Below are 111,245 nucleotides of genomic sequence, written 5' to 3'. Positions count from 1 at the left end.
TGTTTCCAGGACGATCCCGCAGGCCAGTTCTAAGCACCTGCGGGCCGGATCTGGTCCTTGAGTTTGAGACCCCTGGTCTAGGGGGACCCGTTTTGCTGCTTTACAGCATTCACATATTTTGGCAACATGTGTTCCAATGTGTGTTTTGCTTAAGAGCAATAGCACTTAGACTTAGACTTCACAGTGCTTTACAGTCCTCTCTAAACGGTTTACAGAGTCAGCATGTTGCCCCCAACAATCTGAGTCCTCATTTTACCTACCTCAGAATGTAATTAAACCAGGAAAGTTTTCATTGTTTTGATAATGAGCATTGCAGGAATATGATTTTTCCTTTCTTTTCCAGATATATATTAAATCTTCAGTACTATAACATGAATTTGTATAAAAACCTCTTGTGAAGATGCAGCTTTACAACAAAGCCTCACTATTTGTGATATTTTTAACTTCACTGTGGTCTAAACCTGTTCTGTTTTTTATTATACTTGATAGGACTGCTGCAACATTCCATTCCCTCATATTTGTCTATTGGAATTAACATTTGTACATATTCAATTTTTTTTTTTTTACATTTGGCTGAGAAGTTATCATTGGATTTGCTTAGTTTTGGCTTAGTGTGTTGCAATTGCTACCTAAGTTCAGGCTTGGTAGGTTGCCCTAGCTAAGTTTGCGGGGCGGGGGGAAATCTCTTTTATTTGTTATGGACACTGAGATCAAATGAAATAAACATTTCTACCTCTTTACCCTATGCAGGCATAGCTATTGGAAGTGGTATTTTGACCATCTTCCAAAACTATGTATATGTGAAGTGTACTATTTGTGCATCCAATAACTTTATTAGAATGAGTTAGCAGACAGGGTGGAAAGAATGTGCTCAAAAGAGAAATCATAATTACTTCTTGGGCTATGAGGCTTGTAGGAAGCCAGAGGCAAATCATGTCTTCCTGGCAGAATCAGAAAAGAATGCAGCAGGATTGCTAATTTATCAGCAATTCATTTCTTGAACTAGTACTAGCCCATATTAAGTAAAAGTTAGTTGTACCGTAGTAAAAGCTTTCTTCTGGTTTTAAAAAAAACCAGTTTCAGAATTGGAGACCCTTGATATGAGGTTTTGTCTTAATTTAGAATCTGCTTCAGATTGGACACCATTGTCAATTTTTGAGAGTTTATACCATACCAGCTTGGCTGCAGCAGGAGAATAATAGCAATTCATGTTGCTGCTTCATTTTTACGACAAACATGGACAAACAACATGGGGGTTTATATTCTTCCATTTCTCTGTTGGAGAGAGAATTGCCTATCTCATGATTTTGAAGTTTCCTGAAGCAAAGATGATAGCAATTCAGATTCAAATTCCAAATCTATGAGAGATTTGGACATGAAAATAACTAGAATCAGGCAATGCCCATCTACCCCCTTGCCTTCCTACGACAAGAATGTCAGCACTACAACTTTAATTGCAAACACTTCAATGCCCTTCCCTGTCATCCTGGGGGAGAAAGGATGGAACTAAAGAAAGCATTCCTATTTCTCCTCCAAAACGTGAATTTTAATGTGGAGAAGCCCGTCTTTTCAAAGGAGAGGTATGTATAGGCAGGACTGCTGTGCACATGAAGCACTTGAGGAACCATTAGTCAAGCAGGACATAAGATCTGGTCACCTGTCTTCTTTCCTACTATTATCACAACCTGTCCTAGGAAGGCCTTATTCCGAATAAGGGCTCTTGAGAAGATAGACCCACTTCTGAGAAGCCTAGAAATGAATTCTCCAAAGACTTGCATAACAGACAATTTCCAAATAACTAGATTGATACCCAACTGTATAAAGAAGCTGTCAGAGTTTGTTGCAAAAAGCACATCCAGAAAGCACACACAGATAACTGATTCAGCAGGATTCATCAACTTCTTTATATACATAACAACATATGAGTAATTGTACAATACCAATAGCTGATTCTTCCAACGTGATAGAGAGGAGAGATTGGTTTCCATTTTTATTCAGAGTGCAGACAAGACCAGACTTGTTTCAGTTCTCAGCACAGCACTCAGAGCTAAGCCACGCCCAGACTCCAAACTGTTTCAGCTCCCATTGGCTGACTTAGCTGGTATGCCTATTCATTGGCTGACCCTGTTACCATGTCTTCCCAGTGATAAATATTCTGACAGAAGCAGACAAGCAGCAAAAGCTTTGAAAAGCAGGGGGAAGAGCCTAGCTAGATGGCTTCCCAAGGAAACCTCACACTTGTGAGCAGGGCCTTTGCTCCGATCAGCTGGCCATCTCCTGGCTCTTGCTGGGCTTTGGGGAAATCAACTGTGTGTATACAAAGGCAGCAGCTTCAGATGAGCTTCCCGAAACCTTCCCCTTGCTTAGCCCCCCTCCCCCAGAAACACACATTTCTTCAATAAAGAAAACAAACAACCTGGGAGGGGGAGACTGCCCACCCCCCATTATGTGTTGAAACTAAACTCCGCCTCTGCCCTCCAATCTCTATCCCTTTTACAAACCTCATTTGCTAAATTTGGAAATAGATTTCAAGTTTCCAAGTGCTGCCTGCCTGCCTTTAGAACCCAGTTTCTACCTTTGCTGTCTGTCCGACTGCTTTTAGGACAAAGTTTGTGGCCTAGCCATTTGCTGCACATTTGTGTTTTAGATGTTTTCGGCGCCTTCCAGGAATGCTGCAAAAATATTTTCTCTGTTTCTTTCTTTTACTCTAGCCTGGAGTCAAGGTGAGTATTTTAGAGATTATTGTCACCCTTTTTCTAGGCATGCAGTGAATTTAGCAAATGAGGATTTTAAAAGGGAATGTCAGCTTTTTTTGTTTGTTTTCTTTACTGAAGAAATGTGGATTTCTGAGGGGAGGGAGAGGGTTATGCAGGGGTGAAATTCAATTTTTTTTACTACCGGTTCTGTGGATGTGGCTTGGTGGGCGTGGCAGGGGAAAGATACTGCAAAATCCCCATTCCCTCCCCACTCCTGGGGGAAGGATACTGCAAAATCCCCATTCCTGGGGGAAGGATATTGCAAAATCTCCATTCCCATCTCACTCCAGGGGAAGGATATTGCAAAATCCCCATTCCCTCCCCACTCCTGGGAAAAGGCTATTGTAAAATCTCCATTCCCACCCCACTCCATTCCCAACCAGCCAGAGGTGATATTTGCCAGTTCTCCAAACTACTCAAAATTTCCATTACCGGTTCTCCACAACCTGCTGGATTTCACCCCTGGGGTTAAGCAAAGTTTTTGAGCAGCTCATTTTGAGAAGCAGCTGCCCTATGGTCGATTGTAAGGGTCAATGACCACAAGCGTCTTGCAGCTGTTTGTAACTTTGAAACAGGATAGTATGTAGTTTTTTTTTCTGGGAGGGGAGGGAGGTCTGTTGTAACTTTGAAAGATTGTTAAGTGACCTGTCATAGTTTAGGGGATATCTGTATTAAATGCTGTAGTGTATTTAATTTGCTTGTTGCATATTTTCCTTTGAAATCACAACAACAAATAATTACAATCAGAACTGTTTGCATATGTATAGGTAAGGGATTAATTTGTTTTCCTTTTGTTGTGATCCTGATGACCACAATCCTTATTTGCGGGATTTTTCAATAGCTTTTTTTTTTGTGCAAGGAAAAGCAGTTTTGATAAGGACTCTGTAGCAGGGGAAAAGATTAAATCATCCATGTTCTTTTAATTTGAACCTTGATTATCTTACATTATTTAAAGATAGACAGAGATCTAAACCAACCCCAACTGTAAAATGTCAGAATGCAAAAATGGCTCTCCCTGTAAGATATTCAGGTTGCAATTTGATACTTGTTTTTGATAACCAATTTGATTGAAAGGATAGACACTGAAATAAAAAAGCAGGTATGCTGATGTTTATTCTTTTAACTGGAAGTACATAAAATTACAAAGGCAGTGTTATTATTGGTAGAAGATTTGATAAAACCACACTTAGGATAATGTAATAATGTGCTGTAATTCAACTTGAAACAGACAATCCTCAAATATGATAGCAACAGCAATAGCACTTAGACTTATATACCGCTTCATAGTGCTTTACAGCTCTCTCTAAGTGGTTTACAGAGTCAGCATATTGCCCCCAAGTATCTGGGTACATAGCTAGTTCATAAAACAGTACTTCAAACAGTATTAACACTATTAAAGGCAGTGTTAAAAGAAATATTTCTAATTTCAAAACTGACAGCTGCTGACCCAGGATTTTTTTTACCAGGATGAACTATCTAGAGTCCATTAAAGTTGAATTCATCCATTCCACATTTTCCTTTCTAATACATTAATGATCATGGTTTATTTCTAAACTCCAGATGGGGGATTACTGCAGATATATATTGTGCTTGGCCTTATTTTCCGTTTTGTCCGTCCAGGCACTTGTGGAAAGATTTTAAATGTTTTTGGCATGAACTCCAGACAGGACTCACGGAATTTCTTGATCCTCCAGCAGTAGATGATGGGGTTGAAAACGGACTTGAGGTAACTCAGCCACAGTACGTAAGTGCTAGTGGTATAGAAAGAGGGGCTGTAATAGAACCGTTGGCTGAAGACAGACATCAGGCTAAAGACTGTGTACGGAAGCCAGCATAGGGAAAAGCCAACAAACAGAATAAAGATGGTAGTGAATGCCCTAGTTTTGAAGCTCATGTCTACATCAATGTGGCGAGGCTTTTGCAATCTTACTAGACTTAGCCTGCTCACCTGGCTGAGGCAGATGTTCTCAGTGTGGTTGTGGATCCGGACTGTGTTCTGACGGACAGTGTTCAGGATGCAAAGGTAAGAATACAACATAATGCCAAAAGGGACAAAGAAAGTGGCCACAAGCAGCATCACTGCATAAGCTCGGTCTGAAGGGAACTCAGTGTATCCAAGGACACACTGGGGAGCCCTGCTTGGCACTTCCATAAATGTCCACCCAACAACGGAAGGAAAGGAGATACAAAACGAGAAGACCCACGAAACAGCTATCACGACTTTGGCACGATGGGGATTCAGCTTGTCTTGGTGCTGGACAATAATGAGGAATCTATCCACACTAATAATTGAGAGTATTGAGACCCCTTCCAAGACAAAAAACCAATAAAGCATGGCAGATATGCGGCAGAAGTGAGCTCCAAAACTCCAGTTTACTGTAATAATGGTGACAGCAGTAAATGGCATGCAGACTAAAGACAACATAATGTCAGAGAAAGCCAGTGTAGCTAAAAGTAGATTTATTGCTGAACGCATGGCTGGTTTCTGGTAAACAATCAAGCAGACAATGGTGTTGCCTAAGAATCCAATGGCAATCATAAGGAGCATTAGTATAGCCATTAATATCCTGAGTGAAACTGGCAAGGATGTATGAGCAGAGGTGGTGAATTGGATACTCTCATTAAAGGAAAAGAACATGTCTGAAGGTGTCTTGTTCCATGCCATTCTAAGACAAAATACTGGAAAGGCAGAAAGAAAGAAAGAAAAAGGCAAGGCCACCATAGTCTTCCTGCTAGCTCTTCAGCTCCTGCCATTTTTCCATTGTGTTTGCCACACAACTCTAAACAAAAATGAGTCCGTCTCAGCAAGTCTGTCTGTAGAACAGATTTTCAGCAATCGTTGACAGATCATAGAATAACGTACAAGTTGTTGCATTTCTGAACAGAGAACAATAAGGAAGCCACTGCCAAGAACTTTTCTTCAGGGACTTTGAGATCTAGAAAACTGGATAAAATATTCAAGAAATATTTGAAATTCAAGAAAATATGACAAACTGTTGGGAGTCAATATCTAATTTTAAAGCACTTCGCCCTCCCCCAATAAGAAAGTAAAAAAGCATAAGCATCAGTGCTCCATAAATGCAAAAAACCATGCACTCAGGATTGGAAAACACCCCATAGGTGCTAAGTAACCTTCCTTACACTTAAGTGTACACATTGATTTTGTATCACACTTGTTGAAAGGTGTCTTAACTTCTGAAATAGGATCTTGAGATCACACAAAAGTTCCACCAGTTATCTCTATGGTCAAATGAGAGCATAATTAAAAGTTTCACTGCTGCTAGTAAAGTCCCAAAGTAAGTTGGTTGCCTAAATAAATTGCCATTTTCATGTATTCTTCCTATCCATCCAACAATCAATCTGCTCTGGTTCCCCCTTTTGGTGCCATGCAGCATGAAGCTACAAGCAGAGAAGTATTCAAATCCTGATCTCTTCACACAGAACAAGAAGGTTTTGAGGGAACCCATTATTTCAGAAGATCTGTGAAGACCGGCTCTTTAAAATGATCTTAGTTAATACAAATCAATAGAAAATTGCATCTCAAAATCAGGTGATCCAAAAATTCTACTCTTTGACAGTTCATCTGCTCATTTAGGTCTAGTGGTTAAGGCACCAGACTAGAAAGCAGGAAACAGAGAGTTCTAGTCCCACTTTAAGGCTCAAGCTGACTTCCGGCACTGCCTTGAGTGGAACATATGCATCTATTTGGAAAGGGTAGCATTGGCATTCCTTTTATATATCCATGAATTTTAAAATTATGGCTAGTGACCCTCAAATAGCAAAGCACAGATCAGCCATCAACCCCTTCTCAGCATAGGTATGTGGCATTGACTCCTAGAAGGTGTGGACAACTCTGAATCAGCTTTTAGCCATGAAAACCAGCTGGGTGACTTTGGGCCAATCACTCTCTCTTAGCCCAGCTCATTTCCCAAGGTTGTTGTTATGGGGAAAATAGGAGGAAGGTTTGTTGTGTATGTTTGCCATCTTGATTTACTAAAATTCACAGCCTCCTGCTTTCTAACCAGGTACCTTAACCACTAGGCCAAATTGGCATTCCCACATCATTTATCTCCCAAGTAACAAGGATGAAGGACCTTGGCTTACCCAATAACCATTTGCTTGGATTACATTATTTTTCATCCTTTCTGCTTTGTTTTCAGAATCAGTAAAGATTTGCTATGTGTGTATCTAGTTTTTTCAATGATCAAGCCTTTAAGTTGTTGTGACTACAAACCCAAAATGCCTTCCTGGCTCCCAAGGAATTTTTGCCCCAATAAACAAACCTCTGAAACAGAAGGAAAACTTCTTCATGCATTCTAACATAATCCAAACCAAAATTCATTTTATATCTTGTAATAACACCATCTCTGATCCATTGAACATCTCAGTATGGCAAACCTCTGCAAAGAAGGTTTGCAGCCTTCTTTGTGCAAGCCACCATAGTGGCTTGCACCACAGCAAACCTTTACTAGACCTCATTCGGAAACAGTCAGGCAAGGAATAGCATTTATGTAGTTCTGCATGTCACAAAGACAGTCCCACATATCCTCCAGCCAGGTACTTTGATTTACCTTTGATGCTTATTAATTTTCTTGTCCATTTTTGTTATTGTTGAATCCTACCTCTTGGAAAACATACCATTAATTGACTAACTTTTTTGTCCTTGACTAAGTTATTTATCCTAAATTAGATGCTAGTTCACCTGAGACATACATCCACATTTGATTTCTCCTTCTTGAATTACAAATGAATGTGCTTATCAATTCATTGCAAAACCGTATTACTTTAATATATGGTAGTATGAATGTTCTCTCTGTGGTATCGTGATGATTTGTAGATGTGGGTGAGCAGTGAAGTAATTAACATGTATATGCAAACCTGGCTTGGAGTATTTTCTTTTGCTTTTTAAAACCCAGATAGGTCTTTAGTAGAACTGACAAATTGCTTTTGCATTCAAATGTCAAAGCAATTTGTGAATGTTAGGGCAGATGCTCCATGGTTACCTTGCATAAAATTGAACTGTAACTACTTGATTTGAGTGTTTTCTCCAAGCATCACCCTAATGTTCACCATTCAAAAGAGGAGTTTTTGAAAATGGGGCAAAATCTATCAAACACTCCTACTCTCATTTTAAAGCAATTTTGCATAGTTCACACACATGGAGGCAACTGAAAGGTAAGGAAGCTGTTGATATATTAATTATTCTTAACATAATTCTTAATTATTATGCTATTTTAATTTAGCAAATCATTCCAAGCTAAAGTGATTTCAGCTATCAAATGCATACACTTCAGCTGATTTTTCAAACAGCGGTGAAAGTTGCAACAGAAGTGAGGTGCAGATTATTTTATGTAATGAAGTCTCCTTAGATGGAAAGTCGGATTTTCTTAAAATGTGATTTTTAATACAGCTGATACATCTGAAGGGGCAGATTCCTAGACTAATATGGATCCATTTGGCCAAACTTTAGAGACTTTTGTACACATTACAGCTCATCTGGCTACTGATTACAGAATCCTGGAATCTGTAGTTATGCGGAGAATTTATCAATCTGAAGATTTTGAACAAGATGTATGATATTGAGTCCCGTTTATAAAGGAAGATGATATAGCTGCAGCAGGAGCCTCTGCAGAGAAAGAGTGTCTAAGAGGCATGATGACTAACATGACTACAGAATGTGTCCTTTTTGAGTATGCATTAACACATACCAAGGCTTTAATTGCATCATTGTAACCAATTATTTTGATGCTGTTGTATAGATGAAAGGGAATAGAGAAAGAGGGAGGGATCAACTTATTAAACCCAGAAGGGTGGGTAGATCAGTGCCAAGGAATTGGAAGATCAGTTTAAGAAGGGAAGAGGAACCATAATGTTGAAGAAAAGTAGTTGATAGGATATATAATGTAATACATATAAACATACCTATCATGCTGGTCCCTTCCAGGTTAAGCAACATGTGCAAAATGCAGAAAGAGTTAACAATAAGCAATTGAGAATTGGGTAAAAAGAATCAGGTTTCCATCAATACCATCTACTATACATCTCCATACTTCTCTGCTACCATATTAGCTTTCACTCCGTCGTTTCGTTCTTCAAACTTCTCACCTTGTTTTGGAGGATTTCATCAACCCCACCCACACAAGTTTCCCTTTTCTACTAACACTCCCCCCCTTCACTTTTCTTTCATGTACGCTTTGTCAGTAAATCTTTCTTCATTTTCTTCACATGAGCCAGCCATATAATCATATTTCCTTTATTGTGGGCACTTAAGGAATATTGACAAAGAAAAAAAATGAGTTTTCTCCACAGTTCAGCATTTGACTAGGACGTTCAAGGTGAGTCATAATCTAACTGAAGCAAAATCCAGCTGTTTTGAGTTAATCAAGATTTTGGCTGCCACAAGTCTAAGGTTTGGTGTAGTAGTTATGGCATCAGACTAGATACCAGGAAACCATGAGTTCTAGCCCTGCCTTTGACACAAAGCCTGCTGAGTGACCTTGGCCAGTTGCTCACAGTCCTAGGGAGGAGGTAAAAAAAAAACCAATCCAAAAAACCTTGCCAAGAAAATTGCAGAGACTAGACCAGGCAGTAGCCAAAAACTTGAAGGGGGATATGGGTTCAGACACACAAATATACATAAACACACACACTCTAGGGAAGTCTTAAGTAGCATTAAATCATTTGCATAGCTTTTAAATTTTTTTCATCCATTTCCCCATCTTTAGTAAGCACTCTGCCAAGGTGTACAAATTCATGTACTAGCTGTAATTTTTTGCCATTTATACATAATGCGTGATTGCTTAGTTCATGAATGAGTCAAATAACAAAGGCCTTGATCTTTAATAGATTAAGTTTCAAATCTCTATTCCTGCTTCTATCATAAAAGTTAAATTTATTGCAAGTCATTCATGTTTATAAACAAAACACAAATACAAAATGGACTAATTCCATTTTTAAAGGAATGACACAGGACTGGAAAATGTTTTATGAAGAACCATATCAAAAAAGAAATAAAAGAAGTAACTGCATCTGTTTAGGTTGCCGAAGAAAGACTCCAGTGTTCTTGTTTTTAATAAAAACGAAGGAATGTGGGAGTGAAAATAAATACTTATAATAATTTCAAATGGATAGTTTTCAGCAATCTGGAAATCTAGCTAATAAGAGTTGTCACCACTAGAGGTCATATTTTAAAAAGAAAAAAAATCCTGATTATAATCAACTCCTGGGATTCCCATGTCAAATTTCAAATCTATAAGCAATTGTTAATTTCTTTAAAAAGTGAGCTGTTGATATGACATGAAGCCATACATATTTATTTCAAGCATGTTGCTGAGCCCAAAATAAATCCCATGAGATTATTTTTTTCAGGATTAAACTAGGAAAATAACACTTTTTCAAATAATGCTCTTCTACCCAGTCATACAGAAAAAGAAAGATCTTTAGAATATCAGTCATTATGTATGGTGTTAAGTATAGTTTATAGGGCATGAGACCAGAGGTGGGCTTCCAAAATTTTAGCAAGGGGTTCTCTGTGTGGTTGCTGGGTGGGCATGGCCTAGTCGGCCTCTTTCCCCATGGCGGGGGGGAGTGTTTTTGTCCCCCCAGGCCCTGGAGGCTTTTTTTGAGCGAAAATGGCCTCCCCAGGCTCCAGAGGCCCTCTGGAGACCGGAAACGGGCCTGTTTCTGGCCTTCCCGAACTTCCGGTAGGCCCATTTTTTGCCCTCTCCAAGCCTCCATGTCCGCCCTGCACTTACCTGCTCCAAAACGGGCCGCATGGGGACTCCTGGGAGGGGCGGGTGGCGGGGCCAGCCAGGAGTGGGATTTGGGGGTTCTCTGAACTGCACAGAATCTTAGCTAGAGGTTCTCCTGAACCCCTGCGGACCCCCAGCAGCCCACCCCTGCATGAGACCCCCTTACTCTTGGTTCTATGACTATACCTTTCCTGAAAGCTTTTTTCCCTTCTGGAATGGATCTTGGATTTTTTTGTTGTCATTATATGATGGAAGCAGCTTAGAAGCTTGAGTCAATAAAGCAGTAAATAAATCTCCACAAGTCAGAAACATGTATGGATGGCATGAGATGACTATACAACAAACTTCTTGCATGAAGGGAACTCCACAACAACCCAATTTTTATACAGATTTGAATGAAGAAACATTGAAACAAGGGCCTTCTTATGGTATTAAATGGGCTTGGTGCAACTGTTCCTAATAGTAGCACATGATCCATAAGAGTCATTCCACTTGTAAATTTCTTCTCCCTAAAAAGCAAGATTTGTTGTTCCTACTATATTCTCTGAACATACATAAATATACATGGAACAATTGAATTACCAACTATCATTTGCAATCTGTGGGGAAATCAATTAAACCATCCTGAGAAGTAGCTGTCCACGTCTCCAGAGACTGAGAACCCACAACTTCCATAAGTAAACTGCTTCACTCTTATACAATAAGTTACAAAAGGCCCGTAACCTGATCCATTCCTCAGAAATTGCTGAGGAATGTTCTAAATACACACTTTGGGAATCTATTAAAAGGGATCAGTGATATTATTAAACGGACAGTAAATCACTGAAGGAACCAAGGCCTTGGGCATTGTGGATGGGGTGGATTTATCCCTCTTGACTGTCTTTTGGAACCAAGTAAAGTTATAATAATCACAATACACAGCATGGTTTTCTACAGACTACCATTCATTTTTCAATGGAGGGCCTTTGTTTGTTTTTTTGTACAGAAAAAATCTTTTACCTGCCAAGGAGTTTTGTGCACCATTCGATTATATTCTCTCCTGTTTCCCCACTCCAAAAAGAGACCTGTAAATTAGGGTTAGGATTATTGATCGATGGTAGAGTTAGGTACAAATGTCATAATTGCAGCAAGGCTTCTGCACCAATTTATTATACCTAGGATGTGTGTGTGAAAACGTTTGGACCTGAGAAGGGGTGTGTGTGTGTGTGTGAAAACAAGAATTCAAGGGAAATTGATAATTGTAGGAAAGTACCTTCTTTACCAGACATCTCATCCTTGATAAGAAAGCAAAAACAAGCAACATTAACACCCCAACATTATCTTTGGTGTGAATATCTATATGGCATCAAGTTGCTAGAATGGAATCTACAGTTCATGAAAAAACGGCGAAAGGAAATAAACGACCACGGAGCAATGATTATATAATACAGAGCCTTCCCGGTTCCTCTGTTACCGCATTATTGGGCCCGCAGCTTAACAGAATTCTGTGCAATTCAAGGAAATTCGCACCCACCGATTTAGCCCAGCCCTGGCTCACCCCCGAGCGTGCCACCCACCGGAGGCGGCTCCCTGAAGTTCCCCACAGAGCGAAATGAAGGCTCCCACTCAGAAAGCCAAGCAACGCCCACGCCTCAACCCCGGCACGCCATTCACCCGAGGCAACTCAGGGCTTGCATTTTTTTTTAAAAAAAATGTTTTTGCAACGCCGAGATTTTGGAGCCCGGGCAGGGGGGGGGAAAGATGGATGGATCCGCAGCTCAGCCTCAGGGCGGGCTTTGAGGCTAGGGGGACAGACGCCCCCATTCTCCCGCCCCATTCTCCCGCCCCCGCCCGCAAACTCAACTAAAATCTGGGGCCCCTCCCTCCCCAATCACTTACCGGCTTCGGCCAAGAGCTGCGCACCGCTATTACTATGTGCAAGAGGCTGAGCCTCTGAGCTCCCTTCCAGGAGGTCCCCAGCAGTAAAGCGCACGATCTTTGGAGTCAGGGAAGCGCGCCCCCTGCAGGCCTCGGTGGGAGGGGAACAAAGGAGGTGAGGAGATAATCTATGGATGTTCTCAGTCATCAAGGTCACGGTTGTCCTAAAGATGCTTTTTTTTCCCCCCAAGAGGCAACTGGCCTTTCTGGTTTTTCTTTGAAGACGTTTCGCTTCTCATCCAAGAAGCTTCTTCAGCTCTGGTTGTTGTGTTAGGTTGTGCCTTCTTTATAAATTATGCGACCTGTTCCAATACGTCTGTTAGTAGAAGTGATTTCAGCTCTGGGAGTTTGTGTTCCACTCTCTCTTTCAAAACCTCAGTTGTGAAATTAATTTGTTTTATTCTTTCATTGAGAAGATGGAGCTGTGCTTTCTGCAGGATGTTTTCTGCCCTGTGTCCCTTCACTGTTGAGCTGTTGGGGATGAGTCTGTGCTGCCTGCATCTCAAACTGAACCGCAAATGGTTCCTGTAGTTTGCAATTTTTCTGGAAATCCGTTCACACTCCCGCACCATTCAGAAGATGTTCATCCCAAAGTGTATAGCTAAATGTCCATGGAGATTCTCAGTCATCCAGGTCATGGTTGTGCCAAAGGTGCTTTTTTCCAAGAGGCAACTGGACTTTCTGGTTTTTCTTTGAAGACGTTTCATTTCTCAAGAAGCTTCCTGGATGAGAAGCGAAACATCTTCAAAGAAAAACCAGAAAGTCCAGTTGCCTCTTGGAAAAAAGCACCTTTGGGACAGGTGAGGAGCAACGGTGGGTTGCCCCTGGTTCGCACCAGTTCTATAGAACTGGTAGTAAAACCAGCGGGAGGCTCCGCCCACTGACTCTGATGTCATCAAAATGCTTCTGCGCACTCGCAGAAGAGCGCGAGCAAAGCAAGCAAAGTGCGCATGGCCCCATTGCGAACCGATATTAAAGGTAAGTAGAACCCACCCCTGGTGAGGAGATAGTGTTCCAGATGCAAACTTGGGTTTTATGATCTGAAAGTCATATGGCGATGCATGTGGCGATCCGGTATCTCTGACTCCATCGAGGGAACAATTTACAGCATGTGTGAAAAGCAACATGTCACCTCGAGGTTCAGGGGACTGGTGTTTGCCTGCAAAAACTTAATCCCTCGCTCCTGCATAAATGCATCCAGGATTAGTATGAAATCTTTCTAGCGTGATATATTACAAAACATCAGTATAAAAGAACAATATAATCGGATCTTTTGCTATGGCTACACCAAAAGCAAGTTTTTAAAAAAATGGAAACTGGGAGCAGTACATCAGTCTAAGTGCTATTGCTGTTGCCACAGGTAGTCCTCCACTTACGAGCACAATTGACCCCAACATTTTTGTTGTTAACTGAATTTTGTCCCATTTTACGATCTTTCCTGATACAATTAAGTGAATCACTGCCATTCTGAAGTTTGTAACCCAGTTGTTAAATGAATCTGGTTTTCCCCATTAACTTTGCTAGATAGGTCACAAAAGGGGATCACATGACCCCGAGACATTGCAACCGTCATGAATATGAACCAGTTGCCAAGCACTCAAATTTTGTTCATGTGACCATGGAAATGCTACAACGGTTGTGTGAAAAATGGTCATAAGTTACATTTTTCAGTGCAGTTGTAACTTCAAATGATCACTAAATGAAGTGTTATAAGTTGAGGACTATCTGTACTAGACTTAATAGAACTTGGGGAAGCTGTAGATAATCTGTGGGTCTGGAAACACACAAAAATAGTTTGATGTAGAACCTCAAGTGGTCAAATGCATTTCTCTAAATTATATAAAGGAGATAGTTCTTGACTTATGACTTATTCATGTAATGAGTGTTTGAAGTTATAACAGCACTAAAAGTGATTTACAACCTGATCCTCACGCTTTTGCCCACCAAAGCTTCCTCAGTTACATGATAAAAATTTGGGCATGTGGCAACTGGCATGTATTTATGACAGCTGCAGTCATAAACATGACTGCCATTTGGAACCTTCCTAGAGAGCTTCTAACAAGAAAAGGGGGGGGAGCCAGATTCATTTAACAACCATGTGATCCATTTAACAACCACTGTGATTTGCTTAACCATGGCAAAAAGTTCATAAAAACAGGTGTGACTCATGTAGCAATTGCCTCACTTAACAATGGAAGTTCTGGTTCCAATTGTGGTCGAAGACTAACTGTAGCTAGTTTAACCAAACTAATGTCTAAAAAATTAACATGTATTCCTAAAGAAATACAAAACAGATAGCAATAGCAATAGCACTTAAGACTTATATACCACTTTACAGTGCTTTACAGCACTCTCTAAGCAGTTTACAGAGTCAGCATATTGCCCCCAACAATCTGGGGGCAATCTGCCCCCATTTTACCCACCTCAGAAGGATGGAAGGCTGAGTCAACCTTGAACCTGGTGAGACTCAAACTGCCAAATTGCAAGCAGCGGGCAGTCAGCCGAAGTAGCCTGCAATATTGCACTCTAACTACTGTGCCACTGTGGCTCTTATACTTCCGATACCAATTCTTCTGAGAAGGAAAAATCTATACTCCCAAGCTGAATCATTGTTCTACCAACAAGCTTGTTAATGTATTGGTAGTCCTCGACTTACAACCACAATTGGGACTGGAATTTCTATTTCTAAGTAAGGTTGTTAAATGAGTCTTTCCCAATTTTACAATCTTTTTTGCCACAATCATTTAGCAAATCTGACTTTGTTCATCAGAAGCCCACTGGGAAGATTGCAAATTCTGATTACATTATCCTGGGATATTGTAAATGTAAAAACATACTGATTGCCACACACCAAATTTTGATCATAAGAATATTGCTACTGCAATACTTGTGAAAATCAGTCAGTTTTTCCCCCAGTGCTGTCACAAACCCCGATTACTAAACAGATGGTTATAGTCAAGAATTACCCGTAACTTAACCACTAATTATTCTTGTTACTGTTTCTAGTCTTCAACTGCAGTTAGTATTATTTCAACCAATCATTAATTTCTTAAAGATCCACATGAGTAAAGACTGAAGAGTTTCACCCTGACACTGTCTTCCATCCAACTCTCCTCCTCACATGTTATGAGTTGAATGGAAGTAGAATTGAGAAAGTTTTAGACATAGTCCACTTTTATGAAATAAGGGGAATGAAGGCCAGAAGGCACTGTTGCTCAGCTGCTGCTGTTTTGGGTTTATGGAGTACCCACCCCTTAAAATTAAGGCTTGCTCTATCTCAATAGCTTCCTAAAGCTGGAACATTTTTAGAGCATTCCAAAACGCTTTTTAGCACATTTAGAGACTTCATTATTGATTTGTTTTGCCTAAAACTATGTCTTGGTACTTTTAGTATCATTGTTGTCATAATTTATCCTAGCATTGTTACAGCTTTGATCAATTATTAGTAATTATTTGTTTATATTTACCACACTTTAAACTTTTTTAATCCATGAGTAAACTTCTGTGAATCTGTGACTTGGAAGCATACAAATTAAATAAATAAATGAAGTCTGGATTGGCTGTACTTTCCTTTTGACAACCAGTGATGGGTTCAATCTTGGCAAGTATTTTGCATTAACATACATACATCTTTTGTATTTCTGCAATAATTGTTTGTAAAAATTGTAAATCTTTCAGCTTGAGTTTGATCCTAAGTGACTTCATGATTGTATTTATGTAATTTTTTTTTGTAACAACATGGAAATGATTTTCTATGGCTACCTTCCCAGGTAGTTTTGACTTCCCAGTTAGTTCTGACTTCCCAATCTCTGACACAGTCTTGGCTTACTTATGTAGACAAGCCAAGATCTACAGTAGATAGCATCAATAATTCTTAGTAATTAATCATAATAGATATGTACTTATTTAATATTAGTAAATTATTCAGAACATCAAGGAAAAGGAAACATGCAAAACATGGCTGCTGAAAATTCTGATCTTCACCAGAATGACCATTGGATATATCTTTATTTTCTTCTGTATAATAAAGTATGTTCATCCTCTTCCCTTGAGACTAATTGGGGAAGGCAATATATGCTTATTTTTCTGCTCTTCTATCATGCTGTGTGCAATTGGTTGGGCCACATATGATCTGCTCTAGGTCACGTGACTGGGAAGAAAATGTGGTCAGGGATTTAAAATGGATCAATGCAAAATTCTGTATCCCTCATAGAAAGCTTGGAACATTTTTTTTTCCTGGAATGTTTTCCCCCCCAAACCCAGCCCATTTCCAAAGTCAATCTTTTGTTTGCAAATCTCTCCTATCTCACCAACTTTGGTCCCATTACATCCTAGACACTTATACTGCAAGCAGAAATTCCAAGGCCTTACATCATTGACAGGATTAGAAAAAATAAAAATCACTCTTTGGTTTCAAATCATTCTTGCCTTAACTGTGCATTATCTTAGATGGTGCCTGTTGTTTTTGTAACTAGTTGTAGTAAAGCTGCTGCCCAATAAATAGGGGCACCTTTGTTGTTATCAAAATGATACAAAGGGGTATTTCTAATGAGTTATCTATAACCATACCTCAGCAAAGCTTTAAAAATCCATGGAATTCAATGCCAGTTGAATGAAGGTATAAGTAAATAAATCTGGATAACTGAATGGGTTTTAATAACAACCAAGCCTAATATTTAAACAGGCATTATTAAAGACATAAATTTGATTTATTGCAACTTTACAAGTTTTCCCTACTTTTTTTTTTTGGAAAGCTAATATTATTGGTTGTTGTAAACAGCTCCATCTTGTGGCAAAATATATACCAGTAATCAGATAACATTTCATAGTTACTGAAATTACATGCGACTTTGAAAATAGTTCTTATAGAATAAGATCAGAAAAATATACCATTATATTTCATATATGAGAATATTGATATGATGTTCATGTATACCTAAAACTCTATAATGATGACTTATCATTCTGTCTTGGAAAAAAAACATTTTATAAAGATCTAGAAATTTCATGTAATATATTAATTTTGTTGAGAAATATTTTGTACAGTTTTTATCTTAACAATGGGTTATATTTCAAGGAATGTTTGTCCCCTTCCACATTAAATATTAGTAATATAGATCTTTCACAAACTGAAAAATATATTGAGGGTAGTTTTCTTGGAAATGTTTTAAATAGGAGGAAGAAACATCAATAACCTGTACTGTTTGATGATACAACTCTTAACTGAAAATCTGAACACCAATCTGAAATATTGACTATTGAAAGTTAAGCACATTGAAAAAAAATGGAATTAGAAAAAAAAAAAGAAATAGCCCCCTCCCCCCCCAAAAAAACAACAAAAAACTAAGGACAGCCCTTACTCTATTCTTTTTTTACAAGACCTAACTTTTATCCAGTAATTGAAGGCAGGATGCTGCTGCTGCTGCTGCTGCTGCTGATGGTAAGAATTAATTTTATGCCACCCAACTCTTGTTGGCATATGAATTATGAAAGAATATGTCTATCAATTTCATATTTTTATTAAGCTTCAGGGCAAGTTTTAATTACTTTATTCTTGTTTTAATGAGATTTGTTAATTTTCATTTTTTCGCTGCCCAGAGTTTCATAGATATAAATTGGATAAATAAAAATATCAAGAGCAAATTAATGACAATAGTACACCAAGCAGTCTTACGTTGACAATGAAGATACTGACATGGTAGATAACTTCCGCCTTTTAAGATCGACTATCAACAGCAAAGATAAGAAATATCCTGCAGACTAGTACGTGAATAGTAATGAAGATCTTGGAAAAGATATTCAGGTGCTGCATGTATTTGTACCTACAAAGATCAGAATTGTGAAGGCAATGATTTTTTCCTGTGATACTCTATGAAAATGAAACAAGTCAGAATGAATATTGACACTTTTGAACTTTCATGCTGGAGAAGATTCCTAGGGATGCCATAAATGGATAAGAAAACAAAAGGATTATTGAACAAAACAACCTCAGGAGCCTGAGTGGCATAGGAGGCTAATGCCTCCTACTAAGGCAGCATTTAACATCCAGCTGCCTGCAATTACTGCGAGTTCAATTCTCACCAGGCTCAAGGTCGACTCAGACTTCCATCCTTTCTAAGGTGGGTAAAATGAGGACCCAGTTTGTGGGGGCAATAAGCTGACTTCGTATAAAAATATACAAAAGTATGAAGGCTATTGCTTAACGCATTGTAAGCCGCCCTGAGTCTCCCTAGAAGGGCGGCATATAAAAATAAATAAATAATAATAATAATAATAAAAAACCCTAGAATTCTCAAATGAGGCACAACTGACCAGGCTCAAATTAACTTATTTTGGACACATTGTAAAGAAAACCTAGTCCTCTGGAGAAATCAAATAATGTTGGGAAAGGTGAAAAGAAAGAGGACAATCAACAACAAGATGGACGGACTCAATTACAGCTAGAAGATTTGAAGGGGCAGGTTGAGGACAGGTCATTCTGGAGAAAATCAACTATTTGTTGCTAAGAATTGATACTGATCTGATGGTACATAGAACTTTAGCAGCAGCAGCTTCTTCTAGTGCTTCAACAGCAACAGACAGCATCTTTCCTTTGCACTTTTGTAATTCTGGAGAGTCTGCCTGAACAAACAGCCTCACCATTTCATTTTCAAGATTATGGTGTAAATTCTCATTGGGCGATTTGTTAAAATGGCAACTTGCTACTAAGGTAGTCTATTATTTCCAAATGATTAGTAGACAGTTCTGATATCTACTGGTTGTACATGTTAGGATTTAATCCTTCTTGTATAGTAAATAATAAAAGACATGGATGGAAGGGAAGGTAAAATACAGTTTAATTACAAAGATTGATTCCTATAAAATATAACATTTTCATTTTCAGTTTTAGCGCTTCTTCCAGGTGAACTTTCTGCGGGCTCCCTCTTGACCAGGCTTTTTCCGTTCTCTCACACGTGGATCAGAAGTGAGGAGACCAGCTGCACGGAGACGAGGAAGAAATTTACACAATTTAATGAAGTGCACAGAAAAGGGTGGAGGGACTTAGTCATAAGAGCTGAGGAAAGTCAAAGGGAGATGAGCATTTATCTAGCATTTGAACCGAGGTTTATAATATTAGAAAGTCCTGAGCATTTGCCTCATTTTAAACAGCTCATTAGAATGCTAAATAGCAGAAACTACAGTTTTTTAAGATAAGTAATCGGGAACAAGATATTGAATTTTATTATTTAGGACGAATTGATATATTTTCCTCTATACACTTCTTATTACCTTGCCTCATGAATTCTACTTCATCTTCAGTAATAAAACTACATAAAGCTCTTGCTATAGCTAGGCGAATTGCTCCTGCTTGTCCGGTTCTTCCTCCTCCAGATACAGAGCAGATCACGTCATACTTCTCTAAATGGTCAAGAAATTGGAATGGGAACATCAGCTGTTCTCTGAAAAGTATTAGATATGAATAACAATGTGAAAGAGTTAAAATCAGTTAAGAGTAATTTAATAAACCACAACATTTTTTTCTAGTGATCTGTCCATAGAAATATTTAATTAAGCTAAATCAAATACAGGTAGTCCTCGACTTATGACCACAATTGATTGCAGAATTTCTGTTGTTAAGTGAGACATTTGTTAAGTGAATTTTGGTCCATTTTATGATCATTCTTGCTGCAGTTGTTAAGCGAATCACTGCAGTTGATAAGTAGGTAACAAGACTGTTAAATGAATCTGGCTTTCCCATTGATTTTGCTTGTCAAAAAGTGACCTTAGGAAACAGCAATGGCCATAAGTATGAGTCAGTTTCCAAGCATCTGAATTTTGATCACATGATTATGGGGCTGCTATAAAGGTTGTAAGTGTGAAAAACGGCCATAGGTCACTTTTTTCAGTGCCATTGTAACTTTGAATGGTCACTAAATAAATTGTTGTAAGTGGAGGACTACTGTACTCAAGTGCTGCTCAGGAGCAGTGTGCATGTCTCAACTTAGAAATGCTCTGAATTTGAACTTGAAAAACTTCTGGAATGAACAAAACAGCCACTCTGAACATAAACCAACTGTTTCAATTACAAGAGTCTGAATTAAAAATGTCACCCACAGCCCCACTGCTTATTTACTACAAATATTTTCTTTATTTTAATATATCCACATAAAAATACCTACAGTTATCAGAGTACAGTGATAGTCAGAACAGTGTAATATCATTGGAGATTATATTGTTAACATTTAAGGTCAAATAAAGCTTCTAAAATAATACTTAAGCAAACTCATTTGCAAGAGAAGAAATGAGAAATAAAGCGAAACATGACCAAAAACTGGACAGACTTCCTAAGCAGATTGGTATTCATTATTCTTTTCCCAAGCCAAACGGACTCTACTAATCTCAAATTATGGTTTACAGGCTGTACAAATATCTTTTTTCTCTTTGTTTACAATTTCACAGGCAACAATCATAAGCATTTAATAAGGTTCTGATGGGCTGACATGGCTTAGCATGATGCAAAGTATCAACACTTGCAAAGGAAAATGCACTTGTACACAGAAGAGGCCTAAACTAACATAGAGTAAAACTGTCATCTTTTCAGAGTAATCTGCAAATGGGTATCTTTGGCTCAATTTGGTACATTTTTTATGTAAACACACACCTTTGAGAAATCTATTCTCACTGTAAATCTGTATTCAAATTTAATTAGATTAGGATCTATTAGTTCTTGGGGTAATTCATATATACAGAAGTTTTAGGATAGCCAAGGATGGCAAAGTTTTGTGGCCAGACTTTCCATTCAGATTTCCAAGTTCATTCTTCTCCCACTGCCTCCAATAAAGTTCACATTTCTGAAAATCTAATATTTTTCAATTTTTCAATTCCAGATGTGCAGATTATAAATCTTGTGATCTTCAGATTGTACTGATATATTAACTAAAAACTATGAGAATTACAGTCCAAGATATATTGAGGTACCAATAGTCTGAAGTATTTGATGTTTTACTAACATTTTCACACGTATATTCAAGTTTTCAAATTTGATTATACAGCAAGAAAATATGATACTCTGAAGATTTTTTAAAAACTTAAAAATACATGAAAACATTTTTTTTTTTAGAAAAATACCATTAAAATGGTTTTAGCAAAAAAAATTCTCTTTTTTTAACACTTACCTATCCTGCAACACTGGAAAATAAAATAAATAATTAACTCCATTTATAGTGAATTTTCCATTTCCATTTGCGTGAAGTGTAGCAGTTGCTGTTGCTGACTTTCTCTTACCTTAAAAAGGGAAAAAAATTCTGTACATTTATTTCATGTTTAGCATTTCAAAATGTTTAACATTTTTTGCATCCACACATATAGCATTTCAAAATGCTAAACAAAAATGAAACTATCTTTTGAAAGGGAAACTCTAGCAAAAGTGAAAGAAAATAAGCATTCTTCCCAAGATTAATTCCAAAGATGTTATGCAGCATCTTTCCTAACCAAATGCAACACAAGGAGATCTAAGTCGAAAATTGTATTTTGGGAGTGAAAAGTGGCCTAAGATATGCAAAATTAATCTAGATTCTAAATTTATGAAGGGCTGGAGAGCACTCTAGTGGTACCATTTGATAGCATACAGGAGATATTAACATCTTTCCACAATTAAAAGTTTATGCATGTGTCTGAAAGCAGTAATTGTCAATATTCATTGTCAAAAAGAGACAATAAAAAGAGAACGGACTCATGCCATATTGTATACCATGAATACAATGGACATATGTTTTACAAAACTACCACTGTTAAATTTCCTTTTTTCTCCCAGCAGAGGGAGGCATACCCTGATAATTCAAAATGGTAACCGGCATCTAAAAGAAATAATTATTTTGATATATAGTTTCTGTTTGATTTAGAGTATACAGTATTTGAACAGAAATGCAAAGGGGATTATTTTTTATCTACACTACAAATTGGGTGTGTGCGTCAATACCCACACATACTGTATGCTTTCAAGTCAGTTTTTGACTTTTGGCTATGCTTGGACTAAACCCTAAAAGTTTTTTGGAAAATGTTTCAGGATTGGTTTGCCACTGCGTGCTTCCTAGGGCTGAGATTGTAAAACGCATATTGTTTGTCAAAGAAGTCTGAATAAAGTAAGCCGTGAAGTAATTTAAGTTACCTCATGAAGTACGTGGATGCAATATTATATACCATCTTCAATACATATGCCAAATAAGTTAGAAACACAGAATACATTTATAACTATTTGTTTTTAATTTAATGAAACAAATATGACCACATAGAACACAGTGCAATATCACTGGAGGTCTTGGGCAGCATCTTTTTTTTCTTTCTTTATAGACATGTAGCTAATGTTGAGAAATATTTGGATTTTCAGGTTGCCAAGGATTTAATTTTGAAATTTAGGAAAAAGCATACCTTCTGCAGTGCTAAAGGCCACTCCTCGTTCATCATATTTTAGGGGTTCAAATGTTTGTTTTTTGGATTGTACAGGTAATTCCTTGCGAAATTTAAGCAGATAATCTTGTTCCATATCACAGTATGGCAGTGTTACTAATCTTTCCAGCAGCTGAATACACCTTAAATACTGTAGACAATAAAAATTCATTAAGGGATGGTGGTGCAAGTGTAATTGCATTTGTCAACAACTTCTATTTTTACCTGCTTGATCATTTTAGTTCTGTTCTTACTGATAACTTTTGACAGGATGACACTTCTGTATTTGCATGCTGCTTTCAAAACAACATGCAGATGTATCATTTCCTATGTGAATAAAGATACCTATTTCTATCCCTGCCCCCAACAAATGAATCCACTGCTCAAAATTTTAAGCAAACTTTTTGTCAGACTATCTTCATTAACATCAATCGTGATTTTCAAAAAGAGATTTAACGGGTCTCAAAAAAGTACTTTTTGATGGAAAAGTGGTAAGAGACAAAAGTTCCAATTAATTTAAGGAAACTATTTTCTAAACTCTACTTGTTGGATTATTTTTATGCAAGTCTATGACTGTAATAAAGATTTGATTTGAGATGATTTTATTTCCTAATAGGTACAGGAAGTGTGCATTTATGCCATTGGTCGTTCAAAAAGGATTTACTTTAGACTTGATTTTAAAAACAAACAATCAAGGTTTTTCAAAATTCAAGAGATACTTGACTCAAAGGGCAACCTCTTGAAATAATTATCCTTTGCTACTATAAATTTTACTGCTTTCATTTGAGCATGTGATTAAAGTAAAGTATCTCACAAATAATACAGGGCCTCCCGACCACAAGAAATAAAGAAGCAAATTTAGGTTTAACGTCATTTTATACAGCTTGGGCTAGGAAAAGGAAGGAAATAAAGGAACATTTCCTGAATGGCTCAAAAAGTATAACTTTCTGTATGCTTATTTTTTGCTTGCAGAGAACCAAAGGTAGAAGTTAAAAAGAGAAAAGAAAGAAATCCTAAATGGATACAATAGAGATAAAATAATGACACTGTCTGCTCAGTACAAGTAACCCAGTAGCAGAATATCAAGATCTGTTCAATATAATCACTTGCCTTACGTGAACTGATCATGTGACTACCCAAACCTGTTAGTTCTGATATCTCATTTCCCACCTGCTCCTTTATATGGGGTAACATCCAACATAGAAGTCTGCTGAACACACACGGGCTTTCCTTACAGTTTGGATAAGAACGTGAGGCAATTTCCAAACATGATTGTCACTGCTCACAATAAAGGGATCGGAAGTATCCAGAGGGAGGTCAAGATGGTGTCCACAAAGACAGAATCCAAAGGCCTCCCCTTTTTATCCGCATTGAATCACATGTGAAGAGGGCAGGGCTTTGATCATGCAATACTGGTCACCATTTTGACTTTCCAAACCCCCATCAGATGTTGCTGAAAGGAAGGTTGAATAGAAGTGGACACAGTTTCTAATTGATTTGCTGATGTACTGTAACTAGTTATTTAACAGACTGTATATGGGAGTGACAAAATACGTAATGATAATTACATTTGGCTATCAGGAACATGTTAAAGTGGAATGGCAAATTACATGTTTTAATGTTCTTCCTTGAGATAAATCCCTCACTGGACACCACAAAGAGAAAGGTCACAGACAAGACATTAGTAATCTTGTATCCTAAAATACTGTGAGCATTTGAGGGTAGTTTGTGTGTGTGTTTACATAGACATGTTAATATCCATCCAAGTAGAATCACCATCCTGCACAGTATGAAGTGGAACAATTCTGATGAATATATAAGTTACCTCATAATTTGGGGAAACATAGCTATTCCTGAAATAACATACAAAAAACTACTTCATCTCATAGCCATTTAGGGATGTGTACTTATGGGACTCAAACCAAAAATATGAATAATTCCCATGTCCCAGGGAATTTTCCCCCAGAATCCTTACAAGCACTAAATGTTCCGTTAGGATACGGGGTTCATTAAATAAAGGAGATTAATTACTCACATTTTGATCTGACAGTATTTCCACTAACATTTCTTCCAATTCCTCTTTAATCAGCCATCTGCTGCCAATCAGGTTCCTGTTTAAAATATCACATATATTCTCTTTTAACTAATCATGCAATTAAAGATAAGATTGCAGCTAGACCGTACACTTAATTTGGAAATATACTTTCCTTATGCTGGAGGAAATGCAGGCTAGAATTGTAAACTTAGCAAGCAGGTTAATTTGTTAAAAAGTTAATAATTAAAAATCTAGACATCATTTTCTACAGGATTTTAATACATAAATACATAACACTCGTATTACAATTCCTACACCCAAAGGTAGGATGTGAAGTTTTTAAAGAGATTTCAATACCATTTCTGAATCCAATCTGACCTGAGGCAGACCAGCCTCTTAGTTCAACAAATATAGAAAATAATATATATAGTGGGGCAAAAAAGTATTTAGTCAGCCACCAATTGTGCAAGTTCTCCCACTTAAAAAGATGAGAGAGGCCTATAATTGACATCATAGGTAGACCTCAACTATGAGAGACAAAATGAGAAAACAAATCCAGACAATCACATTGTCTGATGTGGAAAGAATTTATTTCCAAATTATGGTGGAAAATAAGTATTTGGTCAATATCAAAAGTTCATCTCAATACTTTGTTATATATCCTTTGTTGGCAATGACAGAGGTCAAACGTTTTCTGTAAGTCTTCACAAGGTGTTCTTCACACACTGTTGCTGGTATGTTGGCCCATTCCTCCATGCAGATCTCCTCTAGCGCAGTGATGTTTTGGGGCTGTCACTGGGCAACACGGACTTTCAACTCCCTCCAAAGGTTTTCTAGGAGGTTGAGATCTGGAGACTGGCTAGGCCACTCCAGGACCTTGAAATGCTTCTTACGAAGCCACTGCTTCATTGCCCGGGTGGTGTGTTTGGAATATTGTCATGCTGAAAGACCTGAAGATAAAAGCCATGTTTCATCTTCAATGCCCTTGCTGATGGAAGGAGGTTTGCACTCAAAATCTCACGATACATGGCCCCGTTCATTCTTTCCTGTACACGGATCAGTTGTCCTGGTCCCTTTGCAAAGAAACAGCCCCAAAGCATGATGTTGCCACCCCCATGCTTCACAGTAGGTATGGTGTTCTTTGGATGCAATCAGCATTCTCTCTCCTCCAAACACGACGAGTTGTGTTTCTACCAAACAGTTCTACTTTGGTTTCATCTGACCATATGACATTCTCCCAATCCTCTTCTGGATCATCCAAATGCTCTCTAGCAAACTTCAGACGGGCCCGGACATGTACTGGCTTAAGCAGGGGGACACATCTGGCACTGCAGGATCTGAGTCCCTGGCGGCATAGTGTGTTACTGATGGTAGCCTTTGTTTCGTTGGTCCCAGCTCTCTACAGGTCATTCACTAGGTCCCCCCGTGTGGTTCTGGGATTTTTGCTCACCGTTCTTATGATCATTTTGACCCCACGGGGTGAGATCTTGCATGGAGCCCCAGATCGAGGGAGATTATCAGTGGTTTTATATGTCTTCCATTTTCTAATTATTGCTCCCACAGTTGATTTCTTCACACCAAGCTGCTTGCCTATTACAGATTCAGTCTTCCCAGCCTGGTGCAGGTTTACAATTTTGTTTCTGGTGTCCTTCGACAGCTCTTTGGTCTTCACCATAGTGGAGTTTGGACTGTGACTGGTTGAAGTTGTGGACAGGTGTCTTTTATACTGATAACAAGTTCAAACAGTGCCATTAATACAGGTAATAACTGGAGGACAGAGGAGCCTCTTAAAGAAGAAGTTACAGGTCTGTGAGAGCCAGAAATCTTGCTTGTTTGTAGGTGACCAAATACTTATTTTCCACCATAATTTGCAAATAAATTCTTTTCAAATCAGACAATGTGATTGTCTGGATTTGTTTTCTCATTTTGTCTCTCATAGTTGAGGTCTACCTATGATGTCAATTACAGGCCTCTCTCATCTTTTTAAGTGGGAGAACTTGCACAATTGGTGGCTGACTAAATTCTTTTTTGCCCCACTGTATTGAGTATAGTGTTAGATTAGCCTTGACACATTTCTTTTAATTTTAAAAAAGTAAATATGAAGTTGCAATAGTACAAAGTTATAACAACCAACCTATAGATCTCATAGGCATTTTTAGAAATTACAAATGGGGCAGTGCAAATTGGTATATATGTGTTTTTATTTTCTCAGAAATATATCAATTTACTCACGAACACAAATATAGAAACTGAACAAATTATAATTAGAAGCAGGGAAAGAGAAGAGGAAAGAAGAGGAAGAATGGACTATCTCAGTTTGTCAGTAAATGACATTTTGTGGCAGAAAATATGCCCATTGTTATTTTTTATTAGCACCAATTATATGCTTCCAAAATTAAAACTTCATTCCCAAAATACTGGAATGAATGTTGAGCTACTTATTTTACTATTATTTCTTTTTGTGGTCTCTTTTCCTCACTCAGTTTATCCAGTGGTGAAATGTAAAATTTGTTACAACCAGTTCTGTGGGCGTGGCTTAGTGGGGGGGGGGTAATGTGACTGGGTGGGCATGGCCAACTTTTTTTTTTTTACTTTTAAAAGCATTTTTTAAATAACTTCTTCGGCTGAAGAAGTTGTAGAAAAAATGCTTTTAAAAGTAAAAAAACCCTCTGATGATCGCGCGCCACAGCTGGACGGGGGGGGGGGGGGGCAGGGATTTTTGCTACCGGTTCTCCGAACCACCCACCACCATCGCTACCAGATCGGGTGATCCGGTCCAAACTGGGGCCATTTCACCCCTGGGTTTATCTCTACTTTATTCAGCTTACATCAATGTTTTTCCTAACTTCCTAAAGATTCTTCCATTTTCAGAGTTAATCATTTCTTTCCCCTGGATTTACATATATCGCAGGAGATCTTTTTGAACTAATTATTCATATTATAATCTGGGCCTAACTATTGTTTTGGAATTTTCAATTTGAGTCACTGTGGTCATGATTATATTTGGGTTCAATTGATTTCAATTTCTTTTTTCATTTGTAATCCATTGTCAATCGTTTATCTGGCTTATCACCTAATAGTAACTGCTCTCCTCAATCAATATTACTTACATTTCTCTTTCAACAACAGGCCCAATACTGAAGCCAGAGACTATTAATCCTTCTGAAAATGCCCAATTCTAATTCCACATGCCAGGAATTTAGCTGCTCTAAAACCCTTATATCTTTGTAAACACTGCAAACAAAGATGATGTCACAGTTATCCTTTGAGATAAACACTTTTGTTTAAATTAAGGCACATCTATGGATATCCCATGAAGACATAACTTTCACTAGCTATTTCTGTGATGAGTACAGTATGTTCTGTGGCTCTTAGCGTATTTAAAACTTGAAAGAAGTTATGGCAGCTCAGTGTTTGATCCATTAGGTGATCTCCTTTCCAAGAAATTATACTCTTTTCCACTAATCTATTGCTCACTATCTATGCTTTTACATTTGAATCTCTCCTAAAATTGTATCTTTTTTCTTATATCACTTCCCATAGCTTTATGTAAGCTGTCCAAAGTCTTACAAATAGGATGGGGTATAAATGTTAATAAATCAATAAATTCCTAAAGATATGATAAAGCATCATAGAAATGCACGTGTATCAAAACTAATCTCATCTTCCTCAGTTAAAGCTGTTACAGGAGCCCTGTTAAAACATGTAACTAAAGTATTTATTTAATTTACTTAACTAATTAAATTTAGGCACTACTCAGCTCTAAAATATCTCTGGGTAGCTAATAACATCAAACAAATTACAAAACAGAAACAGCATCTGATCATTTAATATACAATATGTTCAAAGATTCCTCCAACAAAGGGGTCCACCAATCTACCTAGGCAGAAGCTATGAGAGACAGGTAATCTCTCAAATAATTTGGTTCTATGGCATACAGACCTTTATACGTGATAACCAGTACCCTGGATTGTATCCAGTCATATTGTGGCAACCAGTGCAGCTTGCAAAGCAGCAACATCTGGGCATACCAAGGCATGCCTATCGCTGCCTATACCCTGCATTCTGTACAAACTAAAGCCACTGAGTGATCTTCATGGGCTCTTAATGAGCATATTGGCCATTTAAATCATATTGCAATAGTCAAGCCTAAGTGACTTCCTGAAAGGCCTTTCAACCCATGGAAAAGCACAACTTATTCAAAAGCTGTACAAATGCTTTCTTGGCCACAGCTACCATGTGCTTTTTGATAAGGAGCTGGAAGCCCAAGAAAATCACCAGACTGTGTACCATTCTTCAATAGGGAAGTGCAGCCCGGCTCAAAATAAAAGATAGAACATCTTCAAATCTGGCCCCTCTAATATCCACAATCAGTCAGTAGGATAAGTCAAAATTGGTTTCTACCCATCTAGCCTTGCATCTTGAAGACCTGAATCTCAACATCATCACTTGTTGGAAGATATAATTGTATATTATCAACATGCTGATGGTATTAAACCTGAAGTTTCAGAGGGCCTCACTCAACTTACATGAGGAAGAAAGAGAGGCATCCCATAAAGGAAAGACTGAAGAGACATATTTTCCCCTGTCAATATTGACAGGAAGGAAGGAAGGAAGGAAGGAAGGAAGGAAGGAAGGAAGGAAGGAAGGAAGGAAGGAAGGAAGGAGGGAGGGAGGAATCAATCTTAAAATTATGCCCCCAATACCAAACACCTACAGCTCCCTCCCCCAGCATACTATTGATGGTATGAAAAGCTGCTGTCGAATCAAGGAGCACAAAGATAGATGCATCACTTCCATCCACCACCCAAAAATCATCAACAAACACAACAATGCTATCTTTATACTAAATCCTTGCCTGAAACCTGACTAAAACAGATCCAGATAATCCACTTCCTCAGGACTCTGCAAATGCAATCTAACCACCTTCTCTGAAAAGGGAAGACTGAAGACAGGACAATAGTTGTCCACAATATAAGAATGACCACTTGAGGAAAACATGCACTATTGCTCCTCCAAGGTCAAAAGCACCATCCCCTTTGTAAAAAAAAGCCAACACCATCACACATACTCAATTGTTGATTATTTTCCTGAAGCCTTTATAATCAAGGAGGAACCTGACTCTAACTAACAGATAGTCAGACTGACAGCTTGGAGAATCTTTTCGACTTCCTTTAAGAATCCCCAATTCACATTCAACCCAGTCCATACTACAAGAGTAAACCTCAGGCATTTCAATCTAATCTGCCTAAGTCAGAATTCAGCTCCAAGCTGATCTGAGGCACTGCTTGCCAAATTATTAGGATACTGTGTTTTTCACAGCAGCTCCACAGATGATCCAGGGATCCATCCTTCTTCAGCAGAAATTAGGTCACCCTAAACAAGGCCAACAGATAACACTCAGTAGATGAAGTAAGGGTGAATAAATATTTTCATTTTGTCACCCTTATCACTGGAAGGTAACCCCAAATATGGGTTCCTACCCATAGTTAATCTCCAAGACTTCCTCCAATGTTGTTCTAGGTGTCCTTAATTTCATCTTCCAAAGATCCAAATATGTCAAAAGGGATATGCCACATAAGGATGTTATGTGGGTCCAAGACTTTGGCCAAACCACATATCACCTTTTGGATCCATCAGAGGGATAACCAAATATGCTCTTTCATTACATCATTACAAAATGATGGAAATTTTACATAGAAATGACTATATAGAAATGCATCTACACTGGTTCCGCCCAGTTCTGCCGAGCCGGTAGTGTGATGATGTCACCGAACCGGTTCTGCCCCCCGCCCCCCGTTATTCTTACCTTTTATTTGGCCCCACCCCCAATCTATTGCTGCCTCCCGAGTCCCAGCTGATAGCTAGAGGGAAAAAAACTGTTTAAACTCTTGCCGCGGAGCTTCAAAGGGCCGCCCTATAGCTGATCAGTGTTAAAAGAAAACAAATGAGTAGACAGGTGCCTGCAAAAATAAATGGGTAGACCTGTGCCTGCAAAAATAGAGAGCCTGGTGGCTCAGCAGACTGATAGCACTGTGATTAACACCAGATGTCTGCAATTACTGTAAGTTCAAATCTCACCAGGCTCAAGGTTGACTCAGCCTTCCATCCTTTCTAAGGTAGGTAAATTGAGGACCCAGTTTGTGGGGGCAATAAGTTGACTTTGTATAAATATACAAAAGTATGAAGGCTATTGCTTAACGCATTGTAAGCCGCCCTGAGTCTCCGGAGAAGGGCGGCATATAAATCAAATTTAAAAAAAAATACATGAGTAGATCAGTGCCTGCAAAAATAAATGGGTAAACCAGTGCCTGCAAAAATAAATGGGTAGATTGGTACAGCTCTGCAAACAGTTAAAAGCCTGGTAGACCAGTACCTTTGCTAAATCCTAAATAATTGTCACATGACCATCAAGCAACACCCACAAAATAAACCACAGAACCGGTAGTAAAAAATTTTAGAACCCACCCCTGATCTACACCTATCTTCCTTATTCATTATAATCTGAGAGACAACTTACATAGGCGCTTTATCCTCAGAAAGCAATCCTTGAGCATTCAGTTGATTTTGATAATCTTGAATGTGCAGTATCTTACTGTATATCTCCTAGAATACAGAAAATATATATAAATCAGTTCCAGTTGTGAAATTTCCACAGAAAAATTAATTTGGTAAATTATAAGATAAAAGCTCAACTTCAAGAAAATATATACTGCTCAAAAAAATAAAGGGAACACAAGCAGAAGACATCCGAGATCTGAATGAATGAAATAGCCTTATTAAATACTTTGTTCTTTACATACAGTAGTTTATACACTGCTCAAATAACTAAAGGGAACACAAAACTACTGTATGTAACGAACAAAGTATTTAATAAGGCTATTTCATTCATTCAGATCTCGGATGTCTTCTGCTTGTGTTCCCTTTATTTTTTTGAGCAGTGTATATTTCCTACTTGCAGACAGGAAATCAGGCAGTGACTGTCAGGATAACATGAATATTAACTAATGAAAAAAAACAAATATGTGAATACTACTGCACTATGACCCAATAGTGAATTTAAATGGTTGAGTAATTTGCGAACAGAATGCTGAAGTAGAGTTTTGTTCTAAAGCAGAATATTTCTTATTTAATTCTTGTTTTTATAAATTCTAAATATAATTTGGTATCCTTGCTAAATTGTCCCTTAATTTTCATATTCATTTACTGCATTCATATCCAATCTTTCCACCAAGAACTCCAGAAAGTATGCATCAGGATTCCTTTCATTTCATTTCCACACAATTCTTTGAGAAAGTATGTGGGCTCCAATCACTTAGTGGGCTGAATGGAGAACCAAATACATCTTCCAAATTTCTCACTGACATGAGCTGTAAACATCTTGATAAAAAATAAATAAACCAAGCTACTCAAATATGTAATTCCAAACATGCATGGCAACTGATTCCCCAGGCTGTATTATAATATTATGTGCATTTAGCTATGAAATAAAAGTGTTCAAACTGTAGGTTAAAAACAGTCCTTTGTATCTAGGATAGAGTTCATCACCTTCATGATATACAATACCTTACTGTTAAATAAACAATGAACATAAACTAAAGATAATTTGAAGACTTTTTACATCTTATTAAAGTACATTTCAATACAGAAAATGTTACTTGTAATTGACTTCCAAGTTTTCTTTAAAAATGTTCATAATATATTAATAAACACTGTAAGGGCAGGAAAATACTATTCACAAGCAAACAGAACAGACAATATAATGATATATATTATCTGAAAAAGTTTTACAAAATATACAAAGATTAACATGTGGAAAGCATTCACATCTGAAACAGTTGAAGAATGTATCTTAACTTCTTCAAAATAGATAGGCAAAGATTTTACTAACAGATATTCCTGTCTCTTAAAAATATGTTGTATTTTGTAGCAGTTGTACTACTCTACCAACTGTTGTGGCAGTTGGTAGAGTAGTATGAGGACCTTGGAAAATATATTCAAATGTGGTGTCTCTATACCTACTAAGATAAGAATTGTGCAAGCCATGCTATTCCTTCTGACATTTTATGAAAACAAAAGCTGGACTTCGAAGAAGCAGGATATGGAGAATATTGAGAGTTTTGACCTTTGGCATTGGGGAAAACTCCTGACAATACAGTGGACAGCCAAAAAACAAACAAACAAATGGATCATCAAACAAATCAACCCATAGTTCTCACTAGAGGCACAAATAGTCAAACTCAAATTATCCTATTTTCCACACATTATGCAAAGGCCTAACTCACTGGAAAAGGCTCTAATACTGGAAAAGGTGGAAGGAGAAGACGACAACCAGAAGCAAGGTGAATGGATTCAGTTAAAGTGGTGATGAGTACACCATTGGAATACCTGAAAGACTAGGTTAGGGATAGATTATCATGAAGAATATATATGTGGTCATCAGGAGTCAAAAATGACTTGATGGTAATTAATTAATCAATCGATCAGTCAATGCCTCTATGACACACATACAACAGCCATTTTGAAATACATTTTATGAAAGACTTATGTGCCATATTTGTATTTTTTCATGATACAGGAGAATAGTATTTCTAAGTTTGTTACTTAATAAGATGGATAATATAAACAATGTTCTGTCTAAATAAACAAGAATTTGTGGTCTGCACTAACCAGTGTTCAGCAGAAGCTTGTTGAAAGTGTGCAGGCATTATGAGCTCAAACATATAAGTTACATAAGAAATAGAACAAAGAGGGTGGCTAGTGTAGGCTAACTTCTTCAACTAATGTATCTCAGACTATACAGACTATACTCCAAATGTTGGGTCAAAATTCTCCAGATTGTATTTCATAACAATTTAAATGATAGGGACTAAGTTAATAAAGTTAATAATATTGATTTTCCAAAGAAGTCTAATATTATTATCTTACAATTTTTTTCTGTATAAATAGCCAAAGCGTTCAGTTAGAGGTATTATTATGCTCATATATTTAGGAAAAATAGCATACAATATGTCAGAAATGTTAAACAATGTTATAAATGATAAAGGATTGTCTAAACAACGCACAGCAAATTAAATTTTAAAGTGAAGGTTTTGAACTTAAATATGCTTCTGGTGTCTCTTAGCTTAAGCGTAGTACGCATTTCGTGCTTTGTGCATGGTTGCATGACAAATCATGCTTAATAAAAGTATGTATCCGTTTCTTAATGGAAATATTTCTAAATGCACTGATACTATTTAAGCAACTACGTAAATATCCTACCATAATTACACTTTGTTTGGTGAAAGAATTTCAAATGAAGAAACATTTAATCAAATGGGGAGCCTGGCCACTTGAAAATACTGTGCATCTAGAAAATCACCAACACTGTTTTTTTTTCAAAGGCAAGAGCTACGAATGTTAAGAAGTTGTACTCCTTGTAATTTTTCTATAATTTCTTCATTATGATGGAATGCAACAAAACATCTTGCCCTTGGCTTGCTCTGTTTCAGCCAAAACAAATGCAAATGGCCTGTCAGATGACAGCTGCTTGATAAGGCCCCTCTACAAGACCTGCATGCTTTACTTTTTTCCGTGAAACTTGGGATGAAAGGCAGAAGGCAGGAAGAGAATTAATGTAGCATACAGTCTAAAGGCAATGCTACAACCGTGATTAAGTAGAAAAGCTAAAAGGCACAGATTTTCCACAGCCTCTCTGCGTGCAACCCATCCGTGTAACAAGTTGACAGGCATAGTGCGTCAGCTCCATCATCCTCTCCGACAGCTAAAACGCAGCGCTGCATCCCTTTTCAGAGAAAATTTGCGTCTGCACCATGAAGCGTTGTACATTATTTCTTAGCACTGCAGGGGGGCTCAAGTCCATATGGAACCTTCACAAATATTACCACAGATCAAACCAGCAGCGTTTCAAGGCAGATTTGACATACCTATTTAAATGAACAGTAGGGGTCCTCAGGCTGCCTCAGGCTGTGCAGGAGAAAACTCTCTGGAAAGCCTAGGCTGCAGCTCCATTACTCAGCAAAGACACCCTCTACATTTATCATTCATTTCATTTCTGCCAGGGCAAGAAGCTCATTTGCCCAAGGTCAACCAAAAGAAAAAAAAAATAATTCCTCTCTTCTCCTTCTAAAGAAATAAATGTACCTGACAAGTGGGGATTTTGTCCTTTGGGTGCAGAGAGTACAAACGAAGATAATTCCAAAAAACACAGGAAAACAATCCTCTTCACAGAGAAAGTCCTCTAAATGCTATTGCACCTTTAGTGTTACAGCACCCAGTAACAAGAGAAACTGTCTTTTGACAGCAGCACTATGCTGAAAAGTATTTTTTTTTTTTTCAGGAAAATGGGCATTTCATTTTTTTGTAACTATCAATACTGATTCAGGTTTCCCGAAGTCAATAGACTAAGGTTTACAAATGCATATATTGTGCAAATGCAATAAATGTTGCACCTTGAGATAAGTAAGTTCAGAGCGTACAGTGGAAACCCACGTAGTAATTGTAGTGAGAACAGTGGGGAAGAAACAGTATAATCCTTGAATTTTTGAGATTTAAAAGGAAATTGCAACTGAATACAATCAAATGAAATATTTGATTGTATGAAATACAAAAGCAGATTTTAATAAAGTGAGAGCAATTTTTAAAGATATAATGAAATCAGAACCCTAAGTAATATCAATGAAGATTAAGCATAAAACAGCAGAAGGAACTTGTTTTTATTCTTCAATACTATTAATTAATTGGATCAAGTAATGGAGGAAATGTTCATCAGATTTCCAAAGAACAGTTGAAGTAACTGGGCTTGTTTAGCCTTTAGGAAAGATGATTGATTATGAGTACAATACCATTCTCCAAGTATTTGAAAAGATGTCACAAAGTAGAAAATAAAGACTGGTTTTATCTCATTCAAAAGCTAACAATTAATTTAATTTATAGGAAAGCAAATTCTAATTGAATGTTTGCTTGTTTCTTTAAAAAGAGGCAGTTCTTTCATTTGTCTCTGTATCTTACAGATGAGCAATTTTTAGGAAAAGCTGCAGAAATAATTTTAGATTCTCTCCATACTAAAAGAGCATATCCAGATTTTTTTTATAATTTTCCAAGCTAATAAAAAAAACCTCTCAAATGGAAAATAAGGCCATATGCTAGCTAATAATTTATTAAATGAAAACACCTGAAGGAAGCAATTGAAATGCAAAACAGAATAAATACGGATTAATGACCGATCATGGGATTAAAAGATTTCTATCAGTATTTTTGATGGCAGAGCCACTAGTATATTATCACTTCAACCAAACAGCCATAAGAGCTGTGCCAGAATGGTGAACTGAAAGTTGCTGCAGGATGGTGTCTATAGCCCCTATAGAAAGGTTTTAAAGATAATTCGCCTGCAATTGAATTTGAGGTGGAAATTTGTTGTTTATTTACTTGTAAGTGCTATATAGTAAGCTTTTAAAGCAACTTTTGGCCATTAAGACTTTGCTTCAGAATGCTCTAAGAAAAGTTAAAAACACACATTACATGTTCTTCACTTTCTTTAGAGCTCTCTTTCATATAAGAATGTCTATCGGTAGCCCTCAACTTACAATGGCAACCAGGACCAAAATTTCCATTGCTATCCAATGCAGTCAAAAAGCATGATTAGTACATGCTTAAAGCATGAGTAGCTTGGTGATGGCAAACTCTGCAGTAGCCATTGTTAACTGAATCCCAAGGTCCTTTGGTGAAGCAACTTCCTGCTGGCTTCCCACAATCAGAGGCAGTGGGGAAACTGGCAGGTAGTTGCAAGTTCCAGGTCTGCAGGGAGATAAATGATTATTGCCAGGTGGGCGGAGACAGGGGTATACAGGGTTGGGAGAAGAAGAGTGTGTGAGAGGCTCAACATAGACATATGAAAGGTTCGGGAAGGAGCAAAGGGGTATGCTATAGGCACCTTGTAGATTGGGGAGATATGAGATGTGAGAAACACAGTGCAAGTCGGAGGGGCACACGGTTTGTGTGAGAGGTGCACTGCAGGTTGGAAAAGGACGAGGAGAATGAGTGGGCAGTCAGGAACGGGTTGGGGAGGATGCAAGGGGCTGCATGAGAGGTGCTGCGTGGGTTGAAAAGGGTGCAAGGGGATGCAAGAAGGTATCACATGGATCAGGGAGGATGCACAATGGCTGACATAGTGCAAGCAGAGTGGCTGGGGAAGATGCACAGTTGGGGGAAACTTAGTCCAGGAACTTGTGATTTTCTCCGCTGACTTTCTGGGAAAGCCAACACAAAAGGTTGCAAATAGAAATCACATGATTGCAGGGTACTTAGTAATTGGCCATAACTGAAAACAGGTTGCAGGGCACACAGATTGTGCTCATGTGACAGATGGGATGACCTGAACTAAAAGGATTGGTTGTAACCACAATTTATTCAGTACAGTCATTTGGAACAATCACTAACTTTGTAGGTTGTAGGTCAAGAACTATGAGAAGCACTTTGGCTGTCTTCCTTCTTGTTCCCTGGTTACTCCTTCAACTTTCTTTCAACCCACTTCTCATATTTTTAGTTTTCACCTTGTCATTCTTTGCTAGACATCTTATTTTAAACAGAGCAGCCTCAACTATGGTGAAGTCCACCACTTTTCATTTATATAGCAGATTGACTGCAAACCATCACAGAAGTAATAAGCAGATTTGTAGTGTGCCTAAATCTCAAGCTAGTATCTGAATTAATGTTTAAATGTTAAAGTATTGTAAGAATTTCATAAATATATTTTTATAATGCTTTCAGTTGAAAAATACTATATATTTTAAATAGAATTATAACCACTGAAGACTGGCCTATGACTGGAAATGTGTGGTATATTGATGAACAAAGTAAATAATTTTTTAATAGTTAGATCTATTTAATACTGATGGAACCAAACCATCATTGGGTGGTTAGCTTATTGGAGAATAAGCTATTAATTCCTTATTTGGTAATTAGTTTTTCTCAAAAGAATATTGCAATTTAAATGTGTACATTGTATTTTCAAGAGAAAAAAAAATTAAATCACTTACATGCATTAAAGAATAGTATGACTGCTTGCCAGTATAAAAAAGAAAATTAAATGGACGACCATCTTCATCCCATTGAATAACTGAAGAAATATAACATAAACAGCAGTAACTATACAACTCTAAGCGAATATACAATTCCCCCCACCCCACAGAGGACACCTTTAGTGCCTTTTGTATCTGAAAGAGATAACATTAACTACAGTATTTCCATAATCCTCTCAATCAATTTTTTAAATCTAAACAATCATACAATATATGTGAATGATCATAGGATTGTTTTCCATATACAATACTCTTATCCCAAGTAAAACACAACTAGAGACTTTGCAAAGCATCTGATTATGTGCTTGGATAACAGAACAAGAAAAACCAAGAATTTAAGTTGACGGACCAGACATTGGATGGGACATATATTAATGCTTTGGAACCTACCCTATATACAAAGCATATGCAAATCTCCACTTACCACTTGTCTTTGGAAACACTTTCTCAGGGTGCTATTTAAAGTAGAGAAAAAATAGTTTATTAATATAATTATTACTGTACTGAGATAATTATATTCTGATTTTGGTAGCATTGCATAATGTTCTTACCTTCATCAAAGGCCTGGCCCTTTTATCAAATAGACCAGAAGGAAATAAATAGGCAATTGCTTTCTGTAAACAAAAGTGAAATTAGACTTTTAAAAAATATAATGATAATCATAACTTCCTATTAGAATATTGGCTTTTGATATCATATAATTATTATTTCAATTAGTAGATAATGGAACTGAAAGTGTAAGTCCATTAAGTGATAGTAGATGCAAAAAAGAAAAAAGGGGTGTGGGTATTAACATAACTTCAGAATGAAGGAAGGAGACCTTTAAAGCAGATATTCAAATGCATATTCACTTCATTCACATTCCAAAAGCAAGAGTTAATTTAAGAGTGAAAAAATCGTTCAGTATTAAGAAATCTAATCAATCTAGTATTAACCACAAAGTTATCTACCATTGGCTCATAACTTCAGAATTCTATTTTTAAGTTCTTATATAATTTGCTTGTTAGTAATACCTGGTAATACTAAATATCAGAATTAATTCATGTACTGTCCTTCTAATAAAGGAACATATATAGTTGAGTTCCCCAGGATGTTCTGGAATGAAGAGAAGGAAATAAATTCCCTTTTGAAAACGGATAAGAAAATTTCAGATTAGCTTATTTTGTTTTGTTTGTCTTTCAGGGAAAATAAACATGATCATTAGCACTGATAAAGATTTCTGTGAAATTTCAGGAGTTTTATTTCCATGCAGCTAAAATAACAGGGACTATATATAAAGTTTGCTGATCGTTGCCGTCATCATTCTCTAGACAGGCATAAATTTTAGCTCCACTTTTCTCCTATTAAAATAATGGCATTATTGATAAAGCTTGATTTTTAAAAACTGAGTTAATGTTAATGCAAGAGAAGCAGGAAAGTTGAATCCATTCAAGACAATTTCAAGCTCTTTTGACTGATAGCTTCCATTTGTCTGTAACAGTGATGGTTAACCTTTTTGGTGCCACGTGCCCAAGGCACGCACACACACAGATGAATGCACGTGCATGTGCCACAACCCCCAAAATGCAATGTGAGTGCCCTCTGCGTACGTGCCCTGCACATGCATGCATGTTCCCTGCGCATGCGCCCCCCTGCGCATGCACCCTAGGCCGTTTTGGCATCCAAGTTGGTGCAGGAGGCTTTTCAGGCCCAAAATAGGGTGGGGGGGGAGGAGGTAGCTAGGACTCGATGGGGGGTAGAAACTGCAAAGATTGGAGAAGACACGGAAAGCAGGAGGCAGCTAGGACTCGATGAGGGAGAAACTGTGGAGATCACGTCCTAGCTTTCTCCTGCATTCCTGCCTTCCACAATCTCCAAAGTTTCTCCCCCCAACTGAGTGCCTCTTGCCTTCCGTGCCTCCTCTGATCTTTGCAGTTTCTCCCATTGCGTCCTAGCTTTCTCCTGTTTTCCTGCCACGGAGATGCATCTGCAGAGGGTGGAACCTGCAGAGATCAGGGAAGGCCCTGCCCCCGTGCATGCGCGGCAGAGACCCGAAGACCAGCTGGCCGATGAGAGGTGCGCACATGTGCGGTGGAGCTGGGCTGAGGTGACGGCTGGCGTGCCCGCAGAAAGGGCTCTGCGTGCCCCCTGTGGCACATGTGCCATAGGTTCGCCATCACTGATCTATAAAATAGTAGCACTTTACAATTCTTTGGATTCTGGTCATTTTTCACTGTTACAACTAATTCTGTGTGAAAATTCAGGCAATGTACTGTCAATCAACAGACTAGAAATGTAGATTCTCTGAACCACAGAAGTACTTGAAGAATTGAATAATGGGTAGAGAACTGCTACAAGCTACAAGCTTGTAACTACTGGAATGCAAAATTTTGGAATTCAAACAGCCATGAATTTGAATTATTTCAAATTCTAAGCTTTTATTGCACTCCTGTATGAAGCTTGTTTGTTCCACTATATAGGCAGAAAAATATACTGTAACCTTCTAACGATTACCTGAAGGGATTCTAAGGAAGTTAGTTGACAAAATGGAGAACTGTTTTATTCAGGAAGAAAAAAAATATTTAAAACAGGGGTGTCGAACTCATGTCATCATGGTGGTGTCACCTGACATATTGGGGCTTTTTTCCCTTTCGCTAAACGAGGCATGGGTGTGGCCAGCATGTAACGCATCTGGGCGTGGGCTGGGAGTTTGACACCCCTGATTTAAAACAAGAATATATAAACTGCTCTGTCTCAATAGGCAATTGAATTGTGACTTAAAAGTAGTCTTAGTTTTTCCTAAGATAAAAGAAAATAATTCACTTATTTTAAGTGAAGGCTTATAAGAAGGCTGATTTAATTTTATTTCAACATTGTACAGTTAATAAAATCTGTTGCTTTGCAAATTCTAATTAGAGGATTCTGAGCAGCAAGCTTGTTACCCAAAGTTATTATGTCAACAGAGATGGGTAATAGGAATGGTGCTAAGTAATGGAACCAAATAAGAAAAGAGTTCTGAGGCACAAGTTTTATTCAGGGTGGCGGTGGGACTAAATTTACTAAGAAGTTTATCCCACAAATGTTTGCAACAATGAAGAAATGTTTAGTTGCTCCCAAGGATATAATAAATGAAAACCTAGGGTGGCTACGTGCTCCTTGTGAGCCTAGTACATGAAAGGCTGTGAGGAAGGCTGTGTATTTTTAGAATCTTGTATTAAGGAGGCATGATGTGCTTGAATGATCATTTGTTACACCTGTTAATTATTTTGAAATGTTTTTATTGCAATGCCGTGATACCCACATAGTGCAGTCATATACAATCATGTATAATTCATTATGAGAATGAATGTTAAACTATTGTGTCAAGAAATAGTAATGCAAAAAAAAATATCCACAGTGATAAGAAATAGACTCAAGCAAGCAGTTAATATTTTCTTTTCTGAAGAACTGTGTTGCATTATAATTATATTAACTCAAGGATATTTCTTATCAATGGTATTTTCTGTGGACACAGACTGGTTTGTCAGCACTGTCAACCTACTTAATATGTGTGGAGTGTATAAAGATCTCACCTATTACTTTATTAATATCTTATTGGCATTCCAAACAGGGATTCTGAGAACTCAGCAGCAAACAAAAAGGATTAGCTTGATTTTATAGAAGGGTATTTTGATTCTCTTAGTGGCTTGATGAATTCCCATTTGTTAGTCAATGGGGATATTGTACATACACAAAATAGGTGAACATCCATTTGTGAACAAATGGGGATTAATTATAATGACAATAGAAAAACCCATAGTGAGCCAACGGATATTAAACACCACATAAAGCAACATGTCAAAAGAATATATTATGGAATATTGGGACCAACTGTGTATACATAAGTAGTTTTCTCTATATTTGCTTCTGTTTGATAATTCAAATAATCTCAGCTATGAAAGCAAAAAATCCTGACTGCAACACTGCTATAATTAAAGCAGAATAGCCCAATATCTGCATATATGCTAAAGACATAGAAAACAAGCCTAAGGCAATGACCAGTACACCATTAATTAAGATTTTTGCAGGTCATGTCACTTTTTACTATAATGTCCCTATCAGGGAACAATCACCTTGTTCATCTCCTGAAAATTAAAGTCCAATGATTAAAATGGATATCTACTAAGCAAGTATCACTTGGCTAAGAGCTTCCAAAAATCTCCTGTTAGACTCACAAAAGGAAAATGGGTTGGCAAGCTCTGACTTTAAATAATACTTTTGAGATATTGCATAATAAATGCAAAAGGCTCTTTTTCATCTAATCTAACAGCACTTGAGATCCGCTGTATAGAAATTTTACCTGCAGAAAAATGTCTGATTCTGCCATAGTCAATTGACCATAAGTGAAGTAATAGTACAAAGGCAGTTTAAGAAATCTTATTACAGCCCAGCCAACTTTATAATTGTGCTACTATTATGATAAGAACAGTACATTTTGTAATGAAAATTTCTGCTATTGCCTGTGCACATATTTATTTAAAATCTTTTATTTTTTCTTTACTTGCCATGGAGCTCAAACCATAATTTCCTAAGTAATTTTAATTTTGTCCATTCCTACAATAACTCATCAACTGTATTACATTAGCTGCCTTCAAACCAGTATTTTTTTAAAAATTGAAAAATTAATACCATAACTCTTAGTCCAAAAAAAGTGACTCCTTCATCTCAATTTCAAAATAAAAACTAGGAATGGATGCATCGTTGGATTAAACTGAGCCTGGTGGCTCAGCAGACTGATAGCATTGTGATTAACACCAGCTGTCTGCAATTACTGTAAGTTCAAATCTCACCAGGCTCAAGGTTGACTCAGACTTCCATCCTTTCTAAGGTAGGTAAATTGAGGACCCAGTTTGTGGGGGCAATAAGCTGACTTTGTATAAATATACAAAAGTATGAAGGCTATTGCTTAACGCATTGTAAACTGCCCTGAGTCTCCGGAGAAGGGCGGCATATAAATCAAATAAAAAAAAAAAACTATTGAGAGAAAAGGAGACAATAAAGTAAGAGTTCATATATTCAAAATCAATACTGTATTATATATACCAGTAATTAAATATTCATTGTGGCCCACCTATTAAGAGAAATATAACTGAGACCATAACAATGTTTTTAAAGTAAATTCTGTTGTAATCTGACAGTTCAAAAGAATTTCACAGAAAATTAGCGTAAGCAGGATTTGTAATAGCTTCATAGGAGGAAAAAACAGATATTTTGTTTCAAAATAATTATACATAATTCCTCTTCAAACACAAACTATTCTACATCAGACAATATAGTTTAGATGAGCTTTATAATTTTTATTTTATCAATCATGGTATTTTAATGCCAAAAAACAAATTATCATTCAGACTGTATTAGGACATTTAAGCATTTGAAATATTATGTTTGTGTTGTCCCAGGAATTATTAAATGCATTATTTTACTATCATACACAGTTTTGTGAAGATAAAATTAATATTTTCAAAAGATAACATTAAAAGTGTTTTTAAATACATATCAACATTTTATAGTATTCCTGTACTGTATACAGTACTGTGAAGAATAAGAAAAGACATACAAGAAAAGACACTTTCAACATAAATGATAATTACTGTTTTGTATTCCTTTTGCAAAAAAGTTATCTTGCCATTAAAAAAAGAGAAAAAAATCATACTTTCTCTACTACTTGAAGAAAGCATTGTGAATGAAGTAGTTTCTTAAAACTTTTCTTTTACACTGGAACAGTAGACAAATGTCCTATTTTTCCTTTAACAATCAATATGTTTGATCTTCCCTTAACCCACTAAGGTCCTTCACAATCTCACAGTAATTCAGTATCCAAGTGGTGGCAGCACATAGCCAAGCTTGGCTGGTTTTGAAAAGCTACATAAAGTTAGACCTAGTTAGTATTTTGATCGGAGACCACCCTCAAGAAATCCCAGGGCTACAGATTAGATTACCCAGATGAAAAAAACATCCTGAAATAAGACCACAAACCATTTTTATATTGTTGCCAAGAAAGTACATGGGCACACTTACAATATCATCAGAAGCAATGCTCAATACTTATGAAATATTGTGAAAAATGATACATCAAATGGAATGAGCAAAGCAAATCAAAAAAGTTGTATCAAGTTGTACATAGTTCTGCAATATTTAATCAAGCATTATTTCCATTAGAAATTATGATTGTTTCAGATTTCTTTTTATTTGCTTAATGTTAAAGGATTTGACTATTCAAAAACGAGGCAGATTCTTTATTCCTTATGTTAAAAGTTAAATCACAAAATAAAAAGATTATGTTCTCAAGTCAGGGAAAAGCACTAGGTCAGGACTGCAATCTCTATTAATTAGGTATCCCAGCTGGGCAGCGGGTATGCAGCTGTTAACTTGATCAATGACTTACCTAAATGTCATCTCTACTGATTCGCTTATAAATTACCAGCAAGTGAGACTAATGTACAGGTGCTAATTTATTTAAACTGTTCTCTAGATTTCTACATAGCTTTATAAACTGCATCTGGCACCTAATGTTAGCTGTCAGTTGTACTTAGACATGCCTGTCCTAACGACTCTGTTCATTAGAAATGAGCACAAATTATGAAATATTGTGAAAAATGATACATCAAATGGAATGGGCAAAGCGAATCAATTAGAGAAACTTCATACTGCATATTCACACATAGGAGAATAAAACATCCTGATTTCAGAGCACGGTCTATAATACCAATTAAAAAGCAATTGGTAGGCTTCTGTACAGTTATATATCAATTTACTGGGCTCCCACCACCACCAAGACTCATGGTGTAATTTATAGCTTAGCTTTCTTATTTCTAAAAAATAAAGCCTCTAGTAAAATACTGTTCTGAGCAAAAACCACCTGTGAAAGCAATGACAATGCTGTCAACGTATTTCTTTATAGGACTTGTTTCAAAACATGTATCCAAAATGCCAGAAAGAAAAGAACCATAGGATGTCTACTTTGGAAATGCACTGCATGCACTGATTAACAGCAGACAACAGGAGATGCCTAAACGCTAATCAGAAGGAATTATTGCCATTCCAAGCGTAAACCCTGATAATTCTGCCCATAGTATTAAGAGGCTTTTATATTTTGTAACAGAAATTTAATTATGTATAGCAGGCAGTTACACAAACTAAGTATTTACAACACCTGATATTTATTATAAGAGCAAATTGAACATTCATTATAGACACTATGCTTTGCTAAGTAACAGCACTGTGCAAAAAAACTCCAGAAACTGCGTTTTGTTGCAAAGTTGAAATGTACTCTCTTTCGAAGTTTTTGCAAATAATTCTCAGGAGGATTTGGCAAAACCTAACTGGAAAGTTTTAGTTCTTTCAGGTTTTGACCAAAACATAATCCAGTGAGGTAATACAGAGAGAGAAAGCCCAGTACAACTCTTCCACATATCAATCTGACCATTAATGTTTCCAGAGTCTTCATTTCCCTACATCCCACTGGTTGCCAATGCCACTACTGATGTGCTTAGTTTTTGCCCACTGTCCCCGTCAAACACTTCTATCTAGAACATGCATGCTTTGGTCTGTCTCCATACAAAACATGCATGCTTCAGTCTGGATATGGACTAGAAGCAGCTATTAATAAGTACAAACTTATTAAATAATATCTTATTCTTTATTGACATTGTTTTAAAAGGAAAAAATGAGTTCATTTCAAATAAGATGAGTACAATTTTCAGAATATACACCCATTTTATTGAGGAAACAATGATATCCTAGAAGAGTTGTGGTAAATTATGCTATGACTTTACTAGATTTTACTCCTTCTGTCTCCCCACTTCTGGGGGCTATTTGCTTTTGTCTAGATTTGAAATGATTTTTGCTGCTCAAGATGCTGCTTTCTTGTCTGTTAAAAATGGTCATATTTTCCTTCATTTCTGCTGAGTCCCAAGAAAAACATGATACAGATTGTTTGGGAGCAAGCTGTGCTGTCATATGAGTACTAGTAAGCCAATATATAAAAAAGCAGTTAGGTGGAAAGGCGCTACTTGCAAAGAAAATGTGGGCAACCAAACATGCTCCATTTTTCCATACTTCTGTATTCCTTTAGATCATGGGTGTCAAACGCATGGCATCACGTGACATATTGTGACGTTTTTTGCCTTCACGGAGCTGGGGTGGGCGTATTCTGCGTGTGACACATCTGGCCCACGTGCCGCCAGTTTGACATCCCTGCTTTAGATGCTTCTTCATTGACCACATTGAAGACTTCAGTTAATCAATGATGGAGAAAACAGCAGGGAGATGGGTATATATTGTCATTGTACTGCATAAACAAACTTTAACTGGTTGTTTTGTTTTTAAAATTTCCCTCTCTTTACCAGGTCCCTAATTTCTGGGCCAAATCAGTATTCATTAACACAATAGGTTAAGAAACTGGTCAAGGTGCCAGACATTTCCTTTCAGCATCTCTACTCAAATGCTATATAAAAAACAAAGATATTAATAAGAAGGACTTGGGTGACATAGAAGCAGAAAAGTTTCTGCAAGAGAAACGCAAGAATTGAAGTATGGATAGTTAAATTCCAATGAACATGAAAAATGAGCAAGAAAAACATTTTAAATTTCATTTTCTCAATATTTATATTTTTTGTTTGATAAAATAACATTTCAGTCCTGCTTTGACTTTGCTAACTCCAGCAGTCAATTCATTATTTGCAATCACTAGATTATGCTAACAAAACTCCTAAGAATTTTCTTCACATGCTGAATGGAGCTTGATTTTTACTTTTCCTCCTCTTCCTCACAAGCCTTGAAATAAATCTGAATAACTGTTCATGCCTACTGAATGTCCAGACTTGCTTTATCCTTCTTCTGATGAACATATCTTCCATCTTATTATTACTTTCTTCTCAGGAAGAACTGTGAAGCTGAAAGGGTAAACTTTGGAACTGTATTTTAACTATGAAAAACTGAGCTTTGTGAAAAATAAATAATAAAAATCAGGAATATATTATATATTTCTGACATGTTGCTTTGATTCAAGAGGAAATTGGAGCTCCTGAAACATTCTAAACATGCCCAACAAAATGATTTTTACCCTTAATAAATTAAACAACACATATATATTCAAGCCTAAATAATTGGCTACTCATTAGAAGGGTTTAAATGCTGCATGGCCCTGTAAGCATATGCTCAGTACAATCACCCTGAGAACAATGGAATCCTATATAAATATGGCTTCATGCTGGTATACTTAGCAGAAAGGTCAAAACTTGAGCCACACTGCTAATAAACTGTAAAATGATCTGAGTAGAAAATATCTCCTTTTGTTTAAGTCCCATAAGAGAATTCAGTTCCAGATATAAGAATTGTACACTTCCTACTAAACAACATGCATGAATCTTTCAGCAGTCATTTAAAAAAAGAAAGAAAATACAACAACAGGAGAATTAAAAAACATATTTTTTTAAAAAAAAATGAAAGTAAAATATAAGAATTGTCTTGCTAAAAAAGAAAAGAATACCAGCATAGTATTCAATTTTCAATAGTAATCAGTTAGATATTTTCCAGTGCTAAGAGACAGGGTACAATGATAATATTTCTTTCTTATTTGTCCCACCATTCTATCTTTAGAAGCATGTGGAAGTTAAATTATCATCAAGCCAATTGACCTCTGCCTTAGTCTGATGGTCAAGTATAAAAATCATTAAAAAAGGAATGAGGGAGAATTAGGTTAGAAGAGAAGTAGTGTTAAATTTGGTAGTTTTATTTAAAATTTCCACAAAATGTTATAAAACAGATAATCTAGCACAAGTAATACTAAAAATAAATTTACAGGCTTTTGGCTCACTACCCAATACTTAATGAAATAAGAAATTAAAGTGAAACAGAAGTCTAGTTTTAGGCATATTTTCTCGTAAATAAATTCCCATGGATCAACCTCTAAAGCAGGGTGCAATAGCTGCTGCCCAAAACATTGGTCTTAGGAAAAGGTCACTTGAGTTGCTGGCTGTTATAGTATCATACGTGAACCCCCCCCAGCATAAATATACCTAGCAGGTCAAATTATAGATAAATGCTTCGAAATGCTATATAAAGCCCAACAGTGGTTCTTAACGAACTCAGATCAAGGGGATTATCCATTAGTAGTTTTAAAAAGAACCCGCTGTGCTTTTGCAAGATAGAATATAGAGTTCTACCCTGTGAAGCCTGACCTTGCACAGTAGTAGGGGTAGAATCTCTATTCAAAGCCATCGCTGTAATGTTTTCTATGTACAGTAGTATTCTCTGGTATGCTGACAGTTCGATTAAAATTCACAGAGAGCTGAGGGACTCATGCTGAAGCAAAGAGCTTTCAATTCTGAAGCTCTGCAGTAAATTACTTCTCCAACTGCGCAACCATACTTACATCAATATCCTCTTGGGTAAAACTTTCTGGATCTTCTCCCATCATGTTAGCTAAATGTCTCTTTCCTATGTTGAACTCTTCAATCTGTTTTTTAATAAAAGATTCTGTATATTGTTTAGGTCCTGAAGGAGCACTACTTGTCTTCTGCGATGCTGAAGTGCTAATGCAGATTAGCCTTACCATCTAAGAGGAAAAAGCACAAGGAAGCTTTTAAAAACAGAAGCAATCATTAACATCTGAAGATACATGATACAATAATTGTGCTGAAGTTAAACAAGCCTTGGCTTCGTTAGTATCTGTATGAGACTTTATCTGAGTCTTTATATATCACTCTGATTTGATGACGAAAAAATAAATAAAATAAATAAGTACATTGTGCACACACACATGCATACCACTGTGCTCTACCTACATATAAGGAAAATATGTTACAGTTCAATCACAGACAGCCCTTGTGGAGACAAAGGATCACAAGTAATATTTTGGATGGTTGAGGGAAATAAAGTTTTGAAGAGATTTATTTTTAAGCTTCATGTCTTTTTTAAACTACATGTTTTGTCTTTTATCTTCATTTATCTGAAAATCAGATAACTTAGTGTTACCATATCTAGAGTGCAAATTCTAGATAGTCACTACATGGCCTAAAAGAGATGCAGAAAATCTTTGCTCGTTGCTATTTAATAGTTATCCAGATTTTTGCGACCCAACAAGGTTACCTTTTTTTCTCCTGTCATTGGGGACACAGGAACTTCCAACAGCCACAAAACGTGTTTTGGAAGCTCTATGTTGTCCACCCAAGATCTAGACTAGGGGGTCTGCAACCTTAAACACTCAAAGAGTCCTTTGGACCCGTTTCCCACAGAAAACACCGGGAGCCACAAAATCTGGGTGGGCGTGACCAACTCGATGTCACTCACTCCCACCTGGTCACATGACTGTCTCTGTCTCTGTCTCATCTTTCTCCTTCCCTCCCCCCCTTTCTTGCTCTCTCTCTTTTTCTCCGTCTCCCCTCTTTCTCTTTCCTTCTCTCTTCCCCCCCCCTCTCTCCCCCCCCTCCCCACCCCACACACCAAGGGAATAACTGTAAGGAAATTCGGCCACATTCTCTGTCTCTGGAAAGATACAAAAATAAACCTTGTGTTGCAAAAGGAGTGACTGTCAGGAGTGACTACATCATAGCCACAAGGTTGCTGCCTTAGATCACTGCACGCACTTCAGAGAAGCATCATTCCAAGCAGCAGCACACTCACACAGGCACACATACGCATCCTGCAAGATGCTTGGCAAGCTAAGTACGGGATGATTCCCCCCGCCATCACCAAGGCAGTGTCCTTGCAAAACTGGGCAAAGGCAGAGAGAGGGGAGCTGGCAGAGCCAAATCAAGCTGAATCTCTCTCTCTCTGACTGCCCGACTGCAGCAGGAAATGGCGGGCATTGGTTGGTGCTGGATGCGCAACCTGCTCTCCACCCCAAGACACTGGCCCGCCCCATGCTGCACCGCAGCCAACGCTGCTGCTGTTGCCAGGGGCGAGTGGGGAGGATCACATTGTGGCTCCATGTCGTAATGGGATCCAGGGGGAGGAGACGACCCCGTCTCTCCCATTGTGAAGTGCGCTTTCCACATGCTGCGCATGGCGTGCAGGCCCTGGAGGCGGCAGTAGCAGTGTTGGGAGCTGCAGCAGAGGGCTGAAAGAGCCACATGCAGCTCCAGAGCCATGGGTTGCCGACACACAGTCTAGGACGAAGAAATTTTACTTTAATTGACTTGGGGAGCTTGTAAATCAAATAAACAAATACCCAAATCCACACATGAGCAATGCTTTTTATTGTATTAATAACAATCAATATATCACAAAGTGTTCTGTCCCTGTCTCACACACGCACACAAACAGTCAGCCAGGAGTTAAATAAAACTTGCAGACAATAAATTCCTTCGATAACAGGATTGGCAGCAACCCAGTAGCTGCTTGCCAAGAACTTTACTCACAGAGGGAGGTGTTCCTCCTCCATCAGATAAACCAAAACAAATACACAAAGCCACAGAATTGTCAAGTCCAGTCCGTATTAAATCCAGGGCAGGCAGATAACGTAGTTTCAGAGATACAATGTGACTCGCTAGTTGTTTAGTTTTGTCCGTCACAGAGCCTGAATGGCCACCACACCCCCTTTTATCCCCTGTGGAGTGCGGTCCAGTGACTCAGCTTGATCTCTGGCATGCCTCCTTTTCTGCTGCATGCGCTTGTCTCTCCACCACTGGCATGGATCCAGCCAAGACTTATCTCCGTCACTGTCCGACTGCGACTGCTCGGAGATACCTGGCTCCTGGCCAATCTCTTCTCCTTCGGGAGACACCTGAGGCATTGCCAGAGAGGATGGTCCTGGAGAGGGAGGTCTGGCCAACTCCTCTCCTTCACCTTCGGAGTCTTCTCCCTCCGATGAGACGGGCTCGGGGGTCGGAGTCACAACACAAAGTATATGTAGGGCAAAATTCATCTAACAACTGCCTTGCTTAACAATGGAAAATTTGAGCTCAATGGTGGTAGTAAGTCAAAGACATGCCAATTTCCTGAATTTTGACCATGTGACCATGGGGATGCTGCATTGGTGGACCGGTTGTAAGTCATTTTTCAGTGTTTTTGTAGCTTCAAACAATCACTAAACAAATAGTTATCTTCCATCACTATCACACCTCATAAAATAATAAATTCAGAAGAAAATCTGTTTGTACCTTCCCCATATAAATGTGTAGATGAGAATACTAGCAAATTATTTTATTTTTGTGGACAAGGTTGGGTGAAAATATTTTTGTTAATAAAAATCAACTACACTGAGTGTTGCAAAATCAACAAATTTAAAAGACACTCCAGTAACTGGCTGATTTGGACTTGCTCAAGACAAAAATGATTTAACATTTTTTCTCCATCCCTGGTTCCTTGTTGTTACATATAATAAATATTAAAACAATAGTATTTTGAATTAATTAATGTAACATCATCAAGCAGAAACATTGTCCATTGGAAATGGGTAGCCAATAAATTTAAACAAACAAATGGGCAGATAGATCTGGAAGGCCTTAATAGTGTTTCTCAACCTTGGTAGCTTGAAGATGGGTGGACTTCAACTCCCAGAATCCCCCGGCCAGCAGCACTGCCTGGGGGATTCTGGGAGTTGAAGTCCACCCATCTTCAAGCTTCCAAGGTTGAGAAACACTGCCTTAATATCTGAGAAAGGCCACCATAAACACAACTACTTTTAAAAAAGTGCCGCATAACATGTAGGAGTAAAAAATTAGCTTTGTTGAAAAAAACTTGTCATCTAGCAATGCTTCCTTTGCTTGTTATCAGCTTTAAACACTTACTCAGTGTCCTGTAGCAAATCCTCATTAAGAAATTAATCTGAAAAGTTTTTCTGAAGCTAAACTGCATGAACCTCTGTATGATTCAACAAATCTTCATATAAAATAATCCAGTTCATATTGTTCATATGAAAATATGTATTTTGATATTAAATATTAAGTATTCATGGACTTGACATTATAGGAAACTAGTAGCAGAAACTAGTACTACTAGTAGTATATTTTACTACTTTTAATAGCAACTTTCTAACACAAGCATACTACAAATAAATATGGTAGCAAGATTAATGATTGCTTGAAAAATACTTGGCATCTGACTTGTAAATGAATTCTCATTAAGGGCTATTCTTTCCTAATAAACTTTGTGTTTGGAACAGATGTCACAGTGAAGCAAGTTACCATTTATTTTTGCAAACTGCCTGCCTCAAACACTAAGGCACGACTCTTTTATGTGGTTCTACTGAAAATAACTAATAATCAGGCAAAGTGTACCTGTGAGAGTTTGATAAGTGCAGAGCAAGGAAGACTGTTCTGTGCACTGCTTCTAGAGCACAGAAGCCTATGAGAGGGCAATAATGGGTTTACTTAAGATTTTATTGCTGCTAAAAATCAAGATACTCAGGATGCCAAATGTCACCTCAACAGCTCAATCACATATTTACTTTAATGAGCAGTTATAAAAGCAATGGACAGTTCTTGCACAGATTCTGCATTTCTTCTGAATTCTGGTATTATTTATTCTGAAAGAAGTTTAAAGGCAGACAATTTGTAACACACAATCTTAGTAATAAATACTTGATGCAAGAATTGTTTGTATCACTTTTCTTTAACTTGTTCTCCTCCAGACATTTTGGAATACATTTTTTACTGCGTTGGGCATTAGTTACTGTAGCTATACCAAAGCACCTAGACAGAAGGTTTAAGGAAAGATGAACAGTAGAACTGGTGTCAGAAGCTGCTAATTGCTTCTTTACAACATCAGATGAGGACTTTTGAGCATCTTTTTCTACAACTTACGATTGAGACCTAGAAAGGCCATTTAAAAATCCTGATTCAGAAGCTGAACAATTTATTCCATCCCTCTTAAAACCCTAGTGCATCATAGCAAGTACACTTCCTCCTCAAAACAATGATTCTCAAAGGCAGTTATCTTCCAGCTTTTGTGGAAGATGGCAAGATATGGCTAGACAGATTTGTTTTTCTTTTACCAAGATAATCAGTGGGTAAGACAACTGTAATTTCAATCAAGCACTCTGCCAAAAGAACAGAAGAAGCACTGGCAAAGCAGTAATGGCTCAAGCTTGGCAAAGAGCCATCTTCATGCACTTCTTTATTTGTCCTGTGTTCATATTAACAAAGCTTCTCAGCAGTCTAATTATTCTATAAACAGATTATCGAAGTTGTCTCCATGGAAAGAAACAAGTGAAGAAAGCCCCCAGAACTTGGAGGATGTAATTTGGCTGCTATATCCAATAGACTAAGCTAAACAATTTAGAAAATATGCCCACTCAGCTGATACTTTATGGATAGTACTGGACACATATCCATTTTATTTCTCTGCTCTGCAGAATTTTAAATATATCTTTTCCAATATAAATTAAATTGATTTTAATGAAGCAAATATAGAAGTAAAGTTGCTGTATTTGCTAAGTATCACTTTAGGGAAACATATGAGAGAAATTGATTTTAGTTCCTGAAGGATTGGGATTATGCGTCATCCTAAAATTACATTAGGAGACATCACACTTTACAATTGTATTGCTTAGTGGTGGAAATTTTTGCCCCACTTACCATTATTGACAATCACTTGTACTATATGACATTTCTTGCCAGTCAATATAGAGGCCATGTACATATTTAAAAAAAGCTAAAGGTTTACCTTGTCCAGTCGTGTCTGACTCTAGGGATACTGCTCATCTCAGTATCTTTCGTAGCCTAGGGAGCCAGCGTTGCCCAAAGACACTTCCATGGTCATGTGGCTTGACTATACACAGAAGCACATGGAACACTGCTACCTTCCCTCAGAAGTGGTACCTATTTATCTATTTGCATTAGTGTGCTTTCAAACTGCTAGGTTAGCAGGAACTGGGGCAAGTAATCCTGTTGCGCAGTGCTCAGGTCTCAAATTGCCAACCTCCGAGTCAACAAACCCAGAGTCTTAACTCACTTTCCAAGGATATATCCTCAAAATGTCACCTCTATTTTATCATAAGCCCATGGCTAAGGCAGTGTAAAGAATTCTTTAAGTGTTCCATCAAGAAAGAGTTATTTCTCATGTTATGTTATTTCTCATGTCATCAAAAGACTTCCCATGTTGATAAGCTAGTGCACATGGAGGAGATGGACAAGGTTAGGGATAGCAATATGTTCAGATCCTATTGGTTCTTCAGGTCTGCTGTGAGATGATCCCCTTCTTTGGGCTGATCAGCTATTTTGATGGTTTGCAATACTGTTTTATTTGTGAAGGAGACCGGAATTCCCAGTTGCTGCAGCCACTTTCTTTTCTTTTCTTTTCTTTTTTTTTAAATTTGATATATATGCCGCCCTTCTCCGGAGACTCAGGGCAGCTTACAGTGCATTAAGCAATAGCCTTCATACTTTTGTATATTTATACAAAGTCAGCTTATTGCCCCCACAAACTGGGTTCTCATTTAACCTACCTTAGAAAGGATGGAAGGCTGAGTCAACCTTGAGCCTGGTAAGATTCGAACCTGCAGAAATTGCAGGCAGCTGTGTTAATAACAGGGTGCATTAAACCACTGTACTACCAAGGCTCTTTGTATGTTGTATGTTGTGTGCATTTTCCATAAAGATAACATAATTGATTGATTACTGGCATAACTGGCAGAGTGCTTGCTGCCTCAACCAATGAATGGTGCAATTTTAAAACAACTGAGAGATAGACATTGCACTTTTGCTCTAGAATAAGATTTCCTTTATGCTATATAAGGTAGGGATCCTTCTGTTTGTGTTAGGGATAGATGGTGGGAAGGAGGTTGGGAGAGTAGAGAGAGTCCCTTTGCTCTGGCAGCAAAGGAGACCAGAATCATGGCTTGCAGAGGTATTTTATGCACTGTAGAGAAGAGAAGGATGGACTATCTATCTACACATCGACAGCAAAACCATCTTCTCAACTTCCAACATTTCAGAAACACTTATCTAGCGCCTTCACAAATCCAAATGACTGCTAGATGGCAAGCAAGGCATAAAAACATTCTAAGTCTTTGCTGTTGAAATGATGAGTGCTGGACAGATCAATAAGCACTTTGGAAAAAATGTGTGGATACAATTGATAGCCCACTAAGGTAAAGGTAAAGGTTCCCCCGCACATGCGTGCTAGTCGTTTCCAGTTCTAGGGGCGGTGCTCATCTCCATTTCAAAGCCAAAGAGCCAGCGCTGTCCAAAGATGTCTCCGTGGTCATGTGACTGGCATGACTAAACGCCGAAGGCACACGGAGCACTGTTACCTTCCCACCAAAGTCCCTATTTTTCTACTTGCATTTTTTATGTGCTTTCACACTGCTAGGTTGGCAGAAGCTAAGACAAGTAACGGGAGCTCACTCAGTTCCACGATGCTAGAGATTCGAACTGCTGAACTGCCAACCTTTTAATCGACAAGCTCAGCGGCTTAGCCACTGAGCCACCGTGTCCCGATAGCCCACTACTCAACCCTATTTCCCAAATGTTTGAAATTCCCAAATACACCTAAGTAGCAGCTATATCTGACCAACAGAAATCAGGGTGACCACAAGATCTTTGTTGCCATCTAATGGTCAAAGGGCTGAAGGCAACAGGCCCTGTGGGAAAAGAAGACAAAACAAAATGCTGAGGACTGCCTTGATCACATAATCAGGGACAGCAATTAGTGGCAGTTTTTCCCATGTTTGGCATTTGTGACTCGGACTTTCTGTGGGTTCTCAGAATTAGACAGAAAACTTGGTGCAAAACTATTCTTCAGACTTTTATTTAAACAACAGCATCTAGTTTTATTTTCATGCAAATTTCTTTGCAAGATCATTTATAACTAATAATCTTGAATTCAAGATTATTAGTTATAAATAACAACTCATTTATTCAATAACGACTAATGCATTCTCCCAATTTATTTTAGGATTACCAACCATGGATTGCTTCCTTAGATCAACAGCTGATCTCGATCTACCGTATTATTCGGACTATAAGACACACCAGTGTATAAGATGCACCAAAATTTCAAAGAGGTAAGAAAGAAAAAAAAGGTTTTTGCCCTTCCCGGCCCCTAGGAGCATTCTGCAGGCCTCTGCGAGCCCCGTTTTTCACAAAAATGGGCCCATTTTTCACCCGTTTTTGAGAAAAACGGGGCGCGCAGAGGGTTTGGGAGGCCTGCAGAGTGCTCCTGTGGGCGGGCAAAAATGACTCCATTTTTGCAAAAATGAGGGCGTTTTTGCCCTCCCCAGCCCCCAGGAACACTCTGCAGGCATCCCAAACCCTCTGTGCACCCTGTTTTTTTGCAAAAATGGGACAAGTGGAGCGGGGCTTCAGGAGACCAAAAATGGCTGTATTCGGTGTATAAGACACACCAACATTTCCACGCTCTTGGGGGGGGGAAGTGAGTCTTATACTCTGAAAAATACGGTATATTAGATGCCCGCCATGATATAATATGGACTGCAAAGCAATAAACAGAGGATCAAGCTTCATATAGATTTACTATAGATAAGCCGTTATGAGAAAAATCCTGGACTATGTATCAAATGCTAAACTATATTTTCAATAAGATCAAGATTCCAATTCCTCCTCCTCCTATTCACAAGGTGTTAATGGGCTAGAAATCATCCTCTTTTAAGTGAGAGCGACAGTTCTAATTGTCTCTTGATCTGACAACAGACAACTCTGATCTCAGATTTTTTGTGAAAACTGTGCAAGTTTTCCTCTTTTTGAAAATAATTATATTAAATATATTTATAAATATAATTATACTGAAGCCTAAGTTACACCACTTTGTCTTGTTCTTCAGAATATCCTGATGGTATACTTTTTATTTGTTAAGTTTGTCTGGAACCTGTTCTTTGTGCTTTCTTTTCATTTTCTGTATGTGTCCTTGTTTTCAGATCTTTGTGAAAGCTTATCTTTAAGCAAGGTACCCTGGCTTCATTTAATGTCCTTTTTTTCTTTTATAGAAATTCCTTGCAATTGTATATCAGTATCATCATCTTTATAAACTCTCATTCACACTGAGCTCCTTTATTATCTTTTCCTACCATTGGTTCCTATTGGTTATAATTCTGAATGTATTATCTATTTTTAAAATTCAACTTTTCCTTAGTGTCAATACCTGTAGCACTGCAAGATCACTTTTCTCCAATATTCCTGCTGCTTCCACTTTCTCAATTTAATCTGATTTACTAATTACTTTTGTAAAGAATAGCTGAACCTTTTTGTGCTTTCAAGCTCCATTCCTTAAATCAGGAATACATCTTGGAGGAACATACTTGGTACAATTTTTCTCCTTATAATTTTCATCACTACATTTTCAAGCATCCTTGAAAGATCTAAAATTTGTTTTTGGAAGTTTCTCACTCATCTTCTCTTTAGTTGAGCAGGCAATGGTAGACACTACAATATTACTTTTATTTGTTCCTTCACTTATTTAATTCTAATAGTCTCTACAATGGCAAGTTCATGTATTTGGATTTCTGAGCAGGAATGAATTATTTTTAACATATTGAAAAAGTTCTCCCTTTCTACGGCCACTGTTCCTTTTGAACAAAGTATTGCGCTGTACTGTACTGTACTGTTGCAGGTAGTCCTCGACTTACAACAGTTCATTTAGTGACTGTTCAAAGTTACAACGGCACTGAAAAAAGTGACATGACTATTTTTCAGTTATGACCTTTGCAGCAATCCCCATACTCAAGCAATCAAAATTCTGATGCTTGGCAACTGGTTCCAATTTATGACCATTGTTGTGTCTCAAGGTCATGTGATCACCTTTTGTAATCTTCTGACAATGGGGAAGCCAGGTTCACTTAACAACCAGGTTACTAACCTATCTAACTGCAGTCATTCACTTAACTGCAGCAAGAAAGGTATTAAAATGGAGCAAAACTCACTTAAATATTTCACTTAGCAGAAATTTTGGGCTCGACTGTAGCCACAAGTTGAGGATTACTGTATATTCCAGTCTTAAGAGTCATCTCAATCAGGTTTCCACTGTGTCCTATTAAACCACATTTACTCTGGGTATGAAGATCTCAAGTTGTAGTTGGCTATTTACCACATTTTGACCATTACAGTATAATGTTGAATATAAATTGTATAATTGTATAACTGGGCCTGGTGGCTCAGCAGACTGAAAGCATTGTTTAACACCAACTGTCTGCAATTACTGTAAGTTCAAATCTCACCAGGCTCAAGGTTGACTCAGCCTTCCATCCTTTCTAAGGTAGGTAAATTGAGGACCCAGTTTGTGGGGGCAATAAGATGACTGTATAAATATACAAAAAGTATGAAGGCTATTGCTTAACGCATTGTAAGCCGCCCTGAGTCTCCGGAGAAGGGCGGCATATAAATCAAATTAAAAATAACAACTTTATAAGTCAGTGAGGTTTTCCCCCCGACATAATGGTTTTAGAAGGCTGATTTCAGCAATTTTACAATTCTTTGTGAAATTCTTACATCACACATTTCATTTCTCACCCCATTCACTTTTCAAATTCAGTTTAAAACCGAAGGCTGGCCATATTTGCCAAACACATTTTTTCTTCTCAAGTGTTCTGTTTTTATTCATTTATTCATTCATTCTATTCATATAGCTGCACATCTCAGCTTACATGACTATAGACAGCTTATAACACACACACACAAATATAAAAAGTAATAAAAACAGAAATACATAACAGCAGGCATAAACTAAATTATTATTCACACAATCAGAAGACTAACTCATGCTTAGGTTCAGGCATAAAGTCATTTTTTTTAAGGCCTTACAAAAGGCCAGCAGGAATGGGATACTCTAAATCTCAGAGGAGAATGATGTTCCAAAGGTTTTAGAAAAGGCTCTCCTTCTGGGCCCACCAGCCAACCAATACCGAGAGCATGCCTTTTTGCCAGATAGGGTAGAATGGGTAGAGATGGTCCTGTAAGTAAGCTGGTCCTATGTATGTCATGATGAACTTTAAAAGTAACAACCACTTTGAATTTCACAGTAGAAGAGCCTTGGTGGCACAGCAGACAAAAGCACTGTTAAGTAACACCAACTGCCTGCAATTACTGCAAGTTCAAATCTCACCAGGCTCAAGGTTGACTCAGTCTTCCATCCTTTCGAGGTAGGTAAAACGAGGACCTGGATTGTGGAGGCAATAAGGTGACTTTGAATAAAAAAGAACACCGCTTTGGGGGCGGGGCGCGAAAGCCCTACTAAGCAGGTATATACAAAAGTATGAAGGCTATTGCTTAACGCATTGTAAGCCGCCCTGAGTCTCCGGAAAAGGGTGGCATATAAATCGAACCAATAAATAAATAAATAAAAGCCAATGTAGTTTGTGCAGCAGTGATGCCACATGTGCCAAGAAACTGGCACAGGTCTGTAAATGCATGCACTTTAGAAGCCACCCAATCGTGCCATGAATTAGATTCTGCTTTTCTGCCTCCAAGCAAAAGTCTTCAGGTTTCTCTTAATGCTGTAGATTTCGAACTCTACCGATTTTTTTTTTAAAAAAACCCACATACATTAGTGGCTCAGTGGCTAAGACTCTAAGCTTGCCCATCAGAAAGGTTGGCGGGTCGAATCCGTCGTATAGGTCTCCTGCGTGAGCAGGGGGGGTTGGACTAAATGACCTCCAAGGTCCCTTCCAAGCCTGTTACTGTTACACGATGGAGCAGCACAGAAATCTCGCCAGTGTGCATCAGTCGCATTTATCTGTCTGCAAAGTACATCATCATAATCTTCTGTCATCCCTTTGCAAACTTATCTGCTTTGAACTGACACTGCAGGTGGACCTCTGGGGTCCCCCAGATGTGACATTTTCGCCTACAAATGACGGTCCTGAAACCAACAAAACATGAAATGATTCCGATATTTCAGAAGCGCTGCCTCCCGCGCATGCGGACGGCCATATTCACCGGGGTTTGCCCCAGGAAGGTATTAAAACGGAGGCTTGGAGTTAAGTCCCGGCTTCGCTCTGCTGCACCGCCGCCCCGAGGTCAGACATTTTTGGGGGGGGGGACGACCTGAAGTCAAAGCAGCCCGAGGGAGGAGGACCCAGAGCTCAGGCATTGCGGCTACAACACGGGGAAGCGGCGCTACGACGCCTTCGGTTCTATTAGCCCCGCCCCCGGACCTTACCTTCGACCCCACCGGCAGCTTTCTCGTTTTGACCGCCGTGCTCCAGCTGCGGCCCCCCGCCAACACGCGCCCAACCGCCGCGGTTGCCATGCTAGGGGGAAAAAAAAAAACGAGGGAGGGGGGGTGGGAAGAAAGAGGGAAAAGAAAGGGCCTCCCCGCTTCCCTCGCTGTGTATAGCCTACAAAGCGCGCACGCGCACGCGCGGCTCCAAAGACGCTTGATTTGCGGGCGGGGCGAGAGGAAGATCGGAAGGACGGAGAGAGGACAAGCCAATCACGTGACGGGCCTGCTACGTCACGCCTTGGCTGGGTCCTTCGCGCGCTCTTTAAAAGGAGAGAATTCTAGCTTTGAGGGTGGACGTTTGGGTCATGGGCGCATTCCAAGAGGCTACGCTGCAAAAATAAAAAAAAAATCTATGAACAAAATGCCCCCTTTTAGGTTTTTCCCCCCTTTTTTAAAAAAAGTGATTAGAGATTGTGTTTCAGTGAAGTCGCAGAAATTCTTTGCCAGAACCAGTCTAACCTTAGGCATCAGACAGACAAAGGTATTTATGAACATACCTCTCCTGTGGAAGTTCATGGAGGATTAGAATAATTTTGCAACATCTATTTTTTTTAAAAAAAATTCAGGCTTTTGTTTATTTTGTTTTATTAAACTTTGAAAACATAATTAATACATATCTAATGATGATCTTCCTTGCATTTTCCCAGGGTGGGCAGGGTCTGCTTTTCAGATTAACAAATGCTATTTCATATGATTGGCTGCAGCATAATGGGTGATCTTTATACCTGCATCGATTGTGTCCTGCCACCCTTGCTTTAGTTTTCCATGCAGGTGTTTTCCATTGGCGTTAAAGTGGAAGGCAATGCATGTAGGGGTGCTGTTCATAAGATGTGGCCATACCACTATAGGTGTTTTTCCTGCATTTCCTCTGTTATTGGTGCAACACTCATCTGCTAATGGACTGTGTTGTGGGGTGGTCAAAAAAACATAATGACCAACACAGCATTCATGGAATATAGAGGCATTCGCTTCTTTGGTGGTTGGACAGCACTCAGCACTGTACAGTGCTACTGAGCAAACCATCATTCTGTATACTTTCAATTTTAAATGATTTGGCATTCGCCTATCACAGAGTACTCCAGTAATCTTTGACCACAGCCATGTTTTATTCACTCGTGCACATACTCCTCCATCATTGCCACCATCACTTTGCACTTGGGACCCTACGTAATGGAAGAAGTTTGTCTTCACTAGATCTTCACTGCTGATCTAAATGGTGAAGATGCTTGCTCTGGTCTCCAGATACTCGGGGGTCTTGATATTGAGGTGCAAACTCAAGTGGCTAAGAAGATTGCTTATTTGATGTCTGGACACAGTCTTACAGTGATGGCTGTACATTTTTGGTGTAGAGCAAGACCCAGGGGACACTAAGATGCAGATCTCGTGATGGAATCTATGGTGAGAATGAACAACAACAGCATTAGTTCCAAGAAAGTTTTTGGAAAGGCCAGCACAGCTAACTTAGCTGCAGATATTAACATAGAACATCTGGACTCATTTTATGAGTAGCTTGTGCACATGGTCATGTAGTATGTACCATCAGCTGATGTGGAACACATTCAAAATCTTTTTCTAGGTCAAGGAATCCAGGTATAATTGCTTTTTCTTTTCGATGCTTTTCTTGAGCATGTGAGTCATAAAAATGGCAGTGGTATACGAGCTTTTGACAAAACTGCACTGGCTTATATTTATTTATTTATTTTTATTTTATTATTCATATTTCTATGCCGCCCACTCTCCGAGGACTCTGGGTGGCTTACACCAAAGATAGTATACTAAATAGCATATTGCCCCCAACAATCTGGGTCCTCATTTTACCCACCTGGGAAGGATGGAAGGCTGAGTCAACCTTGAGCCGGTGAGATTTGATCCGCTGATCTGCTGAACTAGCAGTCAGCTGAAGTAGCTGCAGTACTGCACTCTAACCACTGTGCCACCTCAGCTCTTATTGATATTGATTTCAGTGATGTCACAGGAGCTGATTAAGCATGCGCTCAAATATTTTCATTATGTGAGACAATAGGGATTAGTTAGTAATTGCAGCAATTGCCTGTATTTTTGAAAAAGGAAACTCGTGGTCAGCAGGCACATGGCCACAAACCATAAAATAGCATTGAAGAAGCTACCGTAGTCAGCCACTCAATTGCTCTGTAGTGAAATTCTTTCAACTTCTGGACGCCTACTGGTAGATTGCCTATGGCAGGTACTTTCAAATTCTTCATAGCTTTAGTAATTTCTTCAAACGTAATGCACAGGGCTGGGTCAGCCTTAGCTAAACCATTGGTGGGTGTAGAAATTTGATATTAGAGATTTTGCCACAGTGCTGCTGCTAGCGTTTTAGAATTTTAAGCTTGTTCTGCAGTTGCTGTCCATTTTTCTCCATGTAGTGTTCACATGTATTATTTAATATTTTTATTGGCTTGGTGTGCACTTTCATTAGTTGTTTTTTTCACCTTGGTTTGTGTCCAGTAGTTCATAACAGTCCCAGTAGTGGTTGACTTTGGCCTCTGCAGAGGCTTCTGCCTTTCTTTGCCATTCTTCTTGTAGTGATTTTCTTTTGTCGGTTTTTGATGGTCTTCTGCACATGCCAGTTCTTGTAGACCAAGGGTTTCCAACCTTGGCAACTTTAAGCCTGGCGGACTTCAGCTCCCAGAATTCCCCAGCCAGCTTTGTTGAAGTCCCCTGTTGTAGACCATCTTCTTTTCCCTTACTTTCTGCTGCACTTGTTTCATCCAGAGCCATACCTGATTGTTGATTCAAGGATGATTTGTCTATTTCTCAAAAAATGGTATGATATATATAAACTAGTTTATGATATTTTGTAGTTTACAGTGTATAAATTAAATGATAGTATAGCAATATAATATTATTATATACAAATTGAAGCAGTTTAAAAAATAAAGTTCACCTGTTGTATAAAGGAAAGCTATATGGTGAAAATAAAGAAACAAACTTAAACTCTTTAGAGAACAAAACAACAACAATGTCTTTTAATCAGGTTTATGGGCTGTTTCACTCATGAAAAGACTCTGAGCAGCTGTTCTTGACATGCTGATGGGAGCATTGCAGTAATGCCAGCAGGAAAGACATTCCGTTGAAAAATACATGCCAATTGTATTTTGATAATGTTGATTATGTGCCATGAAGTCAGTGTCTATTTGTAGCAACAATCCAGATAAATTTTCTCCAGGATGACTTGTTCCCAATTTGGTTTGTCATGGCTTTCAATGGCACAGCCAACTTCCCTATAACTGAATCAAAAACTTTGCTTCTGATCTTTTCTGTTTCCTTTCACATTTCCTAATGCAACCATTGCCTACACAACTTTAATCTTTGTAGGCACATTCCAACATCTCAATGATTTTTTTTCAAAGGCCTTTCTGGCTGCTCCACCAAGTGCCAGTCTGTGGCATATTTCTTGGCCACTCATTCCATTATTGTTCATGATTGATCCTAAAAGGCTGAGTTTATCAGCCTCAGTTCTAAGGTCTGGTTGCTGTACCTGTCATCATGAGTTTACTCTTTATCTTGGTCCCTTTTTATTACTGTAGTCCTTGACTTTCATTTCCTAGACCATGAGGATCATTTGCATTTGCAGCTATCAATAGGCAATCACAGCTTAATAGGCTTTTGGATGCTAAGTTCCAAAAGAAATGCTCTCATGAGAAGATGTTGCGCACATCTATTCAGTTGTTTATTTCTTCATGTGGGGAAAGGACAGGAGCACAACAAAAAACAACATTGGATCTGACTTACTGTTCATTCTTGAATAAGGCAAGATTAATTTGCAAGAAAAGATGTAACAATTATTGCTCCTTTAATAGGAGAAAGCAGAAACTGGGAAAACATAAACGTTTTGTCGTTTGAGCAACCACTTCCCTAAAATTCTGAGGATGAGATCTGCAGATTATACAATAAATATCCTACTGAAGCTTCTACAATGCTGTGGATAGAAATTGTGGCCACTTGAACTTTATAGATGTACATACCATATGCTAAATAAATAAATAAATATGGATGTAGATTAGTCCTTGACTTATGACCACAATTGAGCCCAAAATTTCCATTGCTAAGTGACTTTTGTTAAGAGAGTTTTGCCCCATTTTATGACCTTATTAAGTGAATCACTGCAGTGTTAAGTTGGTAACATGGTTGTTAAGTGAATCTGATTTCCCCACTCTCTTTGCTTGTCAGGTCACAAAAGATGATCACATGACCCTAGGATAGTGCAATTGTCATAAATATATGCCAGTTCCCAAACATCTGAATTTTTATCATGTGACTGTGAAGATGCTGCAACCATTGTAAGTGAAAAATGGTCATCATTTTTTCAGTGCTGTTGTAACTTTGAATGGTCACTAAATGAACCATTATAAATCAAGGATTATCTGTATTCATATACTTTCCATTCAAACAACTCTTTGTAGATCTCATGTTGGGATAGGTTCTCTGACCCAACACCCAACTACCCTCTAAGCTTCCCATATTTCATAGCCTGAACTTTTAAGTAAGTTTCAATCTCCAGGCATATATCTCACAACTGACCCAGGAATATTTCTATCAAACGTTAGTCTCAAACCATCGTGGTAATTATTTCAAGAAATCTGACACACATATTTCACATCCTGCATTTGGCTATGAATAGGCATAACAATACCCCTGCAAGTTTGGCCCTAAGAGGCTATGTATATCACATCCAAACATCCTTTCCATTTTCATTCAGCATGGCTGTGCCTTAACAATCAAGTCACATCCCTGCAATTTCTTTGAGAGAGCTGAACCACGAGACCCAAGAATCACATTATTTTTTGCTTTTCACTGAAACGTCTTGTTCTCGTGAGCGTTTATAAATCATTTTGCTTTAGCTTGTTGTTACATATCAAGTTCCTATTTCTTGTTTCTTCTGACAACTTAGCATCTTTCCCCGTACATGGGTATAAGCTGGGTGTTTAAAATATGATATATAATTGCTAAGTCAGAGTTCTAATCTAAGGCAATGGGTAGTGGAAAACAGTGAAAATCTTTTAAAGATGTTTCTAAGGTGTAATGCTTTCCTTTCTGTACACTGATATTCTTTACAATTTGTTGTACTTCATAGATCTCTCTGAGGTAGGATCAGGGAAGAGGAATATCGGAGAAAGCAGAAATCAGTGGGGCTGAGATGCCCCAGAAAACCAATTGTCCTCTTCCATTGTTCTGAGTATGTTTCCTCCTCCAAATCTTTAGGATGTGCTGCCCTCTCTCCTATTTTGATCCATCTTCCCATTATTTTTACTCCTTCCCTGCCCTAATTTTAAATTTTATTCAGTTGCATGCACATGGGACTGTTGATGATTGCCTACGCAGGCAGTTTGTTCCACTTTTATCCCCATGGTAGACCCTGTTATTAACACAGCTGCCTGCAATTTCTGCAGGTTTGAATCTTACCAGGCTCAAGATTGACTCAGCCTTCCATCCTTTCTAAGGTAGGTTAAATGAGGACCCAGTTTGTGAGGGCAATAAGCTGACTTTGTATAAATATACAAAAGTATGAAGGCTATTGCTTAACGCATTGTAAGCTGCCCTGAGTCTCCGGAGAAGGGCGGCATATAAATCAAATTTATAAAAAAAAAAACACGTTCCTATTTCTTGCTTCTACTGATAACTTAGTATATTTTCCTGTAAAATCTAAAATCTAAAAGAAAAAAAGGAAGCTGGGTAGCTAATTAAAAGGAGCTCCTACAAACTTTTGCAGAGTTTCTCAAAACAAAACAAAAGCAATATTTCTGATACTCCTTCCTTCATTGTACACATCAGGAGATACAATTTAAGTTTGCAATTTTCTCATTACAGAAGTATATATTTATAACTTTGGCCTATTTGTATTTCAGGAGTGACTTCTCTAAGTTCAGTATTCAGGAGAGATTCAAACCTTTTTTTGCTTTGATCTTAATTAACTGTAAGACTTCTTCTTTTTCATAGTGGAAAACTGAGAAAAATTACTAATTCATTTAAAGGTAATATAATGTTCAACCCTGACTTTCTGAGTTACTGATTGGTAAATAGTAACTGAGGAGTGATGAAAAAATGAAAATCTAGCCTACTTTTGAGAACAGAGTTGTTTGGTGAAATTACAAATACATCAACTATCCAACTTAAGTGCTGGGCTTAAAATAGCTTTTAATGCAAGTTAAAACATAAAAAGGCATTTTAGAAAGATATGACTACACACAAAAAGAAGGTTAAAAAGAAAAAAATGGATATCTTTGCTGACTAGATACATTTTTGAGGGGTCCTTGGTGCTCTCTGGGCTTGGTTGTTTTCTTGCAGATGTTTCATTACCCAAATTAGGTAACATCATCAGTGCAAGTAAGGGGTGGGATTTGCTCTCAGTTTATATTCTAGTGGCTTGCCCTGTCAGTGTTGGTGAAAGTGGTCTTGGAAGTTGTTTGGTTGGGCTGTTTATTGATAGCTTGGTTGACAGTTCCTTGATTGTTTACTTCTTGATTGTTGGTCTGATGTTAAACATCTGCAAGAAACAATCAAGCTCAGAGAGCACCAAGGACCCCTCATCTCAACCCTGAGCTATAGATATTTCTCCTCTATAGATATATTTCTAGCAAATTATTTTTATGGTTGAAGGCAAATATGACACATTAAATTAATCTCTAAAATGTATACAAAGAAATACTCCTAGAAACTAAGATTAATTGCATAATAAATTATAATATTACTATAATCAGCAACAATTAGTTTATTAAAAAAAAAGAACTTGAACACAGGTCACTGTCACACACCAGGTTTAATTAATTTGTAACTAGCTTGATTTCTGCTTATACTTTCAATAGATTCAGAGGTTAACTCTCGCAAAACAATTGTGTTTTGCAAAGTGCTGTTTAGAGCTTAGAAAAACCCAAATCTTTCTAAATTTGTAGGTTTGAGCTGCTGCAGCTGTGTACATTTCCACTTGTTCCAAATGGCACAAGAAAACCCTGTGGGGTATATATTGAATAAATGCAATGATAATGAAAATGCCTTTGGATTAATAAATTGGAAATCAACAACATTGCATACCTAATTTCTGTCCCATCTGTTGCTAGCTATTGTTATCACTATTCTGAAAATATCTTGACTTGTTGTTCAAGGGGTGGCTAGCATCTGAACTGCATGGCTGAAATTAAAATGTACCGCTCTACCCCATTCCATTTGAATGTGTTGTGCAAAACTAAGAAATCCCTTAGGAAAAACGTTAATAGCATATCCAGACCATTTTAGCTTTTTTCTGTCAAGGTTGAAATGTCAAATGTCATTAAAAATACTCTAAAGTAAAATTAACATCGAACTATTTAAGATCATCAAACTGTTTATTAGTCATTATTTATTTTGCCTGTGTGTAAGGCTTGTAATCACTCTGAGTTATTTTTACTTTTACTCTGACTTTTCAAATATGATATTTGCATGTAACTGTCAGCTCTGGAAATTGGTTTTTGATCAAATTAAACACTGCTTTTAGGAAGTGCATCATTTCACTAAATCTTTTAGGGACATTGATTTATTTGACTGGTATTTAAAATTATATCCTCTCAAAACAGCAAACCTGAAGGCATTTGAAATTAAATGATATATGTGGAACAGAACAATTTTATTTTTTTCTTCAAATATATAAATTGCTGATAAATCAATACAAAGTACAGTAACTAAGCAAAACATTTTAAAAATAATTTATTTCATCTGTATAGTACAACAACATACATGAAAATAAAGTTTCACAAATGTTGGCAATTTTTTAAATCTTTTGTGTCGTTTAACATTATGCTTATGGAACTAAAGAAATCCTTTTTGAAGTTCTGAACCTTCAATAGTGGAGGCATATAACCTTGAATTTGTCTTAGAGGTTATCAAATTTCATTTATAAGCACAGTACAGGTAAATTTTTCTAAGATAGGTAAATTGAGGACCCAGTTTGTGGGGGCAATAAACTGACTTTGTATAAATATACAAAAGTATGAAGGCTATTGCTTAAGGCATTGTAAGCCGCCCTGAGTCTCCGGAGAAGGGCGGCATATAAATCAAATTTAAAAAAAAATAAAAAATTGCAATTTATTTTGTCCATGTGTTTAAGTGTTTTGATTGCTTGAATATTTCTGACCATCAGATATAGTGCTGCAGTTATCCGTCAGTGCTCTATATTGGATATTGGTGTATCCAATATCCAATATTGGTTTTTTGAAGTACATCAATTCACTTACGCTTTTTACAGAGCAAACATTTCATGCCACTGTTTTTCAAAATCCTGTTCCACTAAAATTGTAAATCTGAAGAAATTTAGAAATCAAGAATGATTTTCAATGATTTATCCCTCTGCAACTGAGGGAGCCAGATCAGTAACTGTCCTTTTCTATTATGCTGAAAAAAGGCAGGGAAGTCCAGGATAATCTAGGTAGTTTTATTCCTTGGGCATTAAAAAGAAAGAAAAACAACAACATAGTTCTCAATACATTCATCTAGGCCCTTTTGCTTCCTTTTTTGAAAATTATATCTATTCTTTTGCTCAGATAATCCATGTTTGCTACTCTGACTCAATAGCATTTGAAGATTTTAATTCTGCCCTTTTCTCATGTTTCTCTCAACATGAACCTGAAAAGATTGAATGATGGTACTGGTATAGCTATTATCTCCTCACTGTTCTTCATCCACCACTTTTCTTGATAGTTCAATTACTTCTGACTTGCTATAAGCATTTCCAATCCTATCTTGGCAGGCCCTTTTTTCATCTGTACCTGATAATGATAACTCTATGTCTGCTCACACCAATATAGTATTTTCCTTTAAGAAATGCAGACATGTATTTCACTTCTAAATAAGAAATTGGCTGATAGTAATATTTACTCCTGATGTCATTTCCTCACTGGACTAAACCAGACATTTTCTGTAATAATGCTGTTGAGACCATGTTCAGTTTCAGTCTTTGGCTCCAATTTTTTGTCTATTATTTGCATCCACAAGCAAGGAGAAAAGGGATTGGGAAAGATAACACTGATGCTTGAGAAGAAAAGTTTCTAAGAATATTTAGCTTTATGTAAACAAATTACTTTTTTGGGTTGATAAGATTTAAACCAAATTTCCAAGCTGAATCTACCAATCAACGTGCAGTGAATGGAGAGATCCGTAATTGGATTTTGTTTTAAATTATGGGACATGTTTTATCTGTATAGATGAACATACATAAAATAAACATACATAACATACATAAAACAAACTTTCTATTTCGCAAATGTGGGTAATTTTTTAAAAACCGTTTGTATAGTTTAACATTCTGCTTTTGGAACTAAAGAAAATCATTTTTTTGGAAGACAGCCAGTTTTGTTAGGTAGTAGAGAGGACAATTTAACATCTCCCTATTGTCATCTTCCATTCTAAATCATTCTCCCACACTAACAGCTATTAGTACCAGAAGGGTGAAACCTTATTCTAGATGGTTTCTTCTGCTTTGGAATCCTTCCCACCTCCTCTAAGGCTTTTATTAATCCTAGCTAAAGCATGTCTTCAATCAATGATACTAACAGCTTTACCCTGAAGCTCATGGCATTTTCATTCATTATATTTAGCACTGTAAATATTGAGGACTTTGTAATCTAAAGTCCTTGAAATTTATTCCCATTCTTGAACGATGCAACAGGGAGGTGAACAATCCGAGTTAGGTGAGATTACAATCACATGAAAGGAGAGCAATTGAAATTTGGAAAACTGAATGAGAAGAGGCAAGGTAATTGTTAATCTTTTATAGGGACTGTCAGAACACACTGCTAAACTAGTCATAAAATGTAAACTTTATATTGGTCAACAAAAACAGAGTCCATTCTAAATTATATGGTTATACAATACACAATAATATATTTTTTTGACAATTTATATGTGTTCTTCAGTTGTTTCCTAGATTCCTCCACTGCTGAAAATATGTTTTAACATTTATATATTTCAAAAAGGCATATATAATTCAGTTTTTGACAATGTTTTCTATATTGTTAGTTCTGAAATGTATCCATCTAATTGCTTAGAATGTTGACATGGTTAGTCTACTGAAATATGTTCTTCATGAAATTTTAAACAGCCAATAGTTTTCTGAAATAATAATAATAATTTTTAAAGAATCGTCTTACTGAAATGCCTTTAAGAGAATGCATTTATTTTCAAATAAAGAAGGCTATTTTACAGTTTTTTTAAGTGCAAAGCTGTGCTATTCATTTTTGGAATGTAAAATGACTTTTTACCAGTACTTAAAATAGATTTATTGTTTTTATATTTTTCATTTGCAGAAATGTTTGAAATATGCTGATAATGTCCTTTCAGATTATATAATTCTTCTTTAATAATAAAATTTAAATAAATAATAAAATTTAATAAATTTAAAGACTCTTTTTGCTAACCTTAGTTTGAAAATAATCTCAATATACATACAAGAGTACATCAGTATGAATAGCTGTAGTGCTTTCTCAACAGTTTTGGAAGGGACCTTTAGGTATGGCCTCAACTGTTTATTTGAAGGATACACAGGGTTACTACACTTTTGCATTTTCCAACCCCATTACTCCCCCCCTCCCCCAAGAAGAAACAACATAAGCAGGGAGACAATTATACAGAACGTTTAAAAACTGTTCTGAATATTTTCTGGTCCCTCTTATTAATCATATATATTAAATAAATAAATATCAGGAATAACAGCATTAGCACTGAGGAAAATGTATTTTTGTGCAAAGTCTGCAGTTTTTAGTTCCAAAGAATGAACACCATGATAATCACATCTTTGCAAAATAAAGGCTATCAAACTAATTGCTGTGTGAATAAAACAATCACTGAAAATATTGGCAAGCAAATGAAAAATCACAGAGAATTTCTCATACTTGAGAAAGCAGTGACATGTTTTTTAAATGGACAGTGAATTAAAATGGCTGTGAGTCCTGCAAACTCAGAATAATTATATGGAAGAATCTGAGATCATTGGATGAGATTCCCTCACATACAGTTAGGACATCTCCATGCCACCATTGTGTTCATTTCCAAAACCCTCAAAAGCAATTTGAGTAGTGATGATCTTCAAATCAAATTATTGTTGATATATTTTTTGTCTATAACTGTTTAAAGTCTGTGAACAATTTAAATTGGGATAAATTTCATAAATAAATTTTAAAAATGCAGAGAACAAGAAGTGAAAATTCCAATCCTGTAGAAGCCGCTGCAGTTTGGCAGCCACAAAAACCTTTTAGGTCTGCTTGGTGCACCACATTCTGCTGAAGAAAGGGGAAATACTGACACTGATACAACACATGTTATTTTCACATCTAGTTTTGTGGGGGCTACTAACAGTGGATGAGCTGAAATGCTTCCAATCTTTCAAACTACCCCAAAATCAGTGTGGTGTACAGATTAAAGGACTTTAAAGTCACTAAGGTTCAGAAACATTGGGTTGAAATGGAAAATGTAAATTAATACGACCGAGACTGTAAGGACTGTAAGGAAGATCGCTCTAAACACTTCATAAATATCATAGCAGTGTCCAAATGTGGACTGAGACGGGAACCCAGAGCAATCACATTGTGTTTTAAGCACTTCTTCATCTACTATTGCTATACTGCTAAATTATACAATGAAGAAGGTCACAAGATATTCAGAAGCAGCTGTACAATTGTGGGGCAGTTTAGAAGAAAGGGTAGAAAAAAAGATTACCAATGCTTATATTCATATTTCAGAGTAGCATTTTTACAAAAATACTTCAATGGTAAGTCAGTCCACGGAGCAATCTTTCTTAGGAACTTTTAAACAGCTTTTTCCCACAGAGTCTGCTATTTTATATAACAGAATAGCATTTTTCAAATATATTGGGATGACGTGAAGAACCACCAAAACCAATGATACAAGTAACAATTCTCTCTAAATCCCATCTTTCCAGGTTGCTTTGTACAAGCCACTTTATTGTTTGAGTACAGAATGTACACAGAGTAGGGCTCTGGTTAGCTCATGTGTGAAATGTGACTGCTACTCGCTGAAGAGATGATCACTGAAATGATGTTCTTTTTGTTGGACACACCAGAATAGCTGTGATATGAATTACCTTCTGTATTCTGCAGATGTATACAGTACTGTGTAGATATCTGCCGGGTACTGTGGTACAATGAGCTGTACCAAGAAGCATTAGTAACAATGTTGAAAGTTGATATTATCCTCAAAGAGATTTAGCTAGGGAGGTGCTAAATGCCATAACTTTCATCTCTAATGTAATGTAGTCAAAATTATCCTGGCCTTTATGTAAGGTAAAGTTACCATACAAAATTACTAAATTAAATAAAAGTTTCTAAAGAATACAGCCAATCTAAAACCACTGAATAGCAATATAGTCAAACACTTGTTAGTATCCTAGTTTGGATCAGATGCATTGATGGCTTTGGAATTTCCTCTAGATAAGAATACACTGGGGGGAAAAGGGGAGGTTAGGCATAAAGCAGCAATTCAATTAAATTGACAGCTGAAGAATTTTATTAAGATTAATATTGTTAATTTACAGAGATAAAGGAATTGGACTGTCCAATTTTAATAATTCAATCATCTCATGTTTTAAAGAATTTTACATTTGTCTCTTATGAGCTTAAGACAAAACTAATTTATCAAAACACCTTTTTAAAAAGTTTCTGGACATCTCAGAAAATATATTGGTTGTGTTCTTTTATATATTTACATCCAATAAAAGCTATATTTCAGTCCTCAAACTTCCTTTGCCAAAGTTGCTTTGCATATACATGTCAAAATGTTAAATCATTCTCATTGGATGAAATACAGTATATAAAACCTTTCTAATCCACGCCTGTCCTCCAGAAGTGTTGATAAGCTGATATACCAAATCACCTTTCTGCTCTTACTCTCTAGCTGCTGAAATATGCTACCTCTAATAAAATGTGGGTAATATCACAATTAGTAATTGATAATCTCATTCTCCATAATTGTACATTATTGTCATCTAAATATGTTCAAGATGGTTGATTGAAAAGCATCGCTTTATGGAATGGCTTGGAAGTTTTGTTAGTAATATTATTGATGTCTGTAGTTTCCCCATTACAAACAGTGCCTGTGAAATGTGAATTAATTCATTGAAAGAAATATAAAAATCCATACAATAAGACTGCACATAAAAATAAAAATAAAGCCAAAGTTTAAAAATGTAAAAAAAGTTTATGAAACATTTAATTACATTGAAAGAATAAAATAAAGCACAATCAAATGGTATAAAATAAACCTAAAAAAGTAGAGAGGGAGCCCGAACACATGGATCCTTTCTAGGTTTCAGATATGCAAAAATAGTGGCGTACACACCTAAATCAAATTATATTAAAGAATAAGAATAAAGTACATATGCATCCTTGGAATATATGATGGCAGATATTTGCATATGATCCCCTACTTGAGAAAAATAACATCCCAACACCTGTTAGCATTTTTTTCAAGGTGCTTTTTCTTCCTGTATATAGAACATAACTTGCTTTTCTACAAGTTCACACTCAGAAAATAATGTACATCTTGATCTTGGGGACAGTGATTTTAACCATAATGCTCCCTGGATAATATTCAACAATGTACTAAACCTGTATAGGCAATGTGGTAGAAGAACATCTGGCAGAATTATTCTTACTTCTTGATGGGTTTTTCTCTGACATTGGTGGCCAGATGGTACATGATTTGGTTGTACCAGGGGAGAATATTCCCTCTCTTTTCTTGCCATTGTCATAATCACTGTACTGAGAAGGAACCACAGCTGCCCTACGAATCTCACACTATCATTTTTTTCTTGTCCTTTCTGGTAACCTTGTACTTAGTGAATCATGTTTTATTAAATGATAAGGTCTCTTGTCCTGCTGGTGAATAGTCTCTGTCTTTGAAACGATTAGTTGTAAATGTTAATTTTATGAAAAAGATTTTCAATAGTGGATTAAAAAAAAAAGAAGTTATACAGTTCAACAAAATAATCCATGAACCAGGAGTTAGGTGAAGTTTGTTGCACTGTCCCTATAAATCTGTTAGTCAAGCTATTTCTGAATCCAGCTTTGATGTCTTCTGAAAGAGCCCAAAACCCATGTCCCCAAATGACTTGCCTAACAGTGATGGATGAGGGACAAAGGATGAAGCAAGATTGATAATAAGCAATAATTATTAGAAACTACAAGTCCCCCAGAATCTGGGTTTCTACTTCTCCACAATGCCTTGAGCAAGCTGACATTGTCTGATCTTACCAGATATGCAGAATTAATCAGATATAAACAGTCTTACAAAATTCTACTTTGAAACTGCTGCAGTTAAAGGCAGCTGGAAGCTGCCTCAGTTTGGGGCTGTGGATATGATGAAATCAGTGTTACATGAGCATGGCAGAAATGGCTACCCATACTTTGTTCATGCTGGGGAGCTGTGAGGATGAAATGCTAAGTATTGATCAGTATACAGAGATCACTTGATAAGATTAACACTGATGAAGAGTGCTACTTTCAGGTTTAAGAGTTTGAGATTACATGAAGTGACTGACTTGAAAGCCTTAAACATAAACCAACATAAAGACTCTCTATGGAACACTCAAGAGGCCCTACAAAAATAAGTTACCAATATAGCAGAAGAAAAACAATGGAATTCTTAACAGGGAAGTGACATTGCAAATAAACATCATTATGGCAGAAAGCACTGAGACTCCATAACTTGAGAGCAGGAACTTTAAGAATATCTTACAACTGGCAAGGGGCAGGGTCAAAAGGTCACAAAATGCATGAAGTAAGCCCATTTTACAGCACAAACATTGAAGTACAGTAGACAGTATCCTTACTGCCTATAAAATTTCCTGGAGATCTGACATGAGGGGCGCAGAGGATAAATCAAAATGTTAAATGCAATGACTGAACATCAGGGTGATACATTTACTTATTCCATGTCTTCAACCTGTAGTCACAAAAGGTACAGTACAGTTATATTCAAAAGTTTAGGGTAAGCTCCCATTGGATATATATGTAATACAAGCATCCCATTGTATATACACTACTATAGATAGTGGTGGGACTCAGCCAGTTCGCACCTAGTCGGGAGAACTGGTTGTTAACTTTCTAAGCAGTTCGGAGAACCATTTGTTGAAAGAAATCTTATTTTGTTTTTTTCCACTTTACAGGGCTAATCCTGTAGGGAAGGCAGAAAGGAAATATTCTGATATTGTTTCTAGCCTAAACTTTATTGCTCTGCTTACAGAAACTGCCTCTCTGGTTAACCCTTATTACATTGTAACAGTTAAGGCGAAGCGCCCATCGACGTGAGTGATGTTGAGTTGGCCAGGCCCACAAGTTCACATGAGCACCGAGCCTCACCTACCCAGCCATTCATTAGGGTAGAGAACAGTTGTTAAATTATTTGAATCCCACCACTGCCTATAGACCTCTCTGGTTATATCTACTAGTTACAGGTCAAGACAGTTGGCTATTTGAAGTTAATAAATTATACTATTTACGGTATTTGTAGTCTGTACCCAACAAATTTTCTTAGAATTCTTTTGGAAATGGAATATTTGATGTTTCTTCAACATGATGGCCTCCAGATGTTTTGGGGTTATGATTCTTGAAATTCCCTGTGGATATGCCAGTATCTGGAAAAGATTAGAGTGAACTATGTATACCTCCAAACAGTCACCATTTTTTGCTCCACAGTATGCTCAGAATTGTCCTTATTCCTCTCAGGAATGTCTTCACTGTCACATAAGTGTCTACCAATGGTGGAATGCCAAAAACAAATTCCAGTAAGCATTTCAGCAACCCTCATTCTAACTCTTTTTTTGTGGGCAACTGCGAAATGTCCCACAGAATTATCATAAAGATGAGAGGGAAAGTATGACAGCAGAATGCTTTGTTTTCAGGGGGGAGGGGGGAGGTCCATGGAGTAGGGATGAGTATTTCCATCAGTGCCATGTCTACAGCACAGCTCCAGAGAAGATGCTGCAACATTATTGTTGTAGCATTTCCTCTAGTCCAATAGCAATCTAGATTTAAAAGGCTCAGCTACAAACACCCCCAGAGCATTGTGGTGTGCGATGCAGCCCTGTGTGATGGGAAAAGACCTATGGCTCATATCCAACATCAGTAGTGGATTCCACTTATCTTCGCTACTGGTTTGGAATGGTGAGCACACGTGTGTGCGCGCTCGCTTCGCTCACACGTGGCACTTCTGCGCATGCATAGAGCATCCTTGATGACGTCCAGGCGGGTGGGCGGAATCCCCCACCACCGCTGCTACTGGTTCATCTGAACCGAAGCGAACCAGTAGAAACCCACCACTGTCCAACATGTACTGTTTCACTTTCAGTTTGGAAGATCTGGAGACTCTTGGACCCAGGACCATCTGCAGTAATTGTAAAGCAAGCAGTTCTGGAGTTACAATAACTACAGTATGTGATTTCAAGAGGCAAATAAAATTAAATATACATATTTGTTTCTAGTCCTAGTTCAAGTTGCTGGTATTAAAAGCCTTTCATTACACAATACTTGAAGGAACTCACACTGTATCCTGAGATTTTCTCAATCTCACTTCAGGCTTATTGGGAAGTGATTGAATAATTTCTACTTACGTCGGCCCTCAGCACACTTCCAGTCTATCCTTTCATCCAGATCAGAGGAACACACATGCCACATAGTTCAGCTAGTGAAAATATATCTTCATATTTATTAAACATCAAACAGTTAGCTGGAGGAAAAATCAGGACAAAAGACAGGCAAAAAAGGAAGAAAAATGAACAACATACAAAATATAAAAGAGTGGACAATTTCACTGCAACAATGAACATTATCTATATGGCAAAAATGTTCCAGTAGAACTATTTTCAGAGCTACTAGAAACAATACTGTGGACAATTAGCATGCACAGTCCTAAAATAAGTGGTTTTTAATTATTCCAACATTAACACTTCTCAGGTGAATAAGCTTTAGCACAGGGGAGTCAAACTTGATTTCATTGAGGGCCGCATCAGGGTTGTCTTTGACTTGGGGAGGCGTGGCCAGGGTGGGCATGGCCAGTTTGATGTCACTCATGTCGGGGGGTGCCTTTGGTGGCCTAAGTGCTCTGCCAGTGATAATAGGCTCCTAAGCTCTGTTTTTGGCTGTGATGGCCTCCTATAACCCTCTGCCAGCGAAAATAGAGCTCCGTTTTTGCTGACAGAGGCACCGCAGCCCGTTCCTTTGCTGTTTCAAGGGTGGCCCCATAGGCCAGATCTAAGCACCCCACAATCCAGATCCAGCCCCCGGGCCTTGAGTTTGAAACCTCTGATTTAGCAGAATATAAATGGTAAGTAGGACATCAGGTGGTCCATATTCTATTCTGCACCATGAAAGAAGCATTTTGGTCAATGGGGAAGATGTATCCAGCAATGCTGAGATGTGTCAAAAAACTACTTGAGAAGAGACCCTTTCATGGTGGATTTCCATTGCCATCCATCATGGAGTTTGCCTGGCACTAATTTTACTGTATATTTAGTGATAAGCAGAGATGTTTTTATTTTTCCACCACATTTTATTATTTTAATCAATGTTAAGTGAATCACTGCAATTGTGAAGTTAGTAATATAGTTGTTAAGTGAATCTGGTTTTGCCATTGACTGTGGTTGTCAGAAGGTTGCAAAAGGTGATCACATGACCCCAGAATATTGCAACCATCATAAATATGAGTCAGTTGCCAAGTATCTGAATTTTGAACATAGGGATGCTGTAATGGTTGTAAGTGTGGAAAATGGTCATAAGTCACTTTTTTCAGTGCCATTGTAACTTTGAACAGTCACAAAATAAATTGATGTAAGTTGAGGACTACCTATATTCGGGCTACTTCTTTTACTCAGTCATGTTGTGATTGCATAATTTAATTCAGAATTTTGTTTAATTTTAGTATTTATTTATTTATTTATTTATTTATTTATTTATTTATTTATTATTTCAATTTATATACCGCCCTTCTCCCGAAGGACTCAGGGCGGTGTACAGCCAAAAGTAAAAGCACACAAATATAAAATTTAAAAATGATTTAAAAGCATATTAAATAATTTGGCCCAGCTATTCAAATAAAACACCCATTTTAAAATTTTTTAAAATTAAAAAAGTTAAAAAATTAGGCCAGCCCGGCTTGTTGGAATAAAAATGTTTTGAGGCCATGGCGAAAGGTGTGCAAGTCGGGAATCCTCCGTATCCCGGGGGCAGTTCGTTCCAGAGGGCAGATGCCCCCACAGAGAAGGCTCTCCCCCTGGGGGTTGCCAGTTGACATTGTTTGACCGACGGCACCCGGAGGAGCCCCTCTCTGTGGGAGCGTACTGGCCGGTGGGAGGCTATTGGTAGCAGCAGACGGTCTTGTAAGTACCCAGGTCCTAAGCCATGGAGCGCTCTGAAGATGGTAACCAACACCTTGAATCGCACCCGGAAGACCACCGGAAGCCAGTGCAGCTCGCGCAGGAGAGGTGTTACCATGTCGCTCCCACAATCACCCGCGCGGCCGCATTCTGGACCAGTTGGAGCCTCCGGGTGCTCTTCAAGGGGAGTCCCATGTAGAGAGCATTACAGTAGTCCAGGCGGGAAGTGACAAGGGCATGAGGGAGCGTGCTACCCATACATACCCATTCAGTTTTTGAAAGGGAGCAAAAATATAATAAATGAAATGAAACTAACATGTATGAGGCAAAAGATAAGGGGAGGATGTCATTACCCACACAACACATTAGTGATTTAAGATCTTAATTATGGAGCTCTTCTGAAATGATTTTTTTTTATTGCTCAAAGGAAGATGTTTATCCAGAAAGTGTTTCTCTTTTTCTCAATATGAACCAAGCACACAATTTTTAAAGATAGAATGTTCCAGAAAACTCCAAAAAGATCTGCTGTTTGTCCCTGCCAGGCAAGCCATCCCGGGATAATCTTATGGATAAACCTTCCATATATGAAGTTTTCTGATCACCCAAATGGAAATTATAGTCTAATTTAATTTAATCACTAAATTAATAATCAATAAATTAAAACTATAAGTACTATGTTGGCAATTTCTACTCTAGAATATTTGAAGGGCCTAGACTCTCCTTTCTTTTTCTTTTTTATTAAAATGCATTTACTACATAGAAAAAAAATCAGAATGGCGGACTGAACATACAATTTTTCATTTGGATATGTTCCAACAACGAGCTCTAGATATTTGGTTTTATTATACTGTAGTTAAACACAAAGAATTTTTTTAAATAACTCAAAAATTATTTCCCTAAATTGTGACTTTTAGCTATTCCTTATAAAAGTATTATCCTACTAATATTCTTTTGATCTGTTTTAATTAGCAAGCATGGCTTCCTACACTTACTGCTTTGTCAGTACTATACACCTAATAAAAGGTTTGATATGTACCATATAATTTCATACATCAATTAATCATGCTCACTTGATGTTAGCTATAAGGCTAAGCTTTGTTAATCAAAAATGAAAAGCAGATTTGAACAGAAAAGAATTCCCTGAAACTGAGTTATAATGATAAAAAAGACTTCCAGACTGAGGTAAAAAAGCTACATACTGGTCGGAAAACCATGAAACTGGAATCTGAGCTTGACACCTTAACCACTGAGAACCACAGTCAATTTGATATGAGGAGTGTCCACAGGAGGATGAAAAAAAATCAAGATGGTCACATGATCCATATAAAAGTCCCACCCCCTTTTTACATGCTCAAACATACAAAAAGGGGTGGAACTTTGATCACATGTTTATGGCCACCATCTTCACTTTTTTTGATCTCCTCCCTATGGACGTTCCTGGATATCAAAAAGCATGCTTGCTTACACTTAGCCTCCAGAAATTCTACTAATATTGATTACATTTACTGAATAAAATACTTGCTGTGCAATAGTTTATTTAGTAAGGAAAAGAAAGAAGGAACTTTTTACAACTGCTTAAAACAGTACTGTACAATAGTTCAAGGGTTACCCTGTGGTAAGATGGGCAATCAGTAAATTTAATAAAATAAATAATAAATAAAGATCAAGACAATGTAAAATATGATTCCTAGACATAATGCTTCCCATCAGGGAAACTGAGAAAGAATACTGTGGTACAAAATCGTATATGATAACATGCACAATTTATCAGAATTTATCACAATTGCCACTCATGATGGAACATATTTCTAAAAACATCACTCTTACAATACATCTGGCTAGCATGACATTTAACTCAGGGATGGGTTCTACTTAACTTTACTACTGGTTCGCAGAGGGGCCGTGAGCATGTGCTTGCTTCACTCACGCACATGCTCTTCTGTGCAAGCGATGATGTTGGGGTCGGTGGGTGGAGTGTTCCGCTGGTTTTACTACTGGTTCTATAGAACTGGTGCGAACCGGGGGCAACCCACCATTGATTTACCTTTGTTTATAACATCAGTTTACCAATACTGTATTAAACTTCATTGTTTAATTGAGGTTGATACGATGATTGATCCAGATATCTTAAAAAGTGAGCTATGGGGTGTTAAATTGTGGCAATGTTCTAAGGAGGCCATTCTGGAAGAAAAAATGAGCACCTGCCATGGTAGGAATGGAATGGAATGGAATGGAATGGAATGGAATGGAATGGAATAGAATAGAATAGAATAGAATAGAATAGAATAGAATAGAACAGAACAGAACTGAACTGAACTGAACTGAACTGAACTGAAGTGAAGTGAAGTGAAGTGAAGTGAAGTGAATTGAATTGAATTGAATTGAATTGAATTCTTTTTTGGCCAAATGTGATTGGACACATGAGGAATTTGTCTTGGTGCATATGCTCTCAGTGTACATAAAAGAAAAGATACATTCATCAAGAATCATAAGGTACAACACTTAATGATAGTCATAGGGAACAAATAAGCAATCAAATCATATTAGGAAACAGTCAATATAAGTCGTAAGGATACCAGCAACACGGTTACAGTCATACAGTCATAAGTGGGAGGAGATGAGTGATAGGAAAGATGAGAAGATTAATAGTAATGCAGACTTAATAACTAGTTTGATAGTGTTGAGGGAATTATTTGTTTAGCAGAGTGATGGCATTCGAGAAAAAACTGTTCTTGTGTCTAGTTGTTCTTGTGTGCAGTGCTCTATAGAGTCGTTTTGAGGGTAGGAACAGTTTTGAAACAGTTTCTGTCCAAGATGTGAGGAGTTTGTAAATATTTTCACAGCCCTCTTTTTGACTCGTGCAGTATACAGGTCCTCAATGGAAGGCAGGTTGGTAGTAATTGTTTTTTCTGCAGTTCTAATTATCCTCTGAAGTCTGTGTCTGTCTTGTTGGGTTGCAGAACCAAACCAGACAATTATAGAGGTGCAGATGACAGACTCAATAATTCCTCTGTAGAACTGTATCAGCAGCTCCTTGGGTAGTTTGAGCTTTCTGAGTTGGCGCAGAAAGAACATTCTTTGTTGTGCTTTTTTGATGATGTTTTTAATGTTAGGTGTCCATTTTAGATTTTGAGATATGGTAGAACCTAGAAACTTGAAGGTCTCTACTGTTGATACTGTGTTGTCTAGTATTGTAAGAGGTCGAAGTATGGAAGGGTTTCTCCTAAAGTCCATCACCATTTCTATGGTTTTGAGTGTGTTCAGTTCCAGATTGTTCTGGTCGGACCACGAGGCTAGTTGTTCAACCTCCTGTCTGTATGTGGATTCATCATTGTCTCGAATGAGACTGATCACTGTTGTGTCATCTGCAAACTTCAGTAGTTTAACAGATGGATCGTTTGAAATGCAGTCATTGGTGTATAACAGTGATGGTTAACCGTTTTGGTGCCGAGTGCACAAAGCGCATGCGTGAATGCACGCGCACACGCCCAAACCCCCAAAATGCAATTTGAGCACCCCCCGTGCATGCGCCCCAGCCCCTGCATGGGTGCACCCCCACGCATATGCCCCCTCTGCATGTGCAGATCCAAAACAGAAGCCAAAACGGGGTATGGGGTCACAGCGTGAGGCCCCCCCATGCCCCATTTTGGGCCTGGAAAGCCTCCTGTACCAACCTGAAGTCAAAATGGGGCGTGGGGGCACCACACGAGGAGGGACGCACACACAAACCCTCCAAATGCAATGTGAGCGACTGCCACACATTCACCCCAGCCCCTGCGCATGCATCCCAGCCCCCATGCATTTTCCCTTGGCCCCACGCATGCATGGCAGAGACCTGAAGACCAGCTGGCCGGTAGGAGGTCCACACGCATGTGTGATGGAGCTGGGCTGGGGCAACGGCTGGCGTGCCCACCGAGAGGGCTCTGTGTGCCACCTGTGGCACACGTGCCATAGGTTCGCCATCATGGTTGTATAATATATAATAAAGATACTGATGCTGTGGGACAATATCTGATTCTTGGGAATCATATAATTTGGTCAAAATTTTGCTCATGAGCCCACACCTAGGACAGGACCAAATAACTCCTATTAAACAGTAAGGCTTTTTCTTCACTACTAAGTTAGTGATATTCACCCCTCCTTGTTTTGGCACAAAACAGCACCATCATGAAATTGGCAGTGTACTTTGCCAGTAATCAATTGAGATCCCTTGCCAAATCATGTTGTCCTCCTTTATGGGGGTGCCAATTGTCACAGCCAAGATGATTAGTTTTTTCTTCTGGTTTTACTGCCATCCCATTTCAGCACATTTCCAGCAGTGGCAAAACATCCACTGAGGGATCTGCCACTTGAGTGGGGCAGGTTTGACATTAGTGAGGGATTTTGGAGCTTTGCCTGGGCTTCTCTAGGCTGGTCTGACTGCCCCCCGTTTCTCCTTTTGGGCATCTCATGAGTTCAAAATAATGTGAAATAAGGAAACATAAGGAAGATGGCTCCCAATCATAAGGCTGTCTTTACAAAATGCTTACAATGATCTAAACAGTGCCAAGCAGATACTAATTTGGACAGTGTAATTAAAGACATACAAGGAATCAATAAAATAGTTTTGGAAAGGAGAAAAACAGACCCTGTCAGAATTGTGCAGATAGTTAAGCCCTGTAGAGCTGAAGAGCTGAAACTAACTACAGCAGTAGTGGCTTCCACTTACCTTTGCTACCAGTTCGGAACTGTGAGCGCATGCACGTGGGGCGCTTCTGCATGTGCGCAGAGCATCCGTTTTGATATCTGGGCAGGTGGGCGGAGCCTCCTGCTGCCACCACTACCAGTTCACCCGAACTGGGGCGAACCCAGGGGTGAAATCCAGCAGGTTCAGACAGGTTCTGGAGAACCGGTAGCGGAAATTTTGAGTAGTTCAGAGAACTGGCAAATGCCATCTCTGGCTGGACCCAGAGTGGGGTGGGAATGGGGATTTTGCAATATTCTTCCCCTGGAGTGGGGAGGGAATGGAAATTTTGCAGTATCCTTCCCCTGCCACACCCACCAAGCCACGCCCACAGAACTGGTAGTAAAAAAAATTTGATTTCTCCACTGGGCGAACCGGTAGAAACCCACCACTGAACTACAGTAACTCTTGGACAATCATGCTTGTCAGGTCAGCAAAAGAGATTGAAACTGTCAAATAATGAAAAGCCTAGTTCAACATCCCTCCTTTTTGAAAAACTCCCCACATTTAGGAAAAACCTTTAAAGGTAAAACTCCCCACAAACACCATATTAGATCCCTTTCCCAAATAAAATAAAGGTGACTTGTTCTCCTGTCCTCCCCCTGAAAGGAAATATAGAAAGCTGATGTTTCCAAAACAGAATGTGGAAGTAATACAAGTTATGAAAGGGCCTGTGGTAACAAAAGAATAAGGAGAGGGAGATGCTGGGAGATAAATTGTCAAAATGGAGGCTAGCTGGTGTCCTGAGGGAAAACAGCATATCCATATTTGAGGGACTGCCACAGGGAAGAGAGGATCAATCTATTTTCCAAAGCACTTGAAAGCAGGACAAGAAGCAATGGATGGAAACTAATCAAGGAAAAAACCAATCTAGAACCCAGGGGAAATTTCCTGGCAGTTAGAACAATTAATCAGTGGAATGAGTTGCTTCCAGAAGTTGTGGGTGCTCCAACACTGGAGGTTTTTAAGAAGAGATTGGAAAACCATTTGTCTAAAATGAAGTAGGATTTCCTGCTTGAGCAGGGGGTTGGACTAGAAGACCTCCAAGGTCCCTTCCAATCCTGTTATTCTGTTGTTATTATATTTCCCAAAAAATTACCTTTGATCATACCAATGGATCAGTTGGTCATGTCTGCAAGAGAGAGGGGGTAGCAAACTGTTATAAATTTTGCATACCTTGGTAACAGGCTATGACAATATTGGTTCCTATAAAAAGGCTGGTTTTCATGACAACGTAAGGATATTTAACTCAAAGTTTGATGGTGAAATGTGGCTATTACTATGATCAGGAAAGAAGATTGTCAAGCATCATAGTTCCATAATAAGTTTCAAATGGGGACAGAGCCTAAAAATTTTACTATTTACTTTAAAAATAAGCAAGCTTATGAATTGCGATTCCTGAAGCAGTACCTTTGTGTTGGTGGTAAAAATACGATTTTCAGCCTTTTGGGTAAGTGAAAATTATCTAAATAAAATAATATAAATCTGATAAATCCATCTCATATGGATAAGAAAACAAACAAAAGTATACGACGTCATCAAGAATGGAATGGAAATGGGCTGGTCACATAGCAAGAAGTACTGATGGCAGGTGGATAAAAAGCATCCATGAAAGAGACCTAAAACAAAACGGAGCAACGACATCAGCAAGTGTTGCGAGCCCAATTGGCAAAAAAAAAAAGCTCAGGACATTATTGGTTGAAAACATACGGAAGAGGCCTTCATCCTGCAGCAGATAGATAATGGCTAAAATGATGATGATGATGATGATGATGATGATGATGATGATGATGATGGAATCTGATTTAGTGGCACAATCTTTTTTTGTGTAATTTTTTTTGTATTTTGTTTTTTTATAAAACAAATAAACATTTAAAACATCAATCATCCCTCTCCTGTGACATCTCGGTGTTGACTTCTACTTTTCTTTTTGTTCTTCTTGTTCCAACAGTTTCTTCTATCTTAATCGTCATCCAATCCACTGTACAAGTTAATTCCTGTAGTCATATTCTTACTATCACTTAATCATTTATATCTTTTTTCCAATCAACACTAAAAATAATTCCATGTTCTAAAATATTCTGATTCTTCCCTATCTTTAATCAACAAGGTTAATCGATTCATTTCTGCACAAAGATAGTGGCACAATCTTCAGTGGAATCTGAAAGTGTGTTCCTGAGTATCTGTAATAGCCACTAATATTTTAGAAAACAATGGAAATGTTTTGTGAAATTTTATCAAGTTTCCAGTACCAGGAAACCTGAGAGATTCATCAGTTAGCTTCTTGGTTGTTCTTATTCTGATATTCTGATTTTAATATTCTGAGTAAAAACTTAGAATATTTCATATTAGTAAAATGATGGGTTTTTTTTATTGGAGTGTATCATTAAATGACTCCATTTTAATGTAATTTATGTGGTTTTGGACATAAATTACTTTGAATGGCCATTGAAAGTCTTATTAAAAGCAATGCATCTATACTAACATTTGGAAAGGAATGTGTTTTTTTAAGTGTAAGATACTCAAACAACATTTTCAATCAAAATATATTGTAAATGCCAAGTGATTCTTTAATATTTGTTACCTATCTTGCTTAAAAGTATGGCTTCTTGTTTTTTGGTCTCATGTTAAGACCCCTGTCTGTTATTTCAGATGGCATATTTCTCCAAAAATTAGAGAACACACAGAAGCACAGCAGTAATCTTAATTTCCAAGCTTTGTTGAAACTCTAAACAAACATACAGTCAGATAACATTAGTGAGCCACAACAAGAAGTTTGATTTTTCTGTCAAGAGCTCCTATCTCTTAAAACAGAAGAACAACCTAAACTCTACGGTAGAACCTACTCTTAATTATTTAAGCAAATCAGGCTGCTTTATAGCTATGGTTATAAAGTGCAGTCAAGTTCCAACATCTAGATCCTAAAAGTATGTATTACTGCCAATGATTGCCTTTGTAGCTATGCGATTCCATTACAACAGTGTGCCAGATCTGTTTTACAATCCTACATCAGTTTAAATTCAGTTCTATCAATAGCAGAAACTAATTCAAATGCACTATCTTTCATGAGACCTCAGTTCATATCCACATCTGACATGTGAAATTGCCATGAATCCAATCTGAGTAAGCATTCCCCGAAGCAAGTTTGACAATGATTTTGAAATCCAAGATTCAACTATGAGATAAATTTTGAAAATGGTTTTTTAGTGAAACTATAGCCCCCAGAACAAAAGTGCTCAGAATTGCAAACTTTGAGGTCAACCAGTCCTTCTAAAATGGACTCATTATTCGATTTCTAACTACTGCTGTTCTTCTACAGTTTCGTTCCACTAAGCACAAAGATTTATACACATGTGTAGATCTGGAAATATGAACTGCTGTGCACAAGACAAGCTGCATAGAATTTTTATTAGTTGATATTCAAAATTGAAGTATATTTATAGCCAGTTTACTGTACTTTAGATGATAGCTACATTCTGAATTAGGTAAAAAGGTATAAAGCTGAACAATGTTCACTGTTTTATCTCTTGGTTTTTGGACTTTAATTTATATTTTTTAACTTCTCAGTTCAATGGATTATAGACTGGGAAGAAGAAAGCCTAAGCAGTTTATTGAAACATGAATTTCTTTATTCTTGCTTGTGCTTTCTTACATTCCACTTATAGCTTAAAAACGCAGTACAAACATATTTGAGCTGATATGAAATTAAAGTTCAAGAGATTTTACATAACTGAAACATTCAGCATCTGCTTCTTATCCCTTTTCTTTTCTCCCCTACTTTTTCTAAGGATGAAAGGAGATGAAAACAAAACTGAAGATTATCACTGGGTTATTTGACACCCCTGGGATTTCCAAGGGGGGAAAAATCAAGATGCCATAAATCTAACTGACCACTGAATGTCACTGTTTCTCCATTCTTGCAGAGGTAAAAGGGAATTTACCTGGTAGCATAAAAGACTATTCTTAAGGTAGAAAGTTTGGAAACACTTATGTCTAGACCAAGAAAGCATTTTTTCCAGAGTCTTAAGTTTCTGAAGTCCCGTGCAACCACAACTCTGGTTACATTTAATCAATGTGACCATCAAAAAACATAAGTACCAGAGAATGCACAATAATTCTTTCTTGTTTTTCACATAGTGGGAACGCTATTGCTGCACCATCATGCATTTGTGAAATAAAGTTTCACTGGGCTGTATGACTGATAGACTTAGCAGGGTTAGGAATAAGAAAGTATATAGGAAAGGACTCTTCTTTGCAATTGTCTTTGCAATTGTCAAGAAGTTACTAGATAAGAGGTGGACTGTTATTAATTTATTTAAAGTTTAGTTAGTCTATCTCTGATTCTATACTAGTCACTGTATAATATTTAGAAACAAAAACATCACAGTGAAAACATAGCAGTAGCATACAAAGAGCAGTGCAAACTCCGCAGACTTCTCTGAAATGCCTTGGTAAGTAAATAAGTTTTATCCAAGTGCTGAAATGAACCCAGAGAGAGAAGCCATCAGGCTCAGTGTGGAAAAGATTCTAGAGTCATTCTGGAGAAGGTCCTTTAGTTCTATCAAAAAAAGCTCCTCTTGGAACAAGTACTGGAGAAATTCACAAGATGTGGGCAGTTGATTGTTTAGGTCTTTCAAGAGAAACACCAAAATACTGCCATGGACGCAGAAGCCAATAAGGCAGATGATCATAACTTTTGCAGACAATAAGTTGCCATCTAGGTTTTTCAATTAAAATTCTAGCAGCCACTTTATATCAATTTCTTTCATCTCATTTTAAGCTCAATTAAACATTAAATAGACAAAACAATCCAATCAGGAGGTTGCAGTCAAACTATCCATATCCAGGAGAGATCATACTGGAAAATATAGCAGATATTTAAATATATTCCATGCTATTAAGGAATTGTGTATCTCTAAGCTACATACTCAGTAGTGGGTTTCAAATCCCGGTGCGACTGGTTCGCTATTGGTAGCGCGTGGGTCAGGGGTGGGTTCTAATTTTTTTTCTACCAGTTCTGTGGACGTGGCTTATGTTGTGGGCGTGGCTTGATGGTCATGTGACAATTATTTAGGATTTAGCAGAGGTACTGATCTACCAGGCTGTACCCATCTACCCATTTATTTTTGGAGGCACTGATCTACTCATGTATTTTTGCAGGCACTGATCTACTCATGTATTTTTGCAGGCACCGGTCTACTCATTTGTTTTCTTTTAACACTGATCAGCTGTAGGGCGGCTGTTTGAAGCCCCACGGCAAGAGTTTAAACAGTTTTTTTCCCTCTAGCCATCAGCTGGGACTCAGGAGGCAGCAATAGATTGGGGGTGGGGCCAAATAAAAGGTAAGAATAACGTGGGGGGGAGGGGGAACAGAACCGCTTCAGTGACATCATATCGTCACCGCTACCGGCTCGGCGGAACCGGGAGGAACTGGGAAGAACCCACCAGTGGCGTGGGTGCAAAATCTTGCTTTGCGAGTGTGCAGTGCTTCTGTGCATGCGCAGAGCGTTTTTGATGACATCTGGGTGAGTGGGTGGAGCCTCCCACCGCCGCCGCTACTGGTTTGCCCAAACCGGGGCGAACTGGGAGCAACCCACCACTGTACATACTTGTGTTCAGTTAGGTCTACAACTCTATAGACAATGATATACACCTATATTCTAGTCATTATAAAACCCTACAGGTTTTTTTCTTCTTGATATGATTCAGTTTAAACTTAATCTGTTCTACTATAACCCATTCTGAATTTAGGGTCTGCATCAGTTTCACCTATTTCTAGGTGAAATAGATATTCTAGAGAGGGAGAGTGATGATAATATCATTAGAGCACTCTCCTCAGATTTGGAGTTTTCTAGATATCACATTTATTTCAAATTGTATGTCGTAGAACACCATTACACCATCAGAAATTTGAAGTTACATTTGCTTCTGCTATTTCATATCCCTCTTCCATTATTTCCCACAAATACTTTCTTTCAAAGCATTGTTCTCCATGACAATAAGTGGCATGATCTGTCTTCCCAAATTGCCACTTGATAGGCTTTACTGCCTCTATTCAACATTTTTTTATTGCATGACAGTCTGTGATTTCATTGTCAGAGAAGATGTTCTCAAGGTGTTCCTTCCAAAGGTGCCATCACAGAGAAAACACGTACTGCTTTATATTGCTTTTTAAAAAGTTCAGAGGCTTTACCAAAAAAATGATGCGAACCATCAAGTTCAATGAATGAAAGCTTCGTGGGACAAAAAAAAGAAACTTCTCTCAGATCTTTGTATGAACTCTACTATTTTTTTTTCATGTTGGCACTGTTACAGCAGCCTTGACCCTTCACATTAGCTAACACAATTTCTATATCTGCCATCTTTTTTATTGCATGTCAGTCTGTGATTTCATTGTCAGAGAAGATTTTCTCAAGGTGTTCCACATTTGTCATTCTATCTTCTGTAGCATTATTAGCGACAATAATTTCTAGAAAATACTTCCTGATTTAACATTTTTTATTGGGTTATAATATAAAATAAGATACAATATATGAAAGTAAATAGGGAAACGGTGAGGGGGAAGAGGGGGAAGAAAAGTGACGGAGGATAAGAGAAAAAGAAACATTGACTTCCGACTGTCTCTGTTGCAGTAAAATAAGGCATTAACATCCGATCACAACTTTTTGTTTTTTCATAATAATATGAACAAATAGATCATTTCTATAAAGATCATTTCTATAAAAATTGATAAAACCCAAAATCAAAGTTTCATTATTTTCCACTTCAAGCAGAAATTCAGAAGCAGTCTCCATGTGGAAATAAAAGTACTTATATTCTTTTCTTTAATCAAAATACTCAATTTAGCCATCTCAGCCAACTCCATCAACTTCTGCAGCCATCTGTCCATGTTAGGAATTAAAATGCCCTTCCATTTTTGTGCATACAATGTCTTGCTGCTGTCAACATATATAAGTTCCAAATTTTTTCTCCAGGTCTTTTTCCATTAGACCAAAAAGGAAAAATGCTGGTTTAATAATTTCTAGAAAATACTTTCTAACAATTATCGCTGCAGAGACATTTTTATTAAGTTATTTTGTTTTTTCAAAATGCACTTTTAAAGCCACTTGATCCATTTGGAAGGTATCAGGAGTGCAGTCCAGAATAACTGAGTACTATCTTGCTCTCTTCAGATTTGGCACAGGTTTTGGTGGGCTATTTATGGTAGTAACTGCATAATTTTTGAATTCGAATTGTTTTTCCATGTATAGATGTGATATGTATAGATTTCTTTTCCTAGAATATCAGGGGATGCCTTATTTTGGGAGAAACAGGGTACATCAAACTCAGCCATCAGCTTAATCTTTTGAAGAAAATGTCCATTGGCACCTATGGTTGATCCAAAGTGCTGAGATTTGGGGAGGAGCCATTCTCAAAACAGCGTTAAACTTTTTAAGAACATCTTATTTTCTCTCATGGCATTTAACTTCAGGCTCCTCCCCTGCTCTTCCTACCTATAGAATGGTGTCTGGATATTTACTGCCCTTCCCATAGCATATCAGGGTTCTACCCAGATTTTTCCAGTCCTTTATTCCTGTAAAAACCAATATTGCCATAACAGTAAATTTCATCACTTGCAAAAAAAGCAGCATGCAACATTTGGGATTAGAGCTAGATAAATCGTGGCTTCTTTGCTGACATTGTTGTCATCTCATGCTAGAAAAAAATGTGATGGACAGTTCAATATACATTGTTCCTGAGGAATGTTTTATTTGCTGTGACCCATGCAGGACAAGGACAGTCTATTGGTCAAACAGATTCATGTCCTGGTTCATTTAGGTGTAGAGTTAAATTCAGTAGCAGTTCCCAGCACTCTTTTTCAGATCTACACTTTTCTTCAGGCATATGGATAATTATATCTGTTTGAGATTTGCTACAGTTGCCAAGTTACCTGCAATTTCACTAAGTAGAAGATCAAGCATCTCATCCTTCACATCCTCAGTGAAACGGGAAGTCTTTCTGGAAACATTTGTGTCTTGTATATCTCAGAAGAACTGTTTTCTGATTAGGCAGATATGTTGGTTTACCAATCAAGAAAGTTTTTCCTTCTTTCAGTTGGGATTGCTGTTTTGTGCCAGCTATAATGTTCTCACTATTCAATTGAAGGGAACAAATAGGCAGGCTGGCAGTATGATCTGAGTAAAAGAAGATACCCATTTTTAAAGGGGCCTAATGGTCTTCAACTAGCATCTACTGTGCCTTACAGTAGTTGACTGCCTGTGCTTTTCAATAGGATTTATGGAAGCATGCAAACCGGAAGCTCCCCAAGGAATTACTACTAATCAATCCTCATTCCTGCCATGATAGAGATATACATAAATTCTTTATCTGAATTTCTTGTTATTATTCTCTTTTACTTCCATTCAAGTTTGCCTGTTAGGTCTCATATTTCCTTCCCCTCCCAGCCCAGTCTTCCATCATAGGACTCCACCATTTCTATACATATAGAGCATACTAAAAAGCAGAGACATAACCCTGCCAACAAAAGTGCATATAGTCAAGGCTATGGTTTTCCCAATTGTAATGTATAGCTGTGAATGTTGAACCATAAGAAAGGCTGAGCGCCAAAGAATTGAGGCTTTTGAACTATGGTGCTGGATAAGACTCCTGCGAGTCCCTTGGACTGCAAGGTGATCAAACTGGTCAGTGCTAGAGGAGATCAACCCTGACTGCTCTTTAGAAGGCCAGGTCCTGAAGATGAAACTTAAATACTTTGGCCACCTAATGAGAAGGAAGGATTCACTGGAGAAGAGTCTAATGCTGGCAACGATTGAGGGCAAAAGAAGAAGGAGATGACAGAGAATGAGGTGGCAGGATGGAGTCACTGAAGCAGTAGATGTGAGCTTAAATGGACTCCAGAGGATGGTAGAGGACAAGAAGGCCTGTAGGAACATTGTCCATGGGGTTGCGATGTGTTGGACACGACTTTGCAACTAACAACAATAAGAGCAGAGAGAATACAGCATGTGCCAGAAGCAGACATGATGTTCTGCATTCTGAGGCTAGAAAAAACAAATAAGTGTGAATGAATATATAGATGTATGCAACGATGAGGCTTACAGACATTGTCTTATAGCAGTCTTTTACAGCAGACAAATATGATTATTATTGATGTGGAAAGATAGCAGCCTACCTATCTAATTTGTGACTGAGCTGAGATTTCAGCTCAGAAAGGGAACACCCAGTTTAAATCCCATACAAGAACTGCTTTTGTGTGTTCAGTCACAATACTTGTCTGTTCTGTTCTGTCCAATCCTTTCCAGAAAAGCTTATTTCCTGAAGAGTGTATTTGGAATGGTGGCCATAGCAGCTGAAGTAAAGTTGATGAAAGTAATCACTTTAAAAAGAAATTTTTACATTTGCTATTTTGATTCCCTGTCTGTGGTTTTTCTTTCTCATTAGTCCAGATAAGGCGGGGCTCTAAATGTTTCTGTCATAGTTGACATATTTTCTGTAAAAGGGATTTTTTTTTCATGAAGACAACTGATTGCCTATGTATATACTGAACACACACCCAAAGAAGTGCCAGACAGGTTTGTGCTAATCTAGCATATAAAGGTTTGGTTTGCCCGCAGGCCTCCAGTGTAGTGTCATCTAAAAAAAGAAGAGGATGATGATGATATGATACCGATAATAATGATCATATAAGAAGCCGCTGCTTTATCTTGTATGAGAGAAGGCTTATTGGGCCATGAATTTTCCTGTTCTAAGATTTACAGCTACAGGTGGAACAGATCATCTTCTGGGCTGGCTATTTCTGCAGTTCCTCTTTGCTCTGATGAGAGGATTGATGTAAACCACAAAGTGAACAGAATGCCCTCTCTTGAATTATCACTTGATTTCTTGCCAAGTGAAAGGATGCCAGGGGAGCTGCCATAGAACTTATTGTACAGCTAATCACCGACCCGCTTCTCCAGGAACATGCTTCCCACACCCAACAGGGGCAGAAGCAAGTTAGCTCTCATCCCCACCATGTGTTTTGTTTTTTCATCCTGTTTTCCATTTCCCCCTTTGGCATGCCCTTCCTGTCAATGAACTTGTCAGCAACTCTTCTCCTCTCAGCAGGAAGGGGAGACAGAGAGGTAGCCAGGAAGGCCAATTATATTACAGCCATTTCCAGCACAAATTTGTGGCTTATGAAACACAGAGGCTAACAAACAGGAGTCGGCTGTCTCCTCCAGCAGAAGCTGGATGCGTTATTCCTGGGCCTTTCTTTCGTTTTCTGCCTAAACGAGGGTAATTCTCTAGGTTTCCTGGATGTGTGACGTCTGGCTGTCAGCACCGTTTACTCTGCCACCCTTGCTCTTTGCGAATAGTCCTTCTTTTGTCTTGTTGTTGATTTATTGCACGCCTCCTTCCTCCCTGTTCTCCTTTCCTGTGCCTATTATTAAAAGCTAGGAGTTGTTGTTATTGTTCTCTAGCTCTTGAAACATTTTGATAGTCTCCTTTTGGAGCTGAGATCCACATGTTTGTGGCCTTCAACTGGAATGAATTATTAACAAGGAATGGGCCTAGCCTGTTTTGAATGCACCAGGTTCCTATCCAGGAGCAGCTGTCGCTTCTCTTTAGTATGCTGATAGATCCATCAAAGGAAAAGATGGCATACTTATGAGACCGGGCTTGATGAGTTTCCAGCACTATCTCCAATATATTTGCTCTGATATGTTTGGGTTTAGTTAGCGATAGTTGAGGAGCTGGCTTTTGAGAAGGTGATTTGCCTTAGTTGGAGGCTGGGGATGGGCAGGCCACATCCAACATTTATATCCTCCATGATGTTCAGGTTAATCTCTACACTTTCATCAAAATGTTATCTGCATAACAATCCTAGGAAATAATTTAGGCAGAATAATGTTGAGGCACTTGGAGTTAACTAAATTGCTCTATGACTGCCAGGAGACTTAAACCGATTTTTTTCCAGGCTTGGCTCACATTAACATCACTGCCCTATACAAAGCTCAGTTGAGTTCTGTACACAGAAAGGAAGGTATTCTCTGCCAACCTCCAATGTTATTGCTTTTCTAATTCCCTACATCTCTTACTCTGTGCAAGGTTTCTCCAAGATAATTTATTGGCAATAAATTACCAATTTCCTGACACTCCCCATCTTAGCTCAGCTCCTTGACTTGGGCAAGCAAAGAACCCACAGGACAACTTGGCTAGATCAGAATCTTCATGGCAGAGAAAGTCATACCAATCATTGAATGTCTATGATGTAAGTTTGTAGCCTTGTGATTTAAAGTTTGTTGCCTTTCTTCTGGTTTACCAACCAAATGAACAGATAGTTGCTGTGGCAGCTGATGGGCTTGAAGCCACAGGGTATGTTTACTTAATTTCTAAACTTCTGGCCCCCACTTCATCTCACCCACTTCCTAATTCTTAAAGGAGACTTGCCAATGTTCAGCAGTAGTGCAAAATCCAAAATCTCTAAAATTTTAAAATCTATAATGTTGAGTACCTGCCTAATCATAGATATATGTGAAATATATATGCAGTTAGGGGAAAGGAAGTCAATTTACTTCTGTTCTCACTATTTGTGCACCTTTAGTCTTTTCTAACAAAAGTAGTAGTTCTCCAGAGTCTCAGCCAGTCTTTTTTACCATCTATCTAAAACTCCCACTGAGGTTTCTATTTAAAGAGTGGCAAATTTGTAGCAGCATCAACCCCTCCATAATATATATTTATTTGTGTGTGTGTATGTGGGTATGTTATTTATTTATTTATTTATTTATTTATTTATTTATTAATTATTTATTTATTCTACTTTTATTGTTTTTACAAATAACTCAAGGTGGCAAACATTTCCAACACACCTTGCTCTTCCTATTTTCCCCACAACAATCCTGTGAATCAGGTTGGGCTGAGAGAGTGTGACTGGCCCAAAGTTACCTGGCTGGCTTTCCTGGGTAAAATGGAACTTGGACTCACGGCCTCCTGCTTTCTAGCCAGTCTAGTTTTCTAGGTCTTAATCATTAGATCAAATTAGCTCTGGATAACCCTCTCCTTCCTTGAAGACTGGTGGTGGATAAAGTCATCGTTCATCGTCTGAGCTTTTCTAAGGGCTGAAGCCCACATGCTTTATGCTCTTTTCCACAAAGAGAAGGCAGTTACAGCCACTGTTCAGTTAAAAGCCAGACTACATCTGAGAAAATGCACATGTCAGAGGTGCACATGTCAGAGGTGTCAGAGATGTATGCATGTATCTGTTTCTGTATATTCCACATGATAGTTGTGTTTGAAGACCCATAGATTTTAAACATACATGGTGTCTCTCTCATACACAAACACGCAACACAAATGCAGGCCTTTGATTGCAGTCCTTTTGCAGATTTACATCCCCTGTAGACATCCTAGTGCTGGCCATGTCTTCTTTCCTAGGAAAGAACATAATCCTTGAAACAAATTCATCCATTTGCCTTGTGATCACTGCTTCCCATCCCTTCAATGCTACTTTCTCTGCCAACCGAACAATCCTGCCTGTATTTTTGATTTCTTCTTCAGAATGGCTGGACATTGTTAAGGCGCATTTTGCTGATAATGAAGATCAGAGATCACAGAAAAAGAACTTGAGCAATCTAAAGCAGTCCAGGGGGATTATTAAAGGAAGGTACAGCCATGTTATTATTTGAGAATTTGGATGTATGAATCTTTATTTAAGATTCAGTTCAGTAAAGTTATTTTAATAAATGAAATTGGTCTGTTTGGTGACATCACTTCACAATAGCCCATCAGTGTAATGAACATGTTTCTTGGGCAAACCAGCAGAACTAATTAAATATGACAGTTGTAAAGATATGTACGTTTGACCTGTCAGAATTTAAAGTCTATTGGAGTTCTTTTTTACCTATGAGAATTAGGTGATCCCAAATTGCAGTGATGAGATTTATAATTATTTTTCAGGACTAAGTGTTCAGAAGACAACAAAATCGGAGGAAATTAAATTTCCCAGTAATAGTAGCCTAATTCTTCAGTTAAGACAAAGGAAATGCCCCAACTCCTGGATTGCAGGATTTTTCAGGCCACAAATTAATTGAAGACTTGTTCAGTTCACACAGTTTAACCTTCAGAGATTAGTAGACTTCAATCCTCAAAGTTCTCCACAATGTCTCTTGTTGGCCTGAAGAATTCCAGGAAATGAAGGTCAGACATCTGGAAGGCAGTCAGGTGGTAGGAAACTTTCTGGTATCCAGAAATGTTGTATTAGGATGGGGAGGACTGCTAGGATCTCCCCCCTCCCCCCATGTGTGTTTGTCTTTGAGTTAGTGTTGAATCCTGGTGACTGCCTGGCAAGTCTCTTCAGCTTTCTTGGCAAGATATTTCCAGAAGTGGTTTGCCATTGACTCCTTTCTAGGACTGGGAAACTAGCCCAAGGTCACCCAGCCAGCTTTGTGCCTCAAGGAGGACTAGAACCCAGGAAGCAGGACCACTACAACAAACTGTCTGCCTATAAAGAGAAATGTCTTAGATAAAGACTGTGTGTTCTCACAGGGAGGGCCTCCTTGGGGTCCCGTCAGCCAGAGTGTCGACTGGTGACTCCCAGGGAGCGGGCCTTCTCTATGGGCGTGCCTACTCTGTGGAATCAGCTCCCCCTGGAGCTCCAGGTGGCTCCTGACCTTTGCTCCTTCCGCCGTGATCTGAAAACATGGTTATTTGGACTGGCCAGATTGGACTGAAGGGGTTTTAAATGTGATTTTAATGGGTTCTTATATTGTTATATTTTATAATTGAATTTGTGTATTTATTGTTGTGAGCCACCCTGAATCCTTTGGAGAGAGGGCGGCATACAAGCCCAAATAACAAACAAACAAACAAACAAACAAACAAACAAACAAACAAATAAATAAATAAATAAATGTCAGACTTAGCAGATCAACCTCTACAACTATAGTAAAAACAAAGACACTTCTTCCTTTTTATCTATCACTGGTGATAAAATCTCATATCCAAAATATTTTTGCCTGACGGCAGATAAATTCACATACGCAGGTTCTGCAAACTTTTTATTAATCAACAAGTCAGTTCTACGAATATTGCAGAGATAAATCTTGTAGAATGCATTCAAAGATAACCTTGTTGGGACTGAGATTGCTGAAATACAGTAAGTATGCAGGAAAAAGCACAAGACAGCCAAAATAACTCACTGGAGAACAAAAACTTTTTGGCAGGCAAAAAAAGAATGAGAGCCAAAACAAGATAGCATGTGGGACCCATAAAATCCAAAGTTCCAAGCATGTGGGCATTGATGGATTTCCTAATGAATAAAGTGTCGCAAGGAGTGATGTGCCACATCCCAATTCTAATTTAATATCTAGACCAGAGGTCTGCATGAGCAAGAAGCCCCAGACTGGATAAGACCTGCTATTGTTCCTTAATTTGGGGAGAGCAAACCAAACATAAGCTGCCAACAGGCAATTATCTGCAAAAGCCTTTAAAGGCACAAGAGGCTCTTTGCTGAAAAGGAAAAGAGGGCATCTCCTTTTGACCATATATTCCTGGCAAAGTCGTGGGTGTTCATATGTAAGCCTCCTTTTTGCCTTTCTTTTCCTACCCGCCCAGCTAAGGGCTCAATTTACTGTTGTGTTGGGGATGACCTTCATTCAACAGTTTCCATCTACAGTCAGGCATCAAATTTATGAAATGGATCCGTTCAGCCTCCACACTTGTAGCCACTGTTGCTTTTTTTAATGTGTGTGAGAAAGGTTGAGTTCCTGCATTAGTCCAGTTTGTCTGCCATTAAAGCCTCCCTTCTCCACAAAACCCCCTCCCCCCTTTTTTTTTGCAGGTGTATGAATTTCAGCCCAAGGCAAAAAAAACAACCCTCCATGCTTTCCCTTAAGAACTCATGGCGTTTCTGGAGTCCAGATGGTTCCAATTTGAGGCCTACATTTAGTGATGTAGCTGGATTGGGTTTCTTCCCTGAAACCAACAAAACCTGTGTTAGCATTTTGCTTGGATTAAAATATTTGTCCCTTTTTTTGTAGGGCAAAAAGAGACTCCCGAAGCCACTGAAGGAAGGAAATCATTACAGAGATCTACAGAAGTAGGTCATGTGCTACAGCTGCTCATAGTTTGAGAGGAAGAAACATGGGACCTCAAACATGGAACATGACTCCTGCAGAATGCTTGGGAGCAACCCAAGAAAAACATCCTCAGAGGCTTATTTAATAAGCATTATCTATAATCGTCTCAATGTGTGCTCATGTTTCCTTAGCATTTTTGCACCTACATCCCAGAGCTAACAAGATTCTGGAATGGAACACAAACTAAGGTACTGAGAAGGACTTCATCATAGCAAAGCTGTTTTGGAGCTGATTTTATGAATGATACTATTTCAATGCTCTTTCTGCAAAAGTCTTCAAAGCAGGATTTGTAACAGCTGGTGATAATCTCCCAAACCTGTATAAAACATAATGGAAGGAGAGGGGAACCTATTATTATTCCTTTATTTGATAGTGGGAAATCAGTTTACCAAGATCACATATAAGTGCGACCTTATATATACATGCCCTACCCACGTCAGAAGCACATACGCATATAGACTTCATTAACAATCATACAGCATTTGTTATCTTTAAAACACTTCTGTTTTCACAGCTTGCAAAATGCCTGAAGTGAATTGTTAAATTAACTGAACATTTTAATAAGATCCAAAGTGTCATTTATCGAAGGTTTGTTTTGTTTGGTTTGTTGTTGTTTTTTTAAACAGATAATAAATTAATGTTTCATAAGACTTATGACTGGAATCAATTCTCTTTAAGACTATGAAGACAAAATTGATTGGATCCAAAATGCATGAATGTTAGAGTTTCTGGGCTCATCTTTTTCAAGGACAAAAGTGACTCTAAGCATCATAAACAACGAAAGATAACTTATTCTGCCCATTTTCCAGAGATCTCAAATCAATTGCTATGGATAGTTATCAGTGGGGTGAAGAGTCTCAGCAGCCAGTCTATCACATCCTGGGTCTAGTCAACTAAAACATGGCACAACTCCTGTAGGATTTAGGGCCTCCCAGATTTGGAGAAGTTCCACCTTTGACTATGAACGGGATAACACTCCTCCAGAGTTTTTGCGCACATCTGGAGGATCCTCTTGGACCCACAGTTCCTTCTAAAGGAGCAAGTTGGGACCGTAGCAAAGAGGATCTTTATACAAATCCATCTTTTGTGCTTATTGTGCCCATGGCTGGATTAGACGCTTAAGTCTTAATCACCTCCTGTTTCAACTATTACAATGACTCTATATAGAGCTACCCTTGAAGAAAGTTTGAAATCTGCACCTGGTCCAGAATGCAGCAGGGTATACAATTTGAGGTGTATCATGGTATGAACATCTAATGATACTGTTTCATATGCTGTATATGAAGAGTCCTAGGTGCAATTCAAGAATGCTGTTTATCATTTTTAGAGTTTATCTCAGAAATTGTGGTTTCCCTATTGTGGCACCAGTCTTATGGAATAGCTTATTCCCTGAGGTTCAGATGGTTCTGATTCTTGATGAGCTTCTAGAAGGCCTTGAAGATCTGACTTTTCCCTCAAGCATTGAGGCTTGGATGTTAGTTGAATCTAGTATGCATTTTATGATGTATTATGGTAGAATTTTACTTGGAACTTTGGCTGTGTTGTTTTGCATTATTTTTTATTCTATTTCATTTTATCTTATCTTTTCTGCACTGCCAGACAGTAGGATGAGATGGTTGGTCTCATAAATTCTTTAAAATATTTTTTTTAAAAAAATTAAAAAATACATTACTGTCTTAACAGGAAATCACTAAGTATCACAGTGTTTCATCTGCCCCAATATGGCTTTTGGATTTCTTTGATTCATGAAGTTCCAAGTATCTTCTGCCCTGTTCTGTGAAGTTTTGTTCAGGTGGCTATGGATTGTGGATTGTCTTTTACAGTCCAATACTGGTAATAAACTCCATTGACTGAATGTTTCCTAATAATTTCATTTATCTGTGTTACATGCTAATACTTGATCGCTGAGCATCTATAAAAGACCAAAAGGTAAATGTGCAGCAAACAAACATCAGGATCACTAAAATGGATGAGCAAATGTCAAATAACAGTGTTAATGACCCTACTGTCTAGACAACTTTACACTCTTTTCTTGAATGCTTAGAATTAAATGTTATAATGTTGCATGGAACAATTTATGAATAGTGCTCATCCAAATTATTTTGGTTCTTGACTCAACCTGTCTCCCATATGAAAATGGTCTGTTTCTTTGATGTAACATAGCAGGATAGGTGTACCAGAGGAGAAAGTGTTGGAGCAAAAAAAAAGGGTTCCTACCCCTCTCAAATATTTACAACTCTTCTATTCCTCTTTTTCACAGGAATGCCCCTGTGAGTTCTAGTTCCAGTCATTATTAATCATTTATGTATTAAATACCTATAATTAATATATTAATGTCAATTCCTCAATGCAACTTTATTAATAAAATTAACATGTGCTAGTAGAAACCAGATGGTGAAGATTGCTTCACCCCTTAATATGCATACAGGTATTCAACATCTGTTATGTTTGCACACATGTGAATGGATGTTTTACACATGTGGACATCAGGCCCCACTCATTTCAGATTATTTCTCTGCTCTGAACTGACTATGGATACAGGAACCCTTGGTGTTTTTTTCTGGACCAGTCTTGACTGCATTTTTTATTCATGATTCTGGTGTTTGCTCTTAGTTCAGGTTGAACTAAATATACTTCTCAGACAGCCATTTAAAATCATGGACCTGACACTTATGCCAAACGATATGCAGAAATGAACCTATGAAATAGATTCTTGCCCTTATAAACTAAAGTCAGATAGACAAAGGCAAATCTCTACCAAAAAAAAATCTATTGAAAAAATAGCACCTATTTCTAATGCAATGCTTATGAATGTAAAACTCTTGAGTAATAAGAGAGCAATTTGATATCCCTGTTATATATTTTGGAATGGAGTATCTTGTAAATGATGTTCAAAGACTAAAATATTACTGAATAAATAAGAGAATACAAAATTCAAATACAGTACAGTTTAGTTTATTTGAAAATCTTGGAGGGGGAGCCAATGTTCACATAACCAGATGGCCAGATTAAACAGAAATATTTATGCTATTTAGGTAGCTTTTATGTGACACTTGTGAGCATAAAACAAATTCTGATAATTGTTTTGGCACATGAATAGGATGGTCAAATGGGATTTTTTCATTCTATCCATTTATTATTTTGTGAAAAACAAAAAGAATGGAGTGGTGTTATGTTACAGATGGTTTAGGTAGGACAATCTTCCAACAAGGCACCTTTGTGATTTCTTCATAATCTGTAACAAAAACCTGCAATGGCAATGTTATAATGTAGTTTGGAATCCATTAGTGATACAACTGAAGATCAGAATTATTGAGTTCAGCTCTTTAATGTTAGTTTCTGCACATACCAGTAGTACATTGTCATCAGTCAAGATATATATATCCAAGATAGCATTCCTGCTACTTGAGCACTTCCTTAATGTTAAACCCAATCTATAGTGAAAATTATTGGTTTTTCTTTAAATCAGGTTTCTCAAACTTGGCAACTTTTAAAAGTCTAGTTTTCTGGCTGGGAAATTCTGGGAATTGAAGTCCATACCTCTTAAAGTTGCCAAATTTGAAAAACCCTGATTTAAATGATCTGGCCAGATGGCTGAGAAACAACTTCCCAGTTGATTCAATTAAGTGATCATTTCTTACAAATATGTTGCTAGCCATTGTCTTTCTACCATATATAGCCAATTCAAGACCTTTTCTTGTGCTTAGGTCTTGTTTGCATAAGAGAGAGAAAACAGTTCAGTTTTCTCTCAAATACAATTTTATTAAGAATTTTAATTATAATAGTAAACATTTATACAAACTAAACTTAGAGAAAGGGATGTGGTGGCTCAGTGGCTAAGACACTGAGCTTGTCGATCGAAAGGTTGGCAATTCAGCGGTTCGAATCCCTAGTGCCGTGTAATGGGGTAAGTTCCCGTTACTTGTCCCAGCTTCTGCCAACCTAGCAGCTCAAAAGCAGGTAAAAAATGCAAGTAGAAAAACAGGGACCAGCTTTGGTGGGAAGGTAACAGTGTTCAGTGCGCCTTCAGTGTTTAGTCATGCCGGCCACATGACCATGGAGACATCTTCGGACAGTGCTAGCTCTTCAGCTTTCAGGGAACAGCTCTTCTTTCGGGAACGACTAGCACATATGTGCGAGGGGAACCTTTACCTTTAAACTTAGAGAAAGAGAACAGAAGTAAAGAATAAAGGAAGGAAGGAAGGAAGGAAGGAAGGAAGGAAGGAAGGAAGGAAGGAAGGAAGGAAGGGAAAGAAGAAAAAGAAATATATAAAGAAGTGACTTACAATCTTCATCACTACAAATATATACAAATTTAATAACTCTTTGCCTCTATAAGGTTAAACAGGTATTTCTTCATCCAATAGCCCATTTGGAAAGTGCTCAATTTTTGAGCTGACTTTCCATTTCAGCTGATGCTAAAGAAAGGGACAGGCTCAGTGAAACCACAGTATAATTAATAGGATCAACACAATCATGACTATGCCTGTGGAAGTATCATCATATGTGTCAGTTTAGTGCTGTGCATGAAAGTTCTATATTCCCCCACTCCTCCCACTAATTTGCATTTAATTTGTTTAAAAAGAATTTGCTTTAGAAATTTTCAAAGAAATTCTCATGGGTGGCATGTGGTTTTCCTGCATTTATTTAATTATGAAGTGGCCAAGGGGTGTATGTAAATAACATGTCTTTTATTGTATAATAATCTTCTCTGCTGTCCATGGTTTTCCTGGTTTCCATGTGTGTTTTATATTCCAAGGGAAAGCATCAGAAGGGTAATCATTCTATTGGGGTTTTTTTCTTTCTTTTTTAGTTGTGTAAAATACAGGCACCTAGGGAAAACTCGATATGAGGAATGGATATATACCGGTAGCAAGAAACCAGAAACACTTTGCTCTGTCATATTCAACAATAAAGAAAGCCAAAATAAGTTCTTGATTATTCTGATAGCAAAAGAGAAAGGAAAAAAAAAATGAAATCTCTTTCACAGGGAATTCAACTTTTGAGAAATTGCAAGACAGATTTCTGCAGAACATTATGTCAACATATAGAGAGCCAGGATGGAGCGCTTAGGAAATGAATTAAGTTTCTCCTACCACTATCACATACTGTGGGCTGAGAAGTGTGTAAATTTCAAACTTATTCCATTCTCTGAAGAGTTTAGTTATCACTTTTGAGAACATTTAAAGCAGAACATTGTTTCTAAATCCATGTCAAAATTAATTTCCAGTTCCATCAACTGGAAGTTACATTTTAAGCTGAATTAACCAAAAGCTTGACTGGTACATTTTCAGTCATTAGGGTTAGGGTTAGAAACTACATGACATCCAGATATCTGTATGTTTCCCTAGGTCTCAAAAATATTTTAAAATATTCTGCATTCTAGAAAGCAAATATCAGACAGGGGAAAGTTATCTTAAACTTTTCAACTCCAAATTGTCATTCATTTCTTTTGTTCTTCTCAGAAATAAGATACTGATTTTTAGAGACTGCTAAGTGTGGTTGTGAATGCTGTTAAGATGCTATGAAAAAAGAAAGGTTCTGTTTTAAATAAAGACAATTTACATCTACGATATAATTATTGGATATTATTGCTCTACAGATGGTTAGATATTTCTGGAGTTGGCACCTTCTCTGATCTTGCACACAGTGCGTCCAAGCACCAGAGAGAGAATCAGATGAGATTCAAACGAGAGCTTGCAGGGCATTTTCAAGATTTTACCAATTTCATCAGCATTCTTGCATGAAATTTCACAATTTTAGTCACATCTCATAAAGGATTCACCAAAATATTGGAGATCTAATGTGAGAGTAGAGGTGTATTTTATTTAGCTCTAGAGAACAATCTTTCTGTAGTCTACAAGGTACTGTAATGCTTTTGCTAACTATGTTTCAAGACATTAACCATGGGTATTTATTTATTAATGTTATGATCAAGTAGTTAAAAAAAAAAAAAAGCAGGTATGCAGGGAATGGTTACCCCCTCAAGGGCCTGTCCCTAGGTCAGTGATGGTGAACCTTTTCGGCACCGAGTGCCCAAACCGGAATGTGCGTGCATGCATGTGGGTGGGTGGGTGCGTGCCAGAGCGCCAGAAACCCAAAGACCAGCTGGTTGGCGTATGCATGCCTGTTTTTTGGCTGGTTTTTTTGGCCATTTTCAGGGCTGTTTTCAGGGTGAAAACGGCCCAAAAACCAGCCTAAACAGCCAGGAAAACGGCCTGTTTTTTGGCTGTTTTTCACCATTTTTTGGACAGTTTTCAGGCCGTTTTCTGGTGCTCCGGCACCCGTGAAGACCAGCTGGCCAGCATAAGTGGTGGGTTACCCCCGATTCAAACTGGTTCTCAAGAATCAGTGGTAAAACTGGTGGGAGGCTCCACCTACCGACCCGGACATTGTCAGGAAGCTTCTGCGCATGTGCAGAAGCGTGTGCGTGAGCAAAGCTCAAGCACGCGCGCTGTCCCATTGCAAACTGGTAGTAAAGATAAGTAGAACCCACCTCTGGCTGGCATGCATGTGCGCGACAGAAACCAGAAGAGCAACTGGTGATGGTGCGCGTGCCCACAGAGAGGGCTCTGTGTGCCACCTCTGGCAAGCGTGCCATAAGTTCGCCATCACAGCCCTAGGTGTTTTTTGTCTCTGGAGTTTCTTCATAAGCCAATGTGCTTTGTTGAAAAGTTCCCTGGAATAATTAAAATGGTATCTGGGAGCAAAAATTACACTAACATGTTGTGGAATTTAAAGTCCTATCCACATAACCATGAAAGTATAATAAAGAAGCCTTGGTTCTTCCTGGCCCTCGCTTTCAAGTTAAATGTATTCATAAGATTAAAAAAAAAAAGGAGGAGAAAAAATAATTTAATTTGATGTGTAGGGATATCTTTTGTTTTGAAGCATGTGGTTCTCATTGGAAATGATGGAGAAGTTAAGAGCTTTAGGTGCAGGGAGCTACTGCTAATTAGGAGAGGTCAAAAAGGTTACTGATGGTGTATTTTTACATCAGCTGAAAGTCTGATCCAGACTACAGAGTCAACACAGTTCTGCCATTTGTCTGTTACATACAGTAGCAAATTCCTTGTCATTCTTCCTCCGTACTTATTTCATTGAGTTTAATAGGAACTGGCTCAGCTTCACTGTAGCACAAGAAAAATGTCAGATTATTCATATTTGTCTGACAAAATGCAAGTAAATGCTTAAAGATGCCATACATAGCTGTAAACATGAGTGACGTTCCTACGAAGACAGAATTCAAGATATATGATATACTGAAGTCAGATTACAATGTGGGGTCATCAAGGACAGCATAGAATATGAGGAATCTGTAATTCTGTAGAAAGCATTAAAATAATGAAATAGAGGTTCCCTGACTGTAACTAGACATACTTTGCCATGGATTCGCTGGCATTAAACAAGCCATGATTTTTGAAGCTCATCATTCCCAACCCAAACTATGTTACAACATTGATAATATTGGTATATATTAACAAGCTGTACAGTAAGGATTATAAGTAAATGAATCTTAATTTAGCGATGAATACAGTTAAGGCCCTCTGATTTCAGTGAGTTCAGCTCTAAACCTGACTAAATCTGGATCCAATCTAATAGGCTGACTCTAGAGAAATGTTGGCAGAAGGAAGTGCGGGAAGGTGATTTCCCTATTCTTTTTCTTGCCTGATAGCATTTCAAGCCCGCAAAAACTATTGTCTGAGCCTTAGGGAACCTTGATAAATGCTCATGGAAACTCTATGACTGCAATAAACTGAATCTATTATTGCTCATTGAAATAAGAAAAATTAAAAGATTTACAGAGTCTACTACTTCTGGGGAATAATATGAAGGCGCCTAGGAAATGTAATTAAAACTAATTCTTTTCTTCAATATCAATATCTTAATTTTAGTTTCATCTAAATTGTAATAATCTACTTTTAAACTGTAGATTGAAAGCAGATCATATGTTGATAAATCATGAGCTCATCAATGCTCAGAAAAATGTTAGAGTTATTTACACATTTCTTTTTCTAGATGGCTTGATCATTCTTGTGCTCCAATAGAAGGGACCAAATGTAGTTTCATAATGGTTTTGAATTGACAAAGTGCACATGGAGTTTTGGAAAATCTCTGTTCTGAATAGGCAAAAAAATTAAGACCAGTTTTCCCAAAATAAATACTGTACAGGTAATCCTTGATTTACAACAATTCATTCAGTGACTGTTCAAAGTTACAATGGCACCGAAAAAAGAGACTTATAACCGTTTTTCACAATTACAACCTTGATAATGTGATCAAAATTCAGCTGCTTGGCAACTGGTTCTTGTTTATGACTGTTGCTGTGTCCCAAGGTCATGTGATCATTTTTTGCGATCTTCTGACGAGTAAAGTCAATGGGGAAGCTAGATTCACTTAACAACCAGCTTACTAACATATCAGTTGAAGTGATTCTGAGGCAAGAAAGGTTGTAAAATGGGGCAAAACTTACTTAACGAATGTCTCACTTAACAACAGAAATTTTGGACTCAATTGTAGTCATAAGTTGAGGGTTACCTGTATTGTTTTTGATATGAAATGCCCTTATCTGGAACATGGAGACCCAATTTGGTGTAATGCTTAAAGCATCAGCCTAGAAACCACTGTCAGTCTTATCAGGTAGACCAGACAGGAAATATGAGTAGATGAGCTAATTTTACTTTATGATAAGTACATTAACAGAATCTTGAAAGTCTGAAAGTATAATTCTCTCACCATCTCCTTTACTCTCAAAAAATTAAAACGGTCCTCTTCTGAGCAGTTTGCCCCACACACTATTCAACTGAAGACCTAAAGGTGCTTTTTCAAGAGGCAACTGGACTAGTCTTGAAAAAGTACCTTTGGGACAACTATGATCTGGATGATTGAGAATCTCCATAGTCATCCAACTGAAGACTATGCTATCTCTTATTTTCTATTCCCTAAGCAGCATCTCTGGACCCAATTTCTCAAGGTCATTCTCACATACCATTACACCAAGAGACCATGAGTTGTAGTCCCATCTTAGGCACAAAGCAGACCAGGTGACCTTGGAATAGTCATTCTTTTTCAGCCCTAGGAAGCAGGCAATGGCAAACCTCTTCCAAAAATCTTGCCAGAACCAGTCCAGGCAATCCACAAAAGTGAACACTGATTTAAAAGCACACACATTCACAAATGTCTGTACATAATTTTGGACAATAAAACACTGTGATTTACGAAAGACCCTTGTCCTTTACCATCAACCAATAATACCTCTGACTTTGCTATATCTTCTAGTGCTTTGTGACTCGCGCATCAATTTTGCCTTCTTTCTTTTGAGAACTGATGTCAGAGAGGGTAGAAGCTCTGGCTAAATATACACTCTCCACAGTTCACCTTCCAAAAAGACATGAGCCCAGCATGGGCATGGCTATGTTTGCTCCTCACATCATGTTCTGGCAAGCACGAAAGCCAGCTACAGCAGGTTAGAATGGGATAATTAGCAGCAACTGGGATTCTGTCAATGCCTGTGTTAGGGATTATGGGTTGGAAAACAGATTAATCTTGCCCAAATTGGAAATATTAGGTATGCTGACCCTAGAATAAGACCTTAAACCATATTATTTTCTGTACTGGATTCCTACAGATAATCTTATTTTGTTAAACTGTAAAGGCTTTTAGAAAAATGTCTTAATACAAAGTCTTCATGTAATGCAGTTCATTCCCATCATTTCTCATGACCACATCAGCTGTGAAGTCTAGGAATTGGAGCTCCAACTCACCAGGAACTGAATCAACTTGGCTAGACAGTTCCAAAATATAGAACTTTTGATGGGCAAGGATTTGAGAACAATCACTTATAATTAAAGCTGTGTGGGTTTTTTTTAAAAAAAAATCTTTTGTGCATTACTCTAATTAATTACTTCTTTCCCTCCCTCCTCCAGTGAATTTAGCTCCAAATCATCTCTGCAGCTATTTTAATGTGATCACATTTGGAATTCTAAAGCAATATGAAATCTGCATTGTTTTGTTTTGGGGGAAAAAAGCAGACCTGCCTTCTCCTAAAGATATCATCTTGTGAATGAATTAAAAGCCAATCACTTGTATAAAACTAGGGAGATGAGCAGGCATTATTGTCACTGTGATGATAAAAGACAACTTTAGTGAGACAAATAATTTTTTTATGTAAGTCAGGGGATCTTTTTAACCAAACAATCTTGCTGTCCATCTCATTTTGATTTTCCACACACTCAGGCAGCAGACTCATGAAAGTCTAAAATGAGAAATCTGAAAAAAGATAAATATGTCTGCCCACCCCCACCAACACATTCACCACCACTGTTGCATGTCAGTGATGTTGATTGCAAAGGGCAAAATTAACAACATTTTTCAATGCTAAATGGACACTTGTTTTTCCTGCTTATCTTGGAACTAAAGTCCGATGGACTTCAGAATATGGTGTATCAAGTTATACATAATATTTTTTGCTACTTTTCCACATCTTACAGGGAAATATAAGTTAAATTGAGTTAAATTTTAAATTGATTTTAAATTGGGTTGTTTTAATTTACGGCCAAAATATTTAATTATTTTAAACTGTTTTTAAATTTGTATGTTCTGTTTTTTACTTTGGCTGTTTACCGCCCTGAGTCCTATTTGGAGAAGGGCAGTATAGAAATACGAACAAATAAATAAAATAAATAAATAAATATATGCTTCTGTGCCGCAGCTTGATAGATTATGATTTGATTTGGGAAAAATCTGAAATGTTCTGAAGATTCTCATGGGAAGTTTGGGTTTTGCTGCAAGGATGGTGGGATGTCTTCTATTTTTCTATGAATATAAGTTTTTAAGGTTCACTAGATGTTTTTTTTCCATTCAGTTAGAATTTTGAAATGTTCTCCTTGAGTCACTGTTTCTTTGCGACACATTGTTGAGGATGTCACATTTTTGAGGTTTTGTTGAAGAGTGAAACCAGATAAAGCAAACTCACTACTTCTTAATGGAATGGGATCACAAGATGGGATACTGTATAAACTTGGGCTAAGTTATAACAGGGAGGATTTTTTTTTCCTATAAAGGGATGGTTGTGGTACAGGAAGAGTTAACCAAAGTCTGTAACAAACAGAACCAGATATGTACAGGGGTGGAGAATGTATCTCTTATAGCTCTTATTTGGCACTGCCACATAGTGGTCACTTCTTCACCATCCACCCACCCTGCATAATTCTACTATTTCTCACACTCACATTTGTATACCTACAAATATCTACTTGTATATCTACAAGTAAAATAGCAAAAATCCTCTTCCCTGAGAAGATTCAGGCCAAGAAAAAGAAACATGTACAACGGGTTGATTTTGAAAGGTCAGGCAGCTAATTTCATGTCAAGGACTGGTTTTGAAAATATTAGGCTTATGTATTGTATTCTCAGCTCAATCTGAACTGAAGGAATTGCTTGCACCTTAATAAATATCCCATGTAAGACCTCAAAGTGGATGCAGATGGTATACAAAAACACAGCAGTCTACAAGCTAAAGAGATCCTTACAAGTTAGAGGAATGAAAAGAAAATATTTCAGTTGCTTCATTTCCTAAGTTCTGAAATTCATGGACAGTCCCAGCAGCCTTTGATAATTCCAGTTTTAACCATCTTGTGTATATAAACAGTGTCAGAATAGAGATGGAAAGTTGGGAACCAACTCTATTCAACAACATGAAGGGGAAAAAAATGGTAGATAGGGAAGATGTATCCAACTATGATAAGCTTTTATTTTTTTCTGTTCTCTATTTTTAAAAAATTGAATTAATTTATTTAAAAATAGTTTCCTCTGATTAAACCAAAATGACCTGTTTGTCCTATTTCTGAAAATACACAGTCCAGCAAATCCAGCAAATATTACTCCTCACAAAAATTGTGGATGAATATTGAGAAGGGATAGAAAACAACTAAGGGAAATAATGGAGCAATCATGTGAGTAATCGAATCTGATTAAGGGACAAACCATTAGCTAACACAAAGTGAAAAGTGAAATAAGCATCAGGGAATCCTTGTCATGCTCAGAACAAACTAAGATCATATTAAAAGATAATCTAAATCAGTGTTTTTTCAACCTTGTGGACTTAAACTCCCAGAATTCCTCAGGCTGGCTGGAGAATACTAGGGATTGAAATATAAATTAGATAAGTGCAGAAGGAGAAACTACAAGAAAAATATGCACAGAAGATAAAATAGAGCAGAATATAAGTTGCCAGCACTGAGCCATGACAACTACTTAGTATTACTTTTAAAGAAAAAGAGATTAAAAGTTGTTTTAAACCAAGAGCATATCAATTTTTAATGGGGCCTTCCAAGAGTCACAGAGGGTGTGATTCTTGGATGATAGAGTCATCAGAAATAGGTGAGCTTAAGAAACCAATGAGTGCCTAGACTCTCCAAGCTTCCCCAATAAATAAAAAAGCTTAATACAAGGTGTTCACAGAGAGGAGCTCAAAAAGTAAAAACTGAAAGACATGGAATAAGTTAATGGAATAAGGAACTTCTTCAAAGCCATTTCCACTACTTGTCTTTTAACCTGGGTCTGGGTGGCATAATTACTATTAGGAAAACAAGTAACCTAATCTGAACTTTCTTTTACAGAAAGAAGGAATCAGTATGCTTTGTGAACAGTGTAGAACAGGGCTGTCAAACTTCTGGCCCATGGACTGGATGTGTCACACACTGGCCACGCCCATGCCCAGTTTAGCAAAGGGGAAAAAAGTCCGATATGTCATGTGACACCACCATAACAATGTGAGTTTGACACCCCTGATGTAGAATAAAACAGAACCTGACACTACTATATGGCAGATGGGAGAGAAGTTGAACTCAGATTGCACATTGGGAATAAACAAAATTCAGAAAATGTTTTTACCTGTCAGACTAGATGTTGGGTAATGAGAACATCCACAGA

The 111,245-nt window shown here is 37.8% G+C and overlaps 2 protein-coding genes across 2 annotated transcripts; both read right to left on the bottom strand.

Annotated features, from left to right (window-relative positions):
• Positions 1–3,851: 3,851 nt before the first annotated feature.
• GPR45 (G protein-coupled receptor 45) lies at positions 3,852–12,466 on the bottom strand. The gene is made up of 3 exons (XM_034419710.2): positions 12,386–12,466; positions 11,507–11,571; positions 3,852–5,700 (listed from the first exon to the last, which is right to left on the bottom strand). Exon 3 carries the CDS (start codon positions 5,476–5,478, stop codon positions 4,306–4,308), a length of 1,173 nt encoding a protein of 390 aa, XP_034275601.2. The 5' UTR covers positions 5,479–5,700; positions 11,507–11,571; positions 12,386–12,466; the 3' UTR covers positions 3,852–4,305.
• Positions 12,467–19,236: 6,770 nt separating this feature from the next.
• On the bottom strand, positions 19,237–60,308 carry MRPS9 (mitochondrial ribosomal protein S9). The gene is made up of 11 exons (XM_034419741.3): positions 60,038–60,308; positions 48,357–48,539; positions 38,515–38,577; positions 38,388–38,418; positions 37,922–38,001; positions 31,405–31,490; positions 24,885–24,960; positions 22,832–23,000; positions 21,580–21,688; positions 19,694–19,863; positions 19,237–19,401 (listed from the first exon to the last, which is right to left on the bottom strand). Exons 1-11 carry the CDS (start codon positions 60,125–60,127, stop codon positions 19,310–19,312), a joined length of 1,149 nt encoding a protein of 382 aa, XP_034275632.2. The 5' UTR covers positions 60,128–60,308; the 3' UTR covers positions 19,237–19,309.
• Between the last annotated feature and the right edge of the window lie 50,937 nt (positions 60,309–111,245).

This window comes from Pantherophis guttatus, chromosome 5, assembly GCF_059756535.1.
Source record: "Pantherophis guttatus breed Tessera chromosome 5, ASM5975653v1, whole genome shotgun sequence".
Classification (NCBI taxonomy): domain Eukaryota; kingdom Metazoa; phylum Chordata; class Lepidosauria; order Squamata; family Colubridae; genus Pantherophis; species Pantherophis guttatus.
Note: the sequence above shows the minus strand (reverse complement) of the source record. Positions and strands in the feature narration are given on the sequence as shown.

Coding starts and splice junctions, on each gene's coding strand:
- GPR45 (XM_034419710.2), bottom strand. CDS start 5,478: ATGGTGGCCTTGCCTTTTTCTTTCTTTCTTTCTGCCTTTCCAGTATTT.
- MRPS9 (XM_034419741.3), bottom strand. CDS start 60,127: ATGGCAACCGCGGCGGTTGGGCGCGTGTTGGCGGGGGGCCGCAGCTGG. Junction 38,578..48,356: donor TTACCCAAGAGGATATTGAT/GTAAGTATGGTT, acceptor TTTTGTTTACAG/AAAGCAATTGCCTATTTATT. Junction 38,419..38,514: donor GGGCCAGGCCTTTGATGAAG/GTAAGAACATTA, acceptor TACTTTAAATAG/CACCCTGAGAAAGTGTTTCC.